Genomic DNA, 112,435 nt, shown 5'->3' with positions numbered 1-112,435 from the left:
TCAATGAACCCAGAGCTCATGAATTGGTCCCTGTCTCTGCCTCCCAAGTGCTGGTATTACAGGCAGACTGCCATGCCTGCCCAGTGTTACATGAGTTCTGGGGATTCAAATTCCTGCCCTTATGCTTGCATAGCAAGTATTTTACTCATTGAGCCATCTCCCCAGCCTTATCATTGAACTTTTAGACCTCCTGCCTCTACCTCCTAGGTTCTGGTATTGAAGGCATGCACCATCACACCTGGCATGTTGACAGAGACTTGAGCAGAGACTGACCACCTGTCTCTGGATCTGGACTTCTCAAGAGTCAAAAGAGATGTTTCTTTAAAACTTCTTTCTCTCTCACTTTCTTTCTTTCTTTCTTCCTTCCTTCCTTCCTTCCTTCCTTCCTTCCTTCCTTCCTTTCTTTCTTTCCCTCTCTCTCTCTCTCTCTCTCCTCTCTCTCTCTCTCTCTCTCTCTCTCTCTCTCTCTCTGTCTCCTCTCTCTCTCTCCAGGGTTTCTCTGTGTAGTCCTAGCTGTCCTGGAAATTGATCTGTAGACCAGGCTGGCCTCGAACTCAGAGATCCACCTACTTCTGCCTCTCAAGTGCTGGAATTAAAGGTGTGTGCCACTGTGTGCAGCTTAAAATTCCTAAAGAAATATATTCTATTTTTCTAGTCTGTCTCTGTCTCTCTCTGTGTCTCTGTCTCTGTCTCTGTCTCTCTCTCTCTCTCTCTGTGTCTGTGTGTGTGTGTGTCTCTCTCTCTCTCTCTCTCTCTGTGTCTGTGTGTGTGTGTGTGTAGCATGACTGTGGAGGTCAGAGGACAGTGTTCATGCAGGAATGAGTCAGTTCTCTTCTTCTACCATGTGGGTCCTAGGGATTAAACTCACTCAGGTCTCCAGACTTGGTGACAAGTGCCTTAACCCACTGAGCCATCTCAAAGACCTCAAGAGATGGTTCTTATGTTAGATAGATCAATGTATTTTCTGTATCTCTTTCCATGGAATAAAATCCCCTAGCATTTTCTATGGGATATGACAAGTGGACCAGTGAGGCTAGAGACAAAGAAAGCTATGACTGACATCCTAAATGATGTCCAACAATCCATTTCTTTTCCCTCAAAATAAACATCAGGTCTGTGGCAGTACAGTTGCAGAGCAGTTGCCTAGAATGCATAAAGGTCCCAGGTTCAGTTCTTAGCATCACAAAACATTAAATAAAAACCATTCATTTGACATCATAGAGATGCTGGAATTCTTATTTTCAGTTATTTAAAAAAATATGGAAAGGGCTAGGGATGTAGCTAAGTTGTACAGTGCTTGCCTGTCATGCACGAGGTCCTGAGCCCAGGACACAGCACCACGAAAACTCCCCCAGAAAACTCAGCATCTATTGGTATCAGATTCAGTGAACAGACTGGATCCTTGTCATTGGAGGGTTGGAAGCTCAGTGGGAGAGGAAGGCATCAAACGGGTAAACATGTGAAAGAGTAGATAATTGCAAATTATTGCCACCAGTCCTTTTTATTTCTATTTATTCATTCATCCATTCAGCTATCATTCCATCCAAGAGACAAAATAACAGTAAGTAACAGTTTGGAATGGCAATACCTCTCAGTGCCCTGAAAGGTGGTTTAGGAAGGCCAGAGGTAGAATAGACTCGGGCCGGGAAAGCTGTGTATCTAATGCTTTGCTTCTTCCTATAAGTAAGTGATTAAACTTGCCTGGAACTGGTGGGAGAAAAGGAATTAGGAGTGAGTGTGTCTGTGTTGGGGTGGGGGAAGGGGGCTCAGTTCAAATCCTGCCTCTGCCATTTTTAAATTGGTTGGGTGACCTTGGACAATTTATTTCTTTCAACTCTCAGTTGCCCCATCTGGAAAACGGAAATGATAACATCTCTTGCTTTATAGACTTGTTGTGAAAAATTAAGTGAAATAACATTCTAAAGTGCTTACCAATGCTCGGCATATGGTAAGTGTCAATAAATTACTATTATTGCTATTATGATTATCCTCAAGTGTCTTTATTGCCTCCAGGCTTTGACACAGTTTGTTCCATCTGCCTGGCCCCACCCTCTTTGCTGTATTCATTCACACTTGTCTTTTCAAGTAACACCTGAGACGTATTTCTCTGGGAAAGTTTCTAGCCTCTAGATCAGTATCTCTGTAGCGCATGGGAAGAGCATCACGTGAGACCCTTTGAGGATGCTCGGGGGACAAATCTTTGGCCACACAAGCCTAACAACCTGAAATCAATCCCTGGGACCCACAAAAGGTGAAAAGAGAGAATTGAAGCCACAAAGTTGTTCTCTAACCCACAGTGAACACCCTCTGATTGCCACCCTCAGTGTGGTACATGCATACTAATATTCTCAAACACACTCGACGGTTTGAGTGAGAATAGCCCCCATATGCTCATATATTAGAATGCTTGGTTCCCAGTTGGTGAACTGTTTAGGAAGAATTGGGATGAGTAGCCTTGCTGAAGGAGGTGTGTCACTGGAGGGTGGGCTTTGAGGTTTTAAAAGACCATACCATTCCCAGTTAACTCTCAGTTAATTCTGTGTCTGTCTCTGTGTCTCTCTCTGTCACTCTCTTTCTGCCTCATGCTTGTGGATCAGATGGAAGCTCTCAGCTACTTCTCCAACACCATGCCTGCCTGCTGTCATGCTTCCTACCATGATGGTCATGGACTCTGACCCTCTGGAACTGTGAGTCCCAAATTAAATGCTTTCTTCTATAAGTTACCTTGGTTATGATGCTTTGTCTTGGGAGTAGAAAGGTAACTAAGACATACATGCTCTCACACACATAATAAAAAAATTGAAAATCACTGTGTGAGACAGAAGATATAGCTCTTTAGATAGAGCTCTTGCCTAGTATATGAGAGGTACCTGGGTTCATACCCCCCACACACAAATAAATAAAATTTAAAAGGAAGAATCTCTCTCTTATTCTGTGTGTGTGTGTGTGTGAGAGAGAGAGAGAGAGAGAGAGAGAGAGAGAGAGAGAGAGAGAGAAAGAGTACACCCTCATGTGATAATAAAGCAGCTGCTCAGACTTTTGATAAAGTGCCATGGTCAGATGATGACATTTGAAGAAATGGAAACTGAATGAGACACACAGGGGCTTTCCTTACTATCTACAACTTCTTTGTAAGTCTAAAGCTATTCCCCCCAAAAGTTATTTTAAAATGGAGATTCTGTGCCAAACCACAGTGACATGTCATTTCATAGCACCAAAAGAAAGAGGAAAGAGAGAGGGAAAAAAACAATCTCAGAAAATAACAAGTATTAGTGAGGAGATGAAGAAATTGGAAACTATGCTTAGTTGACAGGAATGTTAAATGGTATGGTTTCTATGAAAACATAGTATGGTAGTCCTTCAAAAAATCAAAAATAGGACTGGAAAGTTGGATCTGGTGGTAAAGGCACTTGCCACACAAGCCTGGGGCTCTGCATTTGGTCCCTGGGACCCTCTTAAAGGTGAATAGAGAGAATCAACTCATGGAATTGTCCTCTACCTCCAAACATGCACTATCACACACACACACACACACACACACACACACACACACACACACACACACACACAGTAAATGAATAAATTTTTAAAGTTAAAACAGTCAACTTTAAATTATGTGTATGTTACCCATAACTTATGTGCTTATTTTTTTTAACAGCTCCTGGGCTCTGTCTCAGATCTTTTGATTCAGTGCAGGAATGAAAAAGTTGATCCCAAAGTCCATGTGAAACTGCAGAGGCCCTGGAAAGCCAAAACACCTTTGAAAAAAAGCAAAAAAACAAAATTGGAGGATTCACATGATGGGGAATGTCCTTCTGTACATATCTTCCTCTTATTGGTTGATAAATAAAACACTGTCTGGCCAATGAGGCAGGAAGATAGACAGGACTAGGACTAAGAGAATTCTGGGAAAGGTAGGGAGAGAGAGACCATGAGACAGTTGCCTTTAAGGACCAGGAAGAAAGGACACACCAGGTGTTCTCCAGTAAGATAAGACCACGTGGAAATACATAGATTAGTAGAAATGGTTTAATAATTAAAGCAGAGCTAGCCAATAAAGAAGCCCTAGTCATTGGCCAACAATTTTATAACTAATATAGTATCCATGTGTTTATTTTGGGGCTTAATGGCTGCAGGATCAGGCTGGGACAGAAAACTCACACTTCCTGATTTCAAAGCTACAATTACCAAAACAGTCTGATACTGGATTAAGGGTAAATATGTCTATCAAGATGATTGAATTGAAGCCGTGCATGTTGGCTCATGTCTTTAATCTGAGCACTTGGGAGGCAGGGACAAGTGACTTTATGTGAGTTTGAGGCCAGCCTGGTCTACATAGCAAGTTAAAAAAAAAAAGGTAATAGAATTGAAGGCTCAGGATAAATAGAATATAACTGTGGTTAACAGATTTGTAGTGAAAGTTTCAAGACCAAGATGAAACTCTTATGGTGCTGGGACAACTGGTTATCTATACACACAAAAAGTAAATAAATTGGAGGTTGGGCATGATAGCAAAGACATACTCTTGGCAATTGGTGATCTGAGGTAGGAAGGTCTCAGTTCAAGGCTAGCCTAGGCTATATGTCAGGACCTTATTTCAAAACAAACACATACCAAAAATCCCAGAAATTGGTGCCCTTATTTTGAGGGTTAATTTTTTATTTAAATTCTTTAATTACTACTCATTCACATATCCATTCCCCCCATTCCCTCACCCTCCCATCCTCCCATGTTCCCCCCCCAACCCCAAACCCCTCCCCCTCCCCAAGGATATTGAAGCCCTCCACCAGGGACCTTCAAAGTCTGTCATATCATTTGGGGGATATGCTGTATCTGGGCTGCAATAGTATCCTTCCATAGGGAATGGGCTCCCAAAGTCCATTTGTGCTCTAGGGTTAAAGACTGACTCCACTGTTAGAGGTCCCATAGACTGTCTTGGCCTCCTAGCTGGCACCCACATTCAGAGGGCTTGGTTCGGTCCAATGCTGTTTCCTTAGCTTTATGACTAGGGTCTCCATGCTCTCAGTTTCTGTGGGTTTCTGCAGCACCATCTTGGCTCCTTTGCTCATCCCTCCTGCCTCTCCACAACTGGATTCCAGGAGTATGGCTCAGTGTTTAGCTGTGGGTTCCTGTTTCTGCTTTGAACAGCTACTGGATGAAGGCTCTAGGAATGATAACCAAGGTAGACAGGTATGGAGAGAGGTCTGGCGCAGGGGAAATGTTAGGGGATCCACAGGAATGACCCCAACTAAGAATCCAAGCAGTGTTGGAGAAGATGCCAGTGATGGTTAATTTTGATTGTCAGTTTGATTGAATGTCGGAGCAGGTAAGAGACACACTTCTGGACTTGTCTATGAGGGTGTTTTCAGAGAGGCTTCATGGAAAAGGAAAAACCCACCCTGGATGTAGTCAACACCATTCCATAGGCTGTAGTCTCAGATGTCATGAAAAGGGGGAAGCTGAGCAGCAGCATTCATCTCTGTGTGTGATTCCTAACTACAGTCAATGTATGACCCCTAGTCCTGCTGCAATGCCCTCCCTGCTATAGCACTGTGAGCCCAGGAAAGCCCATCTTTAAGCAGCTTTTGTCGGGTATTTTGCCACAGCATTGTCTCAGGAAGTAACTAATATCCATCACCTGATACCATGTACAAAAATTCACTAAAGAGCTTCTAGGTGGTTGGACATTCCTGGAGAGGGCATGGATGTCCACCTCCATACCCACATGCCTTGATGTACCTATCTCTTCCACACAGCTGTTCATATGTACCCTTTAAAATATTGAGTCATAGACAGGTAAACATTATATGTCCACAGGGTATTCCTGTCAAGCATTTGACTTCTGCCAGAGCCCAGAAAGCCCAGAAACAAACTTGGAAGCTGGTTTCTCAAAGTAAGGACACACTCATGTAAGAAGGCATATCTAAGTGGGAGGTAGTGGTGCACGTCATTAATCCCAGCACGCAGGGAACAGAGGCAGGTAGATCTTTATGAGTTCGAGGACAGCCTGGTCTATAGAACATGATGTGTAGTTCCAGGATGGCCAGGGATACACACAGAAACCTTGTCTTGAAAGAACAAAACAACAAGAAGAAGAAGAGTAAGGACAAGAAAAAGGCGTATCTTCAATTAAAAGAAGGGCTATATCCCCTATCAGGGATTCCCAGATAGTCCATGAATGTCCCTCTCTGCAACAGACAATTGGAGCACTGTTGAATTGGTGAGTCATAAAACCCAGCAAGAAAGCAGCTTATAGTATACCTACATCAGCTTCAAAACCTTTCCTGTTCCATACCTGTGCTAGTTTCCTACTGGTATATAAAAGTTTGCCACAACTTAGTGGTGATAACAAAAACTCTCTATGGACCTAAATATAAGAGCAGGAACTGTAAAAAGCTCTTCTACTAAAACAGGAGGGCAACCTTTCATGACCATGAATTCAGCTATGGTTTCTTTTCCTTTTTTCTTCTTTTGAGAAAGATTCTCACTAACCCAGGTTAGCCTCCTAAATATGTCAAGACTACAAGCAACAAGGCCAATGATACGGTGCAGAGGGTAAAATGTTGTCTGCCAAATGTTCCAAGCTGCATTTGATCTCCATGACCCACAGGTTGTCCTCTGACCTCCACATTTGGGCTGTGGCACATACATGCCCACCAACAGGCAGGAATGGTGCTGGAAGAGTAGCTGAGAGCTTATATCTTTTCTATAGTTATTAGGCAGAAGCGAGCAAGACTGGGCCTGGTGTGGGCTTTTGAAACCTCAAAGCTCACTCCTAGTGACACACCCCTTCAATAAGGACACATCTCCTAATCTTTCCTAAATAACTGAGAAGCAAATATTCAAATGTATGAATCTATGTGGGCCATTCTTATTCAAACCAGTACAGTATCTCTCCAAATAATACATGCAAATGGTCATTAGAGACATGAAAAGATGCTCTAAGACATATAAATGGCCAGTAGATACATGAAAAGATGCTCATTATCACTGGTCATTACCGAGGTGCAGATCAAAGATACCTGAGCCACTGCCTCACATCCATGATGACAGTTACAGTTAATGGGAACCACAAGTGTTGCCAAGAATATATGGATGATGGTTATTTGTGTATTGCTACAGAAACCAAAGTGGAACAGCCAAAGAATCAACACCAAAGTGGTTTGGTGACTCTTCAAAATGTTAATATAGAGCTGAGTGTGGTAATGCAGACCTGCAATCCTGACTTGGATAATGTAGGCAGAAGGACAGGGGAGTTCAAGAGTTCAAGACCAGCCTGGGTTACATGAGACCCTGTCTACAAACAAACTAACAAAATGCCCCAAAAATTTAACAGAGAATTACTATATTTCTGGGTGTGGACACAACAGAATTGAAAGCATCTAACCAAAAAAATGTGTTATAGAAGTAATCTGCAAATAATCTACCCAAGAATGTTCATAGCAATGATGTGTTCACAATAGCCAAAGGGTGGGACCTACCCAAATGTCCATCAGTGGATGAGGGGCTGGCTGAAACAAAGGAATGAAATATTGACTTACCGTATGGATATGCCTCAAAAACATATGAAGTGAAAGAAGCCAGATACAAAAACTCATATACTATTCCATTTTATTTACATAAAATATCCAGGATCCACAAGTCCACAGAAATAGACTACAGGTTACTAGCTGCCAGGAGAGAGAGCTGGAGTGGAGTGCCTGGTTCCTAAGGGTAGAATGTCTTTGATGGCTGACTAAAGTGTTTTAGAACTAGATAGAGGCATGATTGCACACCATTAGAAAAACACTAAAGGGCGCTGGAGTATGTGTGCACTGATTTTTTTCCTTAGCTACATTTTATCTATTTTTTAAAAGCAGATTACTTGTGCCCCACTTTCAATTTTATTTTACTTTATTCATTAATATTGTGTGTGGGAGAGTGCAGGCTCCTGCATGCCATGGCACTTGTGAGGATGGATGTTTTCCTTTCTCCCTGGGTTCCAGGAATCCAACTCAGCTTGACATGCTTGCTTAGGAAATGCTGTCACCTGCTTAGCCATGTCACTGGTTGAGCCCTATTTTCAGAGATACATATTTTCACTTGATATGGATGGCATGAGGTCCAGGGGCTGAATTTTTTGACAAGGAGCCCAAACTTTTGGTCCAGAGAGAAGCATCACTAAACTACCTTGAGCCTCCTATCTGTTGGGCGTGAGAGTACACACTGTAACTCATGCATTCAGGAGGCAGGACCAGAATATTGAACCCAGTCTGGGCTACATAGCAAAACCTTGCCATAAGCAAACAAACCAACAAACAACCTCCTACCCCCATTAATAGATACTTGAGCGTCTCTTTGCTAACATAAGTCATAATTATAAACGTTCTGTACCTCTTTCCCCTGTACTGGCTAGTTTTATGCCATCTTGACACAGACTAGAGTCATTTGGGAAAAGGGAGCCTCACTGGAGAAAATGCCTTTATCAGATAGGCCTATAGGCAAGCCTATGGAGCTTAACTAGTGATCAAGGTGGGAGGGCCCAGCTCATTGTTGGCAGTGCCACCCATGGACCCATGGTCCTCAACAGTATAAAGAAGCAGGCTGAAGCCAAGCACAATGGCACACACCTTTAATCCCAGGACTTGGGAGTCAGAGGCAGGCAGATTTCTCTGTGAGTTTGGGACCAGCCTACATAGACATATAGTGAATTTTAGGACAGCCAGATCTACATAGTGAGATCCTGTCTCAAAAAACACAACAAAACAAAACAAAGAAAAAAGAAAGGTAGGAAGGGAGAGGGAGGGAGGAGGGAGGAGGAGAGGAGGGAGAGAGGAGAGAGAGAGAGAGAGAGAGAGAGAGAGAGAGAGAGAGAGAGAGAGAGAGAGAGAGAGAGAGAAAGGAAGAAAGAAAGCCATTATGAGCAAGCCAGTAAACAGCACTCCTCCATGGCTTCTGCATCAATTCCTGCCTCCTAGTTCCTGCCCTGACTTCTCTGAATGACAGACTACAAGCTGTGATGAAATAAACCCTTTCCTTCTCAAGTTGCTTTTTGTCATGGTGTTTTATCACAGCAATAGAAACCCTAATAAAACATGACCTCCAAAAAATCCCAGAAAAAATGCCCCTAAATTGTAAACTTCATGAAGATATTATTTATGCCTTCCTTGTTTATCATAATAACCTCAGTATCTATAATACCTAAAAAAAGACACCGGGATATTATACAGTGTCTGTAGACACAGGGTGAAATGTTGTGGGGTATCCACCAGAGAAGATTGCTTGTTCATGGGTTTAAGACAATAGAAAATCTATTAGCTTGCCAGCAACTACACTGAGTTCTCAGGATCCCAAATCCTCAATAGCCTTTCTCAGGGCAAACTTTTAAATAAATACATACATACTCACTCACACATGCACACACGCACACGTGTACACACCATATTCTGAGTTGACATACTTCAGTTAACAAGAACAGTTAGCCAGAAGCATAGCTATAGAAGCCAAAAAGGACAGTTAGTACATTTAGAGACTTTCCCAGAACTATGGCTTTGATGGATTAGGTCTTTGTTTTCACTTTGGCAGGTGGTACTGTCTACATGCTGAGATTTATGGCCTGCGTGGTACTTCCAACATGGCATCAGTTGTGCTAAGGTCTGGGGACCCCTACAGTATTGAATGACTGAACTAAGTAAACTAGAACAAATAAGAGTAAAGTGAAAGAAATCCTAAAAGGTCAAGAGCCCAAGCATCCAGTGTTGGTTATGGGTTCAGGCATTCAACATCTTGTGTCTGGTACTTTTCGCTGACCAGGGGAGTGTCAACACACAATGTGGAAACAGGTGGTGCTGTAGTTTCAAATATCAGTCCCAAAACTCAATTTGAAATTTGTCGTTGTAACTATCTTAAGTGGAAGACCTTCAAGAAATGATTAAGGGCTGGAGAGATGGCTCAGTGGTTAAGAGCACTGACTGTTCTTCCAGAGGTCCTGAGTTCAATACCCAGCAACCACATGATGGCTCACAACCACCTTAAATGAGATCTGCATGCAGGCAGAAGACTGTATACATAATAAATAAATAAAATATTTTAAAAAAAGAAATGATTAAGTCATGAGGGCTCTGACAGCAGGTTTATCACTCTCTCTTTCTTGTCTTGTCTTTCTGTTTGGCTTGCAATGCCCTTCTGCCATGTTAGAGTGCAGCAGGAAGGCCCTTGTCAAACACGGCTTCTTGATCTTGAATTCTCTAGCCTCTAGTACCAAGAGCAGAACACACTTCTATTGTTTGTGCCCCCATCTGTGGCATTGTGTTATAACAACACAAAGTAGACAGACACTTGGGAAAAGGAGCTGTTCCCAGTACCCCAAACTAAGTTCTGTCTGGGGTGGTCTATCTTGGAGCTAATGGCTAGCTTGACCAGAGAAGTCTTGGCTCTGAGACCCTCAAAAGGCTTGTATCCAGAGGTGCACTGTTCTGCTGGCATCTCCTGGCTAGAAGACTCTGGCCAGATTTCCCTGGCCTCTCTGGCTGATTCCAGTGCCTTTTGGCTGGGTGAGCACTCTTACTCTTGGCCACTGCCACGGTACCTTTAGAGCACAGTCAGCAGAATGGCTTCCCTCACCATCAATGAGCTGGGCCTGGGCCAACCCACTGTCGCCTGGGCTGGCTTCTGAAGTCTCATCAACACTGCAGGAAGCATGATACAGCCAAGAGGGTTTAGGTGAGACATCCAGGGGTCTACTGGAACGGCAGACCTGTTCCCTTTCTATGGCCAACAAGAATGAGGTTTTCTCCTTTCGGCTCTTATCCATCTCCTCTAGATCCTCTGGAGTCAACCAATTTTCCTGTCCCCTCCCTTCAAGGCTTCTCTGGGGGCTTTAGAGTAATGTTTTCCAACTGTGTGCTGAGTTTGTAACTGTCCGTTTCGCTAAATCAGTAAACGCCGCCTACTTCCACATATACATACACACAAAAAGAGGCAGTCAATGCTTCAGAGTAAAGGACTTTCTTAATTTTATCAGTGACTAATTATGTGGCCTTCTCCAAGGCTTCAAACCATCCCCTCAACATGAAAAACTCACTTCCACTGAGTGCCTACTACTCACCAGGCAGGACTGATTAGAGCTTTAAATGCATTATCTCCTTCAGCTCTCACACAACCTACCAGTTATGTCTAAACAACTTTATTGTGAAGGGTAACAAATGCAGAAGATAAAGTGTTCATATGAGCAGTTAACTAATTATCCCCCACATTATCATATGGTTATCTATTACATATGTCTGTGATGGGCATTTTCTGTCTTTGTGTGTGTGTGTGTGTGATTTGGGGATCAAACTAGGGTTCCATCCATGCAAGGCAAGCATTCTACCATGGAGCTATAGATCCAGAATCCTTGTTTTTTCTATTTTTGAATTTGTATATGAGATGTATGCTCTATTTCAGCAACCTCAAGGACAAATTATGGATTGGATGAGTAGGCTTTAGTTTACCAATGAAGTTATAGTTTCAGCCTCGGTGGCTTTTGGGCAAAGTGAAGAAGAACATTCTTTTATATGATCTAATTTTTTTCACTGAACACATTTTGAGTGTCCACTTCCTACACAGCTCTAAGCACATGCACCAGTATTGTGTGGTTAACCATTCAAAGAGCTTCCAAAAAACTGCATGTGTGGGCAAACGTTATAGATGTGTGCAAAGATTCAATAAGCATAGAGTCAAATCAGTCTCATATGCAGCTGCATGTGCCCAGAACATATAAAGAAGATTGAGCTGGGTGAGCTACGCATAGGGAAGGAGTATCAACCTCCAAGAATATTGTACTATAGTCTAGTGCTATACTTCAAGTGACCTCAGGTGTTGCAGAATTCTGTCCTCCTGGCATGACATGGCTGTTGTCCAATTGTACTTTTGGCAGCTATGAGAATATGAGGTTCACACAAGATTGGGCCCATTAACAGCAATAACAGAGGGAAGAGAGCTTCACAAGGCTCTGCCCCTCCCCAAAGATAAGTACATAGGCAGGTGATGGTTGCTGGGAGAGAAACTTTTCTTTAGTGGTGTAGTTGCCCACAAATTGATAGTGTTCCTGTAGATAAACCATCACCCATGTTCCTGATTAAACTCACTGGTCTACCAAGCTAGACTTAGCTAAAATTGTTTCTTTAGTCTGTGATTGGTATCCTATCTGGGATGAATAGACATTTGTTCATCGAAGGAAATGTTCACACAACATGGGAAGTTCCATTCTGCTCAGAACTGACTTAACAGCTGAAGATAAGGACAATAATAGGTCTTAATAGGCGTGGTCTTTGGACACTGTGGCTCTTAACAAATACTCCTATCCCATAATCAATAGGGCTCTTTGGTGGGTGGGGTGAGACAGGGTCTCACTATGTAGCCTGACTGTCCTGGAAGGCTCTATGAAGACCAGGCTGGCCTCAAACTCAGAGATCTGCCTGCCTCTATCTCTTGAGTGTTGGGATTAAAGGTGTTTACCACCAACCACATCTGGCCTTATAGGGCTCTTAATGTCTCAAAGTATCTTCCAATAGAATAGGTGCCTATAAAGGTGACGTCTCCCTGTCTGTCGGAGAGGCCAGTATGGATTAGGTAAGGGACTCAATAGGATGACTTCTAAATTTCCCCCCAAGTTTGAGCCTATTTTCCAAGTTCAATGAATATTGTTCTCAATTAGCCATCATTTTGAATCACTAACTTCTAGTCTTTTCTTTTGCCTCATGAAAAAAGAAGCTCTGATCTTTGCCAGACTAATGGTTTCAGTTGAATTTTTGGGAGGAGCTGGAATGGCCAGGTCTGTAGAGATGTGGGTTTGGGTGGAGATGAACAATGCCCTAATTTGTTTCTGCATCGGTTTCCTTATCTGTAAAACATACTTGTATCAAAGATGTAGCAATTATTCTCTTTTTATATGTAGGAAACTCAAAACACTAAAATGTTAATTTGTTCAGGAATTCCCTCTGGAAAGATTCAGTCTGATTCCAGAGTTGGAGTTTGTAATTACTGATGAATCACTATTGAGGTGGAAGGGTAGCAGATGGGGGGGGGGATGCACCATCATATTAATATTGATGTCCACTATTAGATGCTTCCCGGTACCCAATGTGTCAAAAGGAAACTGTATGTTAGTAAGAAAGGAACAGAATGTAGTATTGAGAGTTAGCAGGAAGCACAAGGAAAAGTCAGCCAGTGTGCACTCACTCCTCTTCCTCCCTCTCCCTCTATCCCTGCCCTTGGAAGGCTCGAAGAGGCAGAATCGCCTCTGCTAGCACAGGTCTGCAGCGCCGACCCCCATCGAGGATGCCCAGCGCTCCCTCTACAGGACGCCACCGCATCTCCCTGCCCCCAGCAGTCAAGGCTTGGAAGAGGGAGCAGGACTGCAGCGGTTGCCACGGTTTATGCTTCTCCAGAGCTTCGAAGCGAGATTTCCCCAAAAAGTCATATTAAATAAATAAAGGGAAATTCAGCAGATGGGAACATGAATCAATGAAAACTCCCATATGAGTGTGAAGATTTATGTCAAAAAACAAAACATCAACATCTGGGAGCTGCCGCGTCTCCTCTTGGTTGTTCGTTTGGAATGGATTCTTGGTGCTGTTTTCTCCCTCTTTCTGGCTGTGAGAGAAAGCAGAAAGAAAAAAACAGCCAGAAAGAATGGAAACCCATTTTTAAAATAGTCGTTTTAAATCAGAAACGAAAGCCCGTTTTCCACCCAACCCCTACCCTCTAGGCGGGAGGGGATGTAATGCTGGAGACCGGGCTGTGGGCTGGCTCCCGAGCCTGGGACCGAGAGACCCCTGCTGGACGCCGCGGGACGCCCCTGCCACCCTACCAAGGCAGCTCGAGGCTGCGGCCCGCACAGCTGCGGCGACAGCGAGCGTGCACACGCACTAGCGCCCTCCGCACTGCGGTCGCGTCCCACGCGGGCGGAAGCCCAGGTCCGCGATTCTGTGACAGCTTCTCCGGGCGGTCAACCCCGCAGCCAGGGAGCTCATGCCCGACCCACGGGAGCCAGGGCTGCTAAGGAGTAGCGTGCAGTCGAGAAGTTCGCCCTCGTTTAGCTCTTTGGCGGCACTACACAGGGGTTAGGAGGGAAGGTGCTGGGTCCTGATGTCTGTATTCAAATCCCAGCTTCTACAGCCCGCTGATCGCCTTTGAGCAGATTTACCTTTCCGAGGCAGCGTGGGAATAACAGTAACAGGCTCCTAGAGGATTGTGGGTGGTAAATGACAAAAGCACACAAAGTGCTTAGCACAGAGTACATATACACAAAATTGAATAAATGAGGGCTATTATCATTAGGACAGAGGCTTACATCTCTCATTGTGGCTCTGCGGGATGCATTCTCCCAGCTCTGCAAAGGTCTTGACCCACCCCATCACTCGGCTACAGCTGCGCTAACCTTGTCTTTTGCCCGATAGCCCATTCCCTTTTGCCTGATGCTTTCTGTGGAAGGTTTTTTCATTTTCTGCTTCAACATAACCTACACTTCACATCATCCAGGAAAGTCTTACTGCCTCCTCCCTCCCCAAAATGTGCTCTGTACTAGCCTGGGCTTCTCCTTCCTTGCAAGGTTCTTGGATGAAATGCATCCTTAGCTTAGTTATATGCTTAATGTCCATAATCTGACGGTTTGCTCCATAATGTCAGTAGCCTAATCTATTGCGGTCCTTGCAGTATTCTTGGCCCCCAGGCCAAGCCAGTGACAATAGTTTCTTCAAGTGCAGTAAACCACCAGATTGGCTCCTCTCCCTCCCACCCTCTTTTATCTCCCTCCCTCCTCCATTTCTCTCCTTCTCCTCTCCTCTCCCTTCACTTCCTCTTCTTGAGACAGGGTCTTCACTATGCAAACCAGTCTGGCAAAACTTATGGAGGGCTGCCTGTCTCTGCCTCCAGAGTGCTGTGATTAAATAGCCACACCACCACACCTGGCTTATTTTTCTTCATTTATGTATACTAGCATTTTGCCTGGTATATGTGCACCATGTGGTAGCCTGGTGCCCCTGTAGGCCAGAAGAATGTGTCAGATACCCTGGAGTTGTGAATCACAAATGGGAGCTTGGAACCAAACCCAGGTCCTCTGCAAAGGCAGCCAATACTCCTAATTGATGAGGCACCTGGCTTGTCTCTGTATTCTGGGTCTCCTATACTGCCTCACTTCCTTCCAACAGTAACTTCATATTCCTATTGCCAAATAGCCAGGCCCTGTGCTGGGCACCAAGAATACAGACGTATATAATTTTATCTTTGACCTAGTGGTTCTCTGGCCCAAAGGTGGAGATGGATATGTGACCAGAGGGCAACAAAGACAGAGAAACAGGGTGAGAGGGTTCTACAAGAACAGGGCTGGGACTGGAAAGATGGCTCAGCCGCTGGGAGCACAGCTGAGAGCACTGGCTGCTCCTACAGAGGACCCGGCATGCACATGGCAGCTCACAACTGTCTGTAACTCCAGTTTCAAGGGATCTGACACCCGTACACCAATGTACATAAAATAAATAATTTTTTTTAAAAAAATAAAGAATTGGGCCCTTGACTCCAGGAGGTAAAAGTGGACCAAGTTGAGTACTTTCTCTACATTGCCATAGTAAAACCCAGAGCCAGTATGAAGGCCTATCATTATCCCTGCTACACAGATGAAGCATAAAGGAGTTAACTCGCCTAGGGCCACAAAGATAGTAATGGCAGCAGAGGGATTGAAATGGGCGGGTTCTGACTCAGAGCCAGAGCTCTGAACTACTTAGCCATGCTGCCTGGAAGCAAACAGCTGTGAGGCTGCTCCACCCCCAGTTCTGTGCTGGTGGGAGTGAGAGCTGCAGTCCAGAGGCAGGAGAGCCACCTCCCAGGAACAGGCAGGGAGAACAGGGTTGTTGGACCAGAGGAAGCCAAACACTAGGTTCCAGCATAGAACCTAGTGAGAAATGCTCAGGAGGGTGCCAAGGGGACCTCAGCAGAGCCGGGAGCACCTCTGGCTTCTGTGCCAGCCGTGGGGAAGGCCCCAGTTTGAGCCTGGCACAATGCCCTGAGGGTGCTGCATTCACCTCTCACCTCCTGCAAGTGCGGCAGATCTTGCTACATCTTTCACCACGCCCAGCTTTTTAAAGGCTGGATTCACATCCTCTCTGATGCTCTTCAATGGCAGCTGCACCTAGATCCTCAGAGCTGGTTTAGCTGCACAGGCTTTGGGAGTGGGGAAGAGAATCCTGCTCAGGGTCTTCTGAGGCCTGGCTGAAGCCAGTCAGGGGTTTCTTCAAGGAGCTGATGAGACCACCTATCTTTTTCAAGTTTTCCTGTCCCCCAGCAGTCAGAAGCCTGCATCCTCCCCAATATCTGAGATTTCTTTACTTTCTTAAATTACATTTATTGTGTGAGTATGCATGCCATAGCACGTGCATCAAGGTCAAGGGCAGAGGGCAGCTTGTAGGAGTAGCTTCTTTCTACCACGTGGGTCCCAGGGATAGAACTCTGGTTGTCAGATTTGGTAGCCAGTGCTTTTACCTACTAAGACATCTCACCAACCTTTATTTCTTTAAAAACATTTTTTAAGGGCTGGAGAGATGGCTCAGTGGTTGAGAGCACTGGCTGCTCTTCTAGAGGATCTGGGTTCAATTCCCAGCACCCATATAGCAGCTCACAGTTGTCTGTAGCTCCAGTTCCAGGGGGTCCAACACCTCACACAGACACACATGCAGGTAAAACACCAATGTACATAAAATAAGTCATTAAAATTTTTAAATTAGATTTATTTATTTTTGTATGAGTATTTTGCCTCTATGTATGTCTATGCACTACAGTATTATAGATGGTTGTGAGTCACCATGTGGGTGCTGGGAACTGAACCTGAGTCCTCTGCAGGAATGAGTGCTCTTAACTGCTAAGCTATCTTTCCAGTCCTCCTCCCCCTTTAAAACTAAGGTAGAGTCTCATGTAGCCAGGCTAGTCTCCACTTTGCTATGTAGTTGAGGACAAGCTAGAATGTATGACCCTCCTGCCTCCACCTCCCAAGTGCTTGCATCACAGGTGTGTGATACCTCATTCAGTTTTATTCAGTGCTGAGGAATGAACTCAGGGCTTTGTGGAAGCTATCAATTACTCTACCAGCTCAGCCCCATGCCCAGCCTCAAGTATCTGGAGAACTCTGATAGGTGGTTCTGAAGTCACTGTAGAACAGCTAACAGAAGTAGCTAGAAGGTGAGAAAGGACTGACAGTCAGTAAAGAGAACAAGAGTGATCATTGTCACTATTCACTGAGGCCTTTCTGTGTGTCAAGCAGTGTACTAAGGACCCCATTTCACAAAAACAATTGATAGAGGTAACCTAACAAGGTGGGGTCATCTCAGTGGAAGCTGGACAGGAGACACATTCAAGCAAGTGCCTGATGCAAGACAGTGATTTTTGCAGGACCTGGGGATCAGTTGGTGTGAGAGTGTCTGACACCTTTGGTGTCTCTGTACAGATCACAAGAAATCTATCAGGCAGTCTGCAGAGGGGCACACTCAGTTGGCTCCTGAATCCACATTTCTGATCTTTCTTGGGCTCCAGCTGTATTCTGCTCTTGGTATTCCTTAGATCTCATTCTCCTCCAGAGTCTGATGCAACTTTTACAGATGCTAGCTTCAGTGAGTCTTCAACATTTACAGTGGCAGTCCAAACTAACATAGGGAAGACAGAAAGGGAGTTGAGCCAACCCAGAGTTCAAGGTTGCTTTCCTGGATCACTTGGAGAAATGCAGACAGAAATGGGGAAGTAGGATGGTGAGTCTTTGTAGGTAAGATTGAAGGAGTAATGTGGCCAACCCAGTCAAATACTCTGGGTCCAAATGGATCCTGGTGGCTAATTGGTGGGGGGAGGCTCTGGTGGCCCTAGTGCCCAGTGCAGCAGAAAGACAAAGATTGAAGCAGAAAGACAGAGACTGACATGGATGACTAGGCTGAAAAGCCAGGGAGTCATACAGAAACAAGAGGCAATATTCATGTTGAGAAATTTGGCAGTGGCGACAAAACAAAAACAACAACAACAAAAAAAAACCAACCAAACAAACAAAAACAGACTTATAACTAAAGAAGGAGTATCAACTAAAAGACTTGGTCAAGATAGGAAAGGCCTGTGCATATTTCATAGGCAGAAAGCAAAGACTTAATGAAGAGATGAATGCGTTGATATGAGGATGAAGATAATTATAGTGGCAAGGCTATAGGAGAGATGGGGAAGGCATGGGACTGACACCGTTTGGCTCAAAACAAAGAAGCTCAAACTTCTCCAACTGAGTTTGGGTTCGTGTCATGTCCTCCAAGTCACAACTGTGCCCTGTATTTATTTGTATGGTGTGTGACTAATGTCCAAGTATGTTCACAGTGGCTCTCAAGTTCTCTTCTCCTCCTCCTCCTCCTCCTCCTACTTCTTCTTCATCATCATCATCCTGTTTAGTCACCACTCATTGATCATAATCATCACCACCATCACATGTAGTCACCACTCACTGTGTTTTCTCATGAGAAAACACATGAGTGTACTACTTTCATTAGTCCTGTGATACAGATAAGAGAACTGAGGAAGGGGCTGGAGAGATGGCTCAGAGGTTAAGAGCACCGCAGCTCTTCCAGAGGTCCTGAGTTCTATTCCCAGCAACCACATGGTGGCTCACAACCATCTGCTATGAGATCTGGTGCCCTCTTCTGGTGTGCAGATATACATGGAAGCAGAATGTTGTATACATAAAAAATAAATAAATTCTTTAAAAAAAGAGAGAGAGAGAGAGAGAGAACTGAGGGAAAAGATAATAACTAATCTGACCAAGATAACCAGGCTGTCAGTGGGAGCACTGTTTCGGAAGTCACACAAGCCCCCCCACCCCCACTTTTCTGCGATGCTTCCTGACATTTCAAAGAGTTGAAAATGGCCGCCTCCAGGGAGCCAGACTGAAGGATAGAGAACATGTAGCAGAGGTCTGCGGCTTTTTGATATAACCCTTTAGTACTATTTGACTTTTCACTAGAGTGGAAACTCTTTTAACGACCTTCCCTGCCCTCTTCTATATTACCTTTTCATTGGTAATGAAAAGATAATTTCAATTTCATATATCTTTTTATCTGAGAGGTCAATGGCATGCTCCTTGCTCCTTGCCAGCAGGTTCTTCCTCAGCACACTTCACACCCAAGTATAAATTGTTTGACCACCTGACCAACCTCATGTCCAGGTTCCTACCAGGCAGCAGGTTTCTTCCAAAAATAAATGAAACAAAACAAAACATTTGTAAGAAGGAGTTTGCATTAAAAAAAAAAAAACAAAAAAAAAAACAAATCCCCCTAGTAAAAAGCAAAAAGAACTGATAGCAATGCTGAGGTAATGACTCAGCCTTCTCAGTGACAAATGTGAGGCTGCTGGCCCAGAAAGGACAGTGACAATGAGGACTTGATCACTTTCCTGGACCCAATCTATCCCACACAGCAGCTACAGATACACATACACACAATCCCTAGTCTTTATCTTTTATTTATTTATTTATTTTGAGATAGGGTCTTACACATCCTAAACTGACCTCCAATCTGCTATGTATCTGAAATTGACCTTGAATTTCTGATCCTCTGGACTCCACTTCCCTAGTGCTGAGATTACAGGCATGAAGTCCTGGGGAATAGAGCACAGGGCAAGCATTTTTCCAACTGAGCTACATTCCTTCACCCCAGCTATTATCTCTAGCCCACCCAAGGAGACTGGAGACATGGTTTGGTAGGTAAGAGAGTTTGCTGAGGACCTGAGTTCAAATCTCCAGCAGTCATATAAATAGCTGCGCATGGTTGTGCATTCATGTAACAATTCCAATGTGGGGAGTGGTGACAGACAAATCCTACTAGCTTGTTGGCCAGCCAGTCTACCCAAATGGAAGCTTTTGGGTTAGTGAAAGTCCCTGTCTTAAAGGAATAAGGTAGAGAATGATAAAGGAAGACATTCAACATCCTTTATGGCCTCTGGATGCATGTGCCTGGGAACACACACCCACCTGCATGCATATACACAGGAAGAAGAAAAGAAGAAGAAAGAGTAGGGAAAGGAGAAGAAAAAGAAAGGAGGAAAAGGAAGAGGAGTTGTTATTGTTGTCATTGTCATCCTATTTGGGACTCCTGCACAGTCCCTACTGTAGAGCCTGCTAGTCCAAGGAGCCACACTTTCTCACATTCATGGTCTGGGATCTTCCTCTTCTGATGTGGGATGTTCTGCTGTATTTAGATTTCTCTTATTGGTTGATGAATAAAACACTAATTGGCCAGTATTGAGGCAGAAAGTATAGGTGGGGCTTCAAGAATTCTGGGGAGAGGAGGCAGAGAGAAGCCGCCAGAAAGATGCCACGCTGTGAAAAGAGTAACATGCTGGATTATGGGTAAACCACAGCCCCGTGACAATACATAGTTTAATAGAAATGAGTTAATAATTAAGAAAGAGCTGGCCAATGAAAAGCCTGAGCCATTGGCCAGAAAGTTTAAATTAATATGTCTCTGTGTGTTTACTTGGGACTAATTGGCTGAGAGAACAGGCTGAAAAGAAACTCTGACTACACCCTTCCTCAATAATTTGGGGCTGGCCTTCTAACTTGCTTTAACAAACAGAGCACAGAACGGAAACAGCCCAGGTTCCAGGCCTACTTTTTGAGACACCTGGAAGTTCTACTTTTGTACACTCTGAGCCACTATGTATATAAGAAGTTCAGCTGCCCAGACAGAGAGACCATGTGGAGTCAAGAGGTCCTGAGACTACACGAAGATGCCCAGCCTTTCGGTTGCCCCAGCTGTCTTCATGACTTCTGTTCCAGCTGCCATCTAACTACAACCTCATGAGAGACACCAAGACCAGCAGTATTGCTCAGCTGAGCCCCAACAATTTACAGAACTAAAGAAAATAATGACAGTTCTAAGCAACAAAGATTTGGAGTGTTTGTTATGCTGTAATAAATAACTAAGTGCCATTCTGTATTTTAATTGCCTACTGTCTTTGTTTGCACTACTACATTGCTTCCTCGGTGAGGACGGGGTTCTGTTTTTATAATTTTTCTTTATTCTTGGGAATTTCATACATATATACAGTGAAATATGGTTGTATACACTTATACACTCCTCACTTCCCTCTCCAAGCTCCTTTGTATCTCTCCAACACATCTCCTTCTCAATTTCAAATCTTCTTTTTCCTTTGATAGTCCATAAAGTTAAATCAGCACTGCCCATATGTACACGGATGTGAGGCCATCCCCTAGAGCACAGGAAACCCACCAGCAACCACATCCTCAAAAAACAATATTCTCTCTCCCAGTTGTCAACTGCCAACTGCTCCTCATATAAGGGGTGGGGCCTGGAGGGCACCTCTCTCAACTATATCAGAATTTTAGCTGGCTTGATTTTGTGCCCGTAACCACAGCTGCCATGAGTTCATGAGTGCGATAGCCACGTCATGTCCTGATGACAGCTATCACAGCACCGCCCACCCCCCCATCCTCTAGCTCTTGCATTCTTTCTGCCTCCTCTTCGGAAATCTTCCCTAAGCCCTGGGGGTTGGAAGATGAGCTGGGGGTTTAGAACTGAGCACTCAGTCACTTCTCAGCACTGGATCAGTTATTTACCTCTGCACTGACTGCTACCCACTGAAAAAACAACTCACTGTGTAGACTAGGCTGCCCTCAAACTCATGACAATTCTACTCCACTTCCTGGGATTATAGGCCTGTGCCACTACACTAGGCTACATTCACTTTTTTTTTTTTTAAAGATTTTATTTATTTATTATGTATACAACATTCTGCTTCCATGTATATCTGCACACCAGAAGAGGGCACCAGATCTCATTACAGATGGTTGTGAGCCACCATGTGGTTGCTGAGAATTGAACTCAGGACCTCAAGAAGAGCAGTCGGTGCTCTTAACCTCTGAGGCATCTCTCCAGCCCTACATTCACTTTTTAAAGTTGTTAAATATTCTAGGCATTCTCTAGCACTGAATAAACTCTCATAAACTTGATTAACATAAATTTAAAATGTCTACAAAAATAAAGACAACAACAAATGTCTACAATCCTCCCTGTTGTAAGAACAGAATGGCTTGTATACACATCGCAAGAAGTGATTTGCTAGGTACCTAGACAATAGGTTCTTAATGAAAACAGCTGGCCTTTGTAAAAAGATTGAATCAACTCGACTTTGGGCCATAATCCAAAAACAGACTGTGAGAGCAACAGAAGAAAATGGCTGATGGCTTCAGACCTTGGCATTTCTAGAAAAGGCAAAAGCCAGTGTCATTCCAACAGTGTTAATTGAATGGATGTGAGGGTTCCAGCTACTTCCACACTACTCCTCTCTTAAGTCATCTCTTGATATCCCCAAGATTCTGGAGGAAAAAAAAAAATGTTTCTTCTTTTCTCGTCCTCCTTCTAGACAGTGTCTAACTAGTCATCTGACTGGCCCTGAACTCATGCTCTATCTGCTTCAATCAACCAAGTGCTGGGATTACTGGTGCGTGCCACCACCCCTGGCTTTTGTGTATGGGGGCAGATACCTTATTCGCTCTTTCAAACCCCTTCATCTAACTTCAAACAGGACAGGGCCTCAGTGAATGTACGTGGAACAAACACATTTTTTTCTCAATAAGTTATCCCATGATAAGGGCCCGGTGCTTCTGGCTGTGTGCAGTTAAGAGACATTGTGTAAACATATATTGTGGGCTGACAGTGTGTGTTAAGTCCCATGTGGGACACAAAATGGGAAGATGCCACCCCTGCCCTGAGGGAAAGAACTGGAAGAGTACACTTACACAGATGAGATAATTAAATAACAGGACAACATATAATTACTGCTAAACTGTGTAGTAAAAATTAAGCACTAGAGGGATTGGGGAAAGGAGAGAAGTGGTGAGGGCTCCACCAGTTGGGAAGTCTTCAAACCAAACCTGAGATCTGGCTGAGCCTTGAGGAAGAAAGCCAACTACAGTCAGGCTGAGAGGAAGGACAGCCCAGAACTCCCAGGAGGAACAGAGCCAAGCCAGCACACTTGTGGTTTTATTTCAGGCAGGGCATGGACTATGAAAGGTGGCTGTCCCAACTCCCCAAGCAAGAACATTTCTGAATAGTTCCCCATATTCAGGCTCCTGGACCTTCATGTGGTTTCCTCTGCTTGCAATGCCCTTTCCCCTTCTCCACCACTTGTGTTTAAAGGCCCAAGTCAAATGCAAACCTCATGGATGAATCCTTCCATGTTACAGCCCCTACCCACTGTTCACACTTCTAATAAAATACAAGTTGCAGCTCCCTGCTTACTTCCTTCACTACTATAATCAATACTAATTTATATTTCTTGGGCTCTATGTGCCAGGGCCTATGCTAAACATTTACGTTGCTTCAAATCTTACAATTACATGAGGTATTGCTTTTCCCTATTTAACAGGTAACAGGCTAAGTGTGCTTAAGAACCTTTAAAAGGAGTAGTGGCAGTGCAGGCCTTTAATAACAGAGGCAGGCAGATCTCTGAGTTTGAGGCCAGCCTGGTCTACAGAGCAAGTTCTAGGACAGCCAGGGCTACACAGAGAGACAGGGCTATACCCTGTCTTGAAAAGCCAAAACCAAACCAAACCAAAACACCCTGCAAAAATAACAAAGCTAGGAAATCAGAAAGCTGGTATTCACAGCAGTATTTGTGGGACTACAGCCCATTTGCTTTTTGTCGGTGCTAGAGACTGAACCTGGCCTCATGTAGGATGGGCCTGCCCTCTGACACTGAGCCATAAGTTCAGCCCTACAGACTCTGTTCTTTCTCTTTTGAGGCAAGGTCTCACTATATAGCTCAGAATGGCCCAGAACTCATTATATCTTGAATCTGTGATTCTCCTATCTCAGCCTCCTATGTCTCAGGCCTATCTCAGAGTTCACACCTATTTATTTATTTATTTATTTATTTATTTATTTATTTATTTATTTATTTGAGACTGGGTCTCATGTAGCCCAAACTGGCTTAGACCTCTGTAGCTGAGGATGCCCCTGAACTACTGAGCCTCCTGCCTCTACTCCTGAAGCCTATGTCACCAGACCCTACTTCAGTCTACTCTTAACATACTGCAGCCATGTATTTTTGGAGGCCACAAATGCTCTTTATCAATCTGTCTTCTCAGATCCTAGAATGGTGGCTGACATATGGCTTGAGATTGTTTAACACATAAACACAACTTTCATGCCACATGCCTGGGTCTAATCGTAGGTACACCCAGTACTATTATCCCAGAGACTTCCACCCACCTAAAAGTCACATATTTGGGGGAAGGAGGAAGTCTGAACACCTTCCCTCCCCCCTCCATAGGACTCCAGAGTGGTGAAAGTGAAAGTGTACAAAAACTAACATTGGTGGAAACCGAACCAAAGGGCTCTGACTGAACAGGGCCTGTGAATCCTTGAGTATTTTGAAAGGAGCAGCCACTCAAAAACCTCAGCCTGTCACATCAGAAAAGAGTAGTCACTATTGCTGCAGCTGACCCTATCCTTACACAGGGCCCCAGGCAAGAGAATGTCAGCAGTGAGGAGACAGGAAAACAGCACTACACTGTCACCTTCAGCAGCCTGAGTTGTCCTACTACTTTAGGGACCTTGACTCAGGCAAACCAGGATTCCTGGCTTAGAGGATGAAGGGAATTTCAGGCCTAGCCACAAGGTCGAGGTAGAGCTGGAGACTGTATTAAAGATAACTTTAACACGGGCATAAGCGTGAGGCTTAGAAGGCGCAACCGGAAACAAAGTAAGGCAATACTAGTAAGTATGGACTCCTCAATGGGGTGTCAAAATTGTCTTCGTATTAGCCACATATATCTTTGGTGGTTAAGTTACATTTCAAAAGGTTGCTAAGAACCACCTCACTTCCCTCTCTTTTGTTAAGTGAATTTATAGGCTGGTTCCTTGGGTGGAATTATAATCTGATAAAGTAAAATCAGATGCCACTAAGGTGGCACAACGGGTTTATTACAAGTCCTCTACCTGTAAACTGGGTTTCTGGTGAGATTACTAGAGAGACAACTGCTTATGACTGAGAAGGGAGAAAAGCGCCCTTAACAACTCTTAACTGGGCTGCATTGGGATTCTTGCCCGGCCGCTGGAGAGGATTTCCTTTGCCTTTCAATCCTGCCTCAGCAGGTGACCGGCCTCGATGTAAAGAGATAAAACTGGGCTAGAACCTGGGGGCAAACCTTGCCCTGGGTACTTCGGTCCACAACCGCCGCCATACGGACCCGCGCACCTCCGCGGCTCCTGCGATGGCGACAGAGGGCACCTCGGCCCTGGCACCGCTTTACGTCCTCGCTGCTATCACCTCGCCAGCGCCAAGCCCGCCCCATTCACCACTTCCTCCAGAGAGCACTATCCTTCCGGCAGGGCTCCTTGCTGATTGGCTGGCTGAAGAGTCGGCCGCTGGGGACTGCGCAGCGGCCGCGCTGGTCCTTGTCCGGTCCCTCGGCCTTGATCTCTGGGCTGCGAACTCTCTATGGTGCTGGCCACAACATGTGGCGCCTGACAGGGCTCCTGGGGAGAGGTAAGAGTCATCTGCAAGGCGATTCCCAACAGGCCATGGCCTCAGAACTGCACTGAGCTCCGCTCAGCCAGAGCGGCAGTAGGTGGGGTTAGATGCAGGGAAGGCGGAGCATGGGGGGCGAGGCTCTATTCGAAGAGTCTGGAGCCCTTGGAATTTGAGACGCGGTAGGGCAAAGTGGGGAGAAGGTGGAGCTTACATCCAAGGAGATGGGTGGAGCTCTAGAAGAGGCGGAGTCTATAAAAGAAAGCCAATGGAAAGAGGAGGAATTTAGAGACACGTGCTCAGTTCAGTATAGTGAGAATTTGTGTTTATAGATTTATGGTTGAAGTTGCCACTCAGGGGAGTGGGGGAACTCTGCGAGAATTTTTTCAAAGTAAACATGATCCATTCTGAGGGGTCTTGCCTTATTAGTTCTGGAGTGGTGGTCCCTACTAGGCTAAAGATTTCTGCCTGTACCCTGGTTTAAGAACCTCTGCAAAGGGTTAGGGGCTTAGGCTCAGTGGTAGAGGGCTTGCCTAGAATGCTGGAGGTCCTGAGTTCCATCCCCAGCATCGGGGTAAGGCTCCCTCACAGGCTAGAAGGAAGATTGTTAAGGCCATCTTTATTTCAACCCATCGCTGTTAGTGAGACTGATCCTTGTTGCTCCCACAGCTCTTCCCCGCCTGCTGGCACCTGGCTTTCGAAAGGCAACACCCAGGCCCACCAGTTCACATGGGCCTCAGACAACCTTCACTACCCCGCTGCTTTCTAGACCTAGCCTTGACAGGTGAGAGACTGACATTCTGTTACATGTGGCCTCCTGCTCCCATTTTGTACAGAACTTAATAGCTTCTGATTGTACCATTTAGGTCAGGCTCTTATGATCCAAGGAGGAACAGAGATCCAAAGTGCCATGGGTGGAAAGATGCCTTCCACTGGATGTCTGCTCATGTCTCCCCAAACACTCTTCGGGATGCCATCTCATGGGTAAGGCTTCCCCTGCCCTGACCTGTACCTTCAGCATAGATGAAAATGATCTTGCATGGGAGAACATCCTAGTCTAGAAACAAGGGCAAGATCATATCCACATGGCGAGGCCTGCGACCCTGAGCATGTTCGTGGAAACATTGCCATCCCTCCAGCCCCTGCCATGCACTTATTCTCTATTTGGTAGACATTTATTTAACACTTTTGAGCTAAGCACTAGGGGCAGAGTAGAGAACAAGGAAGACATAATTCTTGCCTTCATGGAGCTTAGCATAAATGATAATAAATAGCTGATAGCATAAGTTACCAACATGAACTGTTGCACACATTATCTTGTTTAATATTTACAAAAGTCTTGCAAGGGAAATTTATCCTTCATTTCATACACAAGGAAGCTCAGGCTTTAGACTATCAGTAATATACCTGAAGTCACATGGCCCTTAAGTAGAAGAACCAGATTTTGCTGGCCTGACATTCAAGCTGTACCATATGATTGCTTCACCTAGTATATCATGTAGAATTGCCTAATTCAGAATCTAATGCATAATTCTTCCCCAGTAAATATTTGTTGAACCAATCTCTAAGGTCTGGGGTACATCACAAGCATTAGGTCTCATAGGGCAGCATATTGACCCACTGCCATGTAGAGGATCTAGCTCTACACTGTTCTGAATGAATTGGAAGCATATATCACCTTCAGACCTGCCACATCCCAACCTGGTCCTTCATGTTTTATGCTGTAGGCAAGCTGCCGAGCCCCATCGCCACATGGTTGCCCAAAATAACACACAGTACAAATGCTGCTGGCCAATGACTAAGATTTCTTATTTACTAGTTCTGTCTAAGTCTCAACCATAACTATTAATCTATATATTTTTATAAACTTATCTTATTGAGGATGCCAGCGGCAAGCATCCTGTCTTCCCAGGTTCACATGGAGATTCTCCCTCTACTACAACTTGATCCTTCTGAGCCTTGCTTTTTTTGTTGGTGGTGGTTTGTTTGTTTGTTTTTCGAGATAGTGTTCCTCTGTGTAGCCCTGGCTGTCCTGGAACTCGCTCTGTAGACCAGGCTGGTCTTGAACTACAGAGATCAGTCTGTCTCTACCTCCTGAGTGCTGGGATTAAAGGTGTGAGCCATTACTGACCAGCCTTTTTTTTTTTTTTTTTTTTTTTTTTTTTTCTTAAACCTGTAATTTGTTGTCATCAGCAGAGCTGAACATGGGTTGCTTCCATGACAGTGATATGGCTGTCTAGGTTCCTTTGAACTGGAGGCAGATTATACCATAGAGAAGGGAACATTCTTCCATTTTGTCAAAGATCTGAGCCTTAGGTCAGTATCACATTGCTTCCTTTAGGGAACTGGACCTAGACTCCAGAGGTCCTGTTGTCATCTCTAGGTTCTGTCACACTACCCATATGGAAGGATCTGCACAAAAACTCTCCAACCCTATTCACCTTATTTTTTCTAATGATGGTGCCTTGTCTTTCTTCCTTCAGGATGAATCCCATTCATCATTCTAGTACTCTTTCCTCTCAGGCTCTTTGTAGCCCTCTGATTTGTTTTCTTCCTGGTATTTCGCATAAATGCTGGATTATTGTATTTGTTGCTCTGTGTATTTGGGTTTTGTCTCTTTCAACAAAAGATACAAATGCCATGAGGGCTCAGATGCTGTGCTATCTTGCATAGTTCCTGTTGCAACAAAGAAGTATCGGAGTGTCTCCAGCACGGGAAGATAGGAGTGAACAAGCAGCTCCTGGAATAAGAGCTAGCTCAACTGTTCTGTGACACCTTTTTAAACTTCCACTTGTACATGTGTGCTCTTGTGACTTGGTTGGGGACTCTGACTTGTCCCTGTATTTTAGGCTAAGCTCCATCTTACCACAGCATCTTTTTGCCTGTCTAGATCCTTTTATTCGGTCACTTGCTGACACATGCATTCAGCATGCATTTTTTTTTAAGATTTATTTATTTATTTATTTATTATGCATACAGTGTTCTGTCTGTACATGTTCCTGCACATCAGAGGAGGGCACCAGATCTCATTAAAGACGGTTGTGAGCCACCATATGGTTTCTGGGAATTGAACTCAGGACCTTTGAAAGAGCAGCCAGTGCTCTTAACCGCTGAGCCATCTCTCCAGCCCTCTCAGCATGCATTTTTTAGGCACCCACTCTCACTTAACACTGCCCTGGGCTCTGGGGATGCCAGAATGTGCATGGTCCATGGACCCTGCCTCTGCCATGCTTACAAACTAAAAAGGAGTGACAGACCCTAAGTGAATGATTGAAAAGGACTGCAGAACACCAAAGGCCAGGCTCAAGTGCTGTGAAAGTACATGGTGTAGTGCTGCCCCAGTTAGTCAGGAAAGGCTCCTGGCAGATGATGATTGACAGGTGGGGGCTGTGTTCCTGACACGCTGCCTTCTTTCCCAGGGCACTCTGGCCGTGCTGGCCCTGCACCTGGCAAGGCAGATCCACTTCCATGCATCCCTGGGAGCAGGACCTCAGCCAGCTGAATGCTACTCTTGGCAGAGTCCCCTGTACCGCTTCCTCTCCTCTTCCTGGTGGCGGCACCCACACTCCTGTGAGTTCTCGATCCTCAAGGGGCAACTGGGTCAGGCTGGGAGTTTCTCTGGGTCAGGAAGTATCTCTGGCCACACCTCAGGAAAAGAGCCATCAGCCATCACCTCCTTGCCTTTCCTCTCTGAAGTCAGAGGAAGAGGAGTGTGGGGAAGTGCTGTCCACACTGGGTGTGGGCCATGCCTGCCCCTCAGTTCTCCTCAGTGTCCTTCTATCACCTCCAAAGAGGAAGCCCCCACACCTAAGCTACTTTAGACCCTGGGTGTGGCTTCCTGCCCAATCCTCAACCATTTAGGTTCGGTCCTGCAGTCATCAGTAACCGAAAGTACTGAGTGTATATTTGGGGTTGTATGCAAAAAGCATATAACCACATGACTGAAGCTCTGCAATCAGCTTTTTAAGAATTCTAACCCCCAACTACTGCTTACTAACTACTCTTGTGTCCCTGAAGAAATCAGTTTAGTCTACTCATGACTTAGTTTCTTTATCCATAAAATGGGGTAATAATAAATGGGGCTCCTTGGGAAGACCAAATGAGTTAATATGTGTCAAAGACTTAGCACAGTGCCTAGCACATAGTATGTACTTGGTCATTATCAGTTGGAGTATTAGTTCTTGTGTTAGCATTTAAGCACAAAGTTGGGTGGTAAGGTACAATAGTGAATGAGGTAGGCACTCCCTGCCACTGGGAGAATTCAAGTGATTTGTACTCAGGATGGGAGGTCAGCATGAGTATGGATCCCTGGAGAGCAGTGGCTCTCAGCCTTTCTAATGCTACAACTCCTTAATACATTTCCTCATGTTGTAGAGACCCCCAGCTGTAAAATTATTTTTGTTGCTACTTCATAACTGTAATTTTGCTACTGTTTTGAATCATAATGTAAATACTGGTCTTAAGCCACCCACAGGGGTCGAGACCCACAGGTTGAGAACCGCTGCTGCTGTAGAGGAAGGCCAGCAAAGGGAGTGGAAGAGGACTGTGAGAGGGAGGTGTCTCAGGAGTTTCACAGTTCTTCCTCTGGCCTCCCAAACCTCAGGAGGATTGACTGGCAAATGCTTCCAGCTCCCAAAAAGCTGATCCCTTTCTTACCTGCCTTCTTGCTGGCTTTCTTCAGCACTTCAGAGGCATGTTCTTCCCAGACCTGACTTCCCCACTCCCACATACACTGGCCTCAGGGAACCAAGGCTGGGCCAAGAAGAACCCTCAGATCAGCCACAGTGCTGCCCTTCAGACAACTCCCTGAGAGCTGGCCTGAACCTCCCTGAAGAAGGTACAGCCTTACCTAATACCTATAGAATGGAGAGGGGGTGGATGGACCTAACACCCACAGGAGAGGGAGGGGCTGGTGGATGGACCTTTGTTGCTCTGTGTACCCAGGTAACTAGCTGTCACCCCTGTGAGGCCTTTTGCTTTTTGGGGTGACTGAGAGTTACTGGACAGGGCAGACTGGGAGGGAAAGGAAGAGAAAAGTCACATCCTTCTCCTCTCCCTAACCTCCTGGATGCCGGCCTTTCCCTTTCAGAGCCCAGTAACTTTGACTTCCTGAATGCCAGTGGGGACTTCACATCCCAGGCAAAGACAACTGAGGCCTGCCCCCCTGGAGAAAAAAATGTATGGTCCAGGTTTGGTACCTAGAATGCCCACTCCACTCTTGGGTCTGGTAGAGATCCAAGTGAACAATAACTTGATTCTGCCTTCTATTTCTTCCCCAGGAACAAGACAAGTCCAAGGCTCTTCCCCTAGAGGAGGCTGTGACTTCCATCCAGCAACTCTTTCAGCTCAGTGTTGCCATCGCTTTTAACTTCCTGGGTACCTGCTCCCCCTCCTCAAGGCAGGAGGATGAGGAAATGGGAAGGGCATGGAGTGGGTGGAATACAGTCAGAGTAGAGAGTGGTTTAGCTGGACAGTGGTGGCACACACCTTTAGTCCTAGCACTTGGTAGGCAGAGGCAGGTGGATCTCAGTGAGTTCGAGGCCAGCCTGGTCTACAAATTGAGTTCCAGAACAAACAGGACTGTTATATAAAGAAACCTTGTCTCAGGGGGAGAGGGAGAGGGAGAGGAAGAGGTTTAAACAAGAGGTTTATCTTCTCTCAGGTAGATAGACCATATGTAGCATGGGGGTTCAGTGGGGTCAAGGACCCATCCTTACTCTTACATGTTCAGCCAATCTTAAAACTAGCTCTCTAGTTTTCTGCTAGGGGAGCTTGCCCATTCCCCAGTTCATATATTCATTTATTCAGCAAGTGCTGAGCTCTCATCTTGAGTTGAGTATTAGTCATTCCAGCTCCTGCCCTCCTGTGTATATTCTTAGCAGCTTGGAGGAGAGACACAGTAAGCTAGAGGACCACTCCTTTCCTTTAAGGGCATGACCTTGAAGTTGCCCTTTGTAGAGGTACTCGAGCCACAAAGTAGACTTATGGCCATCTGTTATAGAGGAGGCTGAGAAATGTAGTCTTCCGCTGAATGGCCATGTGCTTCCTTGAAAATTCTGTCCTGTGTAAACAGTAGAAAGCTTTAGAGGACACCCAGCATTCTCTGCCTTGCTTTAAAAAGAGCAGGCTCCTGCCATTTGCAGTGGGCCCCAAGTACATAATGGGAGCGAACCCGTATCAAATCTGGAGACCCCACAAGACTTGGCCATTTGTCCTGGTTCTACAGTGACTTGGCTCTTGTCTCAAGCCATCTAAGATGGAGCCCAGGATTCCCAGCAGCATCTGCTGGGCCTAGGAGTTGGCTGGGTGAGCAGCTGGGGTTCATTCAGAGCATATTTACTGCATATTCACCTTTGCTAGCCCCTACTCTATGTCATGGAGATGTGGTGGTTCTTTACTCTGTGCACATGTGAATTGAAGGACAGTAAACAGTAAACTGACCAGGTACAGTGGCCCATGCCTTTAATCCCAGCACTTGGGAGGCAGAGGCAGGCAGATCTCTATATTAGAGTTTGGAGCCAGCCTGATCTACAGAGCTGGTTCCAGGACAGCCAGGCTACACAGAGAAACCCTGTCTGGAAAAACAAAAAAGAATTTCAGATGGTAGATATTACAAAGAAATGGAACAAGGGGTTGTTTCACTAACTTGGGCAAGGAACAACTTTTCATGTAGAAATATGCTGGAAGGGAGACCCTTAAGCTAAATCTGGCTGACAAAGGCAAGCTGCATTTGTTCCCATCTGGAGACGGCTCTCCAGCAGAGGGAGAAGCAAGAGCAAAGGTGCTGTGACAGCACTGAGTTTTCTTTGTTAAAGGACAAAAGAGAGGTGCCTAGCTGGAACTTACCCATCACAGAAAGGATAGAAGGATGAAGTCAGAGAAGAGTAGCCAGGAGCCAGCTCAGGTAGGGTCTTCTGAAACCAGGAAAAGAGTAGGGATTTCCTACGTGACACAGGAAGCCACTGGAGCAGGAAAAAGGATGGTCATGAAGTCTGACTTACTCATCCAAAGATCTGTGTGGCTATTTCCAGATCACCATGGATTGAGGAGGCCAGAAGGGAAACGTGAGACCAGGCAGGAAGACTTGGCTGAGAACTCAGCAGGATGTGATGAGGGCTTAGCCATGGCTAGGGGCAGCAGTGACCAGAGGAGTAGAGGAATTCAGGTTACTGATGCTCAGGTAGGGTCTTCTGCCCCTCAAGTCTCCTTCCCAAGGACAGAGGACTCAGTGAACCCTGGACAGTGGATTTTCAGGAGGAAGGGAAGTGAGTTTTAACTCTGCTTGCTGAATGGAATGTGGCTTTTTCCTAGTTGGCTTTTTTGTGATTTTTTTTTTTTTTTTTGAGGGCAGGCTCTTCTCAGAATCCTCTGGCCCATTCCCCCATTCATATATTCATTTATTCAGCAAGTGCTGAGCCCTGTGGCAGAGCACAAAGGCAGCACAAGCTATAATCATATTTTGCATTTATGTAGAATTTTCATCCCATGCAAAATTACTTCTTCCTTCTTGTTCTGCCTGCCTCGAGGATTTTACAGTATAATTGAGGAGACGGGGCTTATTCTTTTGTACCAGCTGTGTCCATAGACAAAGGTTTGGTATATTAGGAAAGTGCTAAAAAGAGTTTAAACCCCAAGTGTGGTCTGAAGGTTCTAGAGTAGAAACAATGGGAGGCCTGGTGATAGAGGTAGAACATGGGGTCTCAGGCAGGAGCCATTTTGAGCAAAGATAAAACTGGCAAAGGTGAGTCCTGCATGTACATTTCCTGTCTCCTTAATGCCTGAGAAAAGCAAAGGGCCTGGCTTTGGAGTTTTATGTCAGCCAGGCATTGACTGTCTTCTGCTAAGGCTCTTCCTTGCCCCATAAGACTAGCTAAGCAAGACCACCTGTGCGATGCAGGTGTGTAGTGGGAATCCTCTCCAGCTGGCAAAAACCCAAGAGTCTCTGGGGTCACTTTAGCTGCTGAGCCTCAGGGGGAATGGCACTCAAGGAAACTCCAGAGATCCAGGGCCAGCACTGATATAGTGTCTCAAGGTTGCTGCTCTCGGAATACTTTTCTCAACCGATTAAGAGTCATACTCTGGCAAAGTCTCATTGGTGGGAAGAGCACAGGCATATGATAGACAGCCCAGGGAAGGGGTTGTTCCCAAAGGGCAGCCAGAACTATTGGCCAGGTAAGGAAGCACAGCCACCTCATCTCTGGCACCAAGCCTCCCCCACAGCCCCATGTCTTTGGCACCAGTGAGCCAGCTGGAGAAATGTTGCATATTTATCCATGTTCATATATCCAGAAGAAGAAGAAAAGAGGGACTCTGGGAGGAGATGAACAACTTGAGGGTCTGGTTGAGGAAGTGAAAGGACATTGGGAAATGTGTTTGTGCTCCATGCTTTCTACAGGGACAGAGAACATGAAGACAGGGAACGACACAGCAGCCTTCTCTTACTTCCAGAAAGCCGCAGACCGAAGCTACAGCAAAGCACAGTACAATGTGGGCTTGTGTCTTGAGTATGGCCGAGGCACCCCTAGGGACCTCAGGAAGGTACTGTCCCATCCCCAGACCCAGTGAGCTCAAAAAATAAGTAGTACACAGAAGGGGTTAATAGTTCTACTTCTCGGGGCTGGAGAGATGGCTCAGAGGTTAAGAGCACTGGCTGCTCTTCCAGAGGTCCTGAGTTAAATTCCCAGCAACCACATGGTGGCTCACAACCATCTGTTATGAGATCTGGTGCCCTCTTCCGGTGTGCAGATATACATGGAAGCAGAATGTTGTTTACATAATAAATAAATAATTAAATAAATAAATAAATAAAATCTTTAAAAAAAAATCTTAGTTAAAAAAAAAAAAGTTCTACTTCTCCCCCTGACTCCATTGGAGCCTAGCTGTGATTCCAAAGTAAGCCCTCCTAAATTATAGAAATGTACAGGGAGGGCAGGCATTTTACCTTTCTTTGCAACTGTACTCTCAGAGCCTAGATTGCACCTTGATAAATAGGTTAATTTTAAGATAGAAAGGTAGGTATGCAAGGTTGTCATACATAAAATATTTATTTTGTTGAACTGTATGTGAAAGATAAAGGGAAAAATCAACTTGCTGTTCTTCTATGTCTACGGGACCTTAACAATGATATATCAGATCTATGTCAGCAAAGGTATTCATGGTATACTGTTATGTCTCTTTCTCTGTATGAGTGTATATTCATACATAAATATAATGTATAGGGCTGGAGAGATGACTCAGTGGTTAAGTGGACTGCTCTTTCAAAAGACCTAGGTTCGATCCCCAGTACCCATATGGTGGCTCACAACCACCTATAACTCCAATTCCAGGACCTGACATCCTCTTTGGCCTCCACAGGCACCGCACACATGTGGTACACAGACATACATTCAGGCAAAACTCTCATGCATACAAAATAAAAATAAAATAATGTATAACGTATGCACATGTACATAAACATACATGTGCAAATGTATACATGGTGTGTGTAACAGATCCATGGGGGGAAACTTGGAAGCATATGCACTAAAATTTTAATAATGAATGATCTTAATTGAACATGGTAACATACACCTGTAATTCCATCACTCTAGAGGCTAAGGCAGAAGGATCCCTGTACATTTGAGACCAATCTGGGATATATAGGTAATAATAGGTTGCAGGAATTCTATATAAAGACTCCCTCTCAAAAAGACAATAGATCAAAGACAAACAAAAAGTCCTAATGCTCTTTAGGAGGCAGGATATCTTGGGGTTTTACATTTGTATTTTGGGTTTCTTTTTTTTTTTTTTTTTTCTTAGATTTTGACTTGACAGCATTTACCTGACTAACCTATAATGATTATGTATTTATTTGAATGATTTTTAAATTTTCACTTAAATAAAGAGACAAATTACCAGCAAACTGATTATTTCTCCTGTTGCCCCAGGCTATCCTCTTTTACCACTTGGCAGCCATCCAGGGCCACAGCCTAGCTCAGTACCGCTATGCTCGGTGCCTATTGCAAAGTTCAAGCTCTTTGTCAGACCCTGAGCGGCAGAGGGCAGTGTCTATGCTGAAGCAGGCCGCAGACTCTGGCTTGAGAGAGGTGAGTGCCACTGGTGGGGTCTATTCTAAGTGAGGTATGCAGAGTCTGAAAGTGACTAAGATGCCCTTTTCCTTTCTCCCTGATAGGCCCAAGCTTTCCTTGGGGTGCTTTTTACCAAGGAGCCACACCTGGATGAGCAGAGAGCAGTGAAATACCTTTGGCTGGCAGCCAAGAATGGGGTATGTATGAGATCTCTGGTCCATGTGTGTTGGAGATCAAGTCTGATAAGAGATTTGGGAACTGTTTCTGAGCTATGAGCTCTTGGTACATTTTCCAGGAACTAGCCAAGCCATGGATTCCACTGACCCACTGTGTGACCTTTGACAGGGCCACTGGGGTGCTGAGCCTAAGGGAGGTGATACTTGGACTTAGACATTGTGAAGTGTGCCACAGCAGGGCTCCTCTCTACCAGCCACCCAGCCTGTTGCTTGCTACACATTCAGCACATATTGGGCCATCACTCCTTTTTTTGTTGTTGTTTTGTTTTATTTTTTGAGACGGGGGTTTCCCTCTGACAACCTTGGCTGACCTGGAACTCACTCTGTAGACCAGGCTGGCCATGAACTCACAGAGATCCATCTGCCTCTGTCTCCCAAGTGCTGGGACTAAAGGCCTGCGCCATCACTACCCAGTTGGCCATTACTTCTTTATTTGGACCTGTTTGATCACCTTTAAAACAAGCATAATAATTCCCACTTTGACTGTCTGCTACTTCACAGGGTTATTGGGAGTATCAGACCAAGGTGACACATGTGTGAGGTCTCTCTAAGCTATACCCATGACTAGTCATTGTGGTGGCCTGGGGAAGTCAGACACATATGAGAGAGGGATACTTGATTGTCTGATCTGGGTGTTGGCATTCAAGTGGCATAGCCCAGTTTGTTCTACAGGGAATTGGTTCTGTGGGATGTTGATGAGGAATGCCACAGGAATGATTATTTGGATCTCAGGAGCACTAAGTGAAAATAGTTGTTTTGTGTGTAGACAACCTCACTGTGAAATGCCCAGGTGATCCGTGGTTCATTGATTACTGTTGTACCTGGCAGGGTCAGGAGTCCTGCAGGCAGTGTGCACAGTGTCATTTCCCTGCATAGGACACTATTGCTTCTCTTTGTTCTCTGACCAGCATACTGATAGCATTATTGCATCAGAATACTTAACCTCAGCTACCCTGCGCTGCCCATAGTACCTGTAGTCCCTGACAGAAGAGGACGGCTAGCAGCAGCTAGTAACTCTTCCTCCTCAGGAGGAGTGGGTCTGCTGTCCATATGCCGGGTACACACTGGGCCTTCTGGCCTGCTAGGGTTAGACCAGCATGCAAATGGGATACCTGTCACCTGCTGTGGAGCACTGTTTTGGGATGTAGCCCTTCCACTCTTCAACCTTTCAGAAACTGGATTGGTCACTGGGGGGCTTATACTGAGTAGTGTTGTGGGGGTAGAGCTTAGGTCTTACATATGCCTGTTGCTATAGTCTGCCCTGGCCTGCAGCTCCAAATCTATGATATTTATTATGGACTTTGGCCTTCGTGTCACTTAAGTGGGAACAGATTATGTGACAGAAACTTGTGGCCCATAAAGGAGCAATGGGACCATGGTTAGGACTCTATAGAATTCTTTTGATTAAGGGATTATATATGATAAGACCTCTCTGGTAAGGGAGGAGAGCACAGTGGTGTGAGAAGCCGGAGGGGAGTATGGTGCTAGTGGCACTGACCTGAGCACGTTCCATACAGAGAAGCCTAAGTGGGCAGTGCTTCTGTTACCCCTGTCCCATAGGTGAGGAAACTGGGGCACCTAGGTTGGAAGCCAGGAAGGTTAGCTCTGCAAGTCAGGCTCCCAGTGCCTACTTCTGTCTCACAGAGGAGTGCACATCAGTGAGGAGACAGGTACAGGCAAGGAGCAGAGCCTCTGAAGAAGACATGCTTGTGCTGTGTTTCTGTTTCGAGGTCCTCTCAGGTGGACCTGGCTTTGGGAAATCTATGCACACTGGACTTCTGCTCTGTCAGAGGCCAAAGCTTGCCTCTCAGTATCCTTCCCATCAAGGGCCAAACCCTTCTGAAGTCTTTTTTCAGCCAGTCCCAGCAAGAGAAGCCTTCACACTGGTGGGGTCAAATCTCCCTAGGCAAAGGGACCTAACTCCTCAGACAAGCACTGGGCCTCTAACATTTCATGGTTGAGGAGCTTGGAATGTGGCAGGCTGCATGGATGAAGGCTCAGCATACCTGCCTGACTCCACCTCACTCCTGGCTAAGCATTCCAGCTCTTCAATTTGTCTGTCTTCTCCTTTAGGACTCTCAAAGCAGATTCCACTTGGGAGTCTGCTACGAGAGGGGCCTTGGTGTTCAGAGGAATCTGGGCGAGGCTGTTAAGTGCTACCAACAGTCAGCAGCTGTGGGGAATGAACCGGCCCGGGAGAGGCTTCGGACCCTCTTTAACATGGAAGCAGCAGGTAATGCAAGCCAAGGTCTGGTTCCTTCCAAGCTTAGTGCCCTCTAACAACAAAGGGTGGTAGCCCCAGGTCTCCTGGTTAGTCCTGACCCCAGTAATAATTAGAAGTCCAGCTTTCAGAGTGAGATAATCTTGTGTTTTGACCTCTACTGTCCCAGAGCTGGGTCTCCTTTCCTTTCAGCCTTGGTTTCTTCTCTGACAATCAGAGAAATAGTAGAACTTAAGTCCTTAGCTTATTGTAAGCACTACACTTGAGGAAAATAACAGGCTTAGCACAGCCAGTCATGGTGGTACACGCCAGGAGTTGCAACATTTGGGATGCTGAGACATCCATTCCTGGGTTGGCTCGGGTAACATAGCAAGACACTGCCTTTAAAAAAAAAAAGCATAGCATAGTCTAGCACACAGTAAATATTCAGTAAACCAGCAGATGATTGTTGCTGTCATTTTTTTAGGAGAGCCAATGTCTTGAGGCTGACAGGTACCTCTCTAGGGCTAGGAGAGCCCCACTCCTGAGTCACTGGGGCTAGGCCCCATTAGCAATGCCAGGGGAGCCAGGTCCTGTATGAAACCCCTGCTCTGCCAGCTGTGGTGCTGCACACCTTTAATACCAGCACTGAAGGCAGAGGCAAGTGGGTCTCTGAGTTTGAATTGAGACCAGTATAGTCTGCATAGTGAGTCCTAGGACTATGTAGAGAGTCCCCATCTTAAACAAAGACCCTGCTAGGAGAACTGTATGAATAAGCATTGCTATCACCTCTTTTATTTAGCCCCAGGGCCCATCAACCTGACCATGACAGGACTGAAGTCTTTCTCCAGTCCCTCCCTCTGTAGCCTGAACACCCTGTTGGCAAGTGCCTCGGGCCTCCCTCATGCCTCAAGCACTGGGAACCTTGGCCTCCTCTGCAGAAGTGGCCATCTTGGAGCCAGCCAGGGAGCCCCCAGCAGGACTATCCCATCCTTGGAAATGAATCTCATGAGACTGGGTTTCGGCTAAGGTGAGATAAAACACAGCCCTGGCTGGGAAGAGAGTGGACTGGAGGTTGGATGGCAAAAATTGGGTGTTAGTACTCCTTCCTAAAGTAGCAATTCCAGTTGGTACTCAGATACCTACCTACTTGAAGTACATGGCTAATCAGCTTTGTCATTTTTTTCCATTTGGTAACCTCCCAAGTAACACACACATACACACACACCAAAAAAAAAAAAAAAAAAAAATCACTCAGTGACCCCAGAAATCCCGTTTGTTGCCTTTGCCTTTGTTTTTGAGCAATAACTAACTCTGTTCCTGTGCCTCAGTTTCCCCATACTTAGATCATATCATAGTCTCCAACAACCCTTGCTGTGCATGCCTCTGGCAGTTGACAAGAATTTATGTGGCATGTAAATCAAGATGCTTTCCTTTAGTAGTATATTTAATATAGAACGCCAAGTATAATGAACAAATTAGCCTGTAATTCTTTTTCACTTAAGCTAACCTTAAAAAAGAAAGAAAAGCAAAGAATCGACTTAAAACAAAGCATCCTGTTAAATGGAGTGCAGATCCAGAAGGTGACAAAAGTGTAGAAGTGTTCCCATGAGTGACTGAAGCTTGGGAAGTCCTGAGTGTCACCGACATTCTTGCCTTTTCATCTGCAGTGGACTCATTATTTTCACCTTTGGTGTGGAAGGGAGAGGTTGCCTGATGCTTACATGTGTCTGTTTGAATATTTTTCAGACCTCCACCTTAACAATGGAGCCTGAGAGAGAGTTCTCAGAGATATTACAACTTGATTCCCAAAGAGGAGGCCAGGTAGCTACTCACCTTCCTGGAAACCTTCAGCACCTCCCCAGCACCATAAAGAAGAATGCTGTAATGACCTCAGTTCTGGCTCTGCCACTGGCCTGGCTGTGTCACCTGGAAGCAGTGACCTAATTTTCTAACATTCTTTTCTCAATTGTAGACCAAGGATAGTAGCATGTGCCCTCCTGCCTTAAAGGACTGAGGTGCAGCCATTTCACTGTAGAAAGGACCTTAGTCCTTGATTAGGTTCCTGAAAGAGTGGTGCCCACACTTCTATGGCCTTCAAAGTCAGAAGGCCACCAGGTGTGGTGTGAGCGCCTTTAATCCTAGCACTTAGGAGGCAGTGGCAGGGAGATCTCTGTGAATTCAAAGCCAACCTGGTCCACAAAGAGAATTCCAGGACACCCAAGGCTACATAGAGAAATGCTGTCTCAAAAAACAAAACAAAACAAGAGACCTGGAAGAGGATCAAAGCTGACATCATGACTCCAGCCAAGACTTCTGGTCTGCCAGTTCACACTGTAGTGTCATTTGAAAACATTATCATCACCCTGCAGGTGTGGGGGTGTCAGTAGAGATTAGACACCTGGAGTCTTGGAGTCAGAGAGTAGAGACCGTGAGTCCTTTTGGGGAAAGGTCAGGTAGGAATGTACAAGTGTTTAATAAAACAGATGGTGGATTATCTCCTCACTCTTGCCCTTGAGTGTGTAGGGGAGAGCCAGGAAGATGGGCAGGGGGAGCTGAAAGCTGAGGCTCCATCCTCATCTCTAAACTCTCCATTAACCAATTTACAGGGTCTTAAAAGCTCTCCAAGAGCGAGACTTAGAAAAAAAAATGACTTCTGAGTCAACGCTAATGACTCCAATTACTGAATTTGTGAATAGCTGTTCCCTGGCTTCTGGAAATTAGCCCAAGTTCAATAGCAGAAATGTGGCTGTGGGTAGAGGGTGGGAGGAACGGAGAACCAGCCCTCCCCCACCCCATCCCATGACTATTTCCTTGCCCAGTCAGCATGGTCAGCTCAGAGATGGGAGGGCTTGGGAGGGGTAGGTGTACCGGGTTTCTTCTGCTGCCCACCCTAGCTCTTCTAACATCTGTGTGGTCTTAGTTATGCAGTTCGAGCACCTTCCTTCCCCTAAAGCTCCAGTGCCTCCCCTTCTCCCTGCTTCCTTCCCAGATTTGCCATATACACCATCCTCAGCCCTGTTGGACACCTTTTATGACGCCTTCCACAGACCATGCTCCTTATACATGTCCGGGCACTTATTGCAGTGTCCCAAGCAAGGTGAGGACTCCATGTTCAGAGTTTGAAGCCTTGCAGTACATACACTAGCCGCTATGGAAGAAATAAATAAAGGTTTCTGTGATTGAGTAAGTTTGGGAAGCACTGCCCTAGATGCCCCTTTTTATAGATTCACAGTTCAAGTTCAGTAAGGTGAGCTCCAGGAAGCCTTGCAGTGAGGTGGAGGCTCTTCATTGAGGCAACAGAGCCTTCCTGGTGCCCTGAGAAATGTCACCACCAGCCTTCTTGGGACTCTCACTAAGCAGATTTTAAGTCATTTGCCCCCTGCCCTAGCCCCCACTTGCTTCCCCAGCTATGTAGGTCAGACAATGGATCCAGGTGTCCTGCCGTGATCGAGCCATGAGGTTCTCCCTCCCACTCAGTCCCTGATGAGTTAAACAAGACTGTCTAGGTACCCAAGTTGGGGTGGGGTATTTCTATACTCTCCAGCCTCAGAAAGAGCCTCTGCCTGGGGAGAGGGAAGGGTAGAAGTCTTAAGAGATGTTATCAGGAGCCCCAAACCTGTGGCTGTGCAGGCATTGTAGTCTCAATACAGTCACCAGTCTCAGTACACCCCTAGGGGACAGGCTTTATGACAGACCCCAAACTGCTGTGCTTCTGCCATTAAGATTCTATTAATGGCTCATTAGTGGCCTGAGGACAAGGAGGACAGGGAGATGGCCCCACAGCAGGACCAGCTTGACTTGTGTGCTGGGGGACGCAGGATTCCAGGCCTAGCCGTGGAACCCGCTCCCCAGCCATGAGACCCTTGAGTAAAGCTCTGCCCGGGAAGCTGTGAAGGTGGGAACACAAGCATTCTGACCAGTAGATCATTGTTACTAATATAGTGCAGGGCACTCAGTAGATGCTCAGCAAATAAATGCTTATTCAGCACATCTACTCTGCCCAGCAACTAGCTTATATACGTAGTAGGTGCTTTAAATATTTGTTGTGTGGGTGGGTGAATGATTATGCCTTTCTCCTCTCTATGATCATTATGCTACTTCTGATACTTTAGAAAGTATTGAAGAAACACAAAATATAGCCACGTGTGGTGGCTTACGTCTGTAACCTTAGCACTCAAGAGGCTGAGGCAGGAGGATTGCCTTGAGTTCAAGGCCTACAGTGACAGACTCTGACTCAAACAAGTTTGTTGAGGATGTTTACATTGCCCTCATAGCATACACGATTCTTAGAGGAGCTAGAAAACGCTGACCTACTTGGCAGGTAAATATGATTTGCTAAGTTGATCCTATGTTAAGTCTCCCTCCTCCCCTACCTTGTCTTTTTTGGGAATTTGGTTCCCCCCAGAGTCCCAAGGGTACAGTTGCCATCTCATTCTTGTTTCAGCCGGAGGAGAGGTAGGGTCAGTGAGCTGCCATGCTGAAGTTGGGTGACAGACAGGAAGGCTGCCTGTCAATCTCTGAGCTGCCCCCAGGCTGAGTGAACATTGCATTTCACTCTTGGTGCTGGAGAATGGCTGACTATTGATTTAAAAAAAAAAATGTCCCTCTGTGCTTTCCAAATTAAGACGACATTTAACTGAGTGCTTGCTGGCTTGCCTGCTCTCTCTGTCTCCCAGGGGACAGAGCCCATCTTGGTGAAAATTGTTTCAAGTATGTCCAAAGCCTTAGCTTTGACATCTTGGCTGATGTCAAGAAATTTCTGTAACCTTCCTGTTCAGCACACCCAGTTCTGTCACCATATGTACTGCCTCACTCTGAGCCCATTGCAGAGAAAAGTGCTGGTGTCAGCGCGCTAGGAAGAGATGCAGGAAACGGCACCAGCCCTCACACTACTCCCCCACTTTGACAAAACAGCATTGCTCAGGAGTTGTCTGGGTTCTGCAGGGAGGGCTGAGGACAGAGTTAGAGGGCTGCAGTGGTCCTCAATCTTAGTGAAGTCAAAGTCCACTTCGAAAATCTGATAAAGCTCTATTCCAGCCTGAAGGAGAGTGCATCCCATCCCTGCTCAGCATGCAGTTTAGCCATTCATAGACCCTGAAGCCCAGACACCATAGGCTAAGAAACTGATGGAAGCCAGGTATAGTGGCTAACACACCCGATAACACTACTCAAGATGCTGAAGCAGGAGAATTGCCACTGCTAAAGAAAATAAAATTGTAAGTGGCTAGGCATGGTAGTTCATGCCCTTTAATCCCTGCAGTCGGGAGGCAGAGGCAAACAGATCTCAGTGAGATCAAGGACAGTCTGATCTACCAGACTACCAGGGCCACACAATGCGACCCTATTTAAAAACAAACAAACAAACAAACAAACAAACCCACTGTAATGTACAATATATTAAATCCCAAATTCCTGATCCCAGATCCTAGCTTTTCAGAAGACCTGCTGTTTCGCCTTGTGCAAGTCTCCAGTTGTTTCATCTTTCCATGTCCTTGGCTATAAAATGAAGAACTGAGAGCTGGGTGTGACAGTCATGCACTGATAATCCCAGTATTTAGGAGGTAGAGTCAGCAGGATCAAGGATTCAAGATCATCCTCAGCTCTAAGGAAGAGTTGAGGCAGTGAAAAGTTCAGACCCTGTATGTCTGCAAGTGGTTTAGTGTCTCGGAGCCATGCTACATAGACTTTTACAGGTCATGTTTCCTTAAGAATCTGATGAGAATTTTGTATCTTCTGCTCAGATATACTTACATACAAAGTTCTGTCTGGTATACAGGGTTCCAAGAACCAGAGCTTTACAACTACAGTGATGCAATGGTTTACTCTCCCTCCCTCCCTCCATCCCTGCCCCCCTCCTCTCTCGGTTTGGTTTTTTGTTTTTGTTTTTGTTTTTTTTTTTTTTGACACAAGATTTTTCTGCGTGGCCCTGGCTGTTCTGGAACTCACTCTGTACACCAGGCTGGCCTCAAACTCAGAGATTGGCCTTCCTCTGTCTCTCAAGTGCTGGGATTAAAGATGTGTGCCACCACTGTCTGTCTGGCTTGGCTTAGTGTTTCCAATGATGGAGTTTCAGCCATGGTTCTAGTGTTCCTAGGTCATCTCCCCACATCATCTCTCCTCCACCTGCAAATCCACTAACAACTTGTGAGGTCATCATGGTCTGGGTTTGTTCTATAGTCTTTAAACTTTGTTTTTACATAGTAGAACTATTTCCCCACAATGAAGTCCTACCTGGAGAGTCAACATAAATAAAAGGAAACTCTGAAGCATTTGTTTACCCATTTATTCAGTCATTTATCCACTCAACAAGTATCTCTAGTGTCATCTGTGCCAGTCATCTGGCTGGACAAGCTGGAGCTCCTGTCTGCTTGGTTTTCATAGCCTCTCTCAGTGACCTGGAACCCAGAAACTCTGTGAACCAGCTGGGAAATTCCAGGTCTCCTATGATCACCCTGATCTGGTGTAAGGCAACAAGAGACCCAGACCTCACCTTTGAAATGCTTAACTCTTCTGGTCTCATGCTGCTTATCTGTAAGATGGACTAACACTGCATTCCAAGTGTGTGCAACTGTCACCAGCCCTCAGTGGGAACACAGCTGGCCCTGAAGAGGACAAGTGAGGCAGACACTATCTTCTGCCTTCACTGTCCAGGAGAGCACCTCATGCTATCCTAAACTAGCTGTGGCTGCTTGGAAATTTCCAGGAACAAAAAGCCTTGGGAACATATTAGCTATTTCTTCACTCTTCCCACCCCTGGTAGATTGGCTGCTGTCAGTAGGGATTTCATAGTCCCAGTTCACATACCATCCTCTGGAGCCTCAATTCCCAGACCCAAACCTGCTAATAGAGAAAGACTTCCCCCACTGGGGTGCCACATAAGATGACTTCTGCATCTGAAGGGCCTCAAAAGGAAAAGGGGACTGGCATTGGGCAGATGCAAGCTCCTTTTAACCCATGCTTGTAAGCAGGCAGACATATGGGCCTGAATACTTTCTATCTGCAAGTCTTCATCTCAGGGACTTTACCTTTTCTATTCCTTAGTTGGCAATCTAGTGCCATGGTTGATGGCATGGGCTTTGGTGTTTGGCCAACCTGAGCACAAATCCTGGCTCTGCCTCTATTCCCTGCTCACTCCTGGGAAGGACGCCTTTTCCAAGCTTCATATCTGTGAAATGGGTATAATAATACCACCAGCCTAGCACTGTGGGAAAAATCAAATGAAAGCCTAGTGCCTGGCTCATATAAATACTCTATTTACAGTCTTGCTTTACTTGGTCCTGATTTTCCAGCTGAGAAGCATATTGTTGGATCACATAGTGGAGTGGGGTCAAGGACACACATGTCCATCATCTGTGTGCCTGTCACCGTGAACCGTGTGACCCACTCCTGCCATGACCCAACAGTGGTTTCATGCCAGGAATTAGATGACCAATAGACCTCACTCTGGTTCTCTGGCAAACAGGAGAACGAGCTGTAGTTTTTTTCTTTATTAGTAGGTCAGAGAGCATTGCCTGGCTGCTCTACCTCCAGTCTCCAGTGAGCACCCCTTGCTTATGATCCTACACTGTGGCATCTGCTCCTCCTGAGGCCAACTCTTTACACTCTGTGTTTTACCACAAACTCCTTGGTGAGAAACAAGCTGTCCCTGTCCTCCATAAAGCTCAGCCACAGGATCTGTTACAAGGTCTGCTCTAGCCAATTGCCTGTTAGTTCTCCTCTGTGGGATAGAGCATCAGTCACCCTAAAGTTAGAGGAATTCACTCTAGCCAGTGAATTCCACAATTTTAGAAACCAGCTCGCTCTCTGAGATCCTCAAGGCCTGAGTTACTCTAACATCCAGGGGACATTGGATCCAAGGCATCGGAACCAACCATGTTCATAGATTCCTGCCATGGCCAAGTCGGCCCTCTTCCGCCTTCTTTCTACCCAGCTGTGCTTCCGAGCTGGAGGCCCCACTGGTGGCCAGGTCTAGACTGAGGGTCCTGCCGCACACTGAGAGCCGCCGCAAAGCCGCGGATGCAGCCTCCACTGGCACCGTGTGCTGCTCCAACAGCATCTCCAGCAGCGAGCTCATCTCTGAGACGAACGTGCTGGCCAGGCGCGTGCCTGTTGGGCTTAGCTCCGGTCCTGGTCCGGCTGTTTTGCCGAATGTCTGGAAGGTTCTCGGTTCCTCTGAAGCTGCAGCGTCAGGGGAAGACAAGTTGTCTCGGTAATTTGAGGTGAGGGGCAATGACAGTCTCGCCATCCAGGCTGGATCAGGGGGACTCAGCTTGTCCAGGGCCAGACCTGCAGAGGAAGGAGGGACACCGTGAGTTCCAGATGCAGGGAAGGGCAGGGAAGCCAGGTGGGGTGGGGCTGTAAGCAGGACAACAGCAGCGGACAAAGAAGGAAAAGGAAATGGTGGGGGACACACTACGGTGAGAACCGGACAGGAAGGAAGAGGCCTTAGCCGGCAAGCTCCCTGGAAAGCTGCTGACCAACGCAGCCGGAAGAACCTGGTTTGGAGGAGGCAAGAGGATAGATAGGATTACCCTGGCATGGAGGAGCAAGCACATCAGGTATCCCAACACTTGGGAAATTGAGGCAAGAGAGTCACAGTAAATTTGAGGCCAGCCTCACCTATACTTTAAGTTCCAGACCACCCAGAGACCCTATCTCAAAAACAAACAAAACAAAACAAACAACCAAAGGCTGGAGAGATGGCTCAGAGGTTAAGAGCACTGATTGTTCTTCCAGGGGTCCTGAGTTCAATTCCCAGCAACCATCTATAAGATCTGGTGCCCTCTTCTGGCCTGTAGGGATACATGCAGACGGAACACTGTATATACATAATAAATAAATCTTCAAAAAAGAGAGAAAATAACCACTTACAAGAAATTGCATAATTATCTCATTTCACCTACTCAGGCATTTGAGGTCAAAAGTCTTATCTCCATTTTAAAGAGGAGGAAATTTACCCTCAAAGAAGTCTTGTTTTCCAGTCATCAAAGTCTGATGACTTTGAAGGCACTGGTACTCCCCAACCCCTCCCACTCTCTAGGAAGCATGGCCTTCTTGCCCCTGGGTGCTCCTCAGATCCGCCTCTGGAATTCCCAGGGCTGTCACTGCCTGGCCCCTATCTCATCTCCCCTCACATTGTTACTTATCCTGGCCTCGTGTCCAGCTGCCTGAGGATGCCCTGAGGAAGGAATGGGGCAGCGGTAGTGAGAGCCTGGTGTTGGTGGCTTAAAAAAAAAAAAAAAAAAAAAAAGTCCCCCAGATTCTCATGCCACCGTCACACTTCTTTTCTCATTTCTCCATCAGAAAATCCGGTCTCAAAATAATACTTTAGGAACTGGATGTGGTGGCACATGCCTGTGCTCCCAGCACTCAGGAGGCTGAAGCAAGAGGATTGCTGGGAGTTCCAGGATAGAATAGGTTACACAGAGCACTAGGCCAGCTAGAACTACATAAAACTCTTTCTCAAATAGCAACAAACATGGATTCCAGCCCCAAAAGCAAAGACAAAGCGGGGGGGGGGGAGGAAATCCAGTTTCTTGCGTCGTCGTCTTTTTTTTTTTTTTTTAGTTTTATTTATTTATTTATTATGTATACAATGTTCTGTCTGTATGTATCCCTACAAGCCAGAAGAGGGCACCAGTTCTCATTACAGATGCTTGTCAGCCATCATGTGGTTTCTGGGAATTGATCTCAGGACCTCTGGAAGAGCAGCTAGTTCTTAACCACTGAGCCACCTCTCTGGCCCCCTGGTTTCTTGCTTATGAAACACACACACACACACACACACACACACACACACACACACACACACACACACGAGAGAGAGAGAGAGAGAGAGAGAGAGAGAGAGAGAGAGAGAGAGAGAGAGAATGTTATTGTTAATAGGCATTCAATGCTTGTTTCAGGTTAGTCGTTTTAAATCTGTGCAAGAAGAAGATGCTGGAAGAAAATAGGTAAAATATTCACTGGAATTCTCTGGGCAATGATTTGTTGGTTTGCCTATATTTCCTACATTACCAGAATGCTACTTTTGCAACTTGAAAAGGTCATTCCAACATGCAGCTAATCATTTATTTGGATCTGTGAATGATCCCCTGGTTCTCAACTGTACAGGATGGGGTGTCTGGCCCCCTGCCTGGGATTTGGTGATTGTCCATTGTATGATTAATGAACATGACTGAGCCTTGACATTGGCAGACTGTAAACATTAGTTCCCTGAGACTCTGAGACATAAGACTTGGGATTCTTAGTAATACAGACTCCAGCCTTTCCTTATTCATGGTCCAGAGGAGAATGAGAAATTATGGAGCATGTAAGAACAGCTGCAAAGTGATGATGAGTTCACTGTGAAACCTTCATTACGAATTCAGAGAGCTCAGTGAATTCAGTGAGTTCATGTTCATAAAATACACCCTCCCCATGTGTGTAGGCAACCAGAAGTCAGTATCAGATGTCTCATTCCATTTCTCTTTTTCTTTTTTGAGATGAGTTCTCATGTTGTAGCCCTGGTTGGCTTGGAACTCCTTATGTAGACCAAATTAGTCTCAAATTCACAGATACCCACCTGCCTCTGCCTTCTGAGTACTGGGATCAAAGGGTGCTCCACTCACTATGCCTGACTTCCAACTTATTTTTTGAGACAGATTCTCTCACTGAACCAGGAGCTCACAATTCAGCGAGGCTATCTAGTCAACAAGTCCCCAGGGACCTCCCCACCCCCAGTCTCTGCCTCCCCAGCACTGAGATTACAGATGTGCACTGTCATGCCTGGCTTTTACATGGGTCTTTGGGGATCCAAATTTAGATCCTCAAACTTTTGTGGTAAACATTTCCCCCACTGAATCATCATTATCACTTCTTCAGTTTTTGTTTTGTTTTGTTTTGTTTTGTTTAATCTGGTCTCTAAATCCTAATCTCTCAGTAGCCCTGGGGCATCTAGTTCTTAGATAGCAAATCTTTCCCTCCCCTTTTTCAGTCTTCCCAACTCACATTGCCCAGTGCCTTCTGGGCTGTGAAGAAGCAGGGCAGGTCAAGAATTGAGCCCTCAGGTTCTAGCCACAGCTGGCCAATGAGAGAATGCAAAAATGTAGCCACCAACCATATGTGGGTACTGAGCCCTTAAAGTGTAGCTCATATGACTAAGGACTCAACATTTCATTTTATTTAACTTCATTTAAACTTAAATGGCCATATGTGGTGGCCGGTGGCTACCATATTGGACAGCACAGCTCTAAAATTTAGAACCATATTGCCTATATTAATAGCCATTAGTTGCATGGCTCTTGGAAAATTATTAAACACTCTTGACCCATAGCTTTATTTTTTTCCCCAGAGAAACTTACAATAGGTGACTTGCACTTAAAAAGCACTTTGTTGATGCTAGTTATGGTTTTTAGCCCCAGAAGTGGCAAAAGCTGCCATGCCTTGCAGCCAGATGGAACCTGTGAGGAATAAATTAACTCCAGAAACAGAGAATGGGATGGTCAGGGGTAGGGTGTGTCACCTAAAGGAGGTGGAGACCAGTTCCCAAAGAAGGTGTGTGGCTGGCAGAGTCTTGCATTAAAAATTGTATTATGTTTATAGTTAAAACTATTTGCTTTGCTTTCCTTTCCTTCTTCTTCTTCCTCCTCTTATTTGTTTATTTTTATGGTGTCTTATGTAGTTCAGAATAGTCCCAAATTCATCAAGGATGACCTTGAGTTTCTGACCCTCCAGCCTCCAGCTCGAATGCACTGGGATTACAGGATGAAACCAACAGGCCGGGTTAATGCAGTACTTGGGAATAAACCCAGGATCAGGCAAGCACTCTACCAACTGAGTTACATCCCAACCCAAAACTATTTTTTTTTTTTTTTTTTTTTTAGAAAAAACAAAGAATCGCCGGGCGGTGGTGACGCACACCTTTAATCCCAGCACTCGGGAGGCAGAGGCAGGCGGATCTCTGTGAGTTCGGGACCAGCCTGGTCTACAAGAGTTAGTTCCAGGGCAGCCTCCAAAGCCACAGAGAAACCCTGTCTCAAAAAATCTAAAAAAAAGAAAAAAAAAAAAAAAGAAAAGAAAAAGAAAAACAAAGAATCTCTTTATCTTCAATTAGCACATTAAGGAGTTGTCTCTTTTCTGGAGTGAAAGGTTATTTAAATATGCCAAAAGCAACGGTGCAGTTGAGTTTATACTGCTCAGGTTTGGGCTCCCAGCCAAGATTGAGGAGACTCTGGGCAGGCCAGCTTACTTCTGGAGCCTGTGTTCACCTGTACATTGCATTTGGTATTGTCTACCCCAGAGGACTGGCTATAGTCTTTCCTGGTGCTTGGCACACAGACCAAAAGTAACTGTTTACTCAGCACTGACCCTAAGTCAAGCCTTGTGCTGTGTTATTCTCTCTTTTTTAAAAAGATTTATTTATTTATTCTATTTAATGTATTTGAGTGTTTTGCCTCCCTGTATGTCTGTGTAGCATGTGTGTACCTAGTGCCTGTAAAGTTCAGAAAAGGATGTTGGATCCCCTGACACTGGAGTTACAGACAGTTGTGAGCTGCCATGTGGGTGCTGGGAACTGAACCCAGGTCCTCTAGAAGAGCTGCCAGTGCTCTTAACCACTGAGTCATCTTTCTAGCCTCGTTTGTTATTCTTAACAATGACTTCTAAAAAGTAGAACTTGGGGTCTACTTTTTATAGCAGCTTATCACTGTCTATAATTCCAGTTCCAGGGAATCCAACACCCTCCCACAGACAAAAGTGCAGACAAAACACCAATGCACATAAAATAAAAATAAATAAATAAAAATTTAAAAGGTAAAACCCAGTAATTAAACAAGAGAAAGCTGGGCATGGTGGCTCATGACTATAATCCAGCCTTTGCGAAGTTGAGACAGGAGGATTTCAAGGTCAGCCTGGGCTACATATTGATAGTGTCATAAGCAAGCAAACCACCACCACAGCCACATAACTAAATAAACAGATAACCACTTTCTGACACTGCAGGACAAATAAAATGCTGGTCACACTCCTCCCCAGACCACAACCCTTTCCACAGTAGATTGGACAACTCTGGAGCTGGGTGCATGGGCGGATGATGGCCGTCGAAACAGCACAGGGCATCCCTACCTGTATGAGGGTCCAGCAGGCTGGATAGCTCTTCTTCTAGAAGTCGCTTCACAGAAAGGTCCTCCTCAGGGCCTAAGGGACCTTCTTCCAGGTCAGGTTCTGTTTGGCCACCGAGCCTCATATCTGGGCCATCTGCGTCTGGGCTGGTAGCCCTGTGGAGAAGCCAAGGGGGTTTCAGATGAGGAATTCCCACATAACTGTTTGTTCATAGCATCTGTGTTATTTGTCATCTATACAGGGAACTAGTGCATAGCCTGGCTTACAGTCAGGGTGAACTGGGTCTTACATTCTCACCTTCCTGCTGGCTGTTCCCTCTCCTATAAAATGGGAGTAACAAATAGTAACTCTCATGGGGTTTGGTAAATGAGACTTCGGGGGTAAAATGTTTAGCATAGTGCCCTGCAACAATCTAAACAGTAAGGCACACAGAAGAGAAACAAAGCCATTGGTAGTCTTGCTCACTATTGTCCCCCTCACACCCTCAATGAATATGGCACAGGGTGACATTTAGTAAACGTCTTCAGTCAACTTGGTCATCTACACAGAACCAGCCAGGCAGCACTTTTCCTCCTTTCTTATTCCTTGTTCTCTTATCTAGTGCTCAGAACATGGCCTGGCACACACTGGGCACTTGACTGACCCATGGAATGAGTGACTCTGGCTTCCTTCCTACTAAAGCCACATCTCAGAGCAAAGGGATAGATCTGTGGGGGTTGTATCCAAATGGAGCATCCTTAAACTACTTATATCTACACCTGCACCCAGCTTCCGAGTTTAGCCGGGGACCCCTAGGTCTCACTGATCCTCAAGGCCTCCAATAGTCACTCCGGACCAAGCCCATCCTTATAGATGAAAAGCATCCCTGAGGGGCTTGAAGGCCCAAGATTCTTATTTGATTTTTGTTGTCCTCATTCCCCACTGTGACTATTTCTGCTGTTATTAAGAGGTCAGCCAGGAGGTGGCAAGCTGGGGGTAATGGTGACAACTACCCTAAATCAGGCCTCCTGCTGTGCAAGCCTCTCACTCATTGGAACCATTTGAGAAGAGTCATTCCCATTCCACCACACAGAAGATTTTTGCAGCTTGCCTAAGGCCCTCATGGACTAGGCAATTAAGCAAGAATTCAAATCCAGACCCATGACTCTGGAATGTGAACACTGTTAGGGTTCAGGAAAGCATGTCAAAATGTGAAGGCTTTTAAAGCTGGCCCTCTGACCTCCTATCCCAGAGCTCCCACCCCCAGGCAAATAGATAGCAATCTAGAATTCCTTTCCCAAAGTAGGTCGCAGAAGCTAGAACTTTTCCCAAAGCCAACCATAAAACCTAAAACACACTTGACTTTCCCCTTTACTTTCTGTGTAAGACTGGCAAAAAAGAAATTCTTGCTGGGCGGCGGTGGCGCACTCAGGAGGCAGAGGCAGGTGGATCTCTGTGAATTTGACGCCAGCCTGATCTACAAGAGCGAGTGCCAGGACAGCCTCCAAAGCCACAGAGAAACCCTGACTCAAAACAAACAAACAAACAAACAAAAAAACTAAAAAACAAACAAAAAAAAAATCTCTGACTTGCCTAGCTTGATTGCAGATTGTAAGTCCCTCATTCCAGAAAAGCTCCTAGCTCATACCTGGAAGCAGGGAATGCTCAGTAGAGCAGCAGAGAAGCCATACAGAAAAGCCTTGCTGGAACTCCCTCCTTGGTCTAAGTTTCAATTTGCCCATACCCTTTTAGCCAAATATATTTTCACAGATATCCCTGAAATACTGCACCCAATCTTAAAGATGGGTCTGTGGATCTTCAATCTAAAGGCTTCCTCTGTATCACATAAAACAATGGTTTAAGAAATTGTTATGGGGCCTGTGAGATAGATGCCTCAGATAGATGCTAAGGGCACTTGCCACCAAACCCACATGCCCAGAGTTCAATCCCTGAAACCAGTGTGATGGAAAAGAGAGGACATCCACATGCTGTCCTCTGTCACACACACACACACACACACACACACACACACACACCTCCCCCAACTCATATGCAAAACAAATAAATGTAAAATAATTACTATGGCTTTTCTCCTGTTTGCTGGTCTGTTGGCAATTTCTTCCCACAGACTCAAATGTTGAGCCTACAGAAAGAAAATCTGTTTCTCCATGCATATCGAAGAATAGGATTTGATATCTTAAATTCCAGGATTGCCTTCAGGGGCACGCCCTCATATCTACACCCTTATATAGTATGCTTGTAGGCCAATAGAAAGAAAGGTAAAAGTTACAGATTTCAAACCAGTCGAGTATTCAGGGGTTGTAGTCACAGCTAAGAGATGAAGCAATTTCCTTAGCGACACTTCGACCTGTAAATATCATAAATATAGAGGCCCCAGGATGGAGCCTCCAGAGAGGGGGATGGGTGCTGTCTGCTGCATGTACCCCTGGGCTGGGCTCACAGGGTGCTTCTCCTTCCACACTCACCAAGGCTGTAGTGACCTAGTAGCCTGGAGGAGACAGTGCTGTGGGTGCTACATGCTGCTTACCTGCTGCCGCCGGGCTTGGCCAAGTATTTATTTCCTCGGTGGTTTGGTTTGGGCTGGAATTGGCCCTGATGCAGCAAGGACAGCAGCTGGGAGATTTGCTACAAGACAGGAAAAATCTGTTGACTCCACACAATTCCGACCCAGCACGCTTCCTCGCCGGATGTTTCCCTCAATGCTGGTGCTTTCTTTTTATAGTTTTTCCTCTGGCTTTAGATGCTTCTGCGATCAGATGGGGGATGGGGGAATGGACCTGTGTGACTGAGACAGGGACCTGGGGGAGGGTGCTTCCTGGTTTTGTCATGTCACTGCAGGCCCTGGGCAGCTAAAGGAGACAGTATGGGGACCCTCGGACCCATCCGCACAAGCTCATTCCCTGGAGTGACTGGTGGACTTGAAGGGTTGGAGTGAAAAAGGCATTTTCAGACCATGAGGTTGTTACTTTAATAAGGATTAACTTCAAGAGTTATTTTCCCCTTTGAGCTATAGTCAAGCATTCTAGCTTGGGGGTTATGCAAGACTGCATGGTACAGGGCAGAAATGGTGTCATTTAACCAATTCACTTATTCACCTGTTAATCAACAGACATGATTTAAAAAGTATTTCTTTGTGCCAGGCATAGTGTTTTTGTGGGACTTATAAAAATGAGAAGGGGACCTCCATTGTATTCGGAAGTTCATGATTTACAAGGAAGGCAGGGAAGAGGGTGACAGAGACGAGTGTGGGAAGGGGTGAGGTCCGTAGGAGCAGCAGTCTCAAACCTATTTTGGAGCAGGCAGTAAGCAAGGAGGTCTGCTGAAGACAATTACCATTGACTTACTTGTCTTTTGAGATAGGATCTTACTATGCTGTGCAGGCTACCCTTGAACTCTTGTCTTAGTCTCCCGAGGGGCTGGAACTATAGGCATGTGTCACCAAACCTGGCTTTCAGGCAATTCAACAAATGTTTTTTTAATTCTGTCTGTGTGCCAGGAACTCCTGCTGAGACCCAAGGCTCTACAGGAATTCCGCCAGAAACGGGATGGTCTGGACATTAAGTGAGGACAGCTACTGTTAAGCGGTTCTCAAATACTAGAAACACACTGGTGTTTCAGAAAGATGGGAGAAGTGGGGATTGTCTAGATGTCATCTCTACACCCCCAGGTCCTGGAGGAAGAGGAAACAGACCTAGTCTTGGCAGACCCAGTTCTCCTTCATGGTTACTAGCTTGTGAACTTTCAGGCAGAATTTGAGACCTACGGAGACCTCAGCTTCATCTGAAGGGGTTCCCATTCTCCACTTCGAATTTTCTGTGCTAATTAGAAATGTTGACACTAAGACTCAGGGATCAGATGCTACCTCTAAAAATGTGCTTCTTGGTGGCCAGGCCAGGACAAGGATTGCATTGTGGCTTGAGAAAATCAGGGCCCCATAGCCTGCCTCAGGTAGATTCTGCCTCCCCACCAGGCCCAGAAGACCTTAAAAGAGAAGTGCCTTTTACCTTTTACCCAAATGACACTAGCTAAATACAACCTGAAGCCCAGTGCTGCATTCTGGCATTCAGAGTCTCTTTACAGTTGTAACCCAAACTCAGGAGTTGGATTCAGGTTCACATCCTAAACCTGTTCCCTCCCTACCTCCCTTCTTCACGGCCCTAGAAAATTGCTTATGGATTCTGAGCCTTAGTTTCCTCAACAATAGGGAAATAATAATGAGACTGAGATCACGTGGTTGATAGAGCTCCAGGTAGCACTTAGTAATTACCTGGTAACAACTAATCTCATTTGTGCTACACAGTAGCTGCAGGAAGGTGATACCATCCCATGCAGATATGGAACCCGAGGCTCACAGTCCTCAAAGCAACAAAGCCTGGAACTTGAACTCAGGTCTGACTATCAACTGTCAAAGAGACCTGGGTATTGGGCAACTTACTCTTGACCTCCAATTGATTCCAAATGGGTGCCTTTCTTCCCATCACTTCAGTACATCATGCAGAGTGTCTGCTCTCTACTGTCATGTCCAGTGGCATGGCGTAAGAGTTCATCCTAAAAGCAGCTGGTGGATGAGTGAGTGAATGAATGAAGGAGTTGGCTGTAGTTCCCCCTGGGTTTTCAGGGAGCCCCAGGGTGAGATTCCTAAGAGAATAGCTAAACCACCTCCAAGTGGCTTCCTGGGAAGGGGATTGGGAAGGAAGCTGTTCCCTGCTCTATGAGACGCCTGAGCTACCTGTCTGACCCAACAAAAATATGTATCTGATGCTCAGCTTTGCCCAGTGAAAGCTCTCTGGATGTCAGAGAAGCAGGGATGTGTTAAGGACCATCCCTGAAAAGTCCTCCCCTTTGTGTTCAGTAAATCCCCAGGCATGAAGCAGATGACCACCCGTCATCGCATCAGTCCTCCCTTCCAGGGCAGTAGAGACCATGTGGTTTTGACTTCGTAATTTTCATTTTGTAGGTGAAGAGAATGAGACTCCAAGGTTAAAGGTCATTCCCTACACTCTCCAGTTCTAAGTTGCTGCATTTGAACTGGGATTTGCCTCACTAGATAGTTGTTTCCACTGTTTCCCAACTGGGAAACTTTGGGGAGCGTCATCTAGGCCTGGCTTTTCCACAGGGAGGTTGCCTAGACAAGATGAGCAGGTCGAGCAGGGATGAAGTGGTGCCTTGTGGAGGTGATAGCAATCATTTGCTGAGCATACACTACAGGCCAGACAGACACTGCTGTCCAGCCACGGCTGCCATTGATCCATTCATTTTGTTTTGATGCCATCTTTCGGGGAGCATGCTGCTAAAGTGGGTACCTGCCACAGATAAGCTGAGGAACTTTTCTATGAGCTACAGGTGGGAAGAGGTAGAGCCAGGATTTGAACCCAGACAACCTTACTCCAAAGTTTGTATTCCTAATCACTACCTTTGCAGTGTGTCCACATGTGCCAGGCATGCATAAGTACTTTACAGGAGTTAACTGGTCTGATCCTCAGGACAACTCTGCAAGGCACACACTATTCCTAGTTCACTATCAGGGAAACTGAGGCTCAGACACATGTAGTTAGTCCGGGATCACACTGCTAAGATCTGTTGAACCCAGCTACAGTGCCCTTAACTTCTGCATCACAATGTGCTGGGTGAGTCTAAGGGTAAATATGAAAAATAAGGGTGTCTAATGCTCTTAGTAGTGTTTTGAGGGTGACCAGAAAAAGAGCTGCCCATGCCAGAGGTACCTGGACAGGAGGAGAATCTCCAGCAAGCTCCTCCACGGGGTTCCGTTCCGCAAAAGCAGCCACAGATAGCCGGACCAGGCTCCTCAGAATCTGGTGAGGACCGGACTCTCCCTTAGGAGACACTTTGCCATTGAGATTGCGCTGCCGTCTCAGGGTTGCAGAGGAGGTTGGTGGGCTCTGTGAGGTCGCCTCACTGCCCTGGTCTCCAGCCAGCCTTGCTATGGGGCTGCCAGGCACCTTCAGAGGCCTTAAATGTGGCTGGCCTAGGGCAGGAGGGGACTCAGGAAGGCTTAGGTTCTCTCGGGAGGCATTTCTCTGCCTGGGATGATTGAAAAGAAAGTTGAAGGTGCCCTGCAGTACCTCCTGGCTCTCTGCCAGTGCTCCCTGGTTGCCTTGGTTACGCAGGGTCCTGTATAGGGTTGGTGTGAGGTGGAAGGGGGCCTGCAGGCAGGAGTCCCAGCCTGCCTCCATCAATGCCTCCTTGCTGGTATCCTTGTGGGACGACCTAACTTCATCAGCCTCGCCCTCCTGGGCTCTGAGCATAGGCACCAGGTGTATATCTGCCTTCTGAATGTGTTTCTGGGGCCTCTTGGGCTGGTGGCGGTATGTGGACTCAGCTTCGCGACAGTTGTAGTTCCTGTTATCCTTTTTCTCGGTGCGGCAGATGGACACAAACAGAGCCAAGATCAATCCAAAGATGGCCAGCAGTACAGCCAGGCAGATCATTGCCAGCACTGGTGTGCTCAGGACCCCAGGCTCACGAGCAGAGTCCCTTAGGTGGTCCACACTGGTGACAAACACGACCCTCAACAGAACTTGAGTCTGCAAGGAGGGGCTGCCCTGATCTCCTACTACTATCCCCAGGTCCCACTGACTCCCAATGAGGCTGCTGGCATTGGTGACATTAATAAATAGCTGCCCCAGTGAGGGGCTGAGGACAAAGAGATGAGCATCATTCCCACTTTGAATGCTGTAGAGGAGCTCCCCATTGGCCCCTGAGTCTGCATCTCTGGCCACAATTGTCACCAAAAGGAAAGACCAGGGGCTGTGGATAGCCATTGGTGTTGTACCAGTAACTGCTGGATGCAAGCCACTGGGATTCTCGATGGGCAACAGAAGGTGGCCTGTGGAGGCATTTACAAGCACTGAAAGGGTGGCTTTGCCTTCACTAAGCACAGGCTGGATCACTTCTGGGGCATTATCATTGGCATCCAAGAGGCTAACCCACACAGACATGCTGGATGTAAGCTGGGGTTGCCCTCTGTCCTCTGCTATCACCTGGAACTCAAAGCCTGACATCTGTTCATAGTCCAGTGACTTCTGAGCTGTGACTTCTCCCGTTTCAGAATCAATAGCTACTAGGTGAGAAACAGCAGAGTCCTTGATATGGTATGACACTTTTCCATTAATGCCCAAGTCAGCATCATGAGCTTTGATAGTGATAAGATGAAGAGAGGGTGGGTTGTTTTCCCAAGTGGAGACCTCATACCGGCTCTTCTCAAACACAGGGGCATTATCATTGACATCACCAACCTGAATTCGTAGCTCCTTCTCTGCTGATAAGGGCTGGGGTCCTTGGTCTTGGGCGAACACAGTGAGAGTGTATACGGACCACTGCTCTCTGTCCAGTGTAGCATTGGTGAGCAGCATATATGTGTTGCCATTAGTCCTTTTTAGCCTGAAGTGGCCCAGCTCTTGGTTCAGCCAACAGTGGACCAGACCATTGTTTCCTGAGTCCAAGTCATTTGCACTGACTAGAGCAATGAAACTGTCCCTGGGAAGATCTTCTGACACCAGTGACGTCTGGGAGGCCCATGTCACGTGGATGCTTGGGGCATTGTCATTGACATCTAGAACTTTAATGAGAACTTTGCAATGGCCTGGGATAGAATTGGGACCCAGATCCCTTGCCTGGACATCCACCTCATAGGCAGGATTCTTTTCATAGTCTAGGGTTTGGCGCAGAATGATCTGGCCTGTCTTGGCATCTACACCAAAGGTGTTCATCACCTCTGGAGACACATGCTTACCAAAGAAGAACTCTACCTCCCCATTGGGTCCTTGGTCTGGGTCTGTAGCAGTTAGGTTTATGAGAAGAGTGCCAGGGGCAGTGTCTTCTGGGATTTCTAGTGCTAGGGAACTCTCAGCAAACACTGGACTATTATCATTGGAATCCAGGACATTGACCTTGACCACACTAGTGCCTGACTTAGGGGGATTCCCATTGTCATAGGCAGTCAGCACCAGATCAAAAAGCGAGTGGACTTCCCTGTCCAACTCCTTCACTACCACAAGTTCTGCATGTTTGGTCTCATCAGGCCCCTCAATAACATCCAGGGCAAAGTGTTCACTGGGAGACAGGGAGTAGGAATACAAGCTGTTAGGACCAGTGTCTTGGTCAAGAGCTCTGTCCAAGGGGATTCGTGTGTACAGAGAGGCACTCTCAGAGATTTCCAGCTCCTGCTCACCCTTGGGAAACTGAGGCTGGTGGTCATTGATGTCCAGTACCTGAATCTCCACATGAATCAGAGCCGAAGCCCCTGTGGCAAGCACATCAAAGGACACCAAGCAGGGATCTTGCTGCCGGCATAGCTGCTCCCGATCCAGCCGGCTGGAAGTGCGGAGCAGGCCATCCTCAGAGTTCATCTGAATAGGGAGTGCCTGAGGCAGCTGCAGGATCTGGAAGGCATCTCCTGCCTTCCCACGCCTCTCCTCCACTCCCTGTTCTTGGGACAGTTTCCCTATCACTGTGCCGGATGGCACTTCCTCTGTCACTTGGAATTTCACCATGAGAGTGGCCACCTCCTGACAATCCCCTGAAAGGAACAAGTAGCTTCCTGGCCCCAAGAGTCCTAGCAGGAATGGCAGAAGTAGCATCATGCTTACCGCAGGGAGAACTGGACTCAACCTGCTGGAGCTAGCTCTTCAAAGGCGGGACACGTCCCCCAGTGGATCCTGAATGACTCGATCAGCCTGGATCTCCTGCTTCAGACCTGCTGGTACAACTTTGTCCCATAATTAGAAGATGCTGGAAGCAGCAGGATTCGCAAGTAAGGCCATCTTTGTGAAAAGTGATTGGAGAGGTCCCCAAACCGATGAATTGCTAGAAGAGATTCCTGCTCCACAGCAGCACCAGCTGGTCCACTTAGCAGTGATGGGCAGGAACCGGTCTGAGAGAGACTTGACCTAGTAAAGCGGGATGTAAGGATCTGACTTGCAAACAGTAACTAGGCTGGGGAAACAGAGAAGCAGCTTTTTCCTATGGAAACCCCACCTACAGGAAAAGGGAGGGCTGTGAGTTTCAATGGCAATTAGAGAAAGAGCATTTCCTGTGAGGCTGAGAGGCCTGTCGCTGAAGAGGATGAGGCCAGGGCTCCTGGGACGGGCTGGATAGAAAGGTGCTGTCTACACAGCAAGGCAGCCAATGAGGGACAGGGAGCCACTGTGTAGCCAAGTGAGCAAAGAACTTGACCTATACTGAAGTCCCTCTAGGGCACATCAGGCTCCCCATCTCTCTCTCTCTCTCTCTCTCTCTCTCTCTCTCTCTCTCTCTCTCTCTCTCTCTGCCTTCTTCCTCTATTCTTCTACCTTCTGCCCCTGTCTTTTTCTTATACTTGTTGGACTCTCTGCCTCAACTTTGCCCCCATGTTTGTCTCTCTGAGAAGCAGCTATTATTAGTAGAAAAGTCACAGGAGCTAAAATGGCACAGGCTCAAATGCTGACTTTGCAGCTTATCAGCTGGGTCTTCTGGGATGAATGACTTAACCTGCCCGGGCCTCTATTCCTTCATCTTCAAAGTGGGGTGTGGAGGACAATTATTGTCCTCCATGCTGGAAATTGTGAGGACTGGATGAAATAAAGTGTAAAATCCCTAGGACCAGGGTCCCAAATCAAACAATAACGTTGTTGACAGAGCTCATTCCAGCTGTGGTTGGTGCTCTTACATTGGCCATGGGATAGTTTTGACTCACATTGACCCCTGAGGGTGTCAGTGGTTCTACCAGAAGCTGTAATGAAGGAAAGACCCGTCTGATCTGACTGCAAGGCTCCCCTCCCCCTCCCCTTCCTGAGATCCTTGGGATCCATTGTTCTCTGCATCTGGTCCAACTTGAGTCCCTGTCTGGGGAACCCCCGCCTCCCTTCCTCTGTCTCAAGCTTTTCATGTTTCCTTCTCCCACACCTTCCTCTCCCTTTCATCCGTCTTTCCCTCCCTTCCTCCAATTCTTCTCACCCCACTTTTGTTTGTGAGAGACCTGTGAAGGCAGCAGCTGCCTTGCCTCCACTCCCACCCCTGGACTGAAGGTGAGCCCTCCCTCCCACTCACCTCCTCACTTAGGTGAGATGCAGAGAGGCAGAGGAGTGGTCAGGCTGCTGGCCTCGTGGCTTCTGTTTTCCTCCTTCTGTTGCTTCCAATATTCTTCTAGCCTTATGCCCCAGCCTTATGTAGGTTTATTCTGGGGTCTGTAAAGCATTTGAAATGGTGGAAATTAAGGTCAACTTCCCAAAGATTGGTGTCTACTGCTGAGTCCTTGGGGCCAGAGATGCCCCATTTGGACACAGTGACACTACTCAGGACTTGTTGGCTTGGAAATCCATGCCAGTCAGGCTTGGGGTGGCTGAATGCTAGCCACGTGCACTCCTTCCCCTTCCCTCTGCCCTTTCTTTCCTTCCATCCTGCATTTCATTCATGGAGTTTGCCCAACCACCTCAGCGATGACAAGGGTCCTGAGTCCATAGGGCCATCTCCTATGGCCCAGCTTTGGGGACTGTCAGACCCTTTCAGATTTAGAGCACAAATGACTGAGTCTCTGAGCCTGAGCTTCTGTCTCTGAAAGTGTGATTCCCATCTATCTGTCTACAAGTTTATAGTGAGGACGAAAAGAGGGATTCACATGGAGGCCTGAGTGTGGGGCCTGGCAGGAACCTTTCAGTAGGTAGGGACTACCATTTTCTCTTCTTTGTCTGGACTCTCTTAGCTCTGGGTGGGCAAGATGCAGCCTATACTACAAGGGGAGCCATGTGGTCCCCCTCAGAGCACAGGAACACAGTGGATGCTCATTGTCCTCTGGTGCAGCCTACATGATAACCTCACTGTTTGGCCCTTATTCATCCTACTACTGCACCAGGCAGCAAAGAGACCTTGACCCCAAAGGGCTTACGGTCAATGCAAAAGTAGGGGAAATGAAAAAGTGAACCCAGTGCAGTCACTATGGACTGTAGCCTGAGAGTTAGTGGCAGTGCCTCAGGACACGTGCTGATGGACAGGAGTAGTTCACTAGGGCAACAGGAAGAGCAGAAAAAGGCAAAGCAGGCCACAGATGAAGGCTGGGCAGAGACTCCAATGTGGACAAGCTGGTTCCTTCTGCTGCACCTGGAGGGTCTGTGTGGTAGAGATGAAGGAAGGCAGGACAAGGGTCACTGGATGATGAAAGACCTGGGCCCCCACAGGAAGGACCTAAAACTTTTTCTGGAGGCCAAAGGAGCTAGCTCAAAGCAGGATGATGAGCTCAGAATGACTTGCTAGCTTCTGTCCTGAGTGGTTTACCCATGTCTTCTCATCCCCCTCCCCTGCCCCCACCGCACGACCAAATCATCAGGCTAAAGAAGCTAAACACAGGAAAGCTGTCCAAGATCCTACAGATTTGCCTTCCAGACAGCCTCTTCATCTGCACCCGGGAAGGTAGCAGAGAAGGGAGGCCAGTTGAGTCTGCGGGAGTGCTGGGAATGTTTCCAGAATGCCATCTGGTGGCCAAAGGCAGAGAGCAAAGCACAGAGGCACCAAGGGGACAGCCACCAAGGTGGGAGGGTTTATAGAGCTGTGCTGCACAGATGTCTGTAAACAGAAAAGACCACAAATAATAACACATCCCAATGCCGCGGTTCTTTACCTTCCTAATGCTGTGACCCTTTAGTACAGTTCCTCATGTTGTGGTGATACCCAACCTTAAAATTATTTCACTGCTACTTCACCGCTGTAATTTTGCTACTGTTATGAATCATAATGTAAATATCTGATATGCAACCCCAAAGGTCACATACCCACAGGTTGAGAGCTGTTGTCTTAATAGATGACCTAACCTGGGTGTGGTACTACATTCATGTAAAGTCAGTATTGATCAGAAGTTCAAGGTTATTCTTGGCTATAAAGCAAGTTGAAGGTCAGCCTGGGCTGCATGTGGTCCTATCTCAAAATAGCAACAACATCAAAAGATAATCAGGGCTCATAAAGAAAGAATGGAGTTCATGCTTTTACACATGTTATTTATATTCTTGAGAAGAAATTGCTGTGGAAACTTAGCAATGCTACATACAATTACATATAATAGAATACATGTCCTTATGCGTGCATATATGTGTTATGACCATGAATACAAAAAAATGAGCTCACATCACAAAACTTTGAATTTGCATTTCACACGTATTTTGTTGTTATTGCTTTGTTTTGGGTTTTGGGTTTTGGGATCTTTGAGACAAGGTTTCGTATAGCTTGAGATGATCTTGAACTCCTGGTGAAGCAAAGGATGATCTTAAATTCCCTATTCTCCTGCTTTCCCCTCCTGAGTATTGAGATTACAAGTGCATGCTACCACTCACAGCTTACTAGGTGCGATTTTTTTTTTTAATCATTGCTATGTGCTTGTTTAATTGGCACTGGTGACACGCTGTTGATCCACCCCTTGAAAGTCCCATAAGTTTATGAAGCAAGACGTCAGACTGTTCACAGGTGTTGCCTCTGGAAAGGAGGCCTCCATTTTGTCCTCTCTCCTTCCTTCTTCTGGGGAAAGCTGACCTTTAACAGCAGTCTGTCAAAGGGTGAGCAGAGCTGTCACTGGAGTTTGTTTAGAAAGATTTCATTGCCTTGAATTTTGAAAGAAGTTAGGAACGAGCAGGGGAAGTATTTGAAATAGGTTTGAATCAAATGAACATGGCCTCCCTCAGGTCTTAGAGATTTGAAGACAACAGTAGATTGGGGCTGCTGCTTGCCATCTTTGCTCACCCGAGCCTTGAGGTGACTCCTTGGGCACATCGAGGAACTGAGGGGTAATATGAGAAGGATGAGAACCAGCAAATTGTTCAAAACAATTGGAACCTCCAGGGCTCACACTAGTAAGATGCAGCACGGTCTCTAGGGGCATTGACAGGCCGGCTAGATAAAGGCTAAGCCCACCCACTCAGTATAGCTCTCCTGATTTGGCCTTCAGGATTGGCTCTCCTGAGAGTGCCCTCTAAGATAGCTCCAAGGAGGCCTAGAAGTGTTGTCCTCAGGATCATTCTACTCACAGAGGTGGTTGCACCACCAAGGTCACCCTCCTTTTAGAGCCAGCCATTGCGGAAGTGAGAGCCAGGAGTCTTAACTGGGGGACTCAACTAGTTATTTTGGGTCACTTGCTCTTGGCATGGCTCTTTAGGCTTTGCCAAGATTTGACAGGTGACAAATGTCAAATCTCACACCATGGAATCTCTTTCTAGAAAAAGTACAGAAAGACAAATGGACTTTGCAAGGAGAAACTTGCCAAGATATAGGACTTTTCAAGAAATGAAAAGTGTTCTGTCTTAGAAAAGAGTCCTCAAAGGGGCCACACATGGGAATGACTGGAAAGCTTGTGAAATGCTAGAGGCAGACTAAGAGAATTCGTATTTCTCCTTTCCCAGTCTGCCAAGGATGATTCTTCAATCTTTAATTATCACTCCTTCTAGAAGGCCTCTAGAATCAGATTGGTTGAATCCCTTTTCAGGCAAGACCACATTGATCTATGCAATAAGATGGAAAAAATAACCATGAAAATTGAAGAAGTTAAGAGTGTCACTGGAGAAAACAGGCTTTAAAGGGAGTGGAAGGTGAGGACATTTGAAGAAGTTGTGGCGAACTATGCACCTCCTTCATGATTTTCAGGAAAAATGCAAAAATAGATTGATTGTGTTTTCAATCTCTCACCAATCTCCAGAGGGGAAGGCACTAATTTACTTGTTCTTTTCTTTTTTCTTTTTGGATTTTTGAGACAAGGTCTCTCTGTGTAAACTGGCTGTCTTGGAACTCTGTAGACCAGGCTGGTCCCGAACTCAGAGATTCGCCTACTTCTGCCTCCTGAGTGCTGGGATTAAAAGCGTGGGACAACACTGACTGGCTTAATTTACTTGTTTGAATTCTGTTGTGTGTATGTATGTGTGTTGTTGTTATTGTTGTTTGAGGAAGGATCTCAGTAGCTCAGACTGGCCTTGAACTCCTGATCTTCCTGCCTTATCTGTCAAGTCTTAGGGTTACAGATATGTGTCTCCTGGCTTGTAGACTTTGATTCCAATCTCTGCAGGTGTTCCTAACATACACCCCATTGGGAACTCTGAGTAGTTTTTCAGAAGCACCAGCAGCCTTATAAAGCCAAATCCTACAACCGACTCTATAGCTTCATCAGAAAGTGAGGATGCTCCCTTACCCAGCATCCTCCAGGTCACCTTCTTTCCCAATACCTGTGTTTCTCTGCTTACCTGACCTCTAGAGTCACCTGGTTCTGCCTCCACATTCTGCACAGTTTTCTGTTTCTTAGACCCCACCTTTGGCTTTCCTTCCTTACAGCTCCCAGGTGTAGCATGTCCCCAGCTATCGACCTCAACCCTCTCCTGAGCATTATTGGCTCAGAAACAGATCTCCAGATTTGGCATATAAAAATACAGGATGCCCAGTTAGACCTGAATTTCAGATAAACAGTGAATACATTTTTGCTCTAAGTATTTTTACCCAACAGCCCTGCCCAGAAATAATATTCACTTCAGCACAAGTTTCTTCCCGTCCCCCAACACCCCACAATTTTGGTCTACACAGTGAATTTGAAAATGTATCAGTAAACACAAAAACCAAACACAGTGGCTGGGAGCATCATCTGTCCATGAATATTCAGAAGCTGACTCTGTTGATTGGCCTTGTTATGCACTCAGCATTTCTGGGTCAGTCTGGGATCGAACTGTTCTCACACTGCAAGAGCGAGCCCAGAGGAAGCCTGGATCACACTCAGTCATTAAATCATTCAGTTCCCCAATCATTCATTTATTTGGTGGCATTCAGCATGTTCTTCTCTGTTTACAAGGTCAATTTTTAGGGGGCAAGGGAAATAGCTCAAGTTGACCCACATTCTCCCTCCCTCTGAACCTTGGGTTTGGATTTTTTTTTTTCTCCGTAGAGAATTTAATCAGCCTAATCCTCTCCTTGCTCCAGAAAGGCTCTTGCAGGAAGGAAAATGAGCCTTCCCGTCGTTACATAAATTCTCACGGGGCTTCCCTTTACAAGTTTCTGACAGCTAGGAGTTGAGCCCGGAGCTCTGAGAGAAACTGCCACACACTGATTTATGATGGCAGCCGCTGCTAAACCTCGGCCTCTTTCCTCCTCACAGAACCATGTTACCTTGGGGTTACAAAACTCTTTTCACTCTTATTCGGGGGAATAATTTTAAAATGCCAGGTTGCCAGTATAAACACGATCATTCTGTGCCTATTATCGTAATCAAATTCTACCTTGCATCAGAAGTACAGGAAATACTCCATGCTATCAGACACCCAAAGTCTCTGCAGGGATCTGTCTTTATATCATCCTGGGATGACCCATGGAGTTGTTTGGACTGCACTGATCCAGGAAGCTGGTCACACCAGCTATCTAGTTTTCCTTATAGACACAATTGAGCACTTTATTTGTGAAAAGTGTTGAGGTGCTCTGAGCATGGCACTGGGGGAAATGATGCAGGCTCAGTGTTCCTACTGTTCAGGTTCATAGCTTGGCTCTCTGTCATTCACCCTGTCAGAGACAATGGCAAACCAATAACCTTCTTCACGATCAATTCCTCAGCTTTAAAACAGGGCTGGAAGGGCAGGAGTGGTGTCTCAGTGTTTAGGAGCACTACAGCTCTTGTAGAGGACCTGAGATTGTCTCCCAGCATCCATCTTGGGTGTCTTACAATTGCCTGAAGTTGCAGTTCTAGGGGGATCTGGTGCCTCTGGCCTTAGTGAATACCTGTGCTTATGTGTACATATGCACACACACACACACACACACACACACACACACGCACGCACGCACGCACGCACGCACGCACGCACGCACGCACATACACACGTACACATAATTAAAATTTAAAAATAGGGATGGTAACAACTAGGATGTCGATGATAATCACAACAATGGCTGTGTGTTGGATTGCTGTATGTTAAGCTCAGTCAGTACACACGACTTCCAGCAGAACCTAGTGCATGGTTAGGATTCTGTTAATTATTCATAACAGGGTTATTTGCATACCTCTACCTACCATTTGCTTGTTTTATTTTGTTTTTAAGACGAAACCTACATTAAAAAAATAACAATCAGGTTTTCAGATTCCCTTAAGATCTACCCGGTAAACACAATACACAGTGACAAGGGACCACCAAGAGTCAATGATAAGGGCTACGGGTGTCTTAGTTTACATCCTATTACTGTGGGAAAACACAACTCCTTCACTCTTGTGTCCTTTGTGCCTCTAAAGCCACTAGCACATAGATGACACTTGCCAAGGCCATCTGCCAGATTGGATGGATCTTACCCCCTTGAATCACATGGGCAGAGCTTATATTCAGCTGTGTTTTAGGAGCAGAAAAGAACTTAGGTTCTTTTGCAAGCTGGAAGCTTAGCTGTGTGGTCTCTCCCTGAGGTAACCATCCATTTATTCCAATGCAGAGCTGAGGCCTCTCCTAATCCCTTTACCTCTTTCAGCACAAGCCTTGGCTGTAATATTCAGTCTCCAGGTGTTCTCTTTCTCTTCAAACTGTACGTTTTATATTTCTCTCTGCCCTGTGTCCTCTTTTCTTATTGTAGACCTGTAGAACAGTCATTAATAATATCCACACCACAGATTCAATATTATACTTTCTTGAACTTGCCTCCACCAAAGAAATTAGCCCATTACTATTTAACATAGCCTCAGGCAAGTTCTTAGGACAAGGGCAGAAGACAGCCACATTCTTTGTTAAAACATCACAGGAATGGCCTCTAGCCCAGCTGCTAACATTCCCCTCTGAAATCGCTTGAGCTTATCCTCTACAGCCCTTATTGCTCTCAGTGCTCTCTTCCAAGATCCCAGAACAGTCCACTGCATTCTGCTTACAGAATTCAACCACTTTTCTAGTCTTCCACATTCCTCCAAAAGAATAAGACAAAACAAAACAACTGTGATCAGGTTCTTCACAGCAGCAGCCCACTATCTGGTACTGACATCTATCTTTAGTTACTTTCTATTGCTGTGATAAAACACCAAGACCAAGACTACTTACATAAGAAAGTTTGTTTGGGCTTACAATTTCAGAAGAGTGAAAGTCCATCATGTCTGGGAGCATGGCAGCAAGTGGCAGGCACGGTGGAAGGAGCAGGAAGCTGTGAGCTTACATCTCGTGCTTTGTGTATGAGCCAGAGAGAACAAACTGAAAACAGGCAAGGCTCTTGCATCTTAAAGCCTGCCCCCAGTGACACACTTCCTACAGCAGGCCTCACCTCCTAAACTTCGCCGAACAGCGTCACCAACTGGCCACCAAGTGTTTAAATGCCTGAAACTATGGGGGGATATTTCTTATTTAAACCACCACAGTAGGATAGCACAGCAATAGAATGCTGGCCTTATATATGTAAGTCCCTGAGTTCAATGCCCAGACCTGGAAAAATTCAAAATGTAAGTCAATGGTACTTCTGTGCTGGGCAGGACTCAGCAGCATCCAGTTCTTCTGGGGCTGGGCAGAACTTTTCTTTCCATGCTGTTGCTGTCTAAGTGTAAAGGGCCTGGTTCAGGGATGCCCCTGGAATGATGGCCCCTGGAAAGAAGGCTGTGTACAGATGTGAGTTTCTGGATGCCTACTGGAAGGCAATGAGTGTGAGGCCTGATGGAAAGCCTGCTGACTTGTGACTTGTGTAGCAACTGTCCCACTGTGTGACTCATTCCTGCTCTCTGTTCATGGTCTGGGTCTACTCATCTGGTATAGCTCACACACTCCATTCTCTGACAGCCTTGACCCCTCATCTGCAGCCAGAGGATGGAGTTTGTTTGTTCCATTTTCAGAATTTTTACTGTTACCTATCATTATAAATATATATATATATATATATATATATATATTGATATTGTGAGATAGGGTCATATTCTGTAGCCTAGACAAATTGGAATTCACCTCAGTGTTGTAGGCCAGGCTAGCCTCAAACTCATAGCAAGCCTCTTGACTAAGCTTCCTAACATTGAGGTTATAGGCATGTGCCACCATGCCTGGCTTCATTGTATCATCAAGTTTAAAACTAATTTCTATTTTACAGCTTTGGACAAGAACTGTTTCTTCCTCTGCATTATTTACTGCAGCACATTCTAATTCTTTCACAGGCTACTGGAGTCAAATCACAAGGAATCTGTCCCCATCCTGGCTGCATCACATATAACAGTCCTGGAAAGATCACTTCATCCTACTAACACTATTTCTTCCTTTACAAAATAGGGAGACAAAATTGCCTAAGTCACGGGGTCCTGGGCTTTTAAATGAGGTAATGCATATAAAATGCTTAATAGAGTAGAGAGTTGGACACAAGGGAAAAGTTCAATCTGAAAAACTAACCAGGCAGCCGAAAACCAAATCGAGAAAAGCCTGCTATTTTCATGGAGCCTAATGACAAAATTTATTTAAAAACTCTATCCAATCTTTTTCTCAAAACTATACTCTAAATCTTTAATTTGTTTTTAACTTCCACCGAATTGTTGAGTCTGCTTTGAAACACTCTCTTCCTTCCTCACAGTGCTTGTATGAGGTCATGGCATGATGTCACAATCCATCCCCTGCTCCAACTTTGAGACTCTCTAGAGCTGATTCTTGAACCCCTTTGCTCTTTGTATCTGAGAGATCTTGAGGTATTTGGTCTCATTGGAGGTTCTCCTTCATCCCTTTGCATCTTTAAAGGGGTATGTATCTCATCTGGCATCTCTCCAGGAGATTTCACTCGAATAAGACCTTCGGAATCCTGCATGCTTGAGCTAGAGTCCCAGATCTGTAATTTACTTTTTTTGGGGGGGTGGATACAGAATGAGAACATAGGAACTTATTAGATCATTAGAAGCACATTAGCTTGATGGTTCCCAGGAGTAGAACAACATTTCTGTGTTCTGCTTAAATTTCAGAAACAATGCTACGTAAGTCCCCTCCTGTTTAACTGAGATATAATTTTCCTGTACTAAAAAGTATATATATATATATATATGTATATATATATGTTTGGCAGTATCTAATACATCCACTAAGTTGTGCCATGGTCACTGCTAGTTCTCTCTCCATTGTTCTCATTCTCAAAACATACCTGTAAATAGTTACATCCCAGACCCTCCGGCTAACCACTGACCTACTTGCTACCATTGCTTTTTATGGACTTTTCATATAAGGGGGCAAATATAAAATGTGGCCTTTTATATCTGACTTCTTTCACTTGGCTTAATGTTCTCCAGGTTCATGTTAGAGCATGCATCAGTGTATTATTTTTAATTGCTGAATAATATTCCATTGTTGAATATTCCACATTCTGTTTATTTATTGATGGAGTTTTGGATTTTCACTTCTTGGTTCTTGTATATATTGTTTATATGAACATTTGTGACCAAGTGTTGATGCAAATATAGTTGGTATTTTTCTTAGTTCTCCTAAGTACCTAGGAGTAGAATTGCTGAGTATTATTGTAACCCCATATTTAACTTTTCTGAGAACCTGCCAAACTTTCCTACAGTGCTTTTATCATCTTTCATTTCAATTGTCAGTGTGTGAAAGTTCCTGTTTATTTATCTATGTCCCCATCAATTCTTTTTATTTTCTATGGTCCCACTATGTTTGACTGTTTCCTCATCTAGCCCAAGTTGGCCTAGGACACTCAGTCTTCTTGTGCTGGTCTCCCCAGTGCTGGGATTAGCGATGTGTACTACCATACTCAGGCTCACAAGAGTTATATATTTTAGGAGATACATCTTTATTAGATGCATAATTCGAAAATATTTTCTGTATCATGGGCTGTTTTTTCACTTCCTTACTAGCATTCATTAAAGCACGGATGTTTCTAGTTTTTGGTAAATGCAATTTATCTGTCACACACACACACACACACAAACTATTGCCTTCTTTGAGTTCCTGAAGATTCCCCCCCTATATTTTCTTCCTAGAGATTTATAGTTTTGCCTCTCACATTTAAATCCTCAGTTCATTTTAGTTAATGTTTGCATTATGCTGTGATGTAGGAGGCGTGTAATTTTAAGTCTCAATAATCATGTGGCATTCAGTAACTTACTGTATCTGAGTCTCAACTTCCTTTGTGAAATGAGATTAGTAAACAGAACCCAAACCATAAGGTTTGGTAAAGAGCGGGAAAATATGCATATATAGTTTGAAGCATGTAACTACTCAACAAACACGGTAGTAACTATTATCATTTGCACAGGGAGTTAATGCATTCTTAGATAGGAAGATGGATGCAGCCATTCCCCTCAAGGACAGGTCTGGGATTGATAAGGGAATCTCTGCCTCTGGGTAGACCGTTACTTCAGGTTCAAGTCTGACCCACGAATTGGGGGGGGGGGCAGAAGCTGCCTTTGCACCTTAAGGGTGTTTTAAGCTTGCTGGTAGGATCGGTGGAGGCGCCTGCAGCGCTGTCCACGGCCTGTGGAGGGCACTCAGGAGGCAGCGGCGCTCACGGCGGCTGCGCAGAGCCCTCCCCTCGTCCGCATCCGCCCCTCTCAGCTGACAGCTCTGGAGACGGAAGAGGCGGTGCTCAGGTGGAGCCGGGTGTCTCCTGGCCTGGCTGCGAGCGCGTAGCTGGGCCCCCGGCGAGGGCGTAGTGCGGAACTTTCGGGCCGGGCTCGGCGGGGCGGCCGGAAGGTACGGCGGGAACGCGCTGTGAGTGCGCGAGGCAGAGCCGGGTGGCCGGGCCGGGCCTGCTCTGTGGACACCGGGCTCCCTTGCCCGGGACGGGGCGGCCGGCTCCTTGGGCGCCAAGGGGACAGGGCGGGGCGGACGGGCCCTGCGCCTCCGGCACGCCCCGGGGCCGGCTCCTCTGCGCCGTTGCCAGCGCTGGGCCTGTGACCCTGCCTGATCCTGCCCCGGTTGCTGGGGAGTCACACAAACACGCATGGCGATTGGCAGGTGGCGGAGAGAGACCGGGGCTGACCCCTCGGCCGGAGCCTGCAGGGAGTGGCCTGGAAGATGAGTAGGATTTTCCCAAGCTAGGGAAACCTGGCGGAGGAGGGGCTCCACGCCCTGCTGGAGCGGCTTCCGGTTTGCAACAGTAGTATTACTAAACTTTTATCTGTTTGGTGCTGCCAGGCTTAGGCTTGTTTCCGGCTTACAAATGAAGAAATCAGGCGTTTGATGCCCAGAGATGGTTTAGAAAAGAGCCCAAGCTGTCACTTGTCTAATTTTGATTACTAAAGATAGTATAGGACTTGCTTCACGTGGTTGTGGAGTCTAGGGTCAGTTAGTGCAATTGAAAGGGCTTAGCACAATGCCTGACACTCGGTAAGAACTCACTAATTGTTAACTGTTCTTACCAGTGTTACTGTGACAACGGACCCAGCCTCCTGCTTCTGGTGGAATGTGACAAAGTGGTCACTGAATCCTATGCATCTGGTCCTCCATTCCAGCACATTGCAGTTTACTCCAGGTATTTTCTCAGTGCCCCGGGTACTGCTAGATGCTGACAACAGTAGGTAGATGGAAAAGACTTGGGCCTGCCCCTTGAAGAACTAATGCAGGCTGGTAGAGGAGTTAGTGCAAAGTCCAATTTTAAAGAAGTCAGTGTCTGTTGGGAAATTACTATGTAGTGTTGGAACTTTCGAGGTTGCCCTCAAAGGCTGAGTGGGTGGAATCAGGAGAGAGTGAAAGCTAGCAACCTGAATTAAGGGCCACCTGGGCCTAGCCTTCTGGCTGAGCTGGGGCGGGGTGGGATAGGCCATAAAGGACTGCCAGAGTTAGTTATTTGGAGTAAAGATTATCAGCCCAAGCTGTATATTGGAATCATCCGTACTTCTTGGAGAACTAGAAGTGTGCTCCCTTCGGGGGCACATAAACTGAAATTGAAATGATGCAGAGATTGGCATGGCCTCTATGACAGAATGACATAGAAATCCATGATGAGTTGTGTAATTTGTGTGTGTGTGAGAGAGAGAGCAATTGTGGGGGATGGGTTATGAAACTAGAAAGGAGACTAAGGGGAAGTAGAGGTTTTCAGGAAGGGAGGGGGATGATAGAATATGAGACATGAATGCTGAAAAGGAAGGGCACTGCTAAAGGCAGATGGGTGCAGAGGAGGGTGAGGAAAAGAGTGAGGATTTCAACAAAAGACCTACTTGGAGGTAAGTCAGTAAATACATCTCTCGTGTCTGAAAATTCTTTGTTTACTAAGAAGCAAAAGGCTTAACCCTACCCTCACCGTGTGCTCCTTCCTGGTCAGATTGTTGAAGATTCAGTAAGGTAATGTGATCAAACCTAGTACTGTACACAGTTGGTGCTCTGTAATCATAAGCTAATTATGATACTAATCTCACTTCTGAGAATATGGTTTTAAATTTAGTTTTTTTAATTTATTTATTATGTATACAGAGTTCTATCTGCATACATACTTGCATGCCAGAAGAAGGCATCAGATCTCATTATAGATGGCTGTGAGCCACCATATGGTTGTTGGGAATTGAACTCAGGACGTCTGGAAGAACAGGCAGTGCTCTTAACCTCCGAGCCATCTCTCCAGCCCTAAAGTTAGTTTTATGTACCATCTTTGCATATAATTTCAAGATGTTCCTCATGGTCCATAACCTGTCCATGGGCCTCACTCTCCCACTGAGCTATAGCCCCAGTCCTGGAAGTCTGGCTCTAAATGCTTAGAGTGAGTCTTACAAGCTCATGTGTATACTCCACCATTAGAGTTAGCTATGTCACCTGCAAGGCTGGTTTATGAGCAGCTGAGAATAAAAGCCAGAGAGATGGGAAATGAAGGAAAAGAAGACATAGAGGAGGAAAGGAGAAAGCAACAAACAAATTTAAGATGTTTCTTGGGTATGATGTCCCATCATCTCATATAACTACCTCAGTTACAGGGCTGAGGGAAGTCTGATAAGGTATCTGTCATTACTGGGGAACATACTGTTGCCCTTTAACCACATGACTCAGTCTTTCCTCAGAATAATACTGCCTGTGGATTAAGGTTTATGTGTTAAGAGTGTTTGACTTAGGTGATGATAGTACTGATGGGGAATTTGAATCTGGAGAGAGTCCTCACACATCTTTCCTGTTTCTTTTGCAGATGGCAGAATTTCCATAGTATCTCTGAGTCCCACATCTTGGTGTGGGGCTTCAGTCTCAGCTCCACTGGCTAGAAAAGTAAATGGGATTTGCACAAATTAAAAGCCGAACTGAAATCCTGACTGCAGTGTTAATATCCTTTTCTTCTGGTTGTTACTAACAGGTACTAAGTGACCTAAAATGGAACATGTCACTATTTCAGACAGGGCTAAGCTTAAGCAGAGTGTAACAACTGCTGAGGAAAAGCAGTATTTTTTGAAAATGAAATTGTTTCAGATAGGGGACGTTTAGAAAAAAATGGAAAGAAAATGAAGTTATTTACATAGGTGTTCAGATATTGTAGCATAATCTTTTAGAATGTACAAAACACTCTCAATTTTGTTTACACCAGCCCCATTTCAGTAGCTGTGATAATGGCAACTACTGCAAAGTAGTAGTTGTTTTTCTGGATTAGTCATTAGAAGCACCCAGACACCTAAGTGAAGAAGACTTAGCATGGAGTGCTGAGTGTTGAGCAGAAAAGAGAGGATTGATAGGTCCTTTGCAATCGTTTGTAAGGAACTTTTATACGCCATGAAACTTCCCCAGTTAACGTGCATCTCCTAACTGATTTGAATGATTGTCTTCAATCCTCAGGAAAGTCAATGTCGTCAGAAGACCTAGAAGCCCAGGAGGATGAATTATTGGCCCTGGCGAGTATTTATGATGCAGATGAGTTTAGAAAAGCGGAGTCCGTCCAAGGTGGAGAAACCAGGATCTATCTGGATTTGCCACAGAATTTCAAGATATTTGTGAGCGGTTAGTTAAGAATATCTTAACACAGATTTTTCTAAATAAAAATTATTCTTGATTTCTTACAGTATTTTAGTTGTCACTTGTGTATATGGCCATAAGGGATTATTGATAAACATTGGTGGCACAGATTTAATGCATGTTTGTTTTAAAAGAAAACATGGGGCGGGAAGTAAAACAGTTTTCGATTCGATCTTGCCTTTTGACCATTGAATTGAGGTATCCTGCATATTTCATGCAGCCTAGTCGTCTTAATCTGTAGTTGATCAGCACAGTCATTGATAATTAGAGGCAATCAAAGGAAACATAATAAATAACAAGCAGCTGTGAAGATTCTTGGAGCACCATAGAGTGTCACATGGTTGATTCTGTGTGGTTTCTAAGATCAGTGTAACTCCATGGACAGGTATGGGACATGCTGTTACTCTGCCACCTTTTGTTGGGGAAAAACAAAACTGTTTTTGATACATTTGCAGGGAACTTGATGCACATTTTCTCACAATGTTTCTCCTAGAACCTGTGATCACTTAGATGACCCTGTGACTGTGAGAGTGTTGTGTACTGTGTTATGTCCTCAAGCCTGATATTATTTTGTTGGCACATACTTTCCCAACCAATTCATGACTAGTTGGCATATGCTGGTCTTAGTAAGTCATTGTTGTTTCATAGAAATAAATGTCTTTTTTCTCTAGATTGTGTCTTTAATTGTCTACCATAAACCAACAATGAAACAAAACATTGTGCATTACTTTGTCATTAGTGTTAGGAATTGTACTAGGAAGTGTTTACAAGAATGAGTTGTGTGACTTTATGAATTACATGGCACCTAAGTACATTTTTTAAGGGCTTGTAAGGTATTTTGTTTTTGAAGGCAAGACTAGAGAATTAACATTAAGACATAGAAGGTGCTCTGGGGGAGGGTTTTTATCCCCTCTACTAAGCATTAGGGCTGAGCACTGCTCAGTAGTTTGGGACACTCCAGTGTTGATCAACTGATCCTTTCTGATTTTTGTTTTTGGTTCAGGCAATTCAAATGAGTGTCTCCAGAATAGTGGCTTTGAATACACCATTTGCTTTCTGCCACCACTTGTGCTGAACTTTGAACTGCCACCAGATTATCCATCCTCCTCCCCACCTTCATTCACACTTAGTGGCAAATGGCTGTCACCAACTCAGGTAGACCCAAAACTTAATTTCTCCTATCCATTTTTAGAAACTTTCAAAATCATCTTTAATCGAAGACTACCTTGGTGATCTTTAATTCAGTGCATTAAGAACAAACGGCTTTGATTTTGTAAAATTTCCCCCTAGTGTTCATGAATCCTAATGCTAATGAATTGAAAATGCTTAATGTTTTTAGAAAGAATGGCAGGGTTGGGATATAGCTCACTGGTAGAGTTCTTATCTCACATGTTCAAGACCTGGATTCTAGCCTCAGTACTGGAAAAAGAAAGAAAGAAATGGCAGTAAACAAACTTAATTAGTCCTTATGAATTGCAACAGCAATGATTTTTAATCAAGTGTATTGTTTCTTTTCCTAGAGACAAGGTTGTCCTCATTTTCCTTAGATGCTAATACTACTTTCTCAGTTCCTTATTCGTTCCTTAAATGAAAGATTTAATTGTAATTACAACTGAAAATTTAGCTAAATAGCTATAATAAGCAAATTTCCTGAATGTAATAAATGTTTCTCCATGAAAATCTGTGTATTAATAATGGTAATTGTCACTTAGTATCACTTAGCTGTAAATGCACACAAATAGAAATGTGTGTAGTTCTTGTGGATTCTTTCTAAGGCTTGAGACCGTTTATTGAAAGCCTTCCTTTTCTGTGTGCTGTTTATCCTTGTCTAATAACCTCAACACCTTTTTTTAACAGGTAATAATTGTATGTATTTATGATGGAGCACATTGTTGTATTTCAGCTTGATATTGAGTACAGCATGTATTGATCAGACCAGGGTAATTAGTATGTCTGTCTCTGTATCATTTATGCCTGGAGCCTTCAAGTGCCTCTCTTCAATGTCAGTGTTTGATTAAGACATAAATATGACTTGAAGCTAGTAAAGTGTTCCAAGATGTGATGGATCAATAGCTACTTTTCTAGAAGTTATGAAGATTGATAAGCTGATATTAAGACAAAAGCTGTTGTTGACCTCAAGGAAATAGCTCATTAGTTTTTCCCTTTAGTCATATAGTTTTGATATGTTTATTTTTGGAGATAGAGTTTTGATACATAGCTAAATCTCAGGAATCTTCTTCCATCAGCCTTCTGAGAGCTTGGGATTATATGTGCCTACTTGGTTTTATCATATAGTTTTTGTTCCCCCATCTAATCTTTTGAATAATGGTACCTTTACAAGAATTAAGATTACAGCTTAAAAAGGAAGTTCACTTTTAAAGGGGATAGTGCTTGTAGGATAGGAAAGATATGTGCCAGAAGCAGCAAATGTGCAGCAGCTCATTATCTGGTGAGGCTACCAAGAGTGATGTTTAGATTACTGATGGCTGGCAAGTTCTTTAGGTTCTAGAGCCTCGTTGAGTTACTGGTTTTCTGCATATCATCATATGCTTGCACATACGAGTGCACAAGAAGTGATAAGATTAATTGGATACGTGATGTACTTTCAGAGTCCAGTGTCTACTTAATACTAGCTTTCGGAGCACTATAGGGAGGGTTACATTACTTCTTGTCTTTAGATAAAATTATAGTAGAATTCTTTTTGGTTTTTTTGAGACAGGGTTTCTCTGTGGCTTTGGAGGCCGACCTGGAACTAGCTATTGTAGACCAGGCTGGTCTTTATAGTAGAATTCTTTATCAAATAAATTCTCACACAGAGAATTAATGTTTCAATTGGTTGTGTTTGTTACTATACCCTGACTCATAGCATTGTGAATTTCACCCGCTAGTCATGAAATTGACACATGGACCTGTCATTCATGAATCGGGGTGGATAGATAGAATCAGAAAGTGGCTCTAATTATGTAGTATTCTTCTGTACTCCCTCTCTTTCTTCCCCTCTGTTTCCCCACTTCACATTTATGTGCATGCCTTTCTGAAATGGGACTGGAGAAGAAAGGAAGAGAATGTGTCTTTATCAGACTCCACTTCCATGGCATGCAGAACTTCCCATTTAAATAGTTACCCACTTTGGGGCTGGAGAGGTGGCTCAGTGGTTAGGAACACTGTTGTTCTTGCAGAGGACCCCAGTTCAGTTCCCAGAATACACATGGCAACTCACAGCCATCTGCAACTCCAGCTTCAGGGAATCTGATGCCTTCTGACCCCAATGAGCATCAGGACATACATATGTGCAGGCAAAGCACTCATGCACGTAAAACAAATCAAAAACAAAACCTCCAAAAGTAAATATTTGTTGTATTTTATTTTAGCAGGTTTCTAAAAAAGCATGGTTAATATAAGTTCTAAGCAAATCTGAAAAAGCTTTAGTTGTCAGTATTTAGGTAAGTGCTGTACAGAACTGTCAGACACACCACACACACCACACAGAGCACGGAACAGAAAATGGTATTTTCTTTCATTGGGATTTAATTTACAAAATTTGCTTGCCATCTGGAAGGCTTGTTTTTTTCAGGTAGAAAAAAGAAGCAGCTTATAATTCCTGAGCTCCAGTTAGAAATATTTTACATTCTAATAGGAAATCGTCTTATACTTGACTTTCGAATGAAACAGATTACTTTTAAGTGGAAAGGTCAAAATAGTTTAACTTTGATGGCTTAGTTTAGAAGTGAGAGATTTCTTTGTGGTACCCAAACAAGTGGAGGGCCTGTATGAATGTTCAAGGCCCATGTCAGTCTGTTTCCCTCTATTATCTAGATTTGATGTAGATCCAGATTTCTTAGTAAGAATACTTATGAGCTTGTCTGTTGGGGGTCTGCTGATGCTGGAGTGTTTCTTGCCAAGCATGGAACCCTGGATCCAATCCCTGGACTAAAAGGAAAAAAGTTTATTGCAAATGTAGAAAAAAAAGAACTTGGGTTTAATTATACTAGTGGCTATTTTAGCTGACTTGGCTCTTTGATAGGACTGAAAGTTAGAATTAATTTTAAAACTTGGAATGGTATTTTCATCTTAACAACTTTAAAGAATTTTTGAGACAGGGTCTCCCATAGTTCAGGTTGGTCTTCAACTCATTGTATTGTTGAGGATGACCTTGAACTTCTGATCCTTCTGCTCTGCCTCCCAAGTGTTGGGCTTACAGTTGTGCACTAAGTAATTTATTTCAACTCAGTAGATAATATAAATTGTATATGTTTATGGAGTTGTATGATGTTGTGATACATATGTACATGTGTAATCTTTAAGATTGGACAACCAATGTTTTTACAATTATGATAAATGTGTTTATCTTCTCCAACATTTTATTATTTATTTATAGCAAAACACTCAAAATCCTTTCTTCAGCCTTTTCCCCCTTTCTAGCTTTTTGAAATATACAGTGACTTTGCTTGGTGTTTTTAGTCAGGGATTCATGTAGGTTGTCCTTAAACTCTGTGTGGCTGAGACTGGCCTTAAACTCACAATTGCCCTGTTTCTACCTCTCAAGTGTTAGGATTTCAAGCCTGTGCTACACATTATTCCCAACCTCTCTCTACTATGTGCACATTGAGCTTCTTGGTTCCATAATTGTGACTTAATCACTGGTCGATTCTCCTCCATCCCTATTATGTGCACATGAGACTTCTTGGTCCTATAACTGTGACTTAGTAGGTGCTGGTCACTTTTCCCCCTTCCTTCACTTCCATGTCCCTCCTCTACTCTCAAATTCTGTAAAATGAACTGTTTGGTGTTTACCTTTATTTATTTAAAATTTTTATTTTATAAGTGTTTTGCCTGCATGTATGTCTGCATACCACATGTATGCAATGTCCACAGAGGTCAGAAGAGAGCATTAGGGTCCCCTGGAACTGAGTTGACAGATGGTTGTGAGCCACCACGTGGGTTTTGGGAATGGAACCTGGGTCTTCTGAAAGGCAGCCATGCTCACCACTATCCCACCAACACAAACCTGGGTCTTCTGGAAGAGCAGCTCTTAACTGCTGAGCCATCTCTCCAGCTCCTTATCCCTTTAAAGAAAAAGAAAAATGACAGGATTTCATGTAGTTCAAACTGACCTCAGCCTCTGCTTAAAGGTAAGTCCTACCTTGCCTAGCTGAGGTTAACTTTTTTTCTTTTCCAAGACAGGATTTCTCTGTGTAGCCTCAGCTGTCCTTGAACTCACTCTGTAGACCAGATTGGCCTCAAATTCACAGAGATCCACCTGCTTCTGCCTCCACATGATTGATTAAAGGCATGTACCACAACTGCCCAACTAACTTTATATTCTAATCTGAATAAAACCACTCAGTGCTTGTGTTTTTGAGCCTGGCTTATTTCGCTTAACACAGTAATTCCCAATTCCATCCATGCTATTGCAAAAAAAAAAAAAAAAAAAAAAAAGGATTTTATTCTCTTTTATAGATGGACAGTATTTAATTGTTTTTCACCCAGCTGTTGGTGGATGTTTAAGTTGTTTCCTTCCTTGGCAATATGAGTAGATCTGTAGAATTGTATACAGAAGTGTATAAAATAAACATGTCATTTTCTGTAGATATATACCAGGTAGTGGGATTACTGGATCATATTGTAGTTCTGGTTTTGATTCTTTTAAGGAACCTTTGTACTATTTCCCACAGTGGCTGCACTAATTTATGTTCCCACCAACAGTATGCCAATAGTTCTAGTTCCCTTTTTCGACACCATTGCTAGCACTTTTCTTTGATGATACCATTTGTACCAGAGTGAGGTGATACCTTACTGTATCTGGGTTTTACATCACCCTGATTGGTGACATGGAACATTTTTGCATGAGCTTTGCCTGGCACTTGTATATCTTCTTTAAGAACTGTCTGCTAGGTCTTGCCCTTGTGTGTGTATTGAGAGTGGTACTGGGGATTAAACTCAGGGCCTTGTGCATGCTATGCATGCATTCTGCCAATGAGCAATACCCCAGGCCCTCATCTGCCTACTTAAATATCAGATTGTTTGAACCAGCAGTAGCCTTTACTCCTACCTCTTGAGGAAGCTGAGGTAGGAACATCAAAACTTCAAGGGCTGGACTTGTAAAATGGCTCAGTGGGCAGGGGCAGTTGACACCAAGCCTGATGACCTGTGTTTGATCCCTGGAATGCATGTGGTAGAAGGAGAGAACTTAATCCTACCAGTTGTCCTCAGACTTCCACATATAGGTCATGGCATGTCCATGACCATACCTACATATAACGACATATAAAATAAATACATATTTTTTGTTGTTGTTATCAAGACAGAGTTTCTCTGTGTAACCCTGGCAGTCCTAGACCTTGCTTTGTAGATCAGACTCACCTTGAACTCTCAGAGATCTGCCTGGCTCTGCCCCCCCTCCCCCAGTATTGGGATTAAAGGCATGCTCCACCACCGCCTGGCAAGTGCTGAGACTTTTGCAGGGCCTTGGATGGCTCTATACACTATCCTTTTTCTAATTACAATTCTAGATCATCTACAAGGAAGGGTAGAGCTCCCAAAGAGAAGCAATTCTTTTTTTCTTTTTTTTTTTTTTTTGTATGTATGTATGTATGTTTGTTTGTTTTTAGGGATGGAGTTTTGCTGTGTAACATCCCTGGCTGAACTGGAACTTGCTCTGTAGACCAGGCTGGCCTCCAACTTACTGAGATCCACCTGCCTCTGTCTCCTGAGTGCTGAAATTAAAGGTGTGCACCGCCACCACTGGAGAGAAACAGTTCCTGTTAGAACTGCATTCCTTTCTAATACATGAGATACAGAGTAATGCTAAAAGTCCTGTATCAATAGCTTGAGTATCAATCTGGGTCTGTATCCTACAGCATTTTGCATTTCTGTTGTCTTTGTGCTACTTTTAGATTCTGACTTTATGTTTTACTCTGGCCACTGTTGCTAAATAGCTGAAGAAAAGATTTAGTGAGAATGTTGATACTATTTTGGTGGTAAGAAAAAGTAGTGTCAGGAAGTTATACTAACTTTCAAAGAGCCTTAGGAAGATCAGGCATTGGTACATCATCAGTGTCTTTTCAAACTGATCATCCTTGTTTGCTTTCTCCTAGCTCTCTGCTCTCTGCAAGCACCTAGACAACCTATGGGAAGAACACCGAGGCAGTGTGGTGCTGTTTGCTTGGATGCAGTTTCTTAAGGAGGAGACCCTCACCTACCTGAATATTGTCTCTCCTTTTGAGCTCAAAATGGGGTCTCAGAAAAAAGTTCAGAGAAGGACAACGGCTCAGGCCTCTTCCAGCACAGAGCTAGGTTTTGAAGGAGCTGCTGGATCTGATGTAGACCAAGAAGAAATTGTGGATGAGAGAGCTGTGCAGGATGTAGAATCATTGTCAAGTCTGATCCAGGAAATCTTGGACTTCAATCAAGCTCAGCAGATGAAAAGCTTTAATAGTAAATTGTTCCTGTGCAGTATCTGTTTCTGTGAGAAGCTGGGTAGTGAGTGCATGTACTTCTTGGAGTGTAAACATGTGTACTGCAAAGCCTGTCTGAAGGACTACTTCGAAATCCAGATCAAAGATGGCCAAGTGAAATGCCTCAACTGTCCAGAACCAAAGTGCTCTTCAGTGGCTACTCCTGGTCAGGTAACATCGCTCTGCTGATGCCACAGTCCTTTTCTCAAAGGGAAATCTCTTGGAAACTTTTCTTTTGTTTCCTTTTGAGACAGCATCTTCCGTATAACCAGATTCAAACGCATAATTTTTCTGCCTCGACTTCCCAAATACTGGGATTGTAGGTGTAATACTGGGATTGTAGGTGTATGCCACTGCACTTGCCACAGGAATTCTAACCGGGCATTGGTGGTGCACGCCTTTTAATCCCAGCACTTGGAGGCAGAGGCAGGTGTATCTCTGTGGGTTTGAGATCAGCCTGGTCTACAGAGTGAGTGCCAGGATAGGCTCCAAAGCTACACAGAGAAACCCTGTCTTGAAAAACAAAAAAAAAAAAAACAAAAAAAAAAACAAAAAAAAGGAATTCTAATTAACTAATAATAATGTATTTATTTTTCAGCAGTGTTGAGGATCAATCCCAGGCCTCACACATGCTAGGCAAGCCCTCTTCCACTAAGCCACATCCCCACCCTCACAAATTTTCTGTTTTTGGGGGGGTGGAATTTTGAGACAGGGTTTCTGTCTTCTGAGTGCTGAGATTAAAGGCATGTGCTACCACCGCCCGGCAATTTTCTTGATATAGTACTCATGGTGTAGATTAAGTCCTTGGGTGCAGTCCACAAATTGTTTCATTGTATCTATTAAGAATGCTATAACACGGGTATAGTGCCCAGCCACCAGTAATCCCAGTACTCCAGAGGTAGAGTGAGGAGGATCAGTGTTCAATATCATCCTTGACTGTAGCAAGTTCAAGGCTTATTTGGGCTGCATGAGGTCTATCTCAAAAATCAAAACCGAGGTCAGTGAAATGGCTCATTCGGTTAAAAAAAAAAAACCTGCCACAAAACCTGATAAACTAAGTTCAGCCTCTAGGACACACATGAAAGAAGGAGAGAACCAACTTCTTGATGTCTTTTAACCTGCTTAAATGTATACATGGGCACATGCACGTATACACACACACAGGCAGATTTCAGTTCTCTCTTTTACTTTTTAAATTTTATTTCACATGCATTGGTGTTTGCCTGCATGTATGTCTATATGAGGGTGTCAGATCTCCTAAAATTGAAGTTACAGATAGCTGTGATCTGCCATGTGGGTGCTGGAATTTGAACCCAAGTCCTCAGGAAGTACAGCCATTGCTTTTAACTACTGAACTATCTCTCCAGCCAGCCCTTGTTTTTTTCAGACAGGATTTCTCTCTATAGCCTTGGCTATAGCCTGGAACTCTCTCTGTAGACCAGGTCAGTTTTGAACTCATAGATCTGCCTGCCTCTGTCTCCCAAGTTCTGGAACCGAAAGCAGGTGCCACCATGCCCAACCTTAGTTTTGACCAGTGTGTGGACCCATGCAACCACAACCTCAGTAGGGATGTAGACTGTTAGAGCAAGACATGGGAGGCTGAATCAGGTGGATTGCTGAAAATTCAAAGCCAGTGGACTACCTAGGAAAGCGTATCTCAACCATGCTTCACCCCTTGCTCAAAAAATGAAAAGGGCATAAATTATTGCCAAACCTCCTTTGATGCTGAAACAAGAACAGAGGTTCGAATTTTGTACCTACTACCTCTTCTATATCAGCAACCTAAGATTCTTTTCAGCATCAGAACTAGTTTGGAAATAGTCAAATTTGTGGTGCTCTTATTTTTCTCAGGTCAAAGAGCTGGTGGAAGCAGACTTATTTGCCCGTTATGATCGCCTCCTTCTCCAGTCTACCTTGGATCTAATGGCAGATGTGGTGTACTGCCCCCGCCCATGCTGCCAGCTCCCTGTGATGCAGGAGCCTGGCGGTACCATGGCTATCTGCTCCAGCTGCAATTTTGCCTTCTGTACCTTGTGCAGACTGACCTATCACGGGGTCTCCCCATGTAAGGTAACTGCAGGTATGTTGTGACTGTGGGCCCAACCCCCATCCAGTAGTCCTCCCTCACAGAGGCCTATGACTTCCATTCAGACACTTAGAGTCCTCACACCTATAGTATTTGTATTTGTCTCAGTCGGGGAGTTACTAGCAGTAGAGTTGCATGCCAATTGTGACCAACTTTTTGCTCCAGTGTACCCTGAATCTGATGGCAGATGTGGCATACTGACACATCTTCCTGAATGCTAGATGAGATACTCACTTAGCAGTTACTTTTGTCAGTTATCATCTTCACTCCAAGGGCATAGGAATGACAAAGAGACTTTTAAAATCCTTTCATGGAACTTCAGTCTAGTGGGGATAACAAAGTACAGAGAAAGTGCTTAAGGATGAAAAACAAAGTAAGAACAGGTTAGGAAGTGTTCTGAGGGAAGAATATTTAAGATTCTGTTTAGGAAACCAGGGCAGCTTTGCTGGAAGCAAGCAGAACCATGCAGACAGGGAAGGCTTTCTAGGAAAAGGACTAGCATGTGGAATCTGTCAGTGCATGTGGGATAACATAGGTCCTGGATGACAGATGCAGGCATCCAAACTGCCACTCTTGGCTCTTTGGCACAGATGTCTGATCGGTCCTCAGATGCTTTCTCCCTAAGCTACTTACTTGTGTTGGTGAAACATGCTTGCCAGTTCTGATGCAGGTAGTGTCTGGGAATCAGGCCCTTTTTGTCAATTTGATTGGTAGTTGGTGTCCCAGGTTTTCTCAGATTAATGAAGAAGATGAGAATACTGCAAAGGTGTTTGAAAATGGAGAGAACTAATGAAAATGCTATGCAAAAGTGTTATGTTGTTGTTTGAGTCTGGGACAAGGTCGATAACAGAAATTGAAAGTCAGAGTTAAAAACTTACAGCAATTTTAGAATGACTCAAATCTAAACAAATTTTAAGTCTGTAGTTGTTAATCTTTCTAGAAATTCCTTCTCTTGTATTTTGCAAAAGTATTGATTCCTGACAGGAGGACTGATCTTCCATCCTGGGTAATGTAACAAACAGTGGGCTAATTTGCATAAAATGCAGAGTGGTGACTGCTAATGCTGTTATAGTCACTGATTGGTAATGCCAGCAAACTGCCTTTATTTACAAGGATATGTCTTAGGAGAAAGTGAGCCAGCAGTTCCACTTGGTTCAGGGCAGAGTCTTGTAGCCTGAAGTTTAAGGGTGGTTTGTACTTCCGGTTATTCTGAAGTACAGTGTTAGTCTTCTGTAATCCTGTTGGTGTGAGAAGGGCAATTTCCTGAATTTGGAGAGATTCAAGTAAGCTTGGGGGTTCAACAGAATTACTAATGTCTGTGTGTGTGTGTGTGTGTGTGTGTGTACATATCCATGAAGTAGGAGTTATTTTGAGAATATTGAGCAGTAGATTTTGTCTTTAAGAACACAAAATTGCTTTGAATTATTAGAGAGAAGAGAAAGATGTCTGTTACATCCAAATAAGGTGGTAGTGCCACAGGACTGCACAATTCACTTAAGAATTTACTTGTTGAAAATAGAAAGAATATAGTTTTCCTAAGAAGGTGTCTTGCTTAAAAGGAACTGTGGTAATATATTGTTTATGATCTAATAAAGCCACTGGAGATCAGAATGCAAAGCTAGCCACAGCCATAGAATCTGGGCAGTGGTGGCACACATCCTCAAATCCCAGGACTCAGGAGACAGAGGTAGATGGATCTCTATGAGTCCAACACCACCCAGGGCTACATGAGAGTGAATCAGTCTAAAAGAGTAACAGGGCTCACACCTTTAATCCCAGCACTAGAGAGATACATAAGGAAGAAGCAAAGGGTCTCATATGAGATTCAGTTTCCAGTCACAGGGAAGATAGGGTCTCCATTTCAGTCTTGGTAGAGATAACAGCTACTTGCATGGGCTGCTTTGCTTTTGTGATCTTCAGCTTGAACCCCTGTCTCTGGGTTTTTATTCATGCTATAACAGACCTCTAAGTAAGATGAGGAAAGCGTACTAATAAAATAACAAGAGCAGAGCTAGGGAGGTGGCTCAGTGGGTAAGAGTGCTTGCTATACAAACATGAGAACCTGAGATTGAATCCCCAGCACTCATGTAAAATTCTGGGTATGGCCACACATGCCTAAAACCCCATCTTTGCGTGGCAAGGATAGGTGGAACCTGGGAGCTTACTGACCAGCCCCAGCCCAGCCTAAATGCCAAGCTTCTAGTTCAGTGTCTTAAAAGAGTAAGGTAGAAAGTGATAGAGGAAGATAGCGGATGTCCTCCTCTGGCCTTTACATTCATTACACACATCTGTACTCACACACTACGTACATATCCTCCAAATAAAAATTAATTAAATAATTAGAACTTTTGTGAGAGGTCTTCAGTTGAATTAAAAAAATTAAGGGAATACAATTGGGAACAAAAGCTTTGTCTGCAGCTAGAACCTTTGCACATGGATACCTAATCCATTTAAGTGGGAAAGCAGCAGTATAAGCCAGCTGAAAAATATTGGGGGAGAGGTGAAAAGAACTTTTTTAAAATTTATTTTTAGCTGGGCGGTGGTGGCGCACACCTTTAGTCCCAGCACTTAGGATGCAGAAGTAGGCAGATCTCTGTGAGTTCAAGACCAGCCTGGTCTACAAGAGCTGGTTGCAGGATAGCCTCCAAAGCCACAGAGAAATCCTGTCTTGAGAAAAAAAAAACAAAACAAACAAACAAACAAAAACCCAAAAAACAAAAACTTTATTTTTATTTGTACATTTGGGTATATACATGTAAGTGCAGTGCCTATGGAGACCACAAGAGGACATTAGATTGCCCAGAGTTGGTGTTATAGGTTGTTTGAGCCTCATGATGATGTTGGTGCTAGAAACAGAAACCTAAGTGCTCTAGAAGCAAAGTAAATGTTCTTATCTGCTGAGCCTTCTCTCTAGCCTCAAGGAAGAACTGCTTTAAAAATCACACTAATTATTTTTGGCAGTGGGTTGCATACTCTGTAGTTGTCAGAAGACAACTTGTGGAAGTTGGTTCTTCCACTGTGTGGACCTGACTGTTGACCTCTGGGCATCAGGCTTGTTGGCAGCCAGCTTCTTTACCCACTGAGCCATCTCAACTACCCCAGGAAGAGCTTTTTAGCACAAAGTGAATTTTGGTCACTGTTTTTGTATGTCAGATCATCAACTTGGGGGGGTTTTATGATGATTGATGTTTATATAGTGTAGAGTTAGTGTCTACAAATTACAGATTTTGGTATGGTATGGTATTGGGCATTAACCTCAGGGTCTTGGCAAACACTCTGTCCCTGAACTCCACAGGCTCTTTGTTCTTTTTGACAAGCCAGTTCTCATTGAATGTTGCCAGCTACATAAACTTGCAAATATTGAGAAATCAAAGTCAGGGGAAACCCTGTCCCCTTAGCAAGTCTGACTCTTCTAGTGGGTGGATCCCACCTGCCTCTGTTTGCATACATGTAAGTATACTGTTTTTGGATCCTATGAGTGTACCACGAATTCTAATTGTTCTTAATAATAAAAGCTCTGAGACGGATATTGGGGTTAAAGCTGATGATCAGAGAGGCAAACTGGTTTGCCACTCGAGAGTTCTCACCTCTACCAATGCTCAGACTGAAAGGGCAGTCCTGTCCTCAGACTGCACTGAGTTCCTCCTGTCTCCTCCTACCTTATATTCCTCTCTAGTGCTGAGATTAAAGGTGTGAGATCCCAAGGACTGAGATCACCTTTGTGTGCGCTCTGTTTCTCTTTTAGACAGATTCAATCTTGTGTAGCCCAGGGTGGCCTTGAATGAACAGAGATTCATCTGCCTGTCTCCCGAGTGTTGGGATTAAAGGTGTGTACCACCATTGCCTGGCCTCTGTGACTGACTAGTGTGGCTAGCTTTGCACTCTGATCTTCAGGCAAGCTTTTTGTTTTATTTTGTTTTTGTTTTTTTGGTTTTTCTCTGTGGCTTTGGAGGCTGTCCTGGAACTAGCTCTTGTAGACCAGGCTCTGTCTCCTGAGCGCTAGGATTAAAGGTGTGCACCACCACCGCCGGGCTCAGGCAAGCTTAATTTGTTAGATCATAAACAAAATATCACCACACTATGAGTATTTGGATTGAATACTAGCCACACCAGTTAAAAGTCTTTTTGTGTGTGTTGTTTTTTTCAGCATGTTTAAAGCTTTATATGATACACAGATCTAAACTACAGGAAATTGTTCACATTTTCACATACAATATATTTATGGTTTTTATTGACATGTTAATTATACACAATAATAGGTTTCATTATGAAATTTTTATGCATGCATATGTTTTGGTCATAGTCACTCCATTGTTCCTCTCCCATCACCTCCTAATTTTTTTATATTTAAATATTTTGGGAGGTTTTTTTTTGGTGGGGTTATTTTTGGTTTTGCTTTAGTTTTTTTTTTTCTCAAGACAGGGTCTCACCATATAGTTCTGATGGATCTGGAACTCTCTATGCAAGACCAGGTTTGCCTTTCAAGTTCCCTCAATGAGATCTACCTGTTTCTATATCCTAAGTGCTGGAGCTAAAGCTGTGCACCACTATGGGACATTATGACCATTTTGAGTGTTTTTAGTCAATATTGCAAATTAACAGTTAATTTTCTATTGTACTTTCTAGAGAAATTAATAGACTTACGAAATGAATACCTACAAGCAGATGAAGCTACTAAAAGGTTCTTGGAACAGAGGTATGGCAAGAGGGTGATTCAGAAGGCCTTGGAGGAGATGGAAAGTAAAGACTGGCTGGAAAAGAACTCCAAGAGCTGCCCCTGCTGTGGGACTCCCATACAGGTGACTGCCATAGGACAGACTTAGAGCACACAGTTAACCTCAGAAGCCTACTGGTTAAATGTAATTATTATGTTATGAAACAAACAAACAAAAAGCCATATTTGGGCACTACTCAGCCATCTTACTTGGAAAATAAAATTTCACTAGTAAATAATGTTACTGTCTTTACACATAGGCTTCTCTATTCAAGTGCTTGTATAGAAAGACAATTTATCTCACATTGTGTCCACCTCAAAATTGAGTAGATGTTGCTCCATTCCACTTTCTTTTGCTAATAACAATATCAAGGCTGGATAAGTTATAAAGCTTATTTTGGATTTTGTTCTGGTCTGTCCTGAGTGCAGAGCATCTCGTAGTGAGAAGTAGTGTGTCTCCGCTGGTAGTGCTCTCTCATAGAAAGCCACCAGTGTCCAGTGATGGGGCGCCAGCCTGATGACCTTATCTCACCCTCATCTTCTCCCAAGGGCCCTGCTTCTAAATACGATATTCAGGTTAAGTTAATTCCCACTTTTTTTCTTTCTTTTTGGTTTTTCAAGACAGGGTTTCTTATGTAGCCTTGGCTGTCCTAGAACTAACTGTAGACTAGGCTGGCCTCAAACTCACAGAGATCCACCTGCCTCTGCCTCCTGAGTGCCGGATTAAAGGTGTATGACACCACTGCCAGGCTAGATCCCATCTTTTTAATACCCCACAGTGGGGATTAAGTTCCCCACTTAATGAGTTTTGAAACGGACAATAGCAGGTTAGAACAAGACCACACTGGAGCTATAGTCAACTCTTAATTTGTGTGATTTTAAAGATTGATTTTTATTCTATGTGTATGACTGCTTGCCTGCATGTTTATCTGTGTACCAAGTGCATGCCTGGTGCCTGCAGAGACCAGAAGGCAGCTTTGGATCCCCTAGAACTGGAGTTACAGATAGTTGTGAGCCACTATATGGGTGATGAGAATTAAACCTGGGTCCTCTGGAAGAGCAGCCAGTGCTGTTAACCAAGAAGCCATCCCTTCAGCCCCAGTCTTTTTTTTTTTTTTTTTTTTAAGATTTTATTTATTTATTATGTATACAACATTTTGCTTCCACATATATCTGCACACCAGAAGAGGGCACCAGATCTCATAATGGATGGTTGTGAGCCACCATGTGGTTGCTGGGAATTGAACTTAGGACCTCTGGAAGAGCAGCCAGTGTTCTTAACCACTGAGCCATCTCTCCACCCCCCCACCCCCCAGTCTGTTTTTAAAGGCCTTATCAGGGACTAGGATGTACCTCCGTTAGTAGAGTGCTGGCCTAGAGTGCACAAAGTCCTGGGTTCAGTCCCAGAATAATAAAGTAGACATGGAAATACATACCAGTATTCAGTCCTTGCATTTAGGAGATGGGGCAGGAAATTCACAAGGTCAGGGTCACCCTTAGCTATGTAGCAAGTTCGTGGCCAACACAGATACATGAGACTCAGTCTCAGAAAAAAAAAAATCATAACTGACTTCGCAGAACTATTTTATCCTTCAGAATAGCAAATGTGTTTAATAAATATGTGCTCAGGAAATGGAGGCATTTGCCCTATTAATCTAGCCAAATAGACAAATTTATTTCTTCTCACCAAAATCTTTTTTTTTTATTAGTTCAAAATAGGAACAAGCTTGTTTCACATGTCCATCCCTTCTCCCTCTCCCTCCCCTCACCCTCACCCCTCCTACCCCACCCTGACCCTCACTCTATCCACCCTCCACTCCCCAGGCAGGGTAGGGCCCTCAACGGGGGCTCCGTAAAGTTCACCACATCATCCTGGGCTGGGCCTATGCCCTTCTCCATGTGTCCAGGGCAAGAACCCTTCACGTGGGATGGGTTCTCAAAGTTTCTTCTTACACCAGAGAAAAATACTAATCCACTACCAGTGGCCTCCTAGAGTGCAGAGGCTTCCTCATTGATATCCATGTTCAGGAGTCTGGATTAGTCCTGTACTGGCCTCCCAGACAGCATCTGGGGTCGATGTGTTCCCCCTTGTTCAGGCCAGCTGTTTGTGGGTTTCTCCAACCTGCTACCAACCCCTTCGATCTTCATTCCTCCCTCTCTGCAACTAAGTTCCAGAGTTCAGTTCAGTGTATAGCTGTGGATGTCTGCCTCTGCTTCCATCAGCCGCTGGATGAGGGCTCTAGGATGGCATAAAAAGTAGTCATCAATCTCATTTTAGACAAACATGGTATGTACTCACTCATTTATGAATTTTAGATATAGAGCAAAGGATTACCAGCCTATAATCCTCTTCACCAAAGAAATTAGGAAACATGAAGTACTCTAGGGGATAAATGCATGGACCCCAGGAATAGGAAGGGGCAGGAACTCCTGAGCTAATTGGGAGCATGAGGGTAGGGGAGGGGGAGCTGCCAGAAAGAGAGCAGGAGAAGAGGAGAGGAGAGGAGGAAATGGAGGAGCAGAAATATTGAGTTGGGGGAAGAATAGTGGAGAGCAGGATGAGTGATACCATATTACAGGGAGCCATTATAGGTCCAAGGAGAGATCTGGCACTAGTGAGACTGACTTCCAGAGATCTACAAGGATGACAAGAACTGACAATCCAGGCAATGGTGGAGACGATAACCTAAACGCCCTTCCCCTAAAATGAGATTGATGACTACTTCTCACCAAAATCTTAATGGGTTTTAAAATCAAAAATTGCCTTCCATTTGATTTTATTTTTTTCAGTCTTGTATGTTGTAACTGAAATTGATAATTCCTTAGTTACATCATTAAGGAAAGTAGCATCATATTTGACAACTTCTACCATTCCTGAGCCTTATGGTACAGATTAGATATGATTCCATTTATTAATTTTGATTTGTACAGAAATTTAAAATTTAATCCCAGCCTGGTTGGCTTAGCCTGTAATCCCAGCCATTTGAGAAGCCGAAGCAGAAGGATTGTCAGGGCCAAGGTGAACTTAAACCTTGTCTGAAAAGTAAGAAGTAGACAGGGATAGGGATATAGTGTATGGTAGAGTGGGTACCTAGCATGTTAAATAACCTAGATTCTATTTCTAGGACTGAGAATAAAGTAACATTTTAATATTTACCTAGTTACGTGTTCCTCTCATTTGTGTCTATATTTATTTTATTTTATTCTTTGGTTTTTTTGAGACAGGTTTATCTGTGTAACAGTCGTAGCTCTCCTGGAACTAGCTCTGTAGACCAGGGTGGCCTTGAATTCATAGAAATTCACCTGCCTCTGCCTCTCAAGTGCTGGGATTAAAGGCGTGCACCACCACCACCCAGCCTTGTGTCTATATTTATGAGAAGAGATTGTGCTAAGTATCTAGTTGTAGGACCACCTGCTCAGTATGTCTGCATTTTACTTTCAGTGCAAATGTGTAAGCATAAGTGATTGTCATTGTGTTTGTTGCTTGTATACCAGTCCTCCCTGAGAAAAGAACAATGGACTGGGGAATATGGTATGTTATTTTTGGCTTGTGCATCCTCTTCTGCCTTCATCACCTTGCTGTCATGTCTCCTCCCACCAGAAGTTAGATGGCTGTAACAAGATGACCTGTACCGGCTGTATGCAGTACTTCTGCTGGATCTGCATGGGTTCTCTCTCCAGAGCCAACCCTTACAAACACTTCACTGACCCTGACTCTCCATGCTTTAACAGGTTTGTATACATAGGGTTCCCTAGATTAGTGGTTAAAAAGTTGTATGGTGCAGGCAGGAGTGAGTGTGTGTGTGTGTGTGTGTGTGTGTGTGTGTGTGTGTGGTGTGTTGTGTGTGTGTTGTGTGTGTTGTGTGTGTGCATGTGAACTCGAGTTAACAGGACTGAGAGGGTATCAAATCTTTCAAAGTTGGAGCTAAAAGTACAGATATTTGCAGGATGCCTGATTTGTTACATGAGTGTTGGAATACAAATTCTGGTCCTCATGGTTGTATAGCAGGCATTCTCAACTGTCTTTCTAGCCTATCTGTAGTATGTTTTGATACCATTATGCAGGTTAGTTTATTTTCTAAAGTAGCTGGACTTGGAGAACTCTTCCTACATGTGATTTTTAAATCTTCTTGAAATGGGTTTATGATCAGAGTATACACCTCTTGAAAAACATTTATTTTTTACTTTTTTTCGTTTTTTGGGGTTTTTGTTTTGTTTTGTTTTTTTGGTGTTTTTGAGACGGGGTTTCACTATGTAGCTCTGGCTGTCCTGGAACTCTGAAGACCAGGCTGACCTCAAACTCAGAGATCCATCTGTCTCTGCCTCCTAAATGCTGGGATTAAAGGTGTGTGCCGCCACCACCTGGCTACTGTTTACTTTTTATTCTCACCTTAAAATTACCCTTAGCCAGGCAGTAGTGGTGAATGCCTTTAATCCCAGCAGTTATGAGCAGAGGCAGGCAGGTCTCTGAGTTTGAGGTCAGCCTGGTTTACAGAGTTCCAGGACAGTCAGAGCTACACACAGAAGCCCTGTCTCAGAGGGTTAAAAAAAAAAAAAAATTATACCTATGGGTGTTTTGCCTACATGTGTGTTAGAACACCACATGTTCACCTGATACCTTCAGAGCCTGGAATAACATATTGGATCCCCTGGAACTGGAGTTTACAGATGGTTGTGATGCCACCATGTAGGTACTCTTCCAGGTCCTCTGGAAGAGTAGCCATGCTTTTAATAGCTGAGCTGTCTCTCCAACCCCACTTACTCCACATTTTAAAAGAAAGGGCATATGTGATATAGGCTGGCCTATATTGATTTCTTTAAAAATTAAATGATTTGTGTGTGTAGTGCGTAGGTATATTTGTGTCATGGTGCATGTGTGAAGTCAGGACAACTTTTAGCAGTTGTTACCTCCTTTCCATCACATTCCATTCCACCATGGGTCCTGTGGCTATAACTCGGGGCAAGCATTTCAATCCTGTGGGCCATATTGGTAGCCCTGGCTTTGAATTCTCAATCCTGTTTTTTTGTTTTGTTTTGTTTGGGTGTTTGTTTGTTTGTTTGTTTGTTTGTTTGTTTGTTTTTCAAGACAAGGTTTCTCTCTGTAGCCCTGGCTGTCCTGGAACTCACTCTGTAGATCAGGCTGGCCTTGAACTCAGAGATCTACTTGCCTCTGCCTCCCCAGTGCTGGGATTAAGGCATGCACCACCACCCAACAGTAGTAACAGTTTTGACAATGATACTTCATGTGATATACTGCATGTGGTACTCCAGTGAGAGAACCATGGTCAGACTGTTCCTTTGTTAGTGTGCTATCATTTAATGTTTTCCCTTTTGTTATTAGAAAAGAATCTAAGGTGATTCTTTGAAACAGTGTGGATTATTGTTCAACAGTTCTCCAAAGTTATCAGTGTTCTTCTCTATTGGTTTCTGTAGAGAACCTACACTCATCAGTGTTATAAAACTCAGAGAAACTGAAGAACCTAGTCCTTCTGTGAAGTATTACAAGTTAGTGTTGGAAATGGCACTAGCTTTTGAGAGGGAAAGAAACCAAAGGACCTCTACACAGCATGCCACCAATGCAGGAGCAAGACTGTAACCAGAGAGCATGGAAAGATTAGCACTTGTCTGGCTTGTTTACTGAAAGAGTTCAGTTTCTTCCAAACTGCATGACTCCCCACTCTTGACTTATTTCACAGACCATATACATTCCCATTTGGTAATGCCCATTTCCTCATATTTTATAAAGTAAAAAGAGGGATGGGCTACAGTTTAGTGACAGATTCCTGGCATGCAGTACTGGATTTGTTTTGTTTTGCTTTAACTTTTTGTTTCTGTTTTTGTTTGTTTTGGTTTTATTTTGTTTTAAATGGAGATCTTTCTACACATCCGTGGCTGGCCTAGAAATCACTAAGTTGAACTCACAGAGATCTTCCTGCCTCTGCCTCCCAAATTCTGGGACTAAAGACAAACACCACAATGCCTAGCTGACCAATACTATTCTTTCAAACATCTTGCAGCTTGTTTATAAAGACTTAGATTTCAGCCCTCCTTAAAGAAATGGTTAAGGAAGAAAATTTATGCAAAGGTGTTATCAGAAGGGTAGAATGTTTTAGAAAGAAGGAAAGAGATTCAAATAAGTATGTACCTCTGTTTTATGCTTTCAGACTGTTCCATGCTGTGGATGTTAATGGAGACGTTTGGGAAGATGAAATTGAAGACTAGTTCATTTCTTCTGCTCGCCGTATAGAAATGGAATGGTTTGCCCTAATCTATCGTCAAGTACACAAAGAAACCTTGCAAGATGTTTAGGGTGCCATATATTCACTCTTCCTGTGTAGAAGGAAGAACAGGGTTTATATTTTTCTTTGGTACTACTGATTAAGGCACATAGATTTTTTTCCATGTAACATAATTCCGAACAATTATATACCAAAGGTTCAGAAATGAAAACTATAGATTAAATATTATAATATGCCCAAACTGTGGATAGTTATAAAGTAAATATTTATTTTCTTCCCCAAGCTTTAGGTTAGGGAGAGGGTCAAGAGTTAAACTTTCAGACTATGTCCAAGAAGCCTGACATTGTTGGAGCCCTCTCAGTACTATACCTTGCAGCTAGGGACAGTCACAGCCCTATTGACACTGCACTGAGAGCCTGACCCATTTGCTGTATACTGCAAACTCTTTCTTCAGTTCCCTTTGAAGGGAGCCTTCTACTCTGTAACTGACCAGATGTCCCAGTGTCATTCTGATTTACCACTTTCCAGAATAGAAATTTACAATAAATTTAAAGATACTGTTAGCACACAAGCCCTGTGGGTCACTTGGTATTTATGAATGGTGTATTGAATCCACTAGTTTAGAGCCAACTGTGGGCTTGAATGATTCTGGTTCAGAGCTCCTCCTTCTGCTCGCCTGGACAGAAGGCTCAGAGCTGTCTCTGCCACATTTTGTTCTCCACTCTCTCCTTTGCTCCCCTGCCTTCTGTTGGCAAGGGCAGTTTTAGTCTTGATTTCAGCAGTGTGTTGTTTCCTCTGCTGGAGTAGGAAAGAGCCACCATGGTTCTGGCCCCAACCTTGTGAACACATGGGTCCTCTAGTCACCAATAGGAATTTGGCTCCCCCCCTTAGATGCCAGTGTTTGGAGTGGTATTTATAGCTTGATAGTTGGATTTTATTTCTGGGTTTTACTGGCTTTTTGGAAAACTGTCTTCCTCATGATTTGATAAGTGGCTTGGTAGCCTCTTGGTGATATTTTGAAAATGACAGTAATTGACCTGCGTCTTGTGAACACATGTTTTCTACTTTAACACTGAAAATTAAGGAATTGCTTAATTGTCAGCACAGACTGATTCTGGATTGTCAGTGAGGATGCTTAATCTTAAATAAAAATAGTTTAAAATTCATCCTACAATTGAAATAGAGATGCCCTGTTGCTTCTGAACCAAAGCACTGATCAAATTTAAAACTAGCTCATGTTTCTGTCTTTTGGTTGGTGTGTGTATGTTTGGTGGCTGTTTGATTTTGTTCTAGAGATTGATCTAAGACCTCAAGCATGCTGAGCCTGAGCCTTGAGCCCTGCTACTGAGTGACCCCCCCCACACACACACAAACTTATCTTAAATCAAGAAGGAATAGTCCCAGAACAGCACCTCCTTTTTTTTCTTGGGCCTGTGCCTTTTTTTACTCCTATTTTATTTGAACATATTCTTTTCATGGGCTTCCATCCAGCACATTTTATGTAATCACGAGTTAAAAAATAAATTGAAGGCAAGAAATGATTTGCTCAAATATTGAGTAAGTCTCTGAGAGAAATATGTTGGTAGGAATTCAGTCTGGTATGTTTCAATGTAGCCACTGACATGCCCTGGCTCATGAGCATGATAGCAATCGTTCATTTAATATTAGCTATTGTGCATTTTGTTGTTTATAAGTGAGAATGGTGCACATCTTTAATCTTAGCTCTTAGGAGGCAGAGGTAGGTGGCTCTCTGTGAGTTCAAGGCCAACATGGTGTACAGAGTGAGTACCAGGATAGGCTCCAAAGCTACAGAGAAACCCTGTCTCGAAAAACCAAAAGAGAGAGAGAGAGAGAGAGAGAGAGAGAGAGAGAGAGAGAGAGAGAGAGAGAGGTGAGAATGAAGCCTTTACAGAATTGCCATGAAAGAAACAGGAGAACCCTCACTCATATATAGCCACTTACTCACTTAAAAGAGCCAACAGTGATTTTAGTCTTAGACTTGTTTACTCATCTCACTATAGCTTTGTTTTTTTTCCTTAGGTACAAAATCTTCACCCTCAATTTAACACAGACAACTGGGCTTCTAAATATTATTTTTAAGGCATCTAATTTTGAGATGGTATTAGTAGAATTCTATTTTCTTAATTTATTTTTATGTGTATGTGTGTTTTGCCTGCATGTATGTCTTCTGTACACCACATGTGTGCCTGGTGCTTGAGGAGGTCAGAAGAGAGTTCAACTGGAACTGTAATTACAGATTGTTACAAGCCTTTGTGATTTTGGACTGCTTTTGTCAACCGAGATACATCTTGGTTATGCTTTTCTTTTTCTTTTTAATTGCTTTTAATTATTTGGGAATCTCACATTGTGCTCACCTCCCAGTCTACCCATGTCTACCCCCCCCCCCAATAACCTCTCCTAACTCACCCAAAAGAAAAAAAAGCAAGTTCATTTTGTGTTGTCCATCTATTCACTGGAGCATGGTCAAATTCCTAGTGGCCAGTGCCAACCCCCCCATCCCCACCCCTCATCCCTACCCCCCCTCCCCCACCCCCCAGGGAAGATGAGTCTTTCCCCTGCCTGCATCCATGCCAGAAGCCATCCGCTGAAGAGAACAGTGCTGTGCCTGGAGCAGGATGAGACTAGTTCTCCCAGTTCCCTTCCACCAAGTGCACTACAGTGCTGTAGGCTGGAAGGGTTGGGGCCAGCTCTCCAGCACCCATGGACATTAATATAGCTTCAGGTGGCAGCCATAACCAAGGGCATTCGCATTGGCTTCAGTGGTAACACAGGCTGGAGACATCAACACAGCTGTTGACTATTATCAGGACCACTGTTATCAGGACCACTCATGGCCCTCAGCAGCTGCACAGACTATAAGCCTCAATATGGCCTCAGGTGGTTACACATGCCACTCACATCAGTATGGCACCCTGAGGCAACAATGGAGTTCACACCAGGGCATTGGGCAACATCATAGACTATGTAAATCCACATGGATCTCAGGTTTCATCACAGTCTGGGGCAGCAGCATGGACCACCCACACTAACATGACCTCTCACAGGTCCTTTCAAGAAATCTAATCCAAAAGTGAACCTTTCCTCATCCTAGGCCTCTATCTTTACCCAGAGACAGAGGGGAGTCCCTTGACTGGGCAGCACTTGGAAGGGAGGGAGGGAGGGAGGGGAGAGTGGGGGAAGGAGTCTGCATCTGCATAGGCTCCAGGCTGTTGAACACCATCCAGCTGACCCTACCAGGCATGACAGCATGTAGACCTCAGCCTTCTCACCTGTCATCACCACCGTGACTCCAGGTCTACCTCTCTTCCCTAATGCACACGTGGCTCCATTTCCCACCTCCCTGTTATATATTTGTTCACTGTAGTAGTGACAGGCGTTGCTATGGACCTCGGGAGCTCTCAGGTCTTGTTTAAGAAGAAACTTGATTTTAGATTCATGGATAAGCTGCAAAGAAACAAAGCATGTTGTGCATGCTTACAGTCTCAGCACTGGGGGTGAGGAGAATACTGGGAGATGGAGAGGTCGAGGTCAGCCTCAACTACGAGTTCCAGGCCAGTCTGGGCAACTTGAAACCCTGTCTCAAAACTGGTGGGAATTCACCCCAAACAGCAAAGGTGGTATTCAAGCCCCTTTATATCCCATGTTGTTTTCCCTTTGTTGATACCATGTGTTAGTAACGTGCCACCATCAGTGGCCGACACTTATTGGCCATGCCTTACACAGACTTTCTTATTTTTTTTTTCCTTGTGTATGGTTTTTTTTTCATTTATTTTATTTAATTTATTAGAAAATTATTTTACATGTCAATCCCAGGTCTCTCTCCCCTTCTCCCCTGCCCCCCCCAACTAACACCCTGCCTGTGTATGTTTTGTGTTCATTTAGTCACCCTGTTTCCTTAGCTGTCTCTTGGCTGTCATAGTTGTCCCATCCATTTTTATTAGTTGCATCGATAAATATTCCATTATTTGGAATACTTATGCATTTGTATTGATCAGAGGCTGAAAACTACTTATTGGTTCAGCAAGTCAATGAAATTATTTTTATTTGTAACTTTAATAAACTAGTTACCACTCAGGACATTTTACTGGTTTTGTGTATAGTCTTAGGTTGTTACCTGTTATGGCCATTTCCCTGGTCAGTTATCCGAAGAAAGAAAAAGCATTTAAACACTAGACACAGAATACCTGGGTGGGTAGGGAGGAGGGAGTGACAACCCATATGGGTCCCGAATTGTTGTGAAAGGGCAAGCCCACAATTTCAGATGGACGAGGATGTGCATGGTGTATCCTTTCCTGTCTTGAGATACTACAAGCAGAAAAGCCTCATCTGGCTAACTAGATCAACAGATCATGGTCAGTAGGTTGTTTTTCTCCTTCTCCTTCCTTTCTTCGGGTGTGTGTGTGTGTTTGTTTTTGAGACAGTCTCTACATAACCCTCCGCTGGCCTGGAACTTACTCTGTAGACCAGGCTGGCCTCAAACTTAAAGATCTATATGACTGCCTCTGCCTCCCAAGAGCTGGGATCAAATGAGTATGCCAGCATGCCCAGCTTAAGTAGGGTCATTTTTAGTAGTAGAAGGTTGTAGTTAACATTATAAATCTCTTAATAGATGTATGTTTCTGCCAAGAGTAACCAGTAAGAATTCATATTCATATGCTACTTGCTTTGAATATTAAAATTTTGACTGGAAGTTGCAGCTCCCCAGTACTGCTAGGAACATAGCCAGCAGGTGGCAACAGTTACTGTATCATTAAAAATAGAGGTGCTGGCCCTGATCACACCTGGGTGGGTTGAGCCAAGGATGTAGTTCAGGATGTAGTTCAGTCTGGATGTAGTTCTACTCAGGATGTAGTTCAGTCTGGATGACATAGCAAGACTAATTCAAGAAACATAACACAAAACAGTAACTGGTTAGACCAGAGGTAGCATTTTTTGATGAAAGCAGTTTCAATTTCTAGGATTTTTTATAATGTATTTATTTTTATTGTATTGCATTGGTGTTTTGCCTGCATGTATGTCTGTGTGAGGGTTTCAGATCAGATCTTGGAGTTAAAGACAGTTATGAGCTGCCATATGGGTGCTGGGAATTGAATCTGGGTCTTCTGGGAGAGCAGTCAGTGTATTTAACCACTGAACCATCTCTCCAGCCCCAATTTCTAGGATTTTTATTTTCCTTGATAGATACAACATGATAACAGCAAGATAGAAATTACAGTATTGTCAAAAACTTTTAAGGGCACTCAAAAGTATCTTAGATACATTCTTGGTATCTTATACAATTGCTATGTAGCAAAGTGCCACACCTGACAGTCATAATTAGCTTCAGCCATTCCTGACATAAGCAGTTAACTTATATATGAAGCTCTCAAGTAGGATGAAGAAACACTATTGTACCCACTGATACCATTGCCTAAACTCAGCCTACTGATGGTTTGTGTTAAGAAAACTATGGTGTACCTTTTTGGTGTGGAATATTTTGTTTTGTTTTGAGTCAGGGTCTCACCATGTAGCTCTGTATATAACTTCGGACTGTTGGGTATTACAAATGCTAAGAGACCAAAGAAGATAAGCCAGCAAAGGAGACAGGGAGTGGCCAGTCATCTCAGAGCACCAGCTGTGTGATGGGGAAGCATGCCATATCTAAAGGGAGGTGTGATCAGCCTTGAGCATGCTGCACATAGGTCAATAACAGGAAGTCTAATGACTGACCCTAAGCAGTCCATGATTAAGGCACTGGGGAATGTTTGAGTAGGGTATGTGCATGCGTGTAGAATTTGGCGTGTGTTAGAAAAAGAATGGGGTGTCATAAAAGGAAAATAAGCTTAAAGTGAAAACCAAGAGCTCTTCCTAGGTCATTTGGAGAACTGAGGTCACAGGCTAACCTCCACCATAAAAAGGAAACAGAAAAATACACATCTGTCTTCCTTGTCTTCAGGGTGCCTTCACATCTCTGTGGCTTCCAGGCACCTCACAGCTCTCACTGAAACAGTGAGTGCAGGTGGCTGGGGTCAGAAAAGACCATAGGACCATGACTACCCTCCCCAACCCCCCCCCCCACACACACACAGAGCACAGACCCTGTTGTGCTTTGAGCAGAGGAAAGGAAGGGAGCCACTGAAACACACATTAGCTCCACACTTTGTTCTCAAACAGAAGCTCGACCTCAGGGACAATTATTTTGCTAGTTCCTTCTTTGGCCCATTACAGTAAGGGCAACTGGATGTCTCAAGGCCCCTCCAGCCTTCCTGTCTCACGAAGGCTGGGATAGGAGTAGGGTGAGGAAAGAGAACTGGGACATTTCCACCCCAGGGCCTTTCACCTACTGGGACAGATGGGGCTGGGGGGATGGCCACAAATGAAGTTTAATTAGAATGTTGCTCCTCTCTAGCAGGGGCCATCAGTGGGGCTCCTGAGAACCTGGATGGCCACTGAGAGCAGGAAGACTCAAACAATATAAGGATTTTTTAAAAGGAAACCCAGAGACAAGGGGGGGGGGCAAAACCTGGGAACTGGGAACTGGAGCCTCTAGCACAGCTCCAGCAAGCATTAGACGAAGGCTAATGCAAGTAACATGACTACATGAAGGACTTGCTGGCTTTAGCTCCTATGCCCAATCCAGCAGGTCCAGCAGGTCCAGTTTCCCATGTAAAATAATGCCAGAAGGGAAGTACACACAACACAAACATCAGATTCAGACTTGGATATGACAGACTTTGAAGTTGACTGAGAATTATAATTAACATACTAAAGTCTTCAATAACAAAACATATGAAAGAATAGAATTTCAGCAAGATATGAAACTAGAACTCAAAAGAAAGTTAAAAGTTTGGGTCTGGAGAGATGGCTCAGAGGTTAAGAGTGCTGGCTTCTCTTCTAGAGGTCCTGAGTTCAATTCCCAGCAACCACATGGTGACTCACAACCATCTATAATGAAATTTGGTGCCCTCTTCTGGCTTGTAGGCATACATGCCTGAACACTGTATACATAATAAATAAAAAAAGAAAAAAAGTTTTTAAAAAAGAAAGAAAAAAAGAAAGTTAAAAGTTAAACATTGTAAATGGCCACAAATGTTCTTGAGTGTGCTCATCAGTAGGCTGGACACAGCCAGGTAGGAATCTGAGAGCTTGAAGAAGTGTCAGTATAAACTGTCCTTGTGAGGCTTCTACTTGGTAGGAAATAAAACACCTGCCTGTAAGCAGTTCTAAGAAGAGAGTTGGGCAGAGTTTAGGGAATAGGGTTTGTAGTTCAGTGTATAAGAGGTGGGAAAGATGGCTCTGGTAAATGGCATTTGAGAAGGGGAACCAGTAGGCTGGGCTCTGTTTCCATCTCTCTTGAGCAGAGGTATTCTGTAGATGATGACATACACTTATGTCCACACTGCCATTTTTTTACTAAACAAAGTGAAACTTACACATTTTCTTCATTCCTGCTGAGACATCTGTGTCTTTCCCCTTTGTGAATATTAGGCTTGCTGTTGTATAGATTCAGCCTGTCCTTATCAACTATGTTATTGAGATAGGGTTTTGCTGTTTGGCCCAGGCTACCCTTGAATTCATGATCCTCTGACTTAGCAAAGCCTTTCTTATCAAACCTGGTATGGCCAGTAGGGGAAAAAGAAATCCCATTCAGCTGGCTGCTTTGTCCTCTGAACACTGCTGCACACACCTTGAGAGCATCTTCTAAGATTCTTACAGGCCCCAGCATGATCTCTGCCCCAAAAGAATGATATGTTCTTCTCGAAGGAGCTCAAGTTGGCACAGGGGTGCATATCCCACTTGACTACAGAGGCACTGGGGTATTTTGGAACAATCTTTTTGTACACTGTGAAGATGTGTCACCTTGATTGGTTTAATAAAAAGCTGAATGGCTAATAGCTAGGCAGGATTTCCAGGCACAGAGGATGCTGGGAAGAAGAAGTGGGGAGTCTCTAGGAGATGCAGAGAAAGCATGACATGTAGGAGATGAGGAACAAGCCACGAGCCATGTGGCACCATATAAATTAATAGAAATGGGCTAATTTAAGTTATAAGAGCCAGTTAGAAACAAGCCTAAGCTATCAGCTAAGCTTTCATAATAAGTCTGTCTTTTTTTTTGTTATTTTTCGTTTTGTTTTTTTGTGAGTTGGTGACCCAAAGAAGGGATCAGCAGACAATTGCTGTGCTTGTGAGACTAGGGTATGAAGTTGTATGCTTTTTTTAGTCTTCATTAGTTTATTTAGGGGTGTGTCTTAGTCACTGTTCTATTGCTGTGAAGGAGCACAACAACCAAGGCAACTCTTTTTAAGATTTATTTTTACAGTGTTCTGCTTGCATCTATGCGTGTAGGCCAGAAGAGGGCACTAGATCTCATTACAGATGGTTGTGAGCCACCATGGTTGCTGGGAATTGAACTCAGGACCTCTGGAAGAGCAGCCAGTGCTCTTCCCTCCTAGCCATCTCTCCAGCTCCCCCAAGACAACTCTTAGAAAAGCACCTAACTGGGGGTTGCTTAGTTTCAGAGGTTAGTCCATTGTCATTATGGTGGGGAGCATGGTGACATGCAGCCAGGCACAGGGCAGTAGCTGAGAGCTACATCCTGATCTGCAGGCAGAGATTCTGCGCATGGCCTGGGCTTTTGAAACCTCAAAGCCTATCCTTAGTGACTGGCATCCTCAAACAAGGCCACACCTCCCAATCCTTCATTCAAGTAGCACCACTCCCTGGTGACTAAGCATTCAGATATATGAGCCTATGGATACCATTCTTATTCAAACCACCATAGGGTCCATGTTCACTCCTTACTAGATGCTGTTCCTGCTCATTATTTATCAGTTCTGTGTCGACCTGTCGAGCCATAGTCTTGCTAGATTTGCTGACGGACCCTGACTTTCAGTTACTCTCCAGGGGGAAAATAGGGTTAGGAGGCAGCTCTTAAAATACTTCCCAAAGCACTGAACTCATCTTCCTTTTTCAGTTTTGTTTAACCTCAGTCTACAGTAAACACTCCCTCCACACAAACCCTTCCTGTACCATTTATTGCTTCCCATTGTCTTAGTACTCTTAAGATTACCGCGTGTGCCCAGAGATGAACTGTAATCCGTGATGGTAAGATTTCTTCATTCAAGAAAGCACCAGGGCAAAACGCAGGCCAGAGCGAGGTCATAGGAACCCAGCTAGTGCGGCCAGAGAGAAGGGGCTAGGGTCTCCACGTGCAGCCCTTAAGAACCTTCCCTTACGTCACCCCGGCTTTCCTTCACCATGCCCTTATGGGCGAGTCCCGGGCCCACCTGGCACCTGTCCCGGGACTATTGGGCAGGGCTAGGGTGTCTCCCTACATAGTACCATTTGGTATTCATACACATTTCTCCAAATGTAGGCACTGAGAGCAGAGCCGGGTCCTGTGTGCAGCATCTAGGCAGCATCCACCCTTAGCCCCCAGGGTCAAGAACAAGAGTCAGGCTGCAGACTATAGGCTGTGACCCACACTCTCCCCTTCTTCCAACACATGTCTACAGGGGTTGCCCAAATACATTTTCAGACGATAACGTTCTGCACTCTGGGGAAGTTTTGAGTAAGAATGGCCACCATAGGCTCATATATTCAAATGTCATGGTTCCCAGTTAGTGGACTATTTAGGAAGGATTAGGAGGTGTGCTCTTGTTGGAGATATGTCAATGGGGATGAGCTTTCAGGTTTCAAAAGCCTGCACCAGGCCTAGACTCTCTGTTTGCCTCCATCCTGCAGATAAGATATAAGTTCTCAGCTACTGCTCCAGCATCGTGCCTGCCTGCTGCCACACTCAGTCATGATGATGGTCAACTAACCCTCTGAAAGTGGAAGCAATTCCCAACTAAATGGTCTTTTTTTTTTTTTTTTTTTTTTAGTTATGTATACAACATTCTGCTTCCATGTATATTCGAACACCAAGAGGGCACCAGATCTCACAACAGATGGTTGTGAGCCACCATGTGTTTGCTGGGAATTGAACTCAGGACCTCTGGAAGAGCAGCCAGTGCTCTTAACCTCTGAGCCATCTTTCCAGCCCTAAATGGTCCTTTTTCTATAAGTTGCCATGGTCATGGTGTCTCTTCACAGCAATGGAACAGTGACTCAGGAGAAGGTCAAAATTCACAGATGACACATTTTATTTGAAAATATTAGATTTAATAGAAAATATCACATTGTAAACAAGTCTATTGATTCATTAGCTTAACAAAGAACAACAGCACAATCACATATAAAAACTAAACAAAGATGCTGGTACTAAGCACAGTACTTCCAGAAGAGCCTGGGCCAGGATCTGAAAAACCTCTCCTGAGAAAAGGCAACTGTCACTTCAGACAGACACAAAGAACAGAGGAGGAGGCAGCAACCACTCCACAGAAGCGGAGAAGATAAATATAGGCCTAGCAGGGGAGCCTGGGAAGGGGGCTTGAAGAACAAGTGGGCGAAGGTTGTACTTCTAACTCTCTGAGACCATCAGAGAACACCTTGAAAACCTGAGAGGTGGGAATGACAGGGTGATTTAAGCGAGGAGACAATACTAACATACTAACGTGTGTATAATCTTGTCACTCAACTCTGATGACGCAGGAGAATACATTGCGTGTATGGGGCGTGCCAGCTCTCCATCTTGGGTAAACGACACTGAATCATGGCGGTGTCTTCCACCTGAGTGGTCCTCCATACTAGGGAGTATGTAAGAATTCTTTGAGAATAACCACAGCTCTGGTGGGAAAAGGACTTCCACCTTTCTCCTGATGGAATCTTAAGAACAAGACATGGGTGGCCTTTGGAAACTCTGAGTTTATCTGTGGAAGCCACCTTAGCTCTCCCCCCATGCCAAAACCTACCCAGAAAACCTGTTTGTAGAAAGGCTAGCTATTGCTAGCCAGAAAAGAAGATCCAGGCTATGGGAGCAAGTGATAGGCTTCTCCCTAAGGTACTTGGTTCCTACAGGAAGGAGATTCCTTGTGCATAATTCGGGTTCTGGAAGTGTGTTCTTTAGAACAAATGTTCTCAATGGTCAGGCCTGCAAAGGAGGGGCTTTCAAGACTCCAAAAAGACTGTGTCCAAAGTGCACAAGACCTAACTAACCCCTGCCCACTAAAGAGGAGGCACACACACAAATGGAACTTCTCAGTGGGAGTGTGCTGGCCATGTGTGTCAGGGCAGGAGAACTGAGAGTCCTCACTTGGGTATGATGACAGTCAATGATGAAGATCTTCTCTATTGTTACAAAAAAATAATGATAAGGGGCAGAAGGTTGGGGACATAGCTCAGTAGAGCACCTGCCTGGCATGTGCAAGGCCCTAGGTTCAAACCCCAGTACTGAAAAAGAAAGGTCAAAGTTTTAAACACTGTTCTCCATAGCTAAACTCAATGTTCCCCACAGCCAGTATGTTCCTAGCCAAGGGTCTGCAGCAACCATAGTGTATTGAAGCAAAGTAATTCTACTCTCTTACAATTTCCAGAAAGACCCGCCTGTCTTCTTCTGAGGTACTCAAGTGACTTGGCACAGGCTAGTCACTGTATGGCTTCTTAGCAGCCTGGCTTTTCTGAATTTCCTTCTCCTTGATACTGTACAGTGGGTCCACCAACTTGTTATGAACAAGCATTAAACCTGTAACAAATTTAAAGCAAACAGTAGTCAATGCAGGCAAAGGCGAAAGTTCCACAATTGTCAAGAGGAACACAGGCTCTCAAGTGGCCCCAGCAGACCTTGATCTCTGTGATCTCCAAACACTCAACACAGTTGATTCTGGGGATTGATAAGAGTTTACAACTGTGTCAGTCCAACCACTGTGAATTAATCTTTTTAGCAAAGGGTAAATTCTAATTTAGCTGCTTAATGAATTAGGCCTCTCACATAAGTTTGCTTACAACTGGGGTTTTACCATTACCGGACAGGTACTCTAGAAAAGCTACACCCTAAACTGTCCTAGTAGGCATCCTCGAAACAAAGGTTCCTAGCTAGCTGGTTTAGTGCCCCAGCTACAGGAGCAATGCCTGTATGAGGATTGACAGGGAAAATGTGAGGCTCCATGTCTTGCAAGATTACCACAGCCCTATGGTTTGTACCTACATCTCCTTGTCTCCTCAGTCACCATTTTTAGAGATAGACCCTACCAGTCATGAACGGAAAAAGGAATGACCATATTGTGGAACTGTTAGGGCTTGATTATTGTTTAGTTTATTATGGTAGGTGGTGGGCCAGCAAGATGGCTCAGTGGGTAAACGTGCTTGCTGCTCACCACCTGAGTCCAATCCCCAGAACCCACATAAGGATGGATGGAAAGAACCAATTCCACAACTTCCCTCTGATCTTCATACACCCCCACCCCCACGGCACGCACGCACACCTCTCTCTCTCTCTCTCTCTCTCTCTCTCTCTCTCTCTCTCTCTCACACACACACAAAACATAGGTGCTGATTAAAATGGCTAGAGTAAGCAGAGTAAGCTGGGTGTGGCAGTAATGACTCTTAATTCCAGCACCCTGGAGTCTGAGGCAGGATTACTACTCTAAGTGGAGGCTATGAAGTGAGAGAGATCCTGTCTGAAAACTAAAACTAAAACAGGTGCTGTGTGTGGTAGTGCATTCCTTTAATTCCAGCACTCAGAAGGCAGAGGCAGGCAGATCTCTGTGAGTTCAAGGCCAGCCTGGTCTACAAAGTAAGTTCTTGGTCAGCCAGAGCTGCACAGTGAGACCCTGACTCAAATAAAGCAAAGCAAAAAAAACCTAGAATGAAAGCCAGATCCACACCTCCCTGCCTCCCACCCAAGCCTACCTGGGGCTTTCTCCACTGCCTGAGCCTTACCTTTGAAATATTTGACCGTCTTCACTTTCAGCTCCAAGGTGGCATCCTCATCACACACAAACACAGTACGGGGATGCTGTTGGAAGGCAGACACAGTCCACATATGATTCACGCCTTCCTCAATGGCCTTGTACAGAGCAAAAGCCTTGTGAGCGCCTGTGATGAGGATCATCACCTGGGGATCAGAAAACAGGCCAATGATGGAGACCCAGCAGCATAGGAAGCCATGGTGGGAGTCATCTGGGCACCCGAGGTGGACTCTCACAAAGGTTGTCCCTACATCTGCTCTTTCCAGTTCAGAGCATTGAAGACGCTACTGTGACTGGCATGGCATTTTCTGTTTATACAAGGCAAAGCCACATTCCAGAGCTAAGATACCAAGAGCACACTGCTGAAAGGTGACCCTGAGGAACTCAGCTCTACAGATGTCCATTCATCCCAATGTCCTCCACTACCACCTCTAAGCAGACAACAGGATCACTCTTCCTTCCCTTTTTTTGAAAAATTTAAGACAGGGTCTCACTACGTATAGCTCAGGCTGGCCTAGAACTCGATCTGTAGACCAGATGGGCCTTGAACTCCAGATCTGTCTCCCTTGCCTCCTCAGTGCTGGTATTAAAGGCATGCACTACTACTGCTCCTCTCAAAGAACTGAACACAGAGGCACAAGGAGGCGACTTTGGTTCCAAAAGCCTTAACATACATTCCACCCTTGGTCCATTTTCCAGGTCAGAAGCCCTCTCTGGTGTGCCTGGCCTCTAAATCCTTGTACTTCCAAGAGGCAAGCAGACCCTGAGGGACTGATTCAGGCCACCCAGTGGAAATCTAGGTACCATAATTCACTAAAGTTCACTGGTTTAGATGCTTACTCACAGACTTGAGCAAAGAAACTGGAAAGTAACTGTCTACAGCCATTTCCCACTGAGTATAATACCTGAGAAAGAAAAAGAAAATGCCTCTAAAATTCAAACACATGAGCTAGAGAATGGCTCAGCAAGCAATGGTGCTTGCAGCCAAGCCTGACAACTTGAGGGTCTATCCCAGTCCTACATGGTGGAGAACTGACTCACAGAAGTTGTCCTATGAGCTCCATGAGAGTGCTATGACATGCAATTGCATATGCATAGATACAGACACAATGAAAAATGACTTTGAGACAGTGTTGGCGCACACCTTTAATCCCAGCACTCAGGAGGCAGAGGCAGGCAGTTCTCTGTGAGTTCAAGACTAGCCTGGTCTACAAAGCGAGTTCTAGGACAGCCAAGGCTTCACAAAGAAACCCTGTCCAAAAAAAAAAAAAAAAAAAAAAAAAGGAAAATATGACTTTGAAAAATAAAGTATAATTCAAACACAGTAGAAAACTGAAACTACAAAAAAAATTAAATTACAATGATACCTGATTTTCTAAGAGAAAAACCTTACTACATTCTAATCACATTTATTGCCCTCAAGCCAGGGCTATAGACACTGTATCCTTGGGTTGTAGGAAGAGAGTCCTTTCAAACAGTAACCAAGCACAGAGACCAAGTATCTGCTAGGTAGGTACCCAGGCAGATACAATTCTTAGTCCTCCACCTGTGGTGCCTGAAGCCTCTGCCCACAAGCTATACGAAAGAGGTACACAAGCAGAGAGATCTAGGCCAGTCTCTGGTCCCTGAGGCACAGATAAAATGCCCAGATGATTGCCCTCCCCCCAGGAATGACCTTACCTCCAAAGGCAAAAGAGAAGCAGTGTCAAAACCAGCTTGGATTTTAGCTTTATTTATGAAGAATTCAGTTAATAAGAATGTATACTTGGTGCCTGTATAGCTGAAAATGAATAATAAAATAACCCCTCTCTCCAACCTTAGCCAAGGCTGGCAGGCAGAGCCTTGAATCCTTACCTCTCTAGCATCCATCACAGTGCCTACACCCACCGTCAGGGCCATAGTGGGCACCTTGGCAAGATCGCCATCAAAGAATCTAGCATTGGCCAGGATAGTGTCCATTGCCAGAGTCTTCACACGGGTCCTGGACACCAGACTGGAACCCGGCTCATTGAAAGCAACATGTCCGTCAGGGCCGATGCCTGTGGAGATGGGAGAGCAGTGCCATGAGTCCCAGGGACCAAAAAGTTAAAAACAACAGTCTCTCCTGCTCTAAAAAAAAACAAAACAAAACAAAACACTTTGAAAATTACATTTCTTCTCTCATTTATACCCTAAGTCAGCTCTACCTCAAACATGTGACCTCCCTCCCCATCTCTTCTACTTAAGGCACACACAGACTCTGGTAACATGTTTCCATCCACCATCAATTAGCTCAGAATTGTGTAAAATAACTTCCTTTCCACTCCAAGACTGTGGGGAGGTACAACTTCTCCCTCCCTCTTGCCCAGAGCTGGAATCCAGCAAACCAAACTGTAGGACCTGCAAAATCCTGCCCTCCCCTCTACTAGTTCTTTCTTCTCTTTCTTCTCCCTTCCCCTCCCCCCTCTCTCCAGAGTCTCTCTTATGTAGCCATGCTCACCTCCAACAAAGAGTTCGATCCCGCCCGCAGCCCGAATCTTCTCCTCAAAGGCATCACACTCGACCTGCAGGTCAGCCGCATTCCCATCCAGAATGTGGGTGTTTTCAGGGTGGATGTCAATGTGCTTGAAGAAATTATTCCACATGAAGGAGTGGTAGCTCTCTGGGTGCTCTCGAGGAAGACCTGTGGGACCAGGGGATACTCAATCAGGCCAAGGCTAAGCCAGAGTCCTTCTCCCAAGGACAATACTGGGAGGTCACACTGGCTGCAGTGTCCCTTAGGAAACTGTCCATCTGAACCCCGACCATGTAGGACAGACTGGGCTGGTGTGTAATCAACCATGGCCATTATCAATGACTACAGAGTGGGCTGAGCTGTAGCTACATATGGGGAGGGGGTGGCTGGGAACTGGGAAATCTCATTCTGATCCCCACTGTAACTCAGTGGTAGGGCACTTGCCTAGCATGTGTGAGACCATCAGTTTGATCTTTTGCATCAGCTTGGGGTTGGGGGTATACACATTCATCACCTTTTCATAAGGGAATGGTCACAAGCTGGAGTCTAGGAACACTGTGCAGTTAGAGGTGGCTTGCCCACCTGGGTGGCTAAGACTGAGTCCATGGGGAATGGAAGCAACCACATTCTTTACCCTGGGCCTTCTATCTCACCCCTCATTCCATCATTCCCCATTAAACCTAAACTCCTCCAACTTAAACATTAGTAGTTGGAGAGAATATCAGAGCTTCTCAAACTGAAAGATGTTTAAAAAGAATTTTAATGTAAAGAGTATTTAAAACCAGCACTTAGCCAGGAGTTGGTGGCACACGACTTTAATCCCAGCACTCAGGAGGCAGAGGCAGGTGATCTCCGTAAGTTTGAGGCCAACCTGGTCTACAAAGTGAGTTCCAGGATAGGCTCCAAAGCAATACAGAAAAACCCTGTCTCAAAACAAACAAACAAACAAACAAACAAACAAAAAACAAAAACAAAAAACCCAGCACTCAGGAGACAAAGGAAGGTGGACGATCCCTAGAAGTTCAAGGCCAGCCTGATTGACATAGTAAGTTCCAAGCCAGGCAAGGCTGTATAGTGAGTCTCTGTCTTAAAACACTTGAAACATTTTAAATCAGAGACCAAGAATGTTTGTCAGTGGTAGAGCACTTGCCAGGCATACCCCAGGTGTTAGGTTCAATCTTTAGCTATGCCAAAATCAAAGGAAAATTTGTCTCAAAACATATTTAAAAGCAGGGATGGCCAAGAGGTGGTAGCAAATGCCTTTAATCTCAGCATTGGGGAGGCAGAGGCAGGTGGATCTTTAAGACCAGCATGGGCTACAGAATTGGTTCTAAGACAACGAGGCTACTTAATAAGATTCTGTCTAAAAAGTACAGATGGCAAGATGGCTCAGCGTGAAAAGGTACTTGCCCCCAAACTTGATGGCCTGATCTCGAGGACCCAGATGATGGAAGGACATAACAGACTCCAGCAAGTAATCCTCTAATCTACACACACACACACACACACACACACACACACACACACACAATAAATTGATGTAATTTTCAATATACATTTAGTCTTTAAAATGAAAGAAATTACTGTGCACAGCAGTACACACTTGCAATCCTA

At 44.7% G+C, this 112,435-nt stretch overlaps 4 protein-coding genes and 1 non-coding gene across 10 annotated transcripts in view; 3 read left to right on the top strand and 2 right to left on the bottom strand.

The window, feature by feature from the left end:
- The first annotated feature begins 25,388 nt into the window (after nucleotides 1-25,388).
- On the top strand, nucleotides 25,389-40,532 carry Dele1 (DAP3 binding cell death enhancer 1). Its single transcript, XM_027398031.2, has 13 exons — nucleotides 25,389-25,542; nucleotides 26,194-26,308; nucleotides 26,391-26,508; nucleotides 28,944-29,094; nucleotides 30,206-30,361; nucleotides 30,614-30,702; nucleotides 30,804-30,900; nucleotides 33,920-34,062; nucleotides 35,451-35,609; nucleotides 35,696-35,788; nucleotides 37,901-38,060; nucleotides 38,830-39,057; nucleotides 39,777-40,532. The coding sequence occupies exons 1-12, from the start codon at nucleotides 25,512-25,514 to the stop codon at nucleotides 39,054-39,056; spliced, it is 1,539 nt and encodes a 512-aa protein (XP_027253832.1). The 5' UTR covers nucleotides 25,389-25,511; the 3' UTR covers nucleotide 39,057; nucleotides 39,777-40,532.
- A 3,778-nt stretch (nucleotides 40,533-44,310) lies between these two features.
- On the bottom strand, nucleotides 44,311-68,305 carry Pcdh12 (protocadherin 12). Its single transcript, XM_027398030.2, has 6 exons — nucleotides 68,168-68,305; nucleotides 61,179-61,315; nucleotides 56,855-60,040; nucleotides 53,659-53,756; nucleotides 51,135-51,286; nucleotides 44,311-46,316 (listed from the first exon to the last, which is right to left on the bottom strand). The coding sequence occupies exons 3-6, from the start codon at nucleotides 59,732-59,734 to the stop codon at nucleotides 45,907-45,909; spliced, it is 3,540 nt and encodes a 1,179-aa protein (XP_027253831.1). The 5' UTR covers nucleotides 59,735-60,040; nucleotides 61,179-61,315; nucleotides 68,168-68,305; the 3' UTR covers nucleotides 44,311-45,906.
- Nucleotides 68,306-71,595: 3,290 nt separating this feature from the next.
- On the top strand, nucleotides 71,596-96,653 carry Rnf14 (ring finger protein 14). 4 transcript variants are annotated; one of them, XM_027398026.2, is made up of 10 exons: nucleotides 71,596-71,752; nucleotides 72,424-72,533; nucleotides 74,172-74,333; nucleotides 74,807-74,968; nucleotides 75,987-76,138; nucleotides 82,081-82,611; nucleotides 84,292-84,520; nucleotides 89,153-89,325; nucleotides 92,842-92,972; nucleotides 95,405-96,653. In XM_027398026.2, the coding sequence occupies exons 4-10, from the start codon at nucleotides 74,815-74,817 to the stop codon at nucleotides 95,460-95,462; spliced, it is 1,428 nt and encodes a 475-aa protein (XP_027253827.1). In that variant the 5' UTR covers nucleotides 71,596-71,752; nucleotides 72,424-72,533; nucleotides 74,172-74,333; nucleotides 74,807-74,814; the 3' UTR covers nucleotides 95,463-96,653. The 4 variants fall into 4 exon arrangements, with proteins under 4 accessions (XP_027253827.1, XP_027253829.1, XP_027253828.1 ...); XM_027398027.2 differs by lacking the exon at nucleotides 71,596-71,752 and adding an exon at nucleotides 72,001-72,148 and having other exon boundaries at nucleotides 95,405-96,650; XM_027398028.2 differs by lacking the exon at nucleotides 72,424-72,533 and having other exon boundaries at nucleotides 71,605-71,752.
- On the top strand, nucleotides 72,916-73,019 carry LOC113833717. Its single transcript, XR_003481823.1, has one exon. It is a non-coding gene; the product is annotated as a U6 spliceosomal RNA (small nuclear RNA).
- Nucleotides 96,654-105,606: 8,953 nt separating the features above from the next.
- Nucleotides 105,607-112,435, bottom strand: part of Gnpda1 (glucosamine-6-phosphate deaminase 1) — a 12,512-nt gene continuing 5,683 nt past the window's right edge. For all 3 annotated transcript variants that reach the window (XM_027398023.2, XM_027398024.2, XM_035440161.1), the window contains 4 exons: nucleotides 110,807-110,989; nucleotides 110,182-110,366; nucleotides 108,299-108,473; nucleotides 105,607-107,102 (listed from right to left, as the gene is read on the bottom strand). In XM_027398023.2, the coding sequence (XP_027253824.1) occupies nucleotides 107,002-107,102; nucleotides 108,299-108,473; nucleotides 110,182-110,366; nucleotides 110,807-110,989 (644 nt within the window). In that variant the 3' untranslated portion in view covers nucleotides 105,607-107,001. The remainder of the gene's footprint in view (nucleotides 107,103-108,298; nucleotides 108,474-110,181; nucleotides 110,367-110,806; nucleotides 110,990-112,435) is intronic.

Source organism: Cricetulus griseus, chromosome 2, assembly GCF_003668045.3.
Source record: "Cricetulus griseus strain 17A/GY chromosome 2, alternate assembly CriGri-PICRH-1.0, whole genome shotgun sequence".
Classification (NCBI taxonomy): domain Eukaryota; kingdom Metazoa; phylum Chordata; class Mammalia; order Rodentia; family Cricetidae; genus Cricetulus; species Cricetulus griseus.
The sequence above is the reverse complement of the archived record's forward strand: the minus strand, read 5'-3'. Positions and strand labels throughout refer to the sequence as shown.

Bases quoted from the DNA above. Each gene is read 5' to 3' on its own strand.
- Dele1 (XM_027398031.2), top strand. From the start codon at position 25,512: ATGTGGCGCCTGACAGGGCTCCTGGGGAGAG. The intron at 26,309-26,390 runs GTGAGAGACTGA...TGTACCATTTAG, and splicing joins TCTAGACCTAGCCTTGACAG to GTCAGGCTCTTATGATCCAA. The intron at 38,061-38,829 runs GTAATGCAAGCC...TCTTTTATTTAG, and splicing joins CTTTAACATGGAAGCAGCAG to CCCCAGGGCCCATCAACCTG.
- Pcdh12 (XM_027398030.2), bottom strand. From the start codon at position 59,734: ATGATGCTACTTCTGCCATTCCTGCTAGGACTCTTGGGGCCAGGAAGC. The intron at 53,757-56,854 runs GTACCTCTGGCA...CCTGTCTTGTAG, and splicing joins GAGATTCTCCTCCTGTCCAG to CAAATCTCCCAGCTGCTGTC. The intron at 46,317-51,134 runs GTAGGGATGCCC...CTTCCTCTGCAG, and splicing joins CCTGCTGGACCCTCATACAG to GTCTGGCCCTGGACAAGCTG.
- Rnf14 (XM_027398026.2), top strand. From the start codon at position 74,815: ATGTCGTCAGAAGACCTAGAAGCCCAGGAGGATGAATTATTGGCCCTG. The intron at 76,139-82,080 runs GTAGACCCAAAA...GCTTTCTCCTAG, and splicing joins AATGGCTGTCACCAACTCAG to CTCTCTGCTCTCTGCAAGCA. The intron at 89,326-92,841 runs GTGACTGCCATA...TCCTCCCACCAG, and splicing joins GCTGTGGGACTCCCATACAG to AAGTTAGATGGCTGTAACAA.